This window comes from Mustela putorius, unplaced genomic scaffold, assembly GCF_011764305.1.
Source record: "Mustela putorius furo isolate JIRA1106 unplaced genomic scaffold, ASM1176430v1.1 tig00537227_pilon_pilon_pilon, whole genome shotgun sequence".
Classification (NCBI taxonomy): domain Eukaryota; kingdom Metazoa; phylum Chordata; class Mammalia; order Carnivora; family Mustelidae; genus Mustela; species Mustela putorius.
This window is the reverse complement of record NW_025422368.1, coordinates 134002-278180: the sequence shown is the minus strand read 5'-3', so window position 1 is coordinate 278180 and position 144179 is coordinate 134002. Positions and strand designations below refer to the sequence as shown.

The 144179-nt window shown below is 36.1% G+C and overlaps 3 protein-coding genes and 4 pseudogenes across 3 annotated transcripts; 4 read left to right on the top strand and 3 right to left on the bottom strand.

Annotated features, from left to right (window-relative positions):
* Positions 1 to 3189: 3189 nt before the first annotated feature.
* On the bottom strand, positions 3190 to 4161 carry LOC123390027 (olfactory receptor 6C6-like). The gene has a single exon (XM_045073248.1). The coding sequence runs from the start codon at positions 4126 to 4128 to the stop codon at positions 3190 to 3192; it is 939 nt and encodes a 312-aa protein (XP_044929183.1). The 5' UTR covers positions 4129 to 4161.
* A 51988-nt stretch (positions 4162 to 56149) lies between these two features.
* Positions 56150 to 57081, bottom strand: LOC123390002 (annotated as a pseudogene).
* An 11749-nt stretch (positions 57082 to 68830) lies between these two features.
* LOC123390001 lies at positions 68831 to 74693 on the top strand (annotated as a pseudogene).
* Positions 74694 to 75678: 985 nt separating this feature from the next.
* Positions 75679 to 76620, top strand: LOC101674157 (olfactory receptor 2AP1-like). Its single transcript, XM_004782209.3, has one exon. The coding sequence runs from the start codon at positions 75679 to 75681 to the stop codon at positions 76618 to 76620; it is 942 nt and encodes a 313-aa protein (XP_004782266.3).
* A 26729-nt stretch (positions 76621 to 103349) lies between these two features.
* Positions 103350 to 104285, bottom strand: LOC123389991 (olfactory receptor 6C76-like). Its single transcript, XM_045073194.1, has one exon. The coding sequence runs from the start codon at positions 104283 to 104285 to the stop codon at positions 103350 to 103352; it is 936 nt and encodes a 311-aa protein (XP_044929129.1).
* Positions 104286 to 115596: 11311 nt separating this feature from the next.
* LOC101674435 lies at positions 115597 to 117247 on the top strand (annotated as a pseudogene).
* Positions 117248 to 130255: 13008 nt separating this feature from the next.
* On the top strand, positions 130256 to 131190 carry LOC123390061 (annotated as a pseudogene).
* The last annotated feature ends 12989 nt before the right edge of the window (positions 131191 to 144179 follow it).

Below are 144179 nucleotides of genomic sequence, written 5' to 3'. Positions count from 1 at the left end.
TAATAGACTTGCTTAATGTAGGATTATCACAAACCTTCAATTTGTAGAAAACATAGTATATGAATAGTACAGCAAAGCAAAGCAAAAGACAATAGAATGAAAATGAATAAAATTTACCTGTATCACATTTTGTTTATACATTCATCACTTGAAGTTTGCTTGTTGTTTTTTTTTCTACTTTTTTGCTCTTATGCATAATGTGTCTATGAAAATGTGTGTTGAAGTTCTTGTGTGAACGTGTGTTAAAATTCAGTTCCTAGAAGTAGAATTTCTGGGTTATATAGTAACTCTATATTTATCTTCTTGATGACCTGCCAAATTTTCTATGTGGCTGCACATTTTACATATGCAGTAACAGTGTATGAAAGTTTCAAATTCTGTATATCATCACTTGTTATTTTGTACAGTAGCACTTACGTAGAGTATACATGGTGTACATATACATATATGTACACACACACAGGCAGACACCCATACAAATACATATTATAAGTGTCTTACTGGTTGTAAAGTGGTAGTACTGCTCTTGAACATCTTTTCATGTGCTTTTTCCTGTTGTATATCTTCCTTAGGTCCCTTGTCTATGTTTTGTTGAGTGTTTGTTTTTTCTTATTGTTCAATTGTAACAGTTATTTTATGTGATTTTAACCAGGGCAGTGCACCATTGTACCAAGAAATTAACAAAATTAAAAAAAAATTAAAAAGTCCTAGGGAACCTGGGTGGCTCAGTGGGTTAAGCCTCTGCCTTCAGCTCAGGTCATGATCTCAGGGTCCTGGGATTGAGTCCCGCATTGGGCTCGCTGATCAGCAGGGAACCTGGTCCCTCCCCGCCCGCCTACTGTTCTGCCTACTTGTGATCTCTATTTCTGTGACAAATAAATAAATAAAATCTTAAGTAAAAAAAATTAAAAAGTCCTAAATAAATAACGACAAGCTATGTATGTGTGTGTGTATGTATTGGAGAGTAGACCCGACATTGAATTAGATGGTAATAGTTCCCAAACTAATCCACAGATTCAACACAATCATTATTAAATTTTCAGCTGCTCTTTTTGCATAAGTGAGCAATTGGATCCTAAAATTCATATGGAATTGCAAGGTACTCTGAATAGCCAAAACAATAGTGAAAAAGGAAGAAAGTTGAGTCATCTTTCCGAATTTCATAACTTATTATAAAAGTACAGTGACAGAGAGAGTGTGATACTGACAGAGCAACTGACCAATAGCACAAAGGAATAAAACAGAGAGTCCTATAATAACCTATACATTTATGGTCAATTGATTTTTAACAGGTGCCCCAAGATTATTGAATGGGGAAATGATAGCCTTTTCAGCAAGTCATGATGTGATGACTATTTTCATGCAAATATGACTTTAATCTCTACCTGAAACTGTATAGAAACATTAACTCAATAGAAGCCAAAGACCTAGATTGTCCGATACAAAACTAGAAATTTCTTAGAATAAATGGTAGGTGTACCTCCTTGCAACTTTGGGTTAAGCAATGGTGTTTTATATATGATACCAAAAGCACATGCAACAAAATAAAAACTAAAAAAAAATGATTTCATCAAAATTAAAAATTCTGTAACCAAAGGACACTGTAAGAAAAATGAAAAGACAACACAAAAAATGAGGAACATATTCTCAAACATTATCTAATAAAGGTCTAATAGTTTTTAAAGAGCTTACTGGAAAGCTTTGGGGACTTGAATATCATAACATGAACTTATTCCCTTGTAGTTATCTTAGCAAAGAAGATGCTTAACAGTGTTGGCTTAAAATAGTAAAATAAATGAGGACAAAAACCTGAACTTAGATTGTTTTTTCTCAGAGTCAAATGGATAGGAGGTACAGCATTAAATACCTTAATGATTTTTGCACTCATATTTCTCAGGTGGCATAATATACCCAATATGGAACTCTATTTATTTCATGGATTTCTTTGTAGATACTTTTTTTTTTTTAATCTGACCAGATACCAGTAATACTGCCTTCTTTAAAAATATTGAATATATAAGGGAGTATGTGCAGGAATGGGTAGAATGAAGGTTTAAGGAAGCTGCATTTTAGTTTTGAAAATCTTTTCCATTTATCCCATATAGCCAAATGTTCAACCATCCCTTTCGGTTTGTTTTCCTAATATCTATGGAACCTTTTCCCAGAGCTTCAGATTCATGGGCACTATTGCATTTCAATTCTCAAGTAACTCATTTAGTTTGAAGTATTAGCCATTTAACTTGTCTTCCTGACTCTAACATCCCAGAACCCATCCTCAATAAATTTAACATAATAATCTTAATAAAATAAAAATCTGCTCACATAGGCTTTTATATCAAAAAAGAAAACTCTCATAGGAACCACTGACAACAGAATCACCTGTAGTCCATGTTTCTATACTTTACTCCAGCTAAGTTAAAAAGACATTTTAGGGGGGCACGTGGTGGCTCACATGGTCAAGCATCTGCCTTCAGCTTAGGTCATGATCTCCTGATCCTGGGATCCAGCTTAATGTCCTGCTCAACAGTGAGTTTGTTTCTCCCTCTCCTGCTGCCTCTTCCCCTACTTATGCTCATTCTGTCTCTCTCTCTTTCTCTCTCTCTGTCAAATGAATAAATAAAATCTTTAAAAAAAAAGACAGTTTAAGGATGAGAATATTGTATTTGCCATTAAATAAGCCAACCAGGTGTGTGATTGTTACTCACTCCAAATTTTCAGGTCTACTGACATACCAGATAAAGTTGCTACATTTTAGAACATATGAGCTATTTATGACTTGCGGCCTACCTTCTTTTTTTGTTTTGTTGAAAACATTTGTGTGACATTTGAAGAATTTCCTAGAGTTCCAATAGTAGTTCATGTTATTATATTGATGTCTGTATACTTATTTAAAATTTTTATAATGATATCTATTTAAAATCATTTTTCTGAGGAGGTCAGAACCATGTTTTGTAGAGTAAAAGAAATTTCACATTTGTGTTGATAACTCAAGTGAATACACATACTTTAGCGCAGGACTGTTAATCATAGAGTTGGAGGGAAAAGGTGAATTGTGGTGACAGGTGTGGTTAAATATTATGAGGTATAAATGTTAGATGGACTATTTGAAGAATAGATTACGTAAGCTTATAAAATGGGTCAAAATTTTTATTTACTTTTTAGCTAAGATTTTAAAATTAAATTTCCTCTTCATTTTTTGAAAAAAGAGAAAATCTTTTGGAGTATATCCTTGAAGACTTCTTTCACTTGCTGGTTTCTGAGAGTGTAAATGAAAGGGTTTAATAAAGGGGCAACTGAGGTGTAAATAACAGTTACACCTTTAGATAAAGTCACCCTTTCCTTTGCTGTTGGTTTTATGTAATTAAAGATACAGCTACCATAAGTAAGGGAGACTACACTCATATGAGAAGAACAAGTAGAAAAAGCCTTTGTTCTTTTCTGAGCAGAGGGGAGTTTTAGAATGGTCTTGATAATGTATGTGTAGGAAAGAATTACTAAAGGCAATGTGATCAGGAGTATTCCAATAGCTAAGGCAAATGAAAGCAATTCCAGTAAATGAGTGTCAGTACAGGAAAGCTGCAGCACGGGGGAAGTGTCACACATGAAATGATCAATTACTTTGGAAGCACAGAAATCCAGTGTCAGTCCCAAGGCCACTGGTGGAAATGTAAACAGAAAGCCAATTGTCCATGAACTGAATAGTAGTTGGTAACACACTTTGTTGTTCATAATGATGGGGTAATGGAGGGGTTTGCAGATTGCTACATACCGGTCAAAACACATGGCAGCCAGTAGGTAAAATTCTGTAATTTCTAATAAGAGGAAAAAGAATAACTGAGATGCACAACTATTGTAGGAAATTATTTTGTTTTTAGTCATGATGCTTATCAGGTATCTGGGAATACAGACTGTTGTCAATGAAGCTTCCAAGAAGGAGAAATTTCGGAGGAAAAAATACATGGGAGTCTTGAGGCGGGGATCTAGCAAGGTAAGAAGGATGATGGATAAGTTCCCAATCACGCTCAACACATAGTTTAGGAAGAAAAATATAAAAATCACAATTTGCAATTGTGGGTCATCAGTCAATCCTAGGAGAATGAACTTGATCTCTCTTGACTGATTCCTCATTTCTGATTTGAATATTATGAAATAGATATAGGAAAACAACTCCAGAAGTGGAAATAAGAGGAGTTTTTAAAAAGGTACAGACAGAAACAAACAAACAACAAAACCAAAAACACATAGTCAGAAATGTAAATAAGTTTAAAAAAATGATCTGATTTCATAAGAGAGTTGATACTTAAAACTAGAGCATTGATCAACCTAGGAACCTCTAACAGATTATTCCATTTAAATCTTAGTTATGGTAACAAAACTACTTAATTTTTTCTTTTTTCTATTGGAACTTAAAAGATAACTTAAATTTTAGCTGATCATTTCCAAATGAGCTGAATTTAGTTTCAGTGTTCTACATAGAATTAAGCTTGACTTTAAATGTATTTTCTATGTATATCTTTAAAATTATTGAAAAAATTCTTGTAACATTTAGAAAATTAATACCAATGTTTATATGTAATATTCTTCAAAAATTCTTAGCTCATTAAAACACTTAATAATTTTTAATATATAGAAATAATCACAGTTACATATTTTCTCTATGATTGAAATATTCTGATATATATTATTATTTTGTTCTGATGCAGTACTTCTGCATTGTTTCTTTATCTCATTTCACTTAATTATTCTTTTCTTTGGTTTCAAATGCATCAGTCTTCTCATATCAGTTGCATTTAATCATGAAGCTTTGACTATTGCATCTACATAAAAACAGAAAAGTAAATGACAGTTCAAAAGTTACCTGGATTACCTGACTTTTACTTGTGAGAATGCTTTCATTTATGATCTAGATATTTATTGCAAATTTTAAGTGACTTACCATATCTCAAATACATTCATATAATGTTTTCCCTTATAGTAATATGGTAGAAACTGTGGTCAAAAATAAATGATGACTATTCTCTCTCAAGAAGGATTCTAAAAACATATGCATTCTCAAAATTATATGCATCTGTTAATTACTTTCACCTCCACTGCTACTCATTAAAATGACAGAATCCAGATATTACATATAATTAGAATCCTCTTTCAGGCTAGGTAAGATTCATTTTCTGTCTTCTTTTCTTATGTTTCCATAAAAATTCTAAATGGAAATGTAATGCTGTAAATGAAAAGACTTTTTGGAAAATCCCTCATATGAAAGGAACCCAAATTTTGAAACAAAGAATTCTTGCTTCATATTGTGCACTAACAAAAGGCACAGTTTTATCACTTTTCTCAAAAGACACACAAGGGATTAATTTAAAAAAAAAGAAGAAGAAGAAGAAAAGAAAAATAAATGACCTCTGGAGACTCATGTCAGGAATATCAGTTATGTAAGAAATAAAACAACCACAAACAAAAAAGGAAAGAAAGAAAAACTGAATTGCTTTAAGCACAGAACTGAATTTCTTAAACTATAAAACAAAACAGATATGCTCCCAAAAGAGAACTAGAAATATTTTAAACTCTATACTTAATGCCAAAAGAATTTCAGATGTTCCAGTTCCCTGGGACAGTATGATCATTTCTACACATTAAAGTGGTTTATCCCAAAAGGAAACTCTCTCTTGCATTCTTAGTCAATTTTAGGATTTCACTAACTTGTGACTTATGCCCCAAATTGGAGGTCGATAATACTTAAATGTTTTGCTATTTTTTAAATTTTGAAACAATATAAAATATAATAAAAAAAACAACAAATAGACAATGAACATCTTTTATTCCTGCACCATTTGATGCTCCGTCAGCATAGTAGTATGTGTTTATATCAAAAAAGTATATTCTACTAGAAAAACATGCTATAACCATTAGTGTCAGGACATTAACAATGATACGTTATCAACATGAAGTTCTCCAATCCTATTTATGTTTCACCCGTGACTAAAAATTTTCCTTATAGAAAAAAATTTTAAAAGTACATGTTTATTTAATTACCATAATTTTTTAGTCTCCTTTAATTTGGAAAGCTCCCTAGTCTTTCCTTAATTTTCAAGAACGTTGGTTAATAATTACTTTTTTCTTTTTTCCTTTTTCTTTTTCTTTTAAGATTTTATTTATTTATTTGTCAGAGACAGAGCGAGAGAGAGCGAGTGAGCACAGGCAGAGAGGCAGGCAGAGGCAGAGGGAGAAGCAGGCTCCCTGCCAAGCAAGGAGCCTGATGTGGGACTCGATTCCAGGACCCTGGGATCATGACCTGAGCCGAAGGCAGCTGCTTAACCAACTGAGCCACCCAGGCATCCCTCTTTTTTCCTTTTTCTATGTTTTCTTCTTTAAATTGACTCTAAGTATGTTTTTTAAAAATTTAAAATCCAGTGTAGTATATATATATACTGTTATATCGGTTATAGGTGTACAATACAGTGATATATCAATTCTATACATTACTCAGTGTGCTTCAAGGTAAGCGTGGTCTTTATTCCCTTCACCTATTTCATCCCTCCCCTCACCCACATCTCCTCTGATACCCATCAATTACTTGGTTCTTGTAAGTTAAGATCAGATTTTTGGTATCCCTCTCTCTTTTTTTCCTTTGTTCACTGGTTTTGTTCCTTAAATTCCACATGTGAATGAAGTCAAATGGAATTTGTCCGTCTCTGACTTATTTTACTTAGCATAGTACACTCTATATCCATCGATGTTGATTCAAATGGCTAGATTTCATTCTTTTTTATAGCTAAGTTACACACACACACACACATTATATCTTCTATTGTATTTTTCTAATCCATTCATCTTCTGAATCTTCTTTATCCATTCAAATCTTCAGCACACCTTCTTTATCCATTCGCCTCTCCATGCACACTTGAGCTGCTTCTATATTTTGGCCATTATAAATAATGCTGCAAAAGCATAGAGGTGCACATATCCTTTTAAATTACTGTTTTCATATTCTTTGGGTAAATGCCCAGTAGTGGAATTAATGGATCATATAGTAGCTCTACTTTTAAGTTCTTAATAAACCTCCCTTCAGTCTTCATCAGTGGCTGCCCCAGTTTGCATTTCAATGAACGAGGCATGAGTAAGTTTCCTTTTTCACCACGACCTCACAAACACATTGTTTCTTTAGTTTTTGATTTTAGACATTCTGACAGGTGTGAGATCAGATATCATTTTAGTTTGATTTACATTTCCTTAATTATGAGTGATGTTGAACACCTTTCATGTGTATGATGACCATCTGGATGTCTTTGGAGAAATGTCTTTTGCCAATTATTTAATCGAATTGCTTGTTTTTCTCTGTTGAGTTGTGTAAATTGTGTGTATACTTTAGATACTAACCCTTTATTAATATGTCATTTGAAAATATTTTATCTCCTTTGGTAGATTGTCTTTTAGTTTTATTGATTATTTCCTTCACTGGGCAGAAGCTTCTAATTTTGGTGAAGTCTCAATAGTTTATTTTTGCTTTTGCTTCTGTGCCTCAGGAAACACATCAGGAAAAATACTGTGATATCCACTGTCAGAAAATTACTGCCTGTGCTCTCTTCTAGGATTTTTATAGTTTCAGGGTCACATTTAGGGCTCAAATTCATTTTTTTGTTTGGTGAAAGAAAATCCTTTTTTTTTTTTTTGCATATGGCTTTCCAGTTTTCCCAACCTGAAAAGACTTTTCCTGTTATGTGTTTGTGAAAGAATAATTGAATCATGGGTTTATTCTGGGTTTTTTTATTCTGTTTCACTGATCCATATGTCTACTTACTGCCAGTACAATACTGTTTTGATTATCACAGCTTGGTAATATAACTTGAAGTCTGGAATTGTGATAACTCCGGTTTTGTTCTATTTAAAGTTTGCTTTGGCTATTAGGTTTGTGTGTGTGTGTGTGTGTGTGTGTGTGTGTGTGGTGTTCCATACAAATTTTAAGTTTTGTATTATTTTGTGTTTTTTCTGATTCCATACAAATTTTAGGATTATTTGCTCCAGCTCTTTGAAGAATACCGGTGGAATTTTGATTGGAAGAGCATTAAAAATATCAATTGATCTAGGCAGTATAGACATTTTAACAATGTTTATTCTTCCGATCCAAGAGCATGGAATGGTCTTCCATCTTTTTGTGTCTTCTTCAATTTCCTTCATGAGTGTTCTGTACTTCCTCAAGTACAGTTCCTTTACCTATTTGGTTAGGTTTATTCCCAGGTATCTTATGGTTCTTGGTGCTATAGTAAGTGGAATATATTCTCTAATTTCCCTTTCTGTATTTTCATTATTAGTGTATAAGAAAGCCACTGATTTCTATACATTGACATTGTATCCTTACACGTTGCTGAATTGCTGTATGAGTTCTAGTAGTTTGGGGGTGGAGTCTTTTGGGTTTTCCACAAAAAGAATCATATCATCTGCAAAGAAAGAGAGTTTGACTTCTTCATTACCAATTTGGATACCTTTTATTTTTCTTTGTTGTCTGATTGCTCTTGCTAGGACTTCTAATACTATGTTGAACAAGAGTGGTGGGAGTGGGCATCCTTGTTGTGTTCCTGATCTCAACAGGAAGGATGCAAGCTTTTTCCCATTTAGGATGATATCTGCTGTGGGTCTTTCATAGATAGGTTTGATGAAGTTCAGGAATGTTCCCTCTATCCCTATACTTTGAAGTGTTTTAATCAGGAACTGATGCTGGATTTTGTCAAATGCTTTTTCTGCATCCATTGAGAGGACCATGTGGTTCTTTTCTCTTCTCATATTAATTTGTTCTATCACATTGATTGATTTGTGAATGTTGAACCATCCTTGTAGACCAGGGATGAATCCCACCTGGTCATGGTGGATAATCTTTTTAGTGTGCGGTTGGATCCTGTTTGCTAGGATCTTGTTGAGAATCTTAGTTTCCATATTCATCAGTGATATTGGTCTGAAATTCTCTGTGGTAGGGTCTTTGCCTGGTTTGGGGATTAGGGTAATGTTGGCTTCATAGAAAGAGTTAGGAAGTTTTCCTTCTGCTTCAATTCTTGAAACAGCTTCAGGAGAATAGGTGTTACTTCTTCTTTCAAAGTTTGGTAGAATTCCCCATGGAATCCATCAGGTCCTGGGCTCTTGTTTTTTGGGAGGTTTTGTGGTTTGTTTTTTTTTTTTTTTTTTTTTTTTTTTTTTGTGAAAATGCTGTTACTATTTTCATAGTGACTGCATAAAATCCTTAGATTTCTTTGCATAGTATAAGACATTTTAATATTATTTCTTCTTCCAACCCATGAGTATGGACTATCTTTCCATTGATTGTGTCATTTTAAATTACTGTCATCAGTGTTTTACAGTTTTCAGAGTAGGTCTTTCACTCTCACAGAGTATTTCCTCTTGCTTGAGTTTCTTCCTAGGTATTTTATTATTTTCAGTGTAGTTGTAAATGGGATTTTTTTCTTAGTTTCTACTTCTGTTGTCTCATTATTGGTATATAGAAACACAACATACTTCTGTACATTGAATTTGTATCCTGTGATCTTAGTGAATTCATTTATTGGTTCTAGTCATGTTTTGGTGGAGTTCTAAGGGTTTTCTCTGTGTAGTATCATGTCATCTCCAAGGAGTGAGTTTCACTTCTTCTTTACCAATTTACATGAATTTTATTCCTTTTTCTTGTCTGATTGCTATAGCTAAGACATCTAGTACTATATAGAATAAATTGTGACACTGGATATTCTTGACATCATCCTGACCTTAGGGGAAAAGGTCTCAGTTTTTCCCCATTGAGTATGATGTTAGCTGTGGGTTTTTGAATATGGTGTATGTTTTGTTGAGGTATGTTCCATCTACATCTATTTTGTTGAGAGTTTTATCATGAATGGATATTATACTTTGTCAAATGCTCTTTTGCATTTATGAAATGATCCTTTATTTTTATTCTTTCCCTTGTTGATGTGATGTACGATGCTTGATTGACTTGCAAATATTGAATCATCCTTGCATCTCAGGTATAAATCTCACTTGACCATGTTAAATAATTTTAAAAATATATTTATGGATTTGATATGCTAATATTGTGCTGAGGATATTTGCATCTATGTTCATCAGAGATATTGGCCTGTAGTTTTCTTTTCTGTAGTGTCTTTATCTGGCATTGTTATCAGCCTAATGCTGGCCTCATAGACTGAATGTGGAAGCTTTCCTTCTTCTGTTTCTTCAAAACTTTTGAGAAGAATAGGTCCTAATTCTTTTTTACATATTTTCTGGATTCACCTGTGAAGTCATCTGGTCCTGGACTTTTCATTTGTTGGGATTTATTTTATGGATTCAGTTTTGTTACTTCTAATTTGTCTGTTCAAATTTTTTAATTCTTCCTGTTTCAGTTTTTGTAGTTTATATGTTTCTAGGAATTTATGCATTTCTTTTAGGTTTCCCAATTTGGGGGCATATAATTTTTCATAATATTCCCTTGTATTTCTTTGTATTTCTGTGGTGTCCGTTGAAATTTATCCTCTTTTATTTGTGATTTTGAGTCTTCTTTTTTATGATTAGTCTGGCTAAAGGTTTTATTTTTTTTAAACTTTATTGATTTTTAAAAAACACAGCTCCTTGCTTTCCTTCCTTAGCTTCCTTCCTTTGCTCCTTCCCTCCCTCCCCCTCCCTCCTTCCCTCCCTCCCTCTCCCTCCCTCCTTCCCTCCCTTCTTTCCTTCTCTTCCCTTCCCTTCCTTTCCCTCCCTCCCTCTCTTCTTTCCTTTCTTCAGAATTTATTTATTTCTGTTTTATGTTTGCTCTAATCTTTATTATTTCCTTCCACAGAGTTTGAGTTTTACTTGTTCTTCCTTTTCTGGTTTCCTTGCATGGAATGTTAGGTTGTTTGAGATTGTTCTCACTTCTGAGGTAGGCCTGTATTGATCTAACTTCCCTCTTAGATCTACTTTTGCTGCATCTCAAAATTTGAAACAGTGTTTTCATTTTCATTTGCTTTCTTGTATTTTTTGATTTCTTGTTTTATACCTTGATTGTACTATTTATTGTTTAATAACATGTTATTTAGCCTCCATGCATTTAGGTTCTTTCTAGGTTTTTTCTTGTGTTTGATTTCTAGTTTCATAACATTGTGATTGGAAATGATGCATGATATAACTTCAATCTTTCTAAATATATTAATATCTGTTTTCTGGCCTAACATGTGATCTATTCTGGAGAATATTCAATGTGCTCTTGAAGACAATGTGTATTTTGTGTTGGAATATTCTGAATACACCTATTAAAAATCACCTGGTGATTTGCATAGTACCTGGTAAAAATTATCCTTAAAGCTAGTGTTTCTTTGTAGATTTTCTGTCACTGATCTATCTGTTGATGTAAATGGGTTGTGAAAGTCCCCAACTGTTATTGTCTTACTACTGATTAGTTTGTTTATATTTCTTACTAACTGCTTTATGTTTTAGATGCTCCCATATTGAGTGCATAATATTTGCCATTGTTATTGTTTCTTGTGGGATTGTTACCTTTAGAATTACATAGTGTCCTTTGACTCCTGTTCCAGTCTTTTTTTTTTTTTAATTTTTTATTTTTGATAAACATATATTTTTATCCCCAGGGGTACAGGTCTGTGAATCACCAGGTTTACACACTTCACAGCACTCACCAAATCACATACCCTCCCCAATGTCCATAATCCCACCCCCTTCTCCCAAACCCCCTCCCCCCGGCAACCCTCAGTTTGTTTTGTGAGATTAAGAGTCACTTATGGTTTGTCTCCCTCCCAATCCCATCATGTTTCATTTATTCTTCTTCTACCCACTTAAGCCTCCATGTTGTATCACCACTTCCTCATATCAGGGAGATCATATGATAGTTGTCTTTCTCTGCTTGACTTATTTCGCTAAGCATGATACGCTCTAGTTCCATCCACGTTGTTGCAAATGGCAAGATTTCATTTCTTTTGATGGCTGCATAGTATTCCATTGTGTATATATACCACATTTAAAAGTCTATTTTGGGGCGCCTGGGTGGCTCAGTGGGATAAGCCCTGCCTTCGGCTCAGGTCATGATCTCAGGGTCCTGGGATCGAGTCCCGCATCGGGCTCTCTGCTCGGCAGAGAGCCTGCTTCCTCCTCTCTCTCTCTCTCTGCCTGCCTCTCTGCCTACTTGTGATCTTTCTTTGTCAAATAAATAAACTTTTTTTAAAAAGTAAATAAAATAGGGACGCCTGAGTGGCTCAGTTGGTTAAGCAGCTGCCTTCGGCTCAGGTCATGATCCCAGCGTCCTGGGATCGAGTCCCACATCAGGCTCCTTGCTCAGCGGGGAGCCTGCTTCTCCCTCTGCCTCTGCCTGCCATTCTGTCTGCCTATGCTCGCTCTCTCCCCATCTCTCTCTCTGATAAATAAATAAAATCTTAAAAAAAAAAAAAAAAAAGTAAATAAAATAAAAAAAATAAAATAAAAGTCTATTTTGTCTGATATAAATATTGCTAACCCAGATTTCTTTTCACATCTATTTGCATAATATTTTCCCATCCCCTCACTTTCAATCTGTATGTTTCTTTAGGTCTGAAAGGAATCTTCTCCTAAGGACAGCATATAGATGGGACTTGCTTTTTTATCCATTCCATTACTCTATGTTTTTGATTTGAGAGTTTAGTCCATTTATACTTAAAGTAATTATTGATAGGTATGCACTTATTGTCACTTTGTTACTTGCTGATGGTTATATTTGTAGTTCTTCTCTGTTCCATTCTTCTCTTATTCTCTTTTCTCATGGTCTGCTTGATTTCTTTAGTGATATACTTGGATTCCTTCCTCTTTGTTTTTTGCTGGCCTTTGATTGGTGGTTACCATTAGATCTGCATATAACATCTTCTGCATATAGCTCTCTATATTAAGCTGATGGTTGCTTAAGTTTGAACTTATTTTTGACTCGTCTCTCTCCCATGTTTTAAGTGTAGGGTATCAAACCATAATTTTCATTTGTGAGTCCCTTGACTGAAGTTTACAGATACACTTATTTTTTTTAAAGATTTTTTATTTATTTATTTGACAGAGAGAGATGACAAGCAGGCAGAGAGGCAGGCAGAGAGAGGGGAGGAAGCAGGCTCCCTGCTGAGCAGAGAGCCCGATGCGGGGCTCGATCCCAGGGTCCTGGGATCATGACCTGAGCCGAAGGCAGCGGCTCAACTCACTGAGCCACTCAGGCGCCCCCAGATACACTTATTTTTTTATTGCTTTTGTACTTTCTACCATTTTCCTCTTACTTATTGACTTTTCCTTCACACTCAAAGAGTCCCCTTCAACATTTCTTGTAGGGCTGATTTAGTTGTCATGAACTCCTTTAACTTTTTTTTTTTTTTTAACCTGGCAAACTGTTTATCTCTTCCTTTGTTCTGAATTTTAGCCTTGATGGAGAGAATATTGTTGGCTGCAGGCTTTCTCTTAGCACTTTGAATATATCATGCCATTTCTGGGCTGCAAATTTTCTGCTGAAAGATCACCTGATAAACTTTTAAGAGTCCTTTTGTATGTAATAGCCTTCTTTTGTTGCTTTTAGCATTCTTCCTTTATCACTACTCTTTGAAATTTTATTTAGTATGTGCCTTTATAGACCTCCTTAGGTTGATTTTGTTGGGGCATCTCTGTGCCACCTGGGTATGGATTTCTGTTTCTTTCCCCGGATTCAGGATTTTCAGGATTTCAGCTATTGTTTCATCAAATAAATTTTCTGTCCCCCTTTCTCTCTTCTCCTTCTGAGTTTCCTATACTACAAATGGGACTACAATTGATGAAGTGACTGAGTTCCCTAAGTCTGTTGTCATTTTGCATATTTTTTTTCTCTCATCTGCTCAGCTTGATTACTTTCTGTACTCTGTCCTTCAAGTTGCCAGTTTGTTGATGCACTTCATCTTGTCTATTTATTCCATCTCATGTGTTTAACTTCACTTATTGTGTTCTTCATCTCCAATTGTTTCCTTTTAAGCTTTTCGTTAAGGGTCTCACTGAGGTTCTCCATTCTTTTCTCAGGTCCAGTGAAAATATTTTATGATCAGAAATTGAAATTCTATATCAGGTATATTACTTATCTCCATTTCACTGAGGTCTCTTGCTGTAGTTTTGTCCTGGTATTCTTCTGGAATATATTCTTCTGACTTACCATTTTTTTCTAACTCTGTGTGTGTGTTTGTGTGTGTGTGTGTGTGTTAGGAAAATCACCTATGTCTCCTGCTTTTTTAAGTAATAGCTTCATGAAGAAGAGATCCTGTATACCCTGTGGGGGAGTGTCCCTTATTCACCAGAACCTGGTACTTAAGAATGACTCTTATGTGTGCTCTGTGTGCCTTGCTATTGTATATTGGCCACTTTTCCCGTCATTTTGATCATCTTAGTGGCTTTCTTTGCCTCTTGTGGGTAGTGTTGGGTCCCTGTGGTATTAGTGGATCAGTTGGGGGCTGCCTTGGACTGAGTTTAGTCAGACTGGGTATTTTCCAGAGATGCAGTAGCACCAGACTGCATGGTGCTTTTCCCATGTTGTCCCCTGAGAAGCTTTCATTGGTAGGTGGGAGGTGCAATCAGTCCAACTTCTTCCTCCATCTCACTGCTAGGGCTGCAGTCTGACTTGTGTGTAGTTATCTTCCCCTCATCCCAGGGGCACTTTGGAGTGGTGCTGGCTCCTGTCGGGGCTGCTTGCACCCTGCCAGGCTTGTGCCTGAAGTGAATGGGCTCTGGCCAAGAACATATTGGAAGAAGAGGGCACAGAATGCCTGGAAAGTTTGCATGCTAGTGAGAGGGGACATGTTGCCATCACTGGGGCCGGGTTGGTGAGGGAAGGTTTTGGCAAGGTCTGTGCAAGTCTTCCATGGGACTGGGCCCACCAGCACCAGTAGGACTGCCCTGTAAAGTGCAAAGATCTATTGTAGTGGTACTCTGGGGAAGGGCACTTGCAGCACCGGGACTGAGGCAACTGTGATTGAAAAGAGCAGATCTACTGAAGATGGAAGGATGGTCAGTATGGGCACTGTGTAAGCACGTTACATAGTGAACATTGACACTGCACAGGTTCCCACAGGTAGAATGTGTTTCTGCTGCAGGGTAGGGGAGAGAAATGGTGCCTGTCACCTCCTTTGCTCCTGGAGAGTCTCCCAGGGATCTATATCCCTCCAGACTATGCTCCCAGATTAGTAAATAGCACTTCACATATGCCCTAGGTACTTTTCTTGTAAGCAACATAACAATTTTTTTTTAATCCCTTCTGATACCCTATGTCTTTTTATTGGAGCATTAATCCATTTTCAATTGGTAATTACTGAAAGATATGAGCGAATGCCATTGTATGACCTATAAAGTTGCTCTTTCTTAGATTGTCTTTGTTCCTTTCTAGGCTTTGTAATTTTTGGTCTCTCTTTCTGCACAAACATTCCCTTTTAATGTTTCTTGAAAGGCGGGTTTAGTGGTCACGATCTCCTTAATTTTTTGTTTTTCTTGGAAATTCTTTATTTATCCTATTCTGAAGGACAGTCTTGCTGGATAAAGTACTCTTGGCAGCTTTTGTTTGTTGGTTTGTTTGTTTGGTTTTAAATTGAGCATGTGGAATATATCATGCCTTTCCTTTATGGTCTTCCAGGTTCCTATGGACAGGTCTGCTGCCACCTCCCACACTGATTTCAGAATTCTCTGTTTATCTTTGTATTTTGCATGTTTCACTCTGCTATGTCATTGTTTTGATCTGTTCTTGTTTATTTGGAGGGGAGTTCTCGGTGCCTGGACTTGAATGCCTGTTTCCTTTTCCATATTAGGGAAGCCCTCAGGTATAATTTGTTCAAATAAATTTATGCCCCATTTTCCCACTATACTTCCTCTGGTACTCCAATGCTATGGATATATTATTTTGTTTCATGGAATTACTGAGCTTCCTAAGTCTACTGTTGTGGTCTAATAGCATTCTTTCCCCTTCTGTTCAGTTTTATTGTTTTCCATACTTTTATCTTCTACATCACCTAGGCTTTCCTCTGCTTCTTCAGTTTTTGTAGTGATTATATTCAGTCTGTTTGAATCTCTGCTTTAGCATTTTTTTTTTCAGCCTGACTAGTTTTTAGGTCTTTTACCTCTGCATCAAGGGTTTCTCTGATGTCTTCTGTTTTTTTTTTTTTTTTTTTTTTTTTCAAGTCCAGCTAGTAGTCTTAGATTCTTGTTCAGATATATTGCTTATATCTGCTTTGAGCAAGTCCCTGGCTGTGATATCTTCCTGATCTTTCTTTTAGGGAGAATTCCTCCAACTTGTCATCTTGGTCAAGATTCTATCTTTTGCATATTATGAAAGGTTGTTATATTTCCTATACTTCAGGATAATGCTAAATTAAGAAGAGGTCATAGAGTGTTCAGGGCCTGATACGTCAGGAGGTGTTTCTGGTGTATGCTGTGTACTCAGCTGTTGAATTTTGGCTGTTCTTTCCCAAGCTCACTCCTCTGCAGAGTTCCTCTATGCTGGCAGTGGGGATTTCTTGGAAATTTATCTAGACAAACTTCGATTTGTTCATTGAACAAAGTCTAGAAGAAAAAGGAAAAAAAGAAAGAAAGAAAGAAAAGGAAGGGGGGGTTGTCTGAGAACAAAAGCCTGCTCCAAAAATAGAAGGGAAGGGAACAAAAATATAAAAAAGACAATTAAAAGAAAAAGAACCATACAGTTTGATTCCAGAGGAAATGGGGGGAAAAAGGAAGAAAGAAAGAAAAAGAAAAAAAAAAGTTTGATTTTAAGAAGATAAAAAATATTAAAAAAAGAAAAGGAAATGAAGAAAAATAAATGAATGAGCAAACAAACAAACAAAAAAAATATTTTTAATTCTTTTCAGCATAAGAGTATTCATTGTTTTTTGCACCACACACAGTGCTCCATGCAATCCGGGCCCTCTATAATACCTACCACCTGGTACCCCAACCTCCTACCTCCTACTCCCCGCCCCTTTTAAAACCCTCAGCTTGTTGTTCAGAGTCCATAGTCTCTCATGGTTCACTTCCCCTTCCAATTTCCCTCAACTCCCTTCTCCTCTCCATCTCCCCTTGTCCTCCATGTTATTTGTTATGCTCCACAAATAAGTGAAACCATATGATAATTGACTCTCTCTGCTGCTTGACTTATTTCACTCAGCATAATCTCTTCCAGTCCTGTCCATGTTGCTACAAAAGTTGGGTATTTGTCCTTTCTGATGGAGGCACAATACTCCATAGTGTATATGGACCACATCTTCCTTATCCATTCGTCTGTTGAAGGGCATCTTGGTTCTTTCCACAGTTTGGTGACCACGGCCATTGCTGCTATAAACATTGGGGTACAGATGGCCCTTCTTTGCACGACATCTGTATCTTTGGGGTAAATACCCAGTAGTGCAATTGTAGGGTCATAAGGAAGCTGTATTTTCAATTTATTGAGAAATCTCCATACTGTTCTCCAAAGTGGCTGCACCAATTTGCATTCCCACCAACAGTGTAAGAGGGTTCCCCTTTCTCCATATCCTCTCCAACACACATTGTTTCCTGTCTTGCAAACTTTGGCCATTCTAACTGGTGTAAGGTGGTATCCCAATGTGGTTTTAATTTGAATCTTCCTGATGGCTAGTGATGATGAACATTTTTTCATGTGTCTGATAGCCATTTGTATGTTCATTGGAGAAGTCTCTGTTTATATCTTCTGCCCATTTTTTTATATGATTGTCTGTCTTGTGTGTGCTGAATTTGAGGAGTTCTTTATAGATCCTGGATATCAACTTTTTGTCTGTACTGTCATTTGCAAATATCTTCTCCCATTCCATGGGTTGCCTCTTCATTTTGTTGACCATTTCCTTTGTTGTGCAGAAGCTTTTGACCTTGATGAAGTCCCAAAAGTGCATCTTCACTTTTGTTTCTTTTGTTTTGGAGACATAGCTTGAAAGAAGTTGCTGTGGCTGATATCAAAGAGGTTAATGTCTATGTTCTCCTCTAGGATTCTGATGGATTCCTATGTCACATTGAGGTCTTTTATCTATTTTGAGTTTATCTCTGTGTACGTTTTAAGGGAATGGTCAAGTTTCATTCTTCTACATATAGCTGTCCAGTTCTCCCAGCACCATTTATTGAGACTGTCTTTTTTCCACTGTATATTTTTTCCTGTTTTGTAGATTAATTGACCATAGAGTTGAGGGTTCATATCTTGGCTCTCTACTCTGTTCCACTTGTCTATGTGTTTTTATTCCAGTACAGTGCTGTCTTGGTGATCAAAGCTTTGTAGTAAAGCTTGAAATCATGTAACATGATGCCCCCAGTTTTATTTTTGTTTTCCAACATTTCTTTAGCTATTTGGGGTCTCTTCAGATTCCATACAAATTTTTGGATTATTTGCTCCAGCTCTTTGAAAAATACCCGTGGAATTTTGATTGGAATGGCATTAAAACTATAGATTGCTTTAGGCAGTATAGACATTTTAACAATGTTTATTCTTCTGATCCAAGAGCATGGAATGGTCTTCTATCTTTTAGTGTCATCTTTAATTTCCTTCATGAGTGTTCTGTACTTCCTCAAGTACAGTTCCTTTACCTCTTTGGTTAGGTTTATTCCCAGGTATCTTATGGTTCTTGGTGCTATAGTAAGCGGAATATATTCTCTAATTTCCCTTTCTGTATTTTCATTATTAGTGTATAAGAAAGCCACTGATTTCTATACATTGACATTGTATCCTTACACGTTGCTGAATTGCTGTATGAGTTCTAGTAGTTTGGGGGTGGAGTCTTTTGGGTTTTCCACAAAAAGAATCATATCATCTGCAAAGAGAGAGAGTTTGACTTCTTCATTACCAATTTAGATACCTTTTCTTTTTGTTGTCTGATGGCTGTTGCTAGGACTTCTAATACTATGTTGAACAAGAGTGGTGAGAGTGGGCATCCTTGTCGTGTTGCTGATCTCAACGGGAAGGCTGCAAGCTTTTTCCCATTGAGGATGATATTTGCTGTGGGTCTTTCATAGATAGGTTTGATGAAGTTCAGGAATGTTCCCTCTATCCCTATACTTTGAAGTGTTTTAATCAGGAACGGATGCTGGATTTTGTCAAATGTTTTTTCTGCATCGATTGAGTGGACCATGTGGTTCTTCTCTCTTCTCATATTAATTTGTTCTATCACATTGTTTGATTTGCTAATGTTGAACCATCCTTGTAGCCCATTGGTGAATCCCACCTGGTCATGGTGTATAATTTTTTTAATGTGCTGTTGGATCCTGTTTGCTAGGATCTTGTTGAGAATCTTAACATCCATATTCATCAGTGATATTGGTCTGAAATTCTCTTTTTTGGTAGGGTCTTTGCCTGGTTTGGGGATCAAGGTAATGCTGGCTTCATAGAAAGAGTCTGGAAGTTTTCCTTCTGCTTCAATTTTTTGAAACAACTTAAGGAGAATAGGTGTTATTTCTTCTTTGAAAGTTTGGTAGAATTCCCCAGGGAATCCTTCAGGTCCCGGGCTCTTGTTTTTTGAGAGGTTTTTGATCACTGCTTCAATCTCGTTACTAGATATTGATCACTTCAGGTTTTCAATTTCTTCCTGGTTCAATTTTGGGAGTTTATAATTTTCCAGGAATGCATCCATTTCATCTAGGTTGCTTAACTTATTCACATATAACTGTTGATAATAACTTTTGATGATTGCTCCTACTTCCTCGGTGTTGTGATCTCTCCCTTTTCATTCATAATTTTCTGAATTTGGGCTTTTTCTCTTTTCTTTTGGATTAGTGTGGCCAATGGTTTATTGATCTTATTGATTCTTTAAAAAAAAAAAAGCTTCTAGTTTCACTGATATGCTCTCCTGTATCTCTGGTTTCTTACCTCATTGATCTCTGCTCTAATCTTGATTATTTCCCTTCTTATGTGTGGAGTTGGTTTGATTTGTTGTTGATTCTCCAGTTCTTTAATGTGTAGACACAGTTGCTGTATTCTGGATTTTTCAATTTTTTTTTTTTGGGAGGATTGGATGGCTATGTATTTCCCCCTTAGGACCACCTTTGCTCTATCCCATAGGTTTTGGACCAATGTGTCTTCAGTCTCATTAGTTTCCATAAATTGTTTCAGTTCTTCCTTGATCTCCTGGTTGATCCAAGCATTCTTAAGCAAGGTGGTCTTTAGCTTCCTGGTGTTTGAGTTCCTTCCTAACTTTTCCTTGTGATTGAGCTCCAGTTTCAAAGCACTGTGATCTGAGAATATGTAGGGAATAATCTTGGTCTTTTGGTATCAGTTGAGTCCTGATTTGTGACCCAGTATGTGGTCTATTCTTGAGAAGGTTCCATGTGCACTTAAGAAGAATGAGTATTCTGATGTTTTAGGGTGGAATGTTCTGTATATATCTATGAGGTCCATCTGGGTCCAATGTGTCCTTCAATGCTTTTGTATCTTTATTGTATCTTGTATTTTCTGCTTAGATGATCTATCTATTTCTGAGAGAGGCGTGTTAAGTAGGAGATCTCCTACTATTAATGTATTCATATCAAAATGACTCTTTTATCTTGATTAACCGTTTTCTTATGTAATTGGCTGCTCCCATATTGGGGGTATAGATATTTACAATTGTTACATCATCTTGGTGGATAGTCCCTTTAAGAATGCTGTAGTGTACTTCTGTATCTCTGACTATAGGCTTTGGTTTAAAATCTAATTTATCTGATATGAGAATCACTACCCCGGCCTTCTTTTGAGGCCCATTGGCATGAAAGATGCTTCTCCATCCCTTCATTTTCAGTCTGGGTGTATCTTTAGGTTTGAAATGGGTCTCTTGTAGACACATATGGATGGTTCCTATTGTTTTATCCAATCTGCAACCCTGTGCCATTTTATGGGTGCATTTAGGCCATTCACATTGAGAGTGATTATTGATAGATACGTTTATATTGACACCGTGTTACCTTTGAAGTCTTTCTTTCTGTAGATTGTCTCTATATTTCTTTCAATGCTATTCTTAGGATTTAATATTTCCTTTAATATTTCCTGTAGTGTCGGCTTGGTGGTTGCATATTCTTTTAAGCCTTGCTGGTCTTGGAAACTCTTTATTTCTCCATCCATTTTGAATGTCAGTCTTGCTAGATAAAGTATTTTTGACTGCATATTTTTCTTTTTTAGTGCCCTGAATATATCTCGCCAGCCCTTTCTGCCTTGCCCGTTCTATGTGGACAGGTATGACGTTATTCTGATGGGCTTTCCCCTATAAATAAGGAGCCTCTTTCCTAGCACCTTTCAAGAGATTGTATCTATAATTACGATTCCTCAATTTGACTACGAGGTGCCTTGATTTTTTTTTTTTTTTTTTTTGAATCTATAATCTTGGGTGGATCATTCGGCCTCTAGTACATGAATGCTGGTTCCATTCGTGAGATTGGGAAAATTTTCATGAAGAACTTTTTCCACTATATATTCTAGACTTCTTTCTTTCTCCTCCCCTTCAGGGATTCCAATAATTTTGACGTTTGAACGTTTCATGGCATCATTTATTTCCCTGATTCAGTTTTTGTGGCTTCTAAGCTGTTTGTTCCAGGCTTCCTCCTGATCCTTTCTCTCTATCTGTTTGTCCTCCAGATCACTAATTCTATCTTCTGTCTCAGTTACCCTAGCTTTGAGAGAATTTAGATTAGATTGGAACTCATTGAGAGCATTGTGAACCTCATACCTGGTCACTATCAGTTCTGCCCTAATCAATTCTGCTTGTTCATCCATGGCTTTCTCCAACCTAGCTATTGCCTGGATAATTGTTAGCCTGAATTCTCTTTTTCCAACATATTGTCGATGTTGATAGTCGTTAGCTCTGTTGCAGAAGGCCCATCCTCTGTATTTTCCTTCTTTTGGGCATTCCTCCTCCTAGTCATTTTGGTGAGAGATGACTGAATGGATGAAGCTGGATGTATCGACTGTGGCGCATTCAACGTGCACCCTGAAACACTTCTGAGCAATTGAGGTTCCCCACCCAAACGAGAGAGAAAAAAAAAAAGAAAAAAAAAAAAAGAGAGAGAGAGAGAGAGACAGGAAAAAAAGGGAAGATAAAAGAGAAGGTTCAGCCCAAATGGGCCCCAAGGTAAGATTGATGAAGTATACAAACAAAAACAGACAAACAAAAAGACTGATAAAAGTATATGACAAGAGGAAAAATATATATATATTTATGCATATATAAATATGCATATATATAATATATAAATATGCATATAAATAATATGCATATATATGCAAATAAAGGAAGAACCTCGTCAAAAAGAACCCCAAGTATAAGATTTACATACTATCAGGACAAACACAAAAACACAGAAACACTGGTGGAAGAAAATGATGGGAGGGTGGGTATAAATTCTCAGTGTGGGCAAGGATGGTGTTCTTATTCTTCCTGGTTGTATCTTAATATCTTTGTTAAAGGACTCAACTTTCCTAAGATAAAGAGGGATTAAAAATTGGTTTACCTATAGGGTTAGCATTGATTGGGGAAAGGGGATTACCTTGAAGTTTAACTCTATATGAATATTAAAAAATAAAATTAAAAAGGAATAAACTAGACTACACTAAACTAAAATTTGGAAAAATATAAAAAATAGAAATGCAAAAGAAAAACAAGAAGTTGTGTGTATGTATGTATCAAAAAGTTCAGGTTAGAATGTTATTATGGAATTTGATGTATTATTGGACATCTCAAGTGATGGTAAATAGGTTAAAAAATTATCTACAAAAAAAAGATCCAGAGTAGTGGGAATGAGTTAAAAATAAAAGTTGTCCTATGTCATAGTGGTGGTTGTTCTCTTGTCGTCTTTTTTTTTTTTTTCTTTCCTGGTTGGTTTTCTGGGGGAGGGGCCTGCCACCTGGGTTTTCATTCAATGATGTTCGCTGAGTTAATCTTCCCACCCCCTTCAAGCGGGTGAGCTCTGACGAAATCGGTCTTTTTCAGGCTTTGGTCTCTGGAGGATTTTATGTTTTTTCACTTTTTTTTTTCCCTCTCGCCTTGACCGCTTTTGAAGGTTTTTGTAGGTTTAGAAGAAAGCAACCTGCACCCTGACCTCCCTCTCAGAGAGAAGCCTCAGTCTGGTCCCCTGTGGGTGTTGCAGAGTCCATATAAATTCCCCCTTGGCTGCTGGCAGAGCAGGTTCCTAATTGCGGTCCCTAGGGGCGCAGGATCTTCTGCTTGTACCCAAAACCATGGCAGCAGCGGCTGTCTGGGCAGCTCCAGACCACCAGAGAGGTTCCAAGCAGTGACTGCACACTGAGATTTTCCCACTGAGTTTTTCCCACTGGCCGGAGGTGGGGGAGTGTGTAGTCTTTCTGGGTCTAAGAGCGCAGGACTTGTGCTCACCTCTCTCAGGGGAGGCTGTGGGTCCTGCACGTGTCTCAGGCTCTGAGAGCAGGTCGCGCGTCCAAGAGCACCAGGCTGGGCTTTTGTGCACCTCTCTCAGGGAAGGGCTTGGGGTGCGTGTGCCTCTCAGGCTCTGAAACAATGGCACAGGTTTAAGAGTGCTGGGCTGAGACTTTGTGCACCTCTCTCAGCAGAGGGTTAGGGGTGCAGGCATCTCAGGCTCTGTAGCGTGGCTTGGTGTTCAATCCTGCTCCAGTAGTGAAAGGACTTAATCAAGCACAGGGCAGGACGGTTTGATGTAAGAAGCTTCCACCTCCAGTGGGGACTGCTGTGCTGCTCTCTGATGTACAACAGTGTGGTAGCACGGTTAAAATGGTGACACTCCATTGTCTAGTCCTGAACAGGGGCTCTTAAATCCCCTCTGTTCAGGAAGCACTCACACTAAAGCAAGGGCCATTTTGTCCAAAGATACAGCTCTCCTGCATTTGTCTCTGATGTGGATGGGGTTCAAAATTCCAAATCCCAACGACTCCCTCCTCTGTATTCCAAATGTACTCTGGGAAGGGGAATGATCTTTCCCAGTGAGACCCTTGAGATCCCTACATCACTTTGTGCACTCTCCTTGGCCAAAGCAGTTCTTTTTTCCAGGAGCAGAAGATACAGCTCTGCTCTGGTAAAAGCCTAGCACTTCCAGAAACTCAGAATTTGAGCTATGCTCACTGTTTGCAAACAAAACAAAACATAACAAAAACAAGAAACAAAACAAACAAAAAAATTGTGTCACTCAGTTCCCCCAGCTCCCAATCTGTGGTCTGAGGGGTTTCTTCTTGTGAAACCACAATGATGCACTCTCTCAATACCCCTCTCTCTCTTTTCTCTTCCTATGGAAAGTGTTCCCTCCCCTCTGTAGCAGGACAGGTTTTCTCTCCAGCAATTCACTTCCTCTCACCTCATGCCTGCCCTGCTGTTTCCCTCCAACTATGGAAATCTTTCTTTCAATCCTCAAATAATTTTCACGAGTGTTCCAAGTGATCTGACTTCCAGGAATTAGAAAAGCCCAGATCTGCCTACTCCTCTGCCATCCTTACTCCTGAACAGCCACCCACCTCAACCCTGGCATTTTTCAAACTGTTGCTAATCTGTAGGGCTAATTGATAGTGATAGTCTATTTCTCTCCTTTCTCCCCTACTATGGGTCCCAGGGTCTGTTTAGCTCCCCGCCTGTCTTTGCCCTTCCTACTCTCTTCCATATGGTCTCTTCTCTACCTTTAGTTGTGGAGTTTGTTCTGCCAGACTTGGGGTCATTCTGGATTATTTACATGATGCCAGTGTTATCTAACTATATTCATGGAGTGAGGTGAGTTTAGAATCCTCCTACTCTGGCATATTTCTTCCCTTTTGAACCACATTGTCATAATAACATTTTTTCCCTTATTCTAGGTAATTTCTCCTTCTAATATCCAATCAAATATATGTCAGAACAACTCATATGTACATTGTTTTGTGAACTCTTTCTTATTTATATTATTTTGCCTTTCTACACTGTATTCAAAACAATTCAATTAGAAGTATTTTCCTGTTGACACATTAATCCCTTGAATACATCAATCAGTGGTTTAAAGTATACATAAAATTACATTTGAATTAACTTTAACTCCCATTTCATAAGTCCTACTTTTCCGAAACATTAAAAAAAAAAAAAAAAGAGAGTTTCAGGGATGCCTGGGTGGCTTAGTTGGTTAAGTGTCTGTCTACCTCTGGCTCAGGTTCTGATTCCAGGGTCCTAAAATCCAGTTCTGCATCTGGCTCCTTGTTCAGTGGAGAACCTCTTTCTCCCTCTACCTGCTCTTCCCCCTGCTTGCATTCTCTCTCTCTCCTCCTGGTAAATAAATAAATAAATAAATAAATAAATAAAAATGTTTTTTAAAAAGTCTCATGTCTTTGGAAAGCTGAGAGTTTGAAAGAAACAGGTTATTGAGTTGTGTTTTAAACCAATGAAAGAGGGTTGAGGAGAGAATGAAAAGTAAAAAAGTAGTGCTGGTAATAATAGCAAAATGTAGGCAAAAATTGATGCTTTTTCAAATTCATATTAAGAAACAAGCAAGGAAACATTTAGTAGGAATAGCATATTTTTAGGAATGTTATCTCAATGGAAACACTAGTCCAACTTTTAGTCAATAATATCATGAACAATTTAAAAGGCCTAATAAATAAAAGTGTATTTGCTACTACAACTTTCAAATCATGGCCAGCTAATTAAAAATAAATAACAGAGATTTGTTAGACAACCTGAAAATCTGATTATGTCATACTTGGAAAAAGAGAGCACTAAAGATGAGAAATAGAGTCTGTAATTAGAAAATTCCATTTGAGATATTTAGAAAAAAAAGAAAAAAACATTTCTGCAAAGAATTTATTATTATAGGAGAATTATCTGTACCTTTTAGAGACTCTAATCACAGGTTAATGCCATAATCATTTAACCTAAAATAATGTTGAGCTTAATAATATGGATGTCATATTCATAGTATAGCAATGATAAACATTTTTATTGGAGAAAGGATTTTATACCATTTTTTAATTGACCAAAATTTGAGATGTTTCTTGAGATAAAGCATGGGAGTTTCCATGGATTCTTTTGAATAACAAATAAAAACTTTCCAGTCATGGGAATTTTACTTATATTCTGGAAGACTAAATTGATAAATGAACACAAGTAAGACTAAGACTATAATAAGAAAAAGAAGTCCATACTATTATAATTTATTTTGGAAAAAATTAATTTAAACCTACTAAACTCATGGGCAAACCAACTAGTAAGTTTGGCACAACCTTAGTAATTTTAAGCCAAAAAAAGGTATTAAAAAAAAAACAGAAGATTACAGGAACTTTAGGTAAGGATGTCTACAAGCAGGGGTAAAATAGTACTGTTAGTACTCTTACTTTGTATTCAGAGTGCTCAAAATGTAAACCACATCCCAGGATTGTCCAGATTAGGCTTAAAACATAGGTTTAGAAGATACTAAGATTACTCATTGGAGTAATGAATACTAATCATTCCTGAGTTTACATTTTCACTAATCTTTTTAGCTATACATCTCTCAAACTGATTTTAGCTTCATTGTCCTAGCTCTTCTACTGAATGAATAATATTAATATCTTCTATGGTAAATAACTATAATGAATAATAATATTAATATTTTCTATGGTAAAAAAAATAAAATAACTTGAACAAAAAAAAAATCTTCTATGGTAAATAACTACTAGTAGTTATATAACTAAAGTGCTTCTTCCTGATGGCACAAAGGAGAAGAATGGGGCACAAACAAGTCAGCTGCAAGAGAATGAGAGCAGGGGATTACAGTAGAAAAGACTGTCACCCCAAACAACTCCTCAGTCTCATATTTATTATAATGTGGGTAATAACCAACAAAGCCAGAGTAGATTACACATTGATCATCAGTCTTGTAAATACATTAGAAGAAAGGCAAAATATGTCTGGTTACATAGTACATGACCTATAGTGAGCAAGCCCAAATGAAAGGATTGTCTAACTGCTGATGCTCTCTGGCGCAGGGGACATAACAGAAAAATGAAGCAGGTGGCATTCTGCCCTGAGGGGCCAGGCATTCCCAGCTGCTAGGCTTCCATGAAGCAGGCCTTGATCTGTCCTGAGTGAGCCATGCATCCCAGCTGCTGGGCTTCAAGGATGGATATAGACCTCTCTCCCAGAGGCCTGTTGCCAGTACATGTTTTTCTTAAGGATGTATCTAAGCATGCTTGGTAACTAGTATAATTTCTCACAGTTTATATTTTAAGCAGTACTTTGTTCTGAGGGATGGTGACACTAAAGCATCTTTGGATTGCTTCATGATAAAATAATAGCTTAACTTGGAAGTATGCTTAAAGCAAAGTCATTTGGGTTGACCCATAGCAGGGTTGAAAAAACAAAAATAAAAACAAAAACAACAACAACAAAAAATACTTTGAGAGCCTTAGGTTTAAATCTTATTAAATTGTCTAAATATATGTATCTTGTATTCTTTTCTGTGCTTTTTAAAAAATTTCTAAAATTAGATAATGTTCCTGGATCATTAGATTTATTTTCTCAAAATATAAAAACTACACATATAAAGGATCATGGAAAAATGTAATCAATGGTTTATCTGTTATTCCTGAAATCATTCATGATTCAAATATCTTTTAAGATCTAGTCCACTAATGAACTCTATACAGAGTATTTAGATAATCATTTTCAAGCATATTCAAATCAAGACCCATAGTTAAGATAAAGAGAAATTTAAAATGGCTGAATATACATATATTTTTATTTAAAATGAAATATGATATAGATGTATGAAGATGTTTTTTATTATACTTAATATTATCATAAAGTTTTACAGGCGAGGTAAACACAACACCAGAGGAGGTAGGCGCAAGGCAAAATTTATTAAGGGCACTCTCCTATGAAGTTTTGGTGGTCAGGAGAAGGGGAGCCAAGAAAGTCGCTCTGGGAGGAGGTTGGCACTCTCAGGCAAGGTTCCTGGACTCTGGAAAGGGGAGCCAGGGAAGTTCATGCCCGGAGGGAGTGGGTGGGGTCTTTTATCACGCCAAGGCAGGGCATGGGTTCACATCCATACATGGAAAGGTATTTGGTGATCATAGGGTATGGGTGGGGGCATCCTGATGCTCCTGTTTCCTGCATAGGTATCAGGTTACCTATGGAGACATGACCTGGGCATACATCCTTTTGGCAGGAGAGTCAAGGGTTAAGGAAGGGGGAGGGTGGCTGGAAGATAGCAGCCCCAATGGTCATTTCCATTGTTCCTCCTCCATTCTGGGAGCCCCCAACCCAACAATTATAACACTCTGCTCATGACATAGAAAGTTTCTGAAAATCCTAGATTGAAATCCTAGATTATGATCTATGGTTCAAAAATCTATAAGTAAATATTCATTTTAATTCTACTATTTTGGTTTTACTGGGGTAGTTATAACTGTATATATTTTTGTCTCTTCAAAAAACTGATGTTGGGAAAAAACTGGTCAGCTATTTGCAGAAGAATGAAATTATACCACACACAAAATTAAACTCAAAATAGATTAAAATATATATGTGAGACCTGAAAGCATAAAAATCCTAGAAGAGAGCACAGGCAGTAATCTCTCTGAAACTGACCAAAGCAACATTTTTCTAGATATGTCTCCAGAAGCAAAGGAAATATTTTTCCGCAACAATTGTTATCATGTCTATAATTTAGACATTCAGACACTGCTCTCCAGTTTCCAGGATTGTGTGCTCTTAGGGCTGAAATGCCTAATTCTGAGTTTTAAGTTTGATGCTATTTACAGACTTCATTTTCCTCCTAGATTTTGGTGGAAGCTGATGACCCAGTCACTATTCCTGAGCTTAGTAAGAGCTATGATTATTGCTATTCTTAATATATATTCTTTTAAATGTGACCAGAAGAAATAAACGTGTTTCCTGTCTTCGAAATATAAGACTAGAATTGCCTTGGTTGTAAATAAATACAAAGTTCTTGTTTTGTGGGAAAGAAAACAGAAGCCAGAGATACGAATATTCACATAGATAGATCTATATCAATATATAATTTGTACAGCATGCTGGTCCATTTATATCATTTTTATATTTCTTATTTAAAATAACAATTGCCTTTTTTTGTTTTTTCTTTCTTTTTTCTACTATGTTTATCTTGCCTTTTTACTCTCAAATTTCCCTGAAGACAAGAAATTCATGAAGGAGATTTTTTTTTAAGATTTTACTTTTAGGGGTGCCTGGGTGGCTCAGTGGGTGAAGCTTCTGCCTTCCGCTCAGGTCATGATCTCAGGGTCCTGGGATCAAGCCCCACATTGGATGGGCGGGGAGCCTGCTTCTCCCTCTTGCTCTGTGATCTCTCGCTTTCTCTCTATCTCAAATAAATAAAACCTTAAAAAAAATATTTTACTTTTTTACTTGAGACAAAGAGACAGACATAGAGAGAGAGAACAGGGGAAGTAGGGGGAGGGAGAAGCTGACTCCTTGAGGAGCTGAAAGCCCCACCCAAGGCTAGATCTCAGGACCCTGGGATCATGACCAGAGCTGAAAACAGATGTTTAACCACCTGAGCCATCTAGATGCCCTATAATAAGGGAGTTTTTGATGACAAAATATTTCAATATCTTCTTTCTAAGATACTAAAACATAGAATCAATAAAAAAATCTCTCTAAAATTAACTGTGTAAAAACCACAAATTGTTAAAATGTAATCTATATGACATTTATCTGTCATGTTCTTTCTTCATTCTTAGCAACAGCATTTTGTCTATGCTCTAAGTTCTTAATAATATTTGCTGTATTTTTTTCTTCCTGTGGGACGAACTTGGCAAGTAAGTAGGGGCTAAGTGTCAAACTTGCATTGTGACTATTTTTTTTTTCTTCTGTATTTTTCTGATTAGCATTCTTTTCACTTAGGAATAGACACATATTTGTTATTAGACACCAGTAAAATGGCAGATCAAAAGGCAGATTATCAGTGTATCTAAACAATGACTGAAATGTTAAATTATAAAATTAGTGATCCTAAATATACTGATGTGATAACTTGGAGACCTCTGTAATTTATTTCAGCAAAATAACCTTTGGAACGGAGGAGAGATAAACACATTCATTGACAATATGAAGCATACTTTCTTTTTGCTATTTTAATGATTCAAGTTATATATATATATAACCCCAAATTTTCTTAATTTACTTAAACTGTGAGAGGCAGTTCACTCATAATCTATTTCAGGAGGCTTTTGTCATGAGTTTACCCTTGCCTCTGTCATGTAAAAGCCTCTCACACTGAGAAAATGCAGGCTTGATTGCACAGGAGCTTTCTATAGCCTCTGCTCTAAGCAAAGGAATTTCTTTTCATCACTCTTATCTTTCCATATTACCATAAACATTGTTCTGAACTAAACTCCAAGAAGTACTTTTGTAAACCTGTGAATTCTAAGAGATTTCCCAGGGTTAAAACCCTATGACTGGAAGGTAAAACACTTCACAGCTCCCTGAATAAGACAAAGATTGAATACTATTCAAAGACAAAATAATTTTACCTTCTCTTGTCATGGTATAAATCCCTGAGAGAAGAGACCAGAGTAAGAAAGGAAAAAGTGCAAAGAGAGATAAACTCAAGAAGCATAGTGATGCCATAACAGGTATCTTTCCAGACAGCTAAAATATAGTGAAGTAAAAGCAGAAGTGTATTTACCAGCAACCCAATCAACACGGTTTCCCTTTGTCTGTACTTATTTTTCCTGATATGACCATGGAGTTCAGTCTACACTCAGGAGACAGGTTATTCTCAGTTCCTTTGGGACTGGTTAAATACAGGGCTGAGCTGCACAGTAGTGGACCCTCGACCAAAGGTAGTGCCCAGGCTTTTTAAATTTATACATCTCCATCATTATAAAATAGAGTGAACAAATAAACAATTCATTTTTGTTGTGTATTTTTAGTATTATCTTTAAAGTGAAAACAGATCTTTGAAATGAAAATGTCCCAAACAGTTACCAAATTTATTGCCCCAAAAAACAAAAAACAAAAAAACATTTTCAAACTTCAGTGTTAGGCTGTTGTTCTTTCTTTCTTTTCTTTCTTTCTTTCTTCTTTCTTTCCTTTTTTTTTTTTTTTTTTTTGTGGTAATTTTTCTTTTCTTTCTTTTTTTAAAAAAAATTTATTTATTTTTAAAATTTCTTTTCAGTGTTCCAGAACTCATTGTTTATGCACCACACCCAGTGCTCCATACAATATGTGCCTTCCACAATACCCACCACCAGGGTCACCCAACCTCCCACCCCCTCCCCTACAAAACCCTCAGTTCCTCAGAGTCCATGGTCTCTCATGGTTCTCCTTCCCCTCCAATTTACCCCAACTCCCTTCTTTCTATCTCTCCATGTCCTCCATGTTATTCCTTATACTCCACAAAGAGGTGAAACCATATGATAATTGACTCTCTCTGCTTGACTTATTTCACTCGGCAAAAATCTCTTCCAGTCCTTTCCATGTTGATACAAAAGTTGGGTATTCATCCTTTCTGATGGAGGCATGATACTCCATAGTATATATGGGCCACATCTTCTTTATCCATTCATCTGTTGAAGGGCATCTTGGTTCTTTCCACAGGAGACTATGGCCATTGCTGTTATGAACATTGGGGTACAGATGGCCCTTCTTTTCACTACATCAGTATCTTTGGGTAAATACCCAGTAGCGCAATTGCAGGGTCATAGGAAAGCTCTATTTTTAATTTCTTAAGGAATCTCCATGCTGTTTTCCAAGTGGCTGCACTTTCTCCACATCCTCTCCAACATATGTTGTTTCCTATCTTGTTAATTTTGGCCATTCTAAGTGGTGTCAAATGGCTAACAGATGCATGGAAAATTGTTAATCATCACTAGCCATCAGGGAGCTTCAAATGAAAACCACATTAGACCTGTTGTCCACTTTCTTTCAAAAAACCATTCAAGATTAAATCCTCTGCCAGAACTAAAAGTCTCATCAAAAATCCTTTATCTTGTCACCTCTTAGCCCCAACCTACTTAGTATATCCACACTCCATGTGACCAATCTGAATATCATTATTCCCTTGAAAAATACCTGCTCTGTGCTCAACAAACTTTGCTTTCTTTTTCTTTTTTTATTTTCCTATGCTTTCTTTTTTAAGTTACTATTTAAAAAAAAAAAAAGGGAGTATAGTTGTCACACAATGTTATGTTAGCTTAAGGTGTACCACTTAATGATTTGACAAGTTTATACATTATGCTATGTTCACCACAAGTGTAACTACATCTATCCCGTTACACTGGTATTATAGTATCATAGATAGTATTCCTTCTGTTGTGTGTTTTACTCCTATGACTTATTCATTCCATAACTGAAAGCCTATATCTTCCTCTCCCTTCACCCATTTTACCCAACCCCTCACCCACCTCTCCTCTGGTAACCATCAGTTTGTTCTCCATATTTACACATCTGATTCTGCTTTCTGTTTATTTATTATCTTTTTTTAAAGAAATCACTTATAAGGAGAATCATATAGTATTTGTCCTTCTCAGAGTTATTTCACATAGAATAATACCCTCTTTGTATTCCCATGTTGTCACATGTGGCAAAACAAAACAAAACAAAACAAACAAAAAAAAAACTCTCATCCTTTTTTATTGCTGCATACAATTCATGTATCCATCTATATCTCACCTCTTCTCTTTCTATCTTTCTAGTAATATTGATTTCTATTATAATAATGTTGGCTTCTATTATAAATAATGCTGCAGTAAACATAGTGGCGCAAATATCTTTTCAATTTACTGTTTTTTTTTTTCTTTTTCCCAGGGGGTGTGTCTAAATACCCAGTATGGAATCATTAGATCATAATGCATTCCTATTCTTAATTTTTTGAGGAAATTCCATAATGTTTTACACAATGGCTGTACCAATTTAGATTCTCACCAAGTACATTTGGGTCCTTTTTCTCCACATGCTTGTCAACGTGTGTTGCTTTTTGACATTTTGATTTTAGTCATTCTAACTGGTATAAGGTGATATCCCAGCATGGTTTTGATTTTTATTTCCCTGATAATGAGTGATGATGAGCATTTTTTCATATGTCTGTTGGCCATCTATATGTCTTCTTTGGAGTGATGTCTATCAGATCCTCTGCCCATTCAATGAGATTGGGTTTTTTGGTGTTCAGTTGTGTAAGTTCTTCATGTATTTGGGATATTAACCCCTTATCAGGTATATCATTTGCAAATATCTTCCCCCTTTCAGTACATATTATTTTTGTTTTGTTGTGCAACAACTTTTTATTTTCATGTAGTCCCAATAATTTATTTTTGCTTTTGTTTGTCTTGCCTTAGGGTACATATCTAGTAAATGTTGCTATAGTTGATGTCAGACAAATTACTGTCTGTCATTTCTTCTAGGAGTATTCATGGTTCCAGGTCACACATTTAGGTTTTTAATCCATTTTGAGTTTGCCTTTTTGTTTTGATTTTATCATGTTTTTTTAGATTGAATGTGAGGTGTTAGTGGTCCAACTTCATTGTTTTACATATAACTGTCCAGGTTCCTAGCACTGCTGTTTGAAAATATATTGTTTTTTCCCCATTGTATTTTCTTGTCACCATTGTCATAGATTAATTGACCTTAGAATCATAGCTTCTACTTCTGAGGTCTCTATTCTCTTGTATTGATCTATGTTTCTAGTTTTGTGCCAATACCATACTGTTTTGATTACTATACCTTTGTAGTGTATCTTGAAATCTCAGATTGGGATGCTTCCAGCTTTGTTTTTTTCTCAGGATTTCTTTGGCTATTTGGGTCTTCTGTAGGTCCCTACACATATTAGGATTATTTGTTTTTGTGAACAATGCTTTGGTATTTTCATAAGGACTGCTCATTGAGGTCTCAAGCCACTGGACCCAGATCCTACTCTAGTCTTTGCTTCTTGGATAGATGGGGAGAGAGTGTGCCTGCAACTCTTCAGTTTTTTAAAACTGTGGCTTTTTTTTCTGTGCCCAAGGAAAGAGGAATCTATTCCCAGTCCCTCAGTACTATCCCTCCTCACTTATTTTTCCAGTAAAGGAGTGGGGGGAGCTCCCTTTTTTACTGTGTCTCCCTGTTTATTCTGTGCTCTTGCCTTTTTCTTTGTCTTTGGTTGTTCAGAAGCTGTTCAGTCAACCCTAGCTCTTCTTCAGGAGGAATTGTACTACTAATAGGTGTAATTTGGTGTGATCTATGGAGGAGGTGTGTTCAGGGTCTTCCTATCTCATCATCTTCTCCATTCAAAAGAACATTTTAACATCTTGAAAAGCCTCAAGAGTACTTGAAACTTTAGCATTTCATTTTAAATTTAAGGATAATATATGCCTAATGTAATGAGAAAATAATGTCAAAGACTGAAGTATCAAATCAGTAGTATTTGGGAAATATAGAATGGCCCTTTGATTTTTGACCATCCTCACTCACATTTTCAGTATAACTGGGATTAAATATTTATAGTATATTCTACCAGAGTTTTCTTTCTGTCAGATGTTTATATATATATATTCCCTCACACAGTCACTTTCATACACTCAGACTTGTCTTTTTCCTTATATAATATGGCAATACATATTTACTATAGAAAATATTCTGTAAGTTTCCTTTTTTTAGTTAACAAAGTGCAGTAGATATCATTCATGGTCAAATTATCATCCATTTATAATTGCATAGAATAACAGAGGAGATTTCTGTATAATTAAGTGGTTTCATTGTTGGTTATATTTGAGGAAATCAGGTTGGTACCAATGCACATTATTAGCTGCAGTGCTAAAGTCATTTGTATGCATTCATTTGCAAGTATATAAGTATGTGTACAGCATTTATGTGAGGACTGAATTTTTTAAAATTATATTATTTATTTATTTTCAGAGAAAGAATGAGAGAGAGTGAGAGTACAAACAGGGGGAGCAGCTCACAGATGGAGAAGCAGGTTCCCCCTGAGCAAGGAGCCTGAATCCCACCATGATGTAATCATGACCTGAGCAAAAGTCAGATGCTTAATCACTAAGCCACGCAGGTATCCCAGTGAGTACTAAATTTTGATAGATATTTTAGAATTTCTCTTCCACAGACAAGAATAAAGACATTTCCTTGCATGCTAACCATCATGGATATTAAAGATCATTTGCACATTTTTAAAATGGAAAAGCAAAAATGATGTCATAGCTCACCTAATAATAAAGAAACTATTATAAAGAACTGTCGCTCTCGGCCCGCAAGAACGTCCCGCAGACGAGGTGAGTGGCAAGCTTCTTTTTTAATAATGGCGGCCGCCGCAAACCAAGCACACAGCGATATTTATGCACGCGCGTTCACACCCCCCTCTCTCGCCCAATCACAATGCCGCGCACGCAGCGTCCTCGTGGCACTCTTATGTAACCATACAGGACTCTATTGTTCTCTAGCGGTGATCATGCGTTTCTCTCTTGGCTCCTGGTGCTGCTCATGCGTCAGCCAGGAGCGCACCCACATCCTCCTAAACCAATCATTCTCATTTCCTCAATCTACAGGCACTGTCATCTACATGACTCCTTGCATCTGGTGAATGGCTCTCCACAAAGAACAGATCACATTGCCTAGATTTTGAGGTTAAAGAGATCCAGTAACTTTGTAAACTTGCAAAACTTATTCAACCTGTCTTAGCATCAATTACTCTTCTCATAAAATGAGAAGACCAACCGTCCTCCCTCCTAGGATATGGTAAAGATTAAAGGAGATAATGAATGAAAGCACTTAAAGACTAGTTAGGATACAGGAAGTTCTTAGTAGATGAATGTTATGGACTCCTTTATATTTCATATTCTCCAATTGTTAGAGAGGTTTTTTTTTGTTTTTTTTTTGTTTTGTTTTGTTTTTTTTTTTTTTAACCTAATGTAGTTTTAATGAGTTAAGCACAGGGCTATTCCATATGCTCCAATACATATGTTTAGAAACACATATATTGTAACAAAAGAAGATTTTACTTGACTGGTGGATCAAACAGTGTTCATTTCAATGACTTAAGCACAAGGCAATCTCCATATGCTTCTACACTTACGTTTACATACACTTATAGCTTAATAAAAGAAGATGTTGCTTGAAAGAAAGATTATGAACAGTGGAGTTTCAATGAGTTAAGCACAGCAATATTCTCATGTACTTCTATACTTAAGTTTACAACACTTTTGTCTTTCCAAAATAGTTTTTTAGTTCAATTCCAGTTAGTTAACACACAGTGTAGTGTTAGTTTTAGGTGTACACTATAGTGATTTAAAACTTCTGTACAAAACCCAGAGCTCATCACAAGTGCACTCCTTAATCCACATCACCTATTCACCTCGTCCCCCTACCCATCCACCTCTCATCTGGTAGCCATGTTTGTTCCGTATTATAAGAGTCTGTTCCTTGCTTTGTTTCTTTTTCCCTCTTTTTTTTTCCCCTTTGCTCATTTTTTCCCTTAAATTTCACACATGAGTAAAATTATATGGTATTTTTCTTTCTCTGACACACTTATTTCTGTTTGTGTAATACTTAGAGAGATTCAACATTTTAATAATTGTATTTTGCATCCATGAATGGCTTATTCATAACTCTTGTTCACTTTGGGGGGTTATGTCTTCTCATTTACTAGTTGGAGATATTTATGCATTTGAATATAAACTCATGGTGAATTTCTTTTGTTGAATCAAGTTTTTAGAACCTGTCCTTACCTTATTTATGAGGTGCTTCCACTCAAAAAATTGTATCATGAGTTCATGGTGACCTATTCTTTTTAAAGCACTTTTTTTACACCAACTTCAAAATCATGTAAATATTCATTCATGTTTACTATTTATATGGTTTTGTTCTTCCCATTTGCTTCTTTAATCCACCCAGAATTTTTTCTTATATAAGATATGAATTTGTTTTTGTTTATTTTAAATAAATAATCAACTTCTCTAATATCATTAGGCTAGAGACAACATGAGAGTATGGACACTAAGTCACTTAGAGCATCAAAGCCATGGTATCCCCTGCAAGTAATGTTTTTAGCTCAGAGAACATGGGTCTGAGAAATTAATACTTCTTATTTTTCAGGAAAAAGAAAAAAGGTTTCTTAGTATCCTCAATATAAGAGTCTAATTTTAGCCAAAGCACAGTAGTATTTGACCCTTTTCTGCAATTTTACTTCACCCCATCCACCCTCACCCTTTCCATTCCAGAATACCTGTGGTTTTCTTTCCTTATTTGTTTTAATAATCAAACTTTTTCTTCTCCTTTAGGGTGTTCATAGTCACATATGGTCTTTTCCCTTTGGCAATTCAATTCATTTCTACTCATTCATCCATAACACTTTGTTTGTTTGTTTGTTTGTTTTTGTTGAATATTGCTGACACACAATGCTACAGGTGTACAACATTGCAACTCAGTAAGTCTATACATACATTGTGCTGTGTTCACCATGAGAGTAAACTCCATCTGTCACTACACAGCAGGATTACAATAGCATTGACTACATTCCCTCTGCTGTACCCTTTATTCCCCTGACTTTTTATTCCATAAGTAGAAGTCTGTACTTCCCAATCCTCTTCACCCATTTTGACCATTGCCCCAAAAGCTCCCATCTGGCAACCATCAATTAGTTCTCTGTATTGATGGGTCTGTTTCTGCTTTGTTTGCTGCTTTACTTGATCATTTTGCTTTTTTGATTCTACTATAAATGAAAGCATATGGTATTTGCCTTTCTCTATCTGGTATATTTCACTTGGCATAGTGTCCTCTATGTTCATCAAAGTTGTAAATGGCAAGATCTCACCCTTTCTATAGCCAAGTAGTATTCCATTGTGTGTGTGCGTATAACACACACACCCACCCACCCCCACACACACACACATCTCTTCTTCTTTATTAATCCATCAACATACTCTTGGATTGCTTCCATACCTTGGATGTTACAAATAACGGCGTAAAAAATGTAGGGGTGGGTGCATATATCTTTTGGAATAGTGTTTTTGATAAAATATTTTTATTTTTTACAATGGTAAGCAAAGCGATTTGTGTTCCAAAACCACTTGTTTTATATTCACTATTATAGGTCACTAACATGAAACTGACAGTTTTAAAGGAAAACACAACTCAGCCACTTTCATGACTTTGTCCATTTCTTCCAGGATACCCAGTTTGTTGGCACATAATTTTTCATGGTGTTCTAATTGTTTTTTCTGTGGTGTTGGTTGTGATCTCTCCTTTATTATTCATGATTTTATCTATTTGGATCCTTTCTCTTTTCTTTTTGGTAAGTCTGGCTAGCAGTTTATCAATTCTTTCCAAGAACCAGCTCTTAGTTTCATTTATTTGTTTTTATACCATTTATTTCTGCTCTAATCTTTATGTCCATTCTGCTACTGTTAGGCACTATTTGCTGTTGCTTTTTTTAGCTCCTTTAGGTGTAAGGTTCCTTCATATATTTGAGACTTTTCTTGCTTCTCAAGGTAAGTCTATACTGTAATACACTTCCCTCTAAGAACTGATTTTAATACATCCTAAAGGTTTTGGGCTTTCATACCTTTAATTTCATTTCCTTCCATACTTTTTTTTAAGATTCATTTGTTTATTTCAAGGGGGGTCAGGCAGAGTAAGAGGGAGGGAATCCTCAAGCGATTCCCTGCTGACTGTGGAATCTGATTTGGGTTTTGATTCCAGGATCCTGAGATTATGGTCTGAGCCAAAATCAAGAGTTGAATGCTCAACTGACTGAACCATTCAGGTGTCCCTTGTATATTTTGTTAATTCATCTTTAATTTCCTGGTTAACCCATTTATTTTTTGGTAGGGTGTTCTTTAATTTCCATGTAATTGAGTTCTTCTTGAATTTTTTCTTGTGGTTGATTTCCAGTTTCATAGTGCTGTAATCTGAAAATATTTATGGTAAGATCTCATTCTTTCTGTTCTTGTTGAGGGCAGATTTATCAGCCAGTATGTGATGTATTCTGGAGAATGTTCTATATGGATTCAAGAAGAATGTGTATACTCTGCTACTTTAAGATGAAACGTTCTTAATATATCTATTAAATCCATTTCGTCCAGTGTGTCATTCAAAGCCATTGTTTCCATGTTGATTTGCTGCTTACACAATCCATCTCTTATTTTAAGTGGGGTATTGAAGTCCCCTATTATTTTTGTATTATCATCAATGAGGTTCTTTATGTTTGTTATTAATGTATTCAGGTGCTTCCAAGCTGGGAGCATGAATATTTACAATTGTGAGATCTTTTTGATGGTTAAACCCCTTAATTTGGATATAATGTCCTTCTTCTTCTATTATTATGGTTTTATTTTAAAATCTAGTTTGTCTGATATAAGCATGGTTACTCCAGCTATCTCCTGACAACCATCTGCATTATAGGTGGTTTTCCATCCCCTCACTTTCAATTTGCAGGTGCCTTTAGGTCTAAAATGAATCTGTTGTAGGAAGTATAAAAATGGATTTTTTAAATCCATTCTTATACCCTATGTCTTTTGATTGGAGCATTTAGTCCATTTACATTCAGAGGGATTATTGAGAGATGTGAATTTAGTACCATTGTGTAACCTGTAAAATTGGTATTCCTGGTGATGTTTTTAAGTCCTTTCTAGTCTTTGTTGCTTTTGGTATTTTTTTCTCCATTCAAAGAATTTCCCTTAAAATATATTGCAAGATAGGTAAGTGTTTAAGAATGCCTTTAGTTTTTGCTTGGAAATCTCTTTATTTATCCTTCTATTCTGAATGAAAGCCTTGCTGTATAAAGAATTCTTAGCTGCAGGTTTTTCCCATTTAGCACATTGCATATTTCCTTCCATTGTTTTCTGGCCTGCCAAATGTCTGTGGACAGATCTGCTGAGAACCTGGTCTGTCTCCCATTGTAGGATAAGGACATTTTTCTCCTTGTCCTTTCCAGGTTTCTTTCCTTATCTATGTATTTTGTGAATTTGATTATGATATGCCTTGATGATGGCTGGCTTTTGTTGAGCTTAATGGAATTCATCTGTACTTGGATTTTGATGTCTGTGTCCTTCCCCAGATTAGTGAAGTTTTCAGCAATAATTTCTTCAAAAAAAAAGCTTCTGCCCCTTTCTCTCTCTCTTCATCTTCTGTGAGTCCTATGATATGAATGTTATTATGTTTCACTAAATCACTGTATTCCCTAAGTCTACCTTCATAGTCCTGTATCTTTCTTTCCCTCTTCTTTTTTGTTTCATTATTTTCCATACTTTTATCTTCTATACCACTGAATTGCTCCTCTGCTTCATCAATTCTCCTTTCCATGCCCTCCATTTGTGCTTATATTGCGGTTATTATATTATTAATTTTGGCCTGACTACATTTTAGTTATTCTATCTCTGTAGTTAGGGATTCTCTAGTGTCTTCTGAGCTTTTTTCAAGCCCAGTTTGTATCCTTACAATTGCTTGGTACCTCTGTAAGCAGGCTCTCTCCCTGCCACTACAACACATGTCTTAAACATTCTTGAACCATTCTCCAGAGCTTCACCATGAGATCTTTGGTGTTCGTTTCCTCAACATTCTCTCTGGTCCTCAACCTTTTCCTTCCTTATGCCTTTTATTATTTTTAAAAGCTATAATTCCTCTATTATCTCCTTTCTTTCCAGAGTCCTTACAGAAATCCTGCCTTCGCTTGAACCCTGAGTGATGTAAGACCCATGCTGTAAGAATTTGCAAATTTATGATTTCTTATAATTACAAAATTTTGTGATTCCATATATAAATGACAGTATAGCCTTATCCAAATGTGCTGATTCATGAGAGGTTGGCAAAGATAGGAGGTCAGTGTATTATTCCTCACTAACTGTTTGCAGGTATAAACCCCAAAAGATCAGATAGTAGCTACTAGCACAAAGGAGAAAAGTAGGTTGTCTTGCAACATGCTACATCCAAAAGGAGAGTAGAAGATTTTAATTAGGAAGGAGGAGGGTAGGGGTTTGGGTGAGCCTTGTTGTGGCTATTAAGGAGAATGCTTATTATATGGAGCACTGGGTGTAGTGCATAAACAATAAATCTTGGAACACTGAAAAAAAATAAATTTAATTTAAAATAAAGGAAGCTAGGATTAGATGCCAAAAAGAGCAACAAAATAGTGAATGGTGTTCCTCTTCGTGCATCATTCTTACTCTTCTCTCAAGACAGTTCTTGTAATTCTGTAATTCTTACTGCCATGGAGAATGGGAATTGAGGAGTAGAGTCACCAAGGCATAGGGGACTAACCTCCCTGCTCCAATTAATTTTCCCTTGGCAGACACTTATTTCAGAAGGATAATTTGGGAGGATACAGGCTTTTAGGGATTGGCATTTCAGAATATGGTGTGTACTTGATATTACACTGATCAAATCAAATGATTCAGTCTTGTGGAGAGATTCTTCAGAGAATAAAAACACCAGAACATGGGAATGGGGGAGGGACAGCTGGTTATGACAAAGGATGCTAAAGATTCTAAATTTCCTAAATCAAATATGTCAAATTTAGATTTGCATGGAAGAAGTTGATTGCGATATATAATATATATAATATTTATAAATTTTATCAGTTGTTCTGTGTAGAAATAATTAAAGCTCAGAATTTGATCAAAATCACTTATATTATCCATGAAAAAAAATGAAAGAGATTAAGAATGCACTCAATAAATTGGGTGGGCCTCCAAAATATGGCTGAACAAGAGAAACCATATTTTAAATCTCACAATTTCTAATTTCTTTTATAAAAAGTTCCAGTAAAAGCAAAAGTAATGTGTATGGCCGAAGGACATCAATGGATACCTGAATCCAATGGCTGGCATGGGGAGTACAGGGAATGGCTCTGAAGACACAAAGGGGATTATTTAATATGATGTGGATATTCTAAATATGCTTTGTCAGTAGTTGTCTGAATATATTGGATTAAAATTATTGCACATGTTTTTATGTAAGGTACAATGTACATTAATGTATTTCATTACATTGACATAACTATAATGAATCAATAATATTTAATTTATAGATGGTTTAAAGTATGGGAAGACCTCCAAACACAGACATAAATATATCATACCTTGAATTTCTTCCAAGATTCACTAACATTTGTATAATATAAGTGATTTTGATCAAAGTCTGAGCTTTAATTATTTCTACACAGAACAACTGATAAAATTTATAAATATTATATATCGCAATCAACTTCTTCCAAAGTCCTGTTCATATTGACCCTTTTTTACTCCTTCCTATGTTTCAAAAAATGTTCTCAGTGACATATAGAGTGGTAAATCCTTATGAGAAAATTTTTAATTTACTTTGCCCAGATCCATCAGAGAAATCAGTATCCATAGCATCTCTAGCTTTATGAAATGTATTTCTAAGACTCTAAGACTTGAAAACCAGAATTAACCCTTAATCCACATACTGCTGAATGGTGGTATTAACAGTCATGAAAACAATATTAATTGTGATGTACATCTCCATTAGAGCTCTGGAACAGTCAGGTGCTTGTCAATGAACAACAATATTTTGAAAGGAATCTTTTACTGAAAAGTAGGTCTCAACAGTGAACTTAAAATATTCATAAGCCATGTTTATTTATAAACAGAGGTAATGTCATTCAGGCTTTGTTATTCCATTAATAAATCACAGGAAGACTACATTAAGCATAAATTTAAGAGGCCTAGAACTTTTAGAATGGTCAGTGAACATTGGCTTCAATTTAGAACCACAATCTGCAATAGCCTTAACAAGTGTCAGCCTAGCCTTTGAAGTTTTAGAGCAAGGCATTAGCTACTCTTTATCTATAAGTCCTAGATGCATCTTCATCCACTGTAAGTCATTTTCATTTGCATTGAGTGTATGGTTTAGTGTAGTCACCTTCATTAATTACTTTAGCTAGATCTTCTGGATAACTTACTTCAGCTACTACATCAGTCCTGCTTACCTTGTACTTTGTGTTATGTAGATGGCTTCTTTCCTTAAACCTCATGACGTGTGCTTACTTCAGATTTTTTTTTTTTTTCTGTAGCTTCTTCACCTCTCTCAGTCTTCATAGAATTGAAGAGAATTAGGGCCTTGCTCTAGATTAGGATTTGGCTCAAGGAATATTGTGCTTGATTTGACCTATCCAGACCAATAAAAATTTCTCCCTATCAGCAATAAGGATGCTTCACTTTCTTATCACTCATGTCTTTTAGTGAAGTAGCACTTTAATTTCCTTCAAGAGATTTTCTTTGCATTCACAACCTGGCTAAGTGGTACAAGAGAAATAGTTGTTGGTCTATCCTGGATTTTTACTGTGTCTTCCTCATTAAGCTTGATCATTTCTAGCTTGGCTTAAAATGAGAAACATGGTTCTTTCTTTTACATGAACACTTCCAGGTCACTTTAGGGTGATTATTTAGCCTAATTTCAATATTTGTGTATGCCAAGGAATAGAGAGGCCAAAAGAGAGGGAGAGAGAAGGGGGGAGAGCTGGTCAGCGGAGCCGTCAGAACACACATAGCATTTGCTGATTGTAGTTGCTGTCTTATATGGGCAGTGTTCATGGTGTTCCAAAACAATTACAATAGTAACATCAAAGGTCACAGATAACCATAACAAATATAATGATGAAAAAACTTGAAATATTGTGAAAATTACTACAGTGCAATACAGAGATGGACAAATGTAGCAAAAATGGCGCCAGTAGGCTTGATTGATGCAGGATGTCATAAACCTTCAACTTGTAGGAAATACAGTTATGCAAAGTGCAACAAAGCAAAGCACAATAAAATGAGAATGAATAAAATACACCTGTACCACATTTTGTTTATCCATTCGTCACTTGAAAGTTATTTATGTTTTTCCTACTCTTTGACTCATGCATGATGTGTTTATGAAAATGTGTGTTGAAATTTTTGTGTGAACTTCTTTTCAATTCCTAGAAGTAGAATTTCTGGGTTATATGGTAACTCTATATTTACCTTCTTGATGAGATACCAGACTTTTCCAAATGGCTACACATTTTACATTCCCACCTGCAGTGTATGAGGATTCCAAATTCTGTCCATCATCACTTGTTATTCTGTACAATAGCACTTCTTAGGTTTTTTTATATATATACATATATATATATATATATATGTATATATATATGTATATATAACCAACATATATGCACTCATATATGTGCAGGCTCACACACATACACATAAATATACACATATGTAACTGTCCTAGTGATTGTAAAGTGGTATGTCACTGTGGTTTTGACTTACATTTTCCTAAATACTGATATTCATTTTTTTTTTTAAGATCTTATTTATTTATCTGGGAGACAGAGATCACAAGTGGGCAGAGAGGCAGGCAGAGACAGAGAGAGGGAGAAGCAGACTCCCTCCGGAGCAGGGAGCCTGATGTGGGGATTGATCCTAGTACCCTGAGATCATGACCTGAGCCAAAGGCAGAGGCTTTAACCCACTGTTCCACCCAGGCGCCCCAATACTACTATTCTTGAACATTTTTTCCATGTGCTTTTACCCATGTGTATATCTTCTTTAAGTCCTTTGTCTATATTGTGTTGAGTGGTTTTTTTTAAATTGCTCAGTTGTAGGAGTTATTTTATGTGAATTTAACTGTTGAAGTACCACATTCTATCCAAGAATATAACAAAACTGAAAAGAAATTAAAGATGTCCTAAATAAATTTTAAAAAACCTCATATTATTTGATAGAAGACCTTAACTTGTTAATTAAGATGATAACAGTTTCTAAACTGACCCACAGATTCAATATAATCCTTATTAAATTTTCAAGTGCTCTTTTTGCATAAATAAGCAATTTAATCCTAAAATTCATATGGAATTACAAGTGGCCCTGAATAGCCAAAACAATATTGAAAAAGAGGAACAAAGTTGAAACAGTCGTACTTTCCAACTTCAAATTTCATATAAAGCTACAGTGATCGAGAAAGACAGTATGGTACAGGCATAGCAATTGAGCAATAGCTCAAAGGAATAGAACTGAGAGTCTATTATAGACCCATACATTTATGGTCAATTGATTTTTTTAAAGATTTATTTATTTGACGGATGGAGATTACAAGTAGGCAGAGAGGCAAGCAGAGAGAGAGGGGTGAAGCAGACTCCCTGCTGAGCAGAGAGCCTGATGTGAGACTCTATCCCAGGACCCTGAGATCATGACCTGAGCTGACGGCAGAGGCCTAACCCACTGAGCCACCAGGCACCCCTGGTCAATTGATTTTTAACTAAAGTGCCAAGATTATTCAAAGGGGAAATAATAGCTTTTTCAACAAATCATGTTGTGGTAACTATTTTCATGCAAAAGTGGACTTTAATCTCTACCTCAAACCATACACAAACATTAACTCAATAGAAACCAAAGACCTAAAAGTAAGATATAAAACTATAAAGTGCGTAGAATAAACAGCAGGTATACATCCTTGCAACTTTGGATTAAGCAATGATGTTTTATATATGACACCAGAAGCACAGGCAAGAAAATAAAAAAATAAATTAAAAAGTTTACTTTATCAAAACTAAACATTTTATGAACTAAGGACTCTATCAAGAAACTAAAATAAATAAATAAATAAATAAATAAATAAATAAATAAATAAAATTTAAAAAAAGAAACTGAAATGACAACCCAAAGATTGAGAAAAATAAAAACCAAATCTAATAAGGGTCAAATAATTTTTAAAGTGCTTATTGGAAAGCTTTGAGGGCCTTGAATATAATAACACAAACTTATTCCCTTATAATTGCCTTATAAAGGAAGATGGTTAACAGTGTTGGCTTAAGAGGTGTCTGGGTGGTTCAGCAGTTAAGTGTCTGCTTTTGGCTCCGGGATCTAACCCCACAGGAGACTTCTCATCCTTTTCCTTCTGCAGATCTCTCACTCTCTCTCTCACAAATAAATAAAATCTTTAAAAACAAAAAAGAGTGTTGGCTTAAAATAATAAAACAAATCAGAACACAAACCTGAGCTTAAATTGTTTTCTTCTCAGGGCCACATGGATAGGATCACAGTATCAAGTACTCTTTTTCACTCATATTTCTCTGATGGCTCATTATATCCAATACAGAACGCATTATAATTCATGGATTTCTTTGCACATCCATTTTTATTTTTATTTTTTTATCTGACAGGATATCGGTAATACTCACTTCTTTAAAAGCATTTTAAGTATGAGTGAGTACGTGCAGGAGTGGGCAGAAGGGAAGGTGAAAGAAGACCCAAATCATTTTTTATATATTTTTTCAGTGATGCCATATGACCAAATGTCCAACCATTCCTTTCTTTTCTTTTCTTTCTTTTTTTTTTTTTTTTTCCAAATATCTCTGGAACCATTTACTGGAGTTCAGATTCATTAACATTATTACATTTCAACACTCAAATAACCCATTTAGTTTAAAATATAAGCTTCCAACTTGCCTCCTAGATGCCAATTCCAAAAACCCATCCTCAACACATTTAACATAGTGTCTTTATAAGGTAAAAATCTGCTTGCATAGGTTTTTATATGAAACAAGATGGGATTGGGAGGGAGACAAACCATAAGTGACTCTTAATCTCACAAAACAAACTGAGGGTTGTTGGGGGAAGGGGGGTTGGGAGAAGGGGGTGGGATTATGGACATTGGGGAGGGTATGTGCTTTGGTGAGTGCTGTGAAGTGTGTAAACCTGGGGATTCACACACCTGTACCCCTGGGGATAAAAAATATATGTTTATAAAAAAATAAAAAATAAAAAAAAAAACTTTCAAAAGTGCCACCTGCATTAGAATCACCTAAGATCCATGTTTCTATATTGTACTCCAGGTAAACTGAAAAGACATTTTAAGAGTGAGAACATTGACTTGTTTGTGTGATTAACAAATCATGTGTGTGATTCTCAGTATTTTACATATTCAGGTTTCTAATTCTACCAGATAACATCCTGCTATATTTTAGAACATATGAGCTTTTTATGACTTGAAGCCTGCCTTTTTGTTTCTCCGTGTTGAAACAGGTGAGTCACATTTGAAGAACTTAGAGTTCCAGTAGTGTATATTGTTATATTGATGTCTGTATTATTGTTTTAAATTCTAATGTCCTTTCAGGACTGCCTTTGCTGTGTCCCACAGATTTTGAACCGTTGTATTTTCATTATCATTTCTTTCCATTATTTTTTTCAATTCTTATTTAATTTCCCGGTTGACCCATTCATTCTTTAGAAGGATGCTGTTTAGTCTCCATGTATTTGGGTTCTTTCCAAACTTCCTTTTGTGGTTGAGTTCTAGCTTTAGAGCATTGTGGTCTGAAAATATGCAGGGAATGATCCCAATCTATTGATACCAGTTGAGTCCTGATTTAGGACTGAGGATGTTATCTATTCTGGAGAATGTTCGATGTGCACTAGAGAAGAATGTGTATTCTGTTACTTTGGGATGAAATGTTCTGAATATATCTGTGATGTCCATCTGGTCCAGTGTGTCGTTTAAGGCCTTATTTCCTTGCTGATCTTTTGCTTGGATGATCTGTCCATTTCAGTGAGGGGAGTGTTAAAGTTCCCTACTATTATTGTATTATTGCTGATGTGTTTCTTTGATTTTGTTATTAATTGGTTTATATAGTTGGCTGCTCCCACGTTGGGGGCATAGATATTTAAAATTGTTAAATCTTCTTGTTGGACAGACCCTTTGAGTATGATATATTGTCCTTCCTTATCTCTTATTATAGTCTTTGGCTTAAAATCTAATTGATCTGATATAAGGATTGCCACTCCTGCTTTCTTCTGATGTCCATTAGCATGGTAAATTCTTTTCCACCCCCTCACTTTAAATCTGGAGGTGTCTTCGAGCTTAAAATGAGTTTATTGGAGGCAACATATAGATGGGTTTTGTTTTTTTATCCATTCTGATACCCTGTGTCTTTTGACAAGGGCATTTAGCCCATTAACATTCAGGGTAACTATTGAGAGATATGAATTTAGTGCCATTGTATTGCCTGTAAGGTGACTGTTACTGTATACTGCCTCTGTTCCTTTCTGATCTACCACTTGTAGGCTCTCTCTTTGCTTAGAGGACCCCTTTCAATATTTCCTGTAGAGCTGGTTTGGTGTTTGCAAATTCTTTCAGTTTTTGTTTGTCCTGGAAGCTTTTAATCTCTCCTTCTATTTTCAATGACAGCCTAGCTGGATATAGTATTCTTGGCTGCATGTTTTTCTCATTTAGTGATCTGAAAATATCATGCCAGCTCTTTCTGGCCTGCCAGGTCTCTATGGATAAGTCAGCTGCCAATCTAATATTTTTACCATTGTATGTTACAGACTTCTTTTCCCTGGCTGCTTTCAGTCTTTTCTCTTTGTCACTGAGACTTGTAAATTTTACTAGTAGGTGACGGGGTGTGGGCCTATTCTTATTGATTTTGAGGGGCGTTCTCTGAACCTCCTGAATTTTGATGCTTGTTCCCTTTGCCATATTGGGGAAATTCTCCCCAATAATTCTCTCCAATATACCTTCTGCTACCCTCTCTCCTTCTTCTTCTGGAATCCCAATTATTCTAATGTTGTTTCGTCTTATGGTGTCACTTATCTCTCGAATTCTCCCATCGTGTCCAGTAGCTGTTTGTCCCTCTTTTGCTCAGCTTCTTTATTCTGTGTCATTTGGTCTTCTATATCACTAATTCTTTCTTCTGCCTCATTTATCCTAGCAGTGATAGCCTCCATTTTTGATTGCACCTCATTAATAGCTTTTATGATTTCAACTTGGTTAGATTTTAGTTCTTTTATTTCTCCCGAAAGGGCTTTTATATCTCTCGAGATGGTTTCTCTAATATCTTCCATGCCTTTTTCGAGCCCAGCTAGAACTTTGAGAATTGTCATTCTGAACTCTAGATCTGACATATTACCAATGTCTGTATTGATTAGGTCCCTAGCCTTCGGTACTGCCTCTTGTTCTTTTTTTTGTGTTGAATTTTTCCGTCTTGTCATTTTGTCCAGATAAGAGTATATGAAGGGGCAAGTCAAATACTAAAAGGGTGGCAACAACCCCAGGAAAATCTGCTTTAACCAAATTAGAGGAGATCCAAAATCGTGAAGGGGGAGAAAGGGGATAAAAAGAGGTTCAAAAGGAAGAAAGAAAAAAAAAAGAAAAAATTTAAAAAAAGAAAAGAAAAGAATTAAAAAAAAGAAAACACCTAAGAAAAATATAAAAAAGAAAAATATATATATTAGATAAACTAGTAAAAAATCGTTATAAAAGGAAAAGGTAACAGTTAAAAAAAATTTACCCGAAGGCGAGAAAAAAAAAAACTAAAAATGCAAAAGAAAAAAATTAAATTAACTGCAAGACTAAAAAAAATCACAGGGAAAAAGCCATGAGTTCTGTGCTTGGCTTTCTCCTCCTCTGGAATTCTGCTGCTCTCCTTGGTATTGAAACCGCACTCCTTGGTAGGTGAACTTGGTCTCGGCTGGATTTCTTGTTGATCTTCTGGGGGAGGGGCCTGTTTTACTTTGCCCCAGGCGGAATTGCACCGCCCTTAGCAGGGGCCGGGATGAGTAATCTGCTCGGGTTTGCTTTCAGGACCTTTTGTTCCCTGAGCGCTTTCCGTAGAGTTCTGGAGGACGGGAATACAAATGGCGGCCTCCTGGTCTCCGGCCTGGAGGAGCCAAGAGCCCAGGACCCCACTCCCCAGTGCGCCCTCAGAGAACAGCGCCCAGTTACTCCCGTCTGCCTGACCTCCGGTCGCGCTCCGAGCTCACTGAGCCTGCGACCGGGTTCAAGGTCGCTGCGAGCTTACTGTCGGCTCTGTCTCTGTAGCCGGCTTTCCCGTTCCAATACCCGTAAGCTCTGCGACACTCAGACACCCCTGATTGTTCTGTGACCCTGCGGGACCTGAGGCCAAGCTGACCCCGTGTGGGCTTTGCCCCGGGTAGCCTCTGGAGCGATGTCCCTCAGTGGAACAGACTTTTAAAAGTCCTGATTTTGTGCGCCGTTGCTCTGCCACTTGCCCAGAGCCGGCCCCTCCCCCCGGGGTCTATCTTCCCGGCGCTTTGGATTCACTTCTCTGCCGGTCCTACCTTTCAGAAAGTGGTTGTTTTTCTGTTTCCAGAATTGCTGTTCTTCTCTTCGATCTGCCGATGGGTTTTCAGGTGTTTGCAATCTTTAGATAAGCTATCTAGCTGATCTCCGGCTAGCTGAAGTAGTCTCAGCCTGCTACTTCTCCGCCATCTTGACTCCTCTGCCATAGAGTAGCTTTATTTTAAGTTTTTAGGAAGTCTCATATTTTCTTCAACAGTGGCTACATCAATTTTTATTTCCACCAATAATGCACAAAGTTTCCTTTTGAATTTGTTTTTGTGTTTGATATAAGAAAATGGTCTAGTTTCTTTTTTTTGCATTTAGCTTTCCAGTTTTTCCAACTCCATTGGTGAAAAAGATTGTCTTCCCACAGCTTACTTTTGCCTTCTTTGTCAATGAGTAATTGTATCACAGGTTTAATTTCTGAACTTTTTATTCTGTTCCCTTGATCTGTGTCTACTTTTCTGCCAATACCATATTCTTTTGATTTATAGCTTTGTTATATAACTTGAAGTCCAGAATTGTGATAAGTCCAATTTTGTTCGTTTTCAACTTGCTTTGGTTATTTGGGTTTGTGATTTTGGTGGCACCCCTATCTAAAACAAATTTTAGAGTTGCTTGGTGTAGTTTTGTGAAACATGCTGTTAGTATTTTGATAGAGATTGCAGTAAATGTTTAGATTGCTTTGGGTAGTATGAACATTTTAACAATATTTGTTCTTCCAGCCCATGAGCATGGAATACCTTGCCATATGGTTGTATCATCTTCAATTCCTTTCATCGGTGTTTTACAGTTTTTAGAGTACAGGTCTTTGATCTCATTGGTGAGGTTTTTTTTTTTTTTAAGTATTTTATTACTTTTGGTGTAATTGTAATTGAGCTTGTGTCTGTCCATATGATTTATCCATTCATGTAAATAGGGTGTGAAAGTCGCCTACTATTATTGTATTATTATTGATTAGTACCTTTATGTTTGTTATTAACTGCTTTGTGTATTTGGTGTCCCATGTTGGGTACATAAATACTTACAATTGTTATAGTTTCTTGTTGGATTGTTCCTGGTGTAATTAATTAGCATAAATTGCCTCTTTTTACAGTATTGGTATTAAAGTCTATTTTATCTGCTATAAGTATTGTTACCCCAGCTTTCTTTCCACATCCATTTGCATGATAAATGAACAATATATATTTCTTTGAGTACAGAGAGTGAAAGGAGCAAATATATGAAAAAAAAAACAAACAAGGAAACAATAGCATTGATGACACATTGGATGGCCCAGATGAGTTTAGCAATTCTATTCAGATTATTCCAGCCTAAAACAACAGAATACACATTCTTTTCAAGTGCACACTGACTACTCTCTGGTATAGATCACAGGTTAGGCCACAAAAGAAGCCTGAACAAATTAATAAAAAATCAAAGTCATACCACAATGCTGTGAAACTAGACCACAACACTATAAACTACAAATCAACCACAAGAAAAAAAAAAAGTGGAAAGAACAGGAATACATGGAAGTTAAATAATGTGTTACTAAACAATAAATGGTCAACAAAGATAACACATAGAAATTAAAAAAAAAATACATGGAAACAGTGAAAATGAAAACCCAATGGTTTAAAGCTTTGAGGTGCAGCAAAAGTGATTCTAAGAGGAACAAAAAAAATCAGAAGTTGTTTTAAAACTGTCTGGTATGGTTTCTACACAGATTTTATGTAGCATAAGCTACTTATTGTTTTATATGTTCTCTCTGCTCCTGGATCACTGGGAATATTTCAGTGAATCAAAATTGCTAGAACAGTACTGCTCATAAAACACTAAAAATATTAAGATCATATACATTAGTACTGAATTTGAAAAGGAATCTCAGGGACAGTGTCCAATGAGACAGGAAAAACAACAACAACAATAGCAAGCAAAAAACCACACTAGGTAAAGTTTGCTTCCCTTGACAATATTTTTCAGAGATTAACAACCAAACATCTAGTTCCTAATGCATATCTCTACTGAATGTGCTACTTCCCCATGCCAATGTTTAAAAACTGAGAATCTAATACATAGTACTAAGTCTATTCTTCTTTTTAATTTAAATTCTATTAGCCAACATATAGTAGTGCATCATTAGTTTTGAGGTAATGTTCAATGATTCATTATTTGCGTATAACAACCAGTGCTCATCCATCACATGCACACTTTAATGCCCATCCTCCAGTTATCCCATCCTCCCTTCCCCCCTCCTTTCTGTAACCCAAAATTTGTTTCCTACAGTTAAGAGCCTTCAGAAAGAATGAATACCTACCATTTGCATGACATAGATAGAACTAAAGGGTATTATGCTAGGTGAAATAAGTCAGTCAGAGAAAGAGAATTATCATATGTGGTTCCATTGTTTACTTAATATTTTTAATCTGTCTTCCATAAGAACGTTTGGTACTATAAAACTGCTAATACTTCATACATTTTTTCCTTCCCACTCTGTTGCTCACCAGCAATGGACCTTGAAGAGCTTCTTGTTTTGATTAGAATTTTAATGTATCTGTCAATTATAATATTAGGAATTAGTACCTTCCCTGACTAGACTATAGTAATATAATCATGCCCAAATGATATAATGTGAATGTAAAACTCCAATAAAATTGTGCAGGTCCTAAGTAAAAGCTACAGATTTTTTCAGGTTCCCGCAATTTTAAATATGCATGAAATAAACACAACTTTTTGTCTCTGTTTTGTTTTACAAACCAGTTACCACATTGGCTGTTATACCTCAAGATCTAAGGCAAATTACTCAACCTTTCCAAACATCACTTTGCATACCTATAACAGAGATAATCAGTCTATGTTACTGATGAAGTCCAAGAACCTAAGTCAGGTTCGGTGGGGTGAGGAGGTGAAAGTTTACTAGATGACTCATTTGGGCAAACACATTTCACAAAAGCCCCTTAGTCTGGGGTCCTGGTGTAGAGCAATGAAGGCCTAGGTACGAGTGGTGAAGGTATCCTAGGTCCATTTGCCCTGCTTCCTGCAGAGTAGATCTAACTGATAGATCCCACTGAGGCCATGCAGTGTTACAGGAGCTCAGTCCTTTCCTAAGTATTGCAATCCAAATTATTTCCAGTGGGTTAAAAGGCACCCCAAGGTAGCGTCCTTGGGAACTGAAGAAGCCTACTGAGGCCATGCTTCCAGAAAAGTAATGAAGGTCCATTACCAAATCCCGACTCCTGGGTGGCATCCCACACAGGGTATGTCAGAGGTTTTAGGGGTCAAAAGCGACCTGAGGCGTCCCTCAAGATACGCTATTGATCACCATCCTGCCTTCCCCAGAAGGCATTCCTGACGTAAGAGGCCCTGGAGGGGTGCCGGCGTCCCTCCACTTCCCCATCGCATCCTAGGCTACATATGTGTGCCTGGTGAATGGACTAAAATGCTTGTGCCATGCTATCGTATGTCCTGAAGACTGCATACTGTTTTGCCATATTAACCCATGGAAATACTAGAAAAGTTTGGCAAGGGGAAATTACCCAATTTCATAGCTTTAGGCGGTTTGCAGAAGACACTGACGAGAAACAGTAAAGATTGAAATCCATCATGGTCTATGCGACATTCCAACACATGTGGTCCTTAAAGCCAACTTCCCTAGGAAACGGTCCCTGGTTGCGTTTTAATTCAATCGGGTACTGGTTTCGGCCGGCTCCCAGTGAAGGTCTCGCGGCCAGAAGTGGCTAGACCGGGCATGTGGAGGGGATCACATTAGATCAATCAGGAGGAAACCTCACACGGGAGTCTTAAGATTGGCAGCCGTCCTGGTGACTTAGGTGGCTGTCCTGTGCCCAAGAGAGACAACTTTCTATAAGAACAGGAATAAAGAGAGGCTGTCAAGTTTCTGGGTCTTATTGCCATTCCAGCCAGGGTACTAGCTTACAGCCAAAAGGCAGACGCTCTCCTCCCTGTGGAGTAGCCATGGGCTAGAGGATTACAGCCTGAGCAATTGACATGCAAGTGTTCCAATAAGACCATACTCCTTGAAAAAGCCCTGGAATGAGAGTAAAGGAAAAGGAGAGAAAGTACTCACCAATTTTGCACCGAAGCTCAGAGTCCAAATGTAAAGACTCACAAATCTCCTGGCTGGCTCGCCCAAAATGATGAAGTCCCAGAACCTAAGTCAGGTTCGGTGGGGTGAGGAGGTTCGGAGCCGACGACTAAAGAAAGAATTCTTAAGACGTCATTGGTGCAAAATGGTGGTTTATTAAAGCACGGGGACAGGACCCGTGGGCAGGAAGAGCTGCTGCCGCGGGTTGTTAGGAGTGGTTGGTTATATACACAGGAGTTGGGTAGGTGAGGACAAAGGGGTGTTCAGAAGGGCTATTGGGGCAAAGAATACTATCAGGATATTGAAGGCTTAGTTGCTATCAAGTAAAGACAATTGGAAGTCTGGTGGAATGTTACATTCCTGCTATCAAGCATCCTTGTTAATGAGATTTAGGTTTAGAAGAAATTTAACTTTATTTACTTTTCCTTCTACCTCCACCTCCTTCGGTTTTTATGGAGGGGAGGGTAACATTAGGTTTGAGGAACTGAGTTCTGTGTCTTTGGAAATTGAGCTATTGATAAGGTAACTTCTTTGTTGTAATCTCAAGGAAATTTGCAAACCAAGGGAGACTCCTGTCTTGCAGGATTGTGATCTCAGCAAGTTAACTATTTATCATTTTATGGCAGTCAGGGGTGCCTGAGGAATGCTACACCTGAGGGGAGCAGAGGAAAGGGGGGTGCAAGGCGCCAGCTCTTGCTTTGTCCTCAGCCAGCCTCCTGCTCCCTCATCATTACCATATAAGTGTGAAGATTAAACACAATATTATTTAGGACATACCTAGTTAATTGTTCTCTAGAGAAGATATATTATTATTTTTTTAAAAGATTTTATTTATTTATTTGACAGACAGAGATCACAAGTAGGCAGAGAGGCAGGCAGAGAGAGAAAGGAGGAAGCAGGCTCCCCACTGTGCAGAGAGCCTGACGCATAGTTAGACCCCGGGATCCTGGGTTATGACCTGAACCAAAGGCAGAGGCTTTAACCCACTGAGCCATCAAGGCACCCCAGAAGAGATATTATTTATGAAATTCCTATCAAACACTCATGTTGCATAGGTGTAATGGTGACTGCCGACATCGCCATCTGTTATATATTTAAACAAATAATACAGATTTGGGAAGCCTGGTGGCTCCATACATTAAGTGTCTGACTTCAGTTCAGGAGATGATCTCATGGTCCTGGAATTGAGACCCACATCAGACTCCCCACTCAGCAGGGTATCTGCTTATCCCTTTCCCTCAGACCCTCTTCTTCCCCTATTCATGCTCTCTCTCTTTCTCAAATAAAAAAAATAAAATATTTATTTTTATTTTTTATTACTTTTAAAACTTTTATTTATATATTTGACACAAAGAGATCACAAGCACGGGGAGCAGCAGGCAGAGAAGCAGGCTTCCTTCTGAGCAAGGGCCTGATGCTAGGCTCGATCCCAGGACACTGGGATCATGACCTGAGCTGAGGGCAGCAACTTAACCAACCAAGTCATCCAGGAGCCCCTAAAATCTTAAATAATAATAATAATAATAATAATACAGTTAAACAAGGGTAGTACATAAAAAAGACATAACACATGCCTTGAGCATAGATAGAAAGGAAAAGATCTATGACTTTTAAATGTACTTTTAATTTTATAAGTAGTAAAATAAACACTCAACTGAGCATGAAGAACTAGACAGATACTGCAGTTTGTGTGCATAAAATATGATTGTTGGATAATTTATTTCATACTTTTTATAGCTTTAAGAAAGAAAATGTAAGAAAAAGAAAGAAATGCAATACTAGTAATGGAACAGGATTTTAGAATAAATCCATGAAGAGTGTTTACTCAAGTCTTTACAGTAAAAATAAGTATTTATATTATTTGGAACAATCAGGAAATTGATTATTGTTTTATAGCCATGGATGTCCGATTTAGTCTTACAAATCAACAAGGAAATGGGACCTTTAGAGGATTTGAAAGAAAGACACAACAAAGTTACTTTAGGTTAAAAAGAAAGCTTAAGGAAATGAGCACATCATAGCAAGTATTTGGGAGATGGATATTAGAAGATACTCTAGAAGCTGAACTTTTATTTGCACTTTATTGGATCTTCACAATGACATCCATTCATGTTAATACATACTTTCATTTTTTTCTAGAAGGAAGTACTTTATGAAGCAAGTTTCTGAAAGCTTGTTTTACTTGCTGATTCCTCAGGGTATAAATAAAAGGGTTCAACATGGCGGCAATTGAGGTGTTGAGAATAGGTACTCCTTTGGTCAATGATGCTCTTTCTTTTGCTGAAGGCTTGACATACATGAATATACAGCTCCCATAAGAGATGGAAATGACAATCAGGTGAGTGGAGCACGTGGAGAAAGCCTTTTTCCTCTGACTAGCAGATGGGATTCTCAGGATGGTGCTAAGGATGCACAGGTAGGAGAGAATCACTAATGCCAAAGTGAAGATTAGAGTGACAAAAGTGTAGTAAAGGCAATGATCTCCAAAAGCCACATATCTGAGCACGAGAGTTGTAAGAGGGAGAAATAGTCACAAGAGAAACGATCAATTACTTGGAAGCACAAAAATCTAGCTGGAGGATGAGCATGAGCTGTGGGAAAATGATAAGAAATCCTCCTAGCCAGGACCCAAAGACAAGCAGTGAGCAGATTTTTTGCTCATGATGCTGGTGTAATGAAGAGACTTGCAGATGGCAATGTAATGACCAAAAGACATGGCAGTGAGAAGAAAAAATTCAGAAAGACCTATGAAGATGAAGAAAAATAGCTGAGCTAAACAATTGTTATAGGAAATGATCTTGATATTTGTAATGATTGCCCCCAAAAATCTTGAGGTAGAGACACAGGTGAATGTAATTTCTAAGAAGGAGAAATTCTGAAGGAAGTAATACATAGGAGTCTTGAGATGACAATCAAGGTGAGGATGATGCTGGTTAGGTTTCCAGTGACACTTAATACATAAGCCATAAATAAAAAGATAAAGATTATAACCTGAAGCTGTGGGTCATCTGAGATGCCCAAGAGAATGAACTCTGTAATCATTGTATGTTTTCTCATAAGATGCTTTTTATTTTCTTTGCAAAATCTGTTGATAAACAAGACAGAAAGAGTGTATGAACAGTAAAGGAATTGAAAATTTAAGAGTTCCTATTATTAGCTCCAATGAAATGAAGCAATGGAACTTTTTTCCTGTGTGCAGTTTCACAATATCCACTCAGCCTGTTAAAGCATAAATATTTTACACATCCTCTATGTGTACTTTGGGATACTTTTGGATGGACCAGGGTGGGCAATGGGGAATTGCTATTAACTGGCAGGAGTTCAGTTCTGTATGGTAAATAAGTAGCAAAGATTTTGAAGATGAATATTGTTGAAGAACATTGTTTTCTGTACTACATTTTGCTTAAAGTTAACAGTACTGTATTGTAGATAGTCCAAGATGGTGGATGAGTAGGAGACATTAATTTTTGTCTTGCCCCAGGAATTCAGATAGATAGCTTTCAAAGCATTCTGAATACATGCGAACTCAACTGGAGATCTGAGAAAGAAAAGCTGCAACTCTACAAATAGAAAAGTGACAAATTTCTGCAAGGTAAGATATGTGGAGAAGTGAATCTGAGGTGATCTATGGGTTGATAAACTGAGGAGGGAAAGAGACTTCATCAGTCAGCTACTGGAAAACAATATAACAGAGAGCCTAAAATCAGAACTTTTAGAAGTCTGCTCCATTGGGGGTCATCCCTGTCTGAAAGGTGCTCAGGTGGTAGAAACAGGGTAGGATAGTTGGTGGCACAGTGTTGTCTCAGGATCCCAGAGTCACAAGAAGACAGGATGTGGCAGCGTTCCAAGTCATCAGAGCAGGGAAGCTGGCTACATCAGTGAGCCCAGGAATGGACTCTCAGGTCAGGTTGCCATATACCATGAAAAGCAGTATGGCTGACCCACCGCATTCAAGCAGGGGCCCAGCAAAAGGCATAACTATTGTGAGACCCCCTTTCAACCTGTGGAAGGAGTGGCATGAGTGTGAACCACAGGAGTCTTCAGGGTTTGGAGACTCCAAATGGGGTTACATGCCTCGGATAGAAATGCTCTCTCATAGGCTGGGTGGGCACTAAGAGTGGATGGAGACCAGGGAGATGGGAGTGATTGACTACTTTTATCTGAGGGCACACTGAGGAGTGGGGCCCTTTTCTTTAGTCTCTGTGGATGGAGACTGGGAGGCTTCCACTTTCATTCATATCCTCTAAAGAGGCAGGGAAAGCCTTCAGGGAACCAAAGCCACAGGGAGCAATCAGAGTAGATTAGTTAGCCTGATCCCTTGGCAAGGGCATCGCCAGTCTGTCTGGGGCAAATACACTGTAGAATCAGTGATCTCAGAAAGATCAGCAAGGACATCTGGCTCAGACCAGGTTTACAGATTATAGGAAATTGCAAAACTCCAGTGCTTGGTGAAAACAATATATAGAATTCATGGTTTTTCCCCAAAATTCTTTTATCTTTCAATTTTAATTTTTTTCTCCTTCCCTGTTCAACCAATTTCTTATTTTGTCAACTCTTTTTTTTTTAAGAACTTTATTTATTTATTTGACAGACAGAGATCACAAGTAGGCAGAGAGGCAGGCAGAGAGAGGGAGAAAGCAGGCTCCCTGCCAAGCAGAGAGGTTGATGCAGGGCTCAATCCTAGGACCCTGAGATCATAAACTGTGCTGAAGGCAGAGGCTTAATGCACTGAGCCACCCAGGCAACCCTTACAACTCTTTTTTAAAAATCTTTTTAAAGTTCATTTTCACACTTACATTCTATCCTTTTATTATATTTAATTTTATTTTTTGTATATATACACACACACACACATACACATATATATGTATATATATATTTTTTTCTTTTTTACAATTTTAGGATACACTTTCTTCTAACAAATAGGCAACAAACAGATACACCAAGAATCTAGTATATAGCAATACAAGCCTTTCTCCAGAAACATGAAAGGTCTCAAATAGACAATTGACTCTTATACCTAAAGTTGTTGGGAAAAGAACAGAAAATAAAGCCTAAACCCATGAGGAGAATAAAATTAATAAAGATTACAGAAGAAATCAATGAAGTATAAACCAAAAGAGCAGTACAGTAGATCAGCAAAACTTGCACCTGGTTCTTTGAAAAAATTAATAAGATTGATAAGCCCTTGACCAGACTTATAAAAAAGAAGGAGAAATGACCCAAATAAATAAATTCTTGAATGAAAGAGAGATATCTCAACCAACACTGAAGAAATACAATTATAAGAACACTTGAGGAGCAACTATATGCCAATAAATTAGGCAATGTGGAAGAAATAGATGCATTCTTAGAAATGTATATCCTACTAAAACTGGAACAGGAAGAAACCGAACAGACCCATAACCAGCAAGGTAATTGAAGCAGTAATCAAAAATCTCACAACAAACAAGGGTCCAGTACTGGATGGTTTTCTAGGGGACTTCTACTGAACACTTGAAGAAATAGTATTCTTCAGAAATAAAGCCTATTCTTCTGAAGCTTGTTCAAAAAATAGAAATGGAAGGAAAACTTCCAAACTTTTTCTATGAGGCCAGGATTACCTTGACCCCAAATCAGAGAAAGACCCTACCAAAAAGGAGAATTACAGACCAATATTCCTGATAAACACAGATGCAATAATTCTCACCAAGTTACTAGCCAATAGCATCCAAAAGTGCATTAAAAGGGTAATTCACCTCAACAAAGTGAGATTTTTTCCTGAGCTTCAAGTGTGGTTCATCATCTACAAATCAATCAAAATGGTATACTACATTTATAAAAGAAAGGACAAGAACTGTATGAGCCTCTTAATGCAGAAAAAGTATTTGATAAAGTAAAGAATGCTTTCCTTTTTTTTTTAAATTTTTTATTGTTTATAAACATATATTTTTATCCCCAGGGGGTATAGGTCTGTGAATCACCAGGTTTACACACTTCACAGCACTCACCAAAGCACATACCCTCCCCAATGTCCATAATCCCACCCCCTTCTCCCAACCCCCCTCCCCCCAGCAACCCTCAGTTTGTTTTGTGAGATTAAGAGTCACTTATGGTTTTGGGATTGGGAAAGAATGCTTTCTTGATTAAAACTCTTCACAGTATAGGGATAGAGGGAACGTACCTCAATATCATAGAAGCCATATACAGAAAGCCCAGACAAATATCATTCTCAATGGGGGAAAACTGACAGCTTTTCCCCTAGGATCAGGAACATGGCAGGGATGACCTCTCTCACCACTATTGTTCAACGTAGTACTAGAAGTCCTAGTTTCAGCAATTAGACAACAAAAGAAACAAAGGACATCCTAACTGGCAAAAAAGGTCAGACTCTCACTCTTCATAGATGGGTTGATACTAAATGTGGAGAACCCAAAAGACTCCACCCTCAAATTACCAGAACTCATGCAGGAAATCTGAGTGGCAGGATATAAAATAAATGCACAGAAAACAGTTGAATTTTGTACACTAACGATGAGAAAGAAGGAAGAGAAATTAAGGAGTGGATCTCATTTACAATTGCACCAAGAACCATAAGATACGTAGGAGTAAACCTAACCAACAGGCAAAGGAACTTTACTCAGAAAACTATGGAGTACTCATGAAAAAAATTGAGGAAAATAACACAAAGAAATGGAAAAACACCCCATGCTCATGAACTGGAAGAATAAATATTGTTAAAATGTCTATGCTACCTAGACCAATCTACACATTCAATGCAATCTCTATCAGAATACCATCAACTTTTATCACAGAGCTAGGTTCTTCAAAAAGTTAAAAATAGAGGTACCCTATACCCAGCAAGTGCACTACTAAGCATTTACCTCCAAAGATACAAATGTAGTGATCCGAAGGGGCACCTGTACCCTAATGTTTTAAAACAGCAATATCCACAATAGCCAAACTATGGAAGGTTCCCAAATGTCCATCAAGAGATAAGTGGATAAAAAACATGTGGTGCATTTATACTATGGAATACTACTTAACCATCAAAAAACACAAAATCTTGCCATTTGTAATGACATGGATGGAACAAGAAGGTATTATTCTAAGCAAAGTAAGTCAATCAGAGAAAGACAGTTAGCATATGATCTCACTCATATGTGGAATTTAAGAAACAAAATGGAGAATCGCAGAGAAAGAGAGGACAATATAAAACAAAGTGAAATCAGAGAGAGACACAAAAACCATAAGAAAGTCTTAATCATAGGAAACAAACTAAGGGTTACTGGAGGGGAATGGGGTGAGGGGATGGGGTAATCAGGCAATGGACATTAAGGAAGACACGTGATGTAATGAATACAGGGTATTATATAAAACTGGTGAATCACTGACCTTACCTCTGAAACTGATGAAACATTTTATTTTAATTAACTGAATTTAAATAAAAATGAAAGAAAACATTACTATATCATGCCTTTAAAAATACAAATGGTTAGATCTTAAGTGTTCTCATCACTTTACAAATATAATTTGTACTTATTCACAACCATAGCAGTTAACTATATAATCCCAATATTATTAATAATCTCTACTATTTATTGATAACTAATTACACTATGTGCTTGAAAGATTCATTCCATCCCATAGTACATTACGTGTGCCAGATTTATCTGACATCTGACTTACCAGTTACCATCTGACTTACTAGAGGGAAGCCTCTATTGAGAGAAGCTATAAAAAACCTGTTTGTCAACTATTTGCCTTCTATCACATGCAAATTATACTTCAGTCAGGATGAAATTGAGAAACCATTCATACATTTAATCTTCTATTTTGATCCCCTTTAATTTTTTATCACTTATTTTATTTTTTTCTTAACAAATACTGTGCTGTATTTCTTAATTGATACACTGTATAGGGATCATTATGAATGTTGAACAACTAATTAGGAGTGTAGTAAATTTTTTATTAATAAAAAGTGTTTTTTATTATTTAGGAAACATTTTAATATCCACAATTCTTATTTAACCTACACATACATGCATGCACACACACACAACCACACACAACCACACATACATATCATCCAAAATACTTTAAGCTCTTAATACATTCAGTAGAATGGAAGAGTATTTTAACAGATGAAATTCTAATTTTATATGAGATGGGAAATTTTGTTCTGTTATGTAGTTTTTATTTTCTAAAAACATGAGTGATTTTGTTTAGACATTAAGTAATTTACATATATGCCCAGTTTTAAACTAGTCTAAAACTAGAGAAGGAGCTACACATCTATATTCTAGTGTAGTGAGAAAATGGAGCTTACATTCCATGTAATTAGAGAAAGTGAATGTATTCTATTGATCTCAAACAGCTTTTTCTGCAGTATGTATTTATGTATGTATACATGTATCTACCTATTTACCTATATATTATAAGAGTCATTATGGGATTTGGAAATATGGGGATCTTTATTTGTGCTTGTTTGTTTGTTTGTTTAATATTTTATTTATTTATTTGACACAGAGAGACTCAGTGAAAGAGGGAACACAAACAGGGGAAATGGGAGAGGGAGGAGCAGGATTCCTGCCAAGTAGGGAGCCTGATGCTGGGCTCCCTGGGATCATGACCTGAGCTGAAGGCCAATGCTTAACAACTGAGCCACCCAGGCACTCCAGATCTATGCTTTAAAAAAAAAAAAAAATCGATAGTTAAATTATATGGGTATATCCTATTAAGTACGCATTTTTTTATTTTAAAATAAAAGCATCCACATTTTTCAATAAATCTTATGGCATTTGAGGATTTTTTTTTTTTTTTTTACCTAGAGAAACTGTAAGATATTGAAGGAAGTTTCTGACAAAGATCAATGAAAATAACAAGATTATATTGTCTGTATTGAGTAAGAAAAATATCACATCAATATTTATACAGTGTCTCATCCATTCCAGGTGATAAATATTTTCCTAAACAAAACTCAAATATAACTTTCTAAATAAAACAATTATTGTTCAAAAAGTTGCAACTAATAATGGATTCAGAAGAATGGGAGCCAGAAAGTCATATGAAATTATTTCAGTTGAGTGGGAAATAAATTAAATGTGCTTGTAAACTGTTAGGAAGAAAGAAAGAAAGAATGAGTAAGGATAACAGGAAGACCACTGTGATTTAAAGTTGGCTCAAATTTCATGTTTTGTATATTTTAAATTGGCCTGCAATGTATCTAATTTGTGACACCACAGCATTTCATTTGCTTGAGAAAAATACAATCTTCCTTGCCCTGTCCATGAAGGCCCGTTGACCTGCTGGTTCCTTATGCTGTAAATAAAGGGGTTCAGCATTGGGGCTACTGAGGTGTTTAGCACAGCAACTCCCTTGCTCAGAAACACTCGTTTTTTTTTTTTTTTTTTTTTTTTTGCTGAAGGTTTAATATATATAAAAATGCAGCTTACATAGGGGATGGAGATGACAATCATGTGGGATGAACAAGTGGAAAAGGCCTTTGTCCTCTGACTAGCAGAAGGAATCCTCAAAACTGTTCTGATGATATATACATAGTAAGTAATATTGATGCCAAAGTGAACATTAAAGAAAATAGAGACCGGAAAAACCCCACTATCTCTAGGAATTTTGTGTCTGAACAGGAAAGTTGCAGCAGGGGAAAATAATCACAGTTGAAGTTGTCAGTAATATTAGACCTACAATAAATAAGGTTTAAGAGCGACATGAGCACAGGCAATATGATTAAGAATGAAATCAGCCATGAAGAGAAGACAAGGAGTCTGAAAACTGTAGGATTCAAATGAGCAAAGTTCCAAATATGGAGCCAGAATTTGGCTGAAATAGTATGTCATCTTCCCCTAAAAAAAGACATAGTTCTGTGACACATTTCAGCAAAATTTGCATATCAGAAGGCAGAGTCTATTACAATATTTTGAACAAACTGAAATACTGAAATGTTAAAATATTAAATTAGAAATAGTAAGTATGTTAAAGTGAAAATTTGGGGATTCCTGCAATGTATTCCAACAATAACTTTTGGAATGAGAGAAAGATAAAAATATATTTATTGATGAATAAGAACGTACTTAATTTTGGATATGTCTAATGGTTCCAGACAGAAGTATAATCCCAGATTTTCTTAATTTACTTAAAATGTGAGAGGCAATGCATTCATAAGCTACTTCTGGAGACTTTTTGTCAGGAATTCACCCTTCCTCCCTTATGTAAGTGCATCTCACACAGAGTAAATGCAGGCTTAATTACATACAAGTTTTCTACATCCTCTAAGTATAGAGATTTTTCTTTATCTCTTTCATTTTTTCATATAAACATAAACATTATTCTGACTTAAATTTTAAAAAGCTACTATTGTAACTCTGAGAGTTCTTTAAGTAAATTTCCAGCGAGTACTGCTTTGTGACTAAAATGTAAACCGTTTTAAAGCTCTCTGTATAAGATGAGGGTTGAATATTATCCAAAGATGAAACAAATTTACCTTCTCTAGTCACTGTATAATGAATGAAAGGCCAGAATAAAGAAAAGCCAGATGCAGGAGAGATGGGCCTAAGAGTTATAGTGATGTCATGAAGTACATCTTTCAGAAAACTAAGCAATATAGTGAGATAGAAACAAAAGTATGCCTACTAGCATATCCAATTAACTTAGTTTCTCCTTGATTGTATTTAATTTTTATTGCACATGACACTTGGTCTTCACACAGGAGAAAATTTATTCTCAACTCTTTTGGCTTCATTCAATACAGAGCTGAGCTCAACTCTTCATTGAGCGTAGCACTCAGGGTTTACTAATTTATACATCTCTACCAGCATAAAAAAGAATGTATCAAGAAAAAATTGCAATAATTCAAAAATAAGAAGGGTATTTGAAACTCAGTTTTTAATATTTTAATTTTAAGGGTGTATAGACTTAATATCATGAGAAATAAATGTCAGTGAATTAATTATAAATCAATAATATATAATGAGAGATGGAATGGCACTTAGTTTCTAACTCATCCTCCATTTGCCCTCAAATCTTCAAATTAACCAGTATTAAATATTTACAGTCTATTATATCAGAAATTTTGTTCACAAAGACAGTCATATTCACACACTCAGAGAGCATATTTTTAATATGTAATATGTAATGCAATTTTACTACAGAAATACTCAGCAACTTTTTTCCAGTTAACAATATGTACTAGATATCATTCCTTGTCAATTTACAGAGCTGGGAAACATCCTTTTATAACAAATTCATAGACTACCAGAGGAACCTTTTAATAATTTAGTAGTTTAATTATTTATTGAGATTCAAGGAATTAGCTTGCTATCAATTTCACATCATTAGCTAAAATGCTAAGTCTATTTTTATGCATTCATTTGGATATATGCATCTACTAGAATAAAATAAATATAAGTACCACATTTTGATAAATACTTCAAAATTGTCCTCCTACCAACAAAGAATGAGCCCTTTTCATTGGATCCTAGCCATCACAGATATTAGAAACCATTTCCATATTTTATAAACAGATACAAAAATGAAGCCATAATTCACGTAATGAGATATCATAAGGATCAGATCACAATTCTTAGATTTTGAGGTTAAAGAGACCCAATGATTTTGTAAAGTTGTAAAATTTATTTAACTTGCAAAATCTATTCAACCTTTCTATCAATTTCTGTACTCATAAAATGAGAGGGCCAATACTATTAACTCATAGTTTATTATAAAGATTAAGTGAAATAAATCATGAGTGGAAGTCATTCACTCTCACATGTGTTGTGTTCCATGCTGGAAGTGGTTTCTTAGGCATCTCAATTCATTTCTAATCATTCATCAATGTTAATTTATTTGTGCTTTTTTTTATATTGAGTATAGCTGACATACAACTATTAGTTACATTAGTATATTAGTAATATTGTTGTATTATGATCAGATGGAAAGCATAATGAATTGACAAGTTTATACATTGTGCTATGTTCACCACAAGTGTAGCTAAGATCTGTTACCAAAGAAACTGGACCACTTTCTCACACAATACACAAAAATAAATTCAAAATGGATTAAAGACCTATATGTGAGACCTAAAACCATAAAAGTTCTGGAAGAAAGAATAGGCAGTAAGCTTTTTGACATTGGCTATAGCAACATTTTTCTATATATATCTCCTGAGTCAAGGGAAACAAAAGACAAAATCTACTATTGGGACTACACCAAAATAAAAAGCTTCTGCACAACAAAAGAAACAGCAGACAAAACTATAAGGCAATCTATGGAATGAGAGAAGATATTTGTAAGTGCCATACCAATAAAAGGTTAATATCCAAGATATATAGAGAACTTATAAAGCTCAAAACACCAAAAAGGAAAAAATCCAATAAAATAATGGGCAGAAGACAGGAATAGACACTTTTCCAAAGAAGGCATCCAGATGGCTAACAGAACATGAAAAGGTGCTCAACATCACTCATAATTAGGGAAATAAGAATCAAAACTACAATGAGATATCATTTCACACCTGTCAGAATGGCTAAAATAAATAATACGAGAAAAAACAAGTATTCATGAGGATGTGGAAAATGGGGATCCCTCCTGCACTTTTATGCTGAATGCAAATTGGTGCAGCCACTCTGGAAGACAGTATGGCAGTTCCTCAAAAAGTTAAAAATAGAACTACCCTATCATCCAGCAATTGCACTACTAGATATTTACCCAAAGAAGACAAAAAATTCTAACTCAAATGGCTACATGGACCTGTATGTGTAGCAGCACTAGCTATGATAGCCAAATTATAGAAAGAGTCCAAATTTCTACCAAATGCTGAATGGATAAAAAATGGTATATATACACAATGGAATATTACTCAGTCATAAAAAGCAATGAAACATTACCATTTGAAATGACATGGATGTAACTAGAGAATATTATGTTATGTGACATTAAGTCATTCAGGGAAAGACAAATACCATGTGATTACACTCATATGTGGAATTTAAGAAACAAAACAAATAAGCAAAAGGAAAAAACAGATGGAGGGAAGCAAACCAAGAAACAGACCCTCAACTGTAGAGAACAAAATGTTGGTTACCAGAGAGGAAGTGAGTTGGGGGGATGGGTGAAATAGGTGATGGAGATTAAGGAGTGCACTTCTGATTAACAACAGTTGCTGTATGAAAGTGTTGAGCCACTGGGTTGTACACCTGAAACTCATATTAAGATATATGTTAACTAACCAGAACTTAAATACAGATTTAAAAAGAAAAACTAATAAACATAAATACAAAAAATAATTGATTTATTAATGAATAAATGAACAACAGTTCTCCTTCAGGATCTGGGATTTACTAAGTAAAGATAATTCATTTTCTAAATTATTGTAGTGGTCTTATTCTCCTTGGACATTCTAGAGCTTAAAATATATATTTTTTAAAAAGATTTTATTTATATGACAGAGAGAGCACACAAGTAGGGGGGGCAGCAGGCAGAGGGAGAGGGAGAAGCAGGCTCCCCACTGAGCAGGGATCCTGAAGCAGGGCTCAATCCTAGGACCTGGACTCATGACCTGAGCCAAAGGCAGATAGATACCTAAGTGACTGAGCTACCCAGGCACCGCTAGAGCTTAACATCTACACCTGTGCTAGCCTCATGGAAAATTATACTACATTACTAATAATATAATTTATTACCCTATTTTTATCACATTACTTCTCATTCTTCCTTTTTTTAAAAATTATTTCTTTTCAGCGTAACAGTATTAAATGTTTTGCAACACACCCAGTGCTCCATGCAATCTGTGCCCTCTAATACCCACCACCTGGTTCCCCCGACCTCCCACCCCCACCCCTTCAAAACCCTCAGGTTGTTTTTCAGTGTCCATAGTCTCTCATGGTTCATCTCCGCTTCCAATTTCCCTCAACTTCCTTCTCCTCTCCATCTCCCCTTGTCTTCCATGTTATTTGTTATGCTCCACAAATAAGTGAAACCATATTATAATTGAGTTTCTTTGCTTGACTTATTTCACTCAGCATAATCTCGCCCAGTCCTGCCCATGTAGCTACAAAAGTTGGGTATTCATCCTTACTGATGGAGGCATAATACTCCATAGTGTATATGGACCTTTAACAGAAACTCATCTATTCTACCCTGGAGAGATGTAATTTTCAACCAGATTGCCAAAGGTATTGGAAATAACATGAGTGGATAACATGCATTTAAACATTTATAATGTCAGGATCTTGGCATATTGCCCTATATAGTGGAGGTAAATTGAACAAGAAGATGTAAAATCTCTCTTTCTCATTTTTTCCCTAAAGACATTTATTTATTTGTTTGTTTGTTTGTTTGTTTGTTTTTAGAGGGAGAGAGAGTGGGGCAGAGTGGGGTTAGGGACAGAAGGAGAGAATCTTCAAGAAGACTCTCCACTGAGTGTTGATCCTGACATGGGACTCAATTCCACAATGCATGAGATCATGACTTGCGTTGAAACTCTTGGTCACTAGCCACCTATAGACCATGTATCTCATCTCTACTAAGCTGCTCCCAATACTTATATAGCACTTCAGGTAGAGCCAGTGAAAAAGAAATAATTGGCAATAGAAGGACATGACTGGTTGTTTTCAAAGCATTTGCATTGAGCTAACTGTTGCCAACTCAACATCACATAATACAGATTTTATTTGAAAACAAAGCATTTACACGTATAATCAATAAAGATAAGGTTATACTTGATTGGGGTGGGCCATAAATCCAATGACTAGGGTCATTTACAATGAGATTCAGAGACACATAGATCCACAGATCCACAGGACCAACAGCCATGTCAAAATGGAGGCTGAAGATGGAGAGATATGGCTGCAAGCCAGGAGTACTAAAGCTTGTTGGCCAGCACCAGAACCTAGAAGAAAAGCATGCAACGGTTTTTTTCCTCAGACTCACCAGACTTCTGGCCTCCTGAACTGTGAAAGAATGAATTTCTGTGGTTTTAAGTCACCGGTTTGGGGTAATTTGTTATAGCAGCCCTAGGACAGCAATTTGGTTGCCACAGCTTTTTAGTGATTAGGTGATTCTTCATGAGCTGTATGGTGGATGGGTAGGAAAATGGCCATGTCCTTTGCAATGTTACGCTACAGATCCATTCAGCAGGAAAATGTCTGTTTATCATTCTTTGAATTTAGCTTAGTCCTGTGACTTGCTTTTGTAAAGAGATGCGACAGAGGAATATTGTGACAGTTCAGAGTGTAAGAATCAAGAAACCAAGCATGCATTCTCTTTCTGCCTCTTGTACCCCACAATTCGCATAAGAATAAGCAAAGGTCAGTCAGCTGGAAGAAACAGCTATTGAAGCTGAGCTGATTCATCCCTCTTGAAGCCATTCTAGATGAGCTTACAGCTAGTTGATTCCCCAGGATGTGGGAGAACCATGTCCATATCAGCAGAACTGCCTAGCTGAACCATAGACTCATAAATAATAATATATGCTTGCTGTTGTAAATCACTAAATTTTGGGAAGCTTTGTTATATAGAACTGGCAAAGTGATAAAAGATGCATGACTAATTCCAGATAATTCCTGATTAAGGATCACATTCGTCTTGACTCTAACTAAATTGTTCCCACCGTAAAGCACGGTGCAGAAAGCCCGTAAATGATAACCACATATTGTAACAGAGCCTACTTAGTTTTCTTGTTACCCATGTGATATATTGAAATCTCCCTGCTTTCATCTGTCTCTCTGAATATTAACTTCATCCTCAAACTTCCAATATTGTTTTCCATCTTTCTTGGACTTTTTTTTACCTGGCTTAGATTTCCACTTACTTTTTGGATCTTATCACTACACTGATCTCAGCAGGAACTCTAGCTGCAGTTAGAAAATATTCTTAACCACCCCATTAGTCCACAGATACCACTACTCTCAGTATAGTCCCTATACACCACCTTTTAGAAAATAAAACATGCATTTACTCACTGAGGTTTATGACCAAAAAAAAGTGATTAAAATGGCTATTAAAAATAGTTATAAATAACATTTGCTGTGTGCTGTATTTTTAAACTACAGAAAAAATGGTAATGCTATTATGTAGAGTATTTGTGGAAAATATACAAAGGAAATAGAATATCTGAATAGCTCTTTGTTTATAATGCTTAATTGGAGAAATTAGAGTGGCAGTTGGTTAAAAAATAAACCCTTTATTCCTTCTTCTTTTGGAAAACACCCACATGGTTTCAAAGCTAATTAATCCTTTCCCAGTGAACTTATCTACTATGTGAGAGTATGAGGTCGGTTGTAAGGCAAGGATTAATAGGGGTATAAGAAAATTTTAAGATTGGTGGGTATATTTATTTTCTTGATAGTGGTGAAGTTTTCATAGGTTATGGCATATCTCTAAACGTACCAAGCTATATATTTTAAACATGTAAAATTTATTATGAATCAACTATACCTCAATAAAACAGAGTATCTAATTTAGACATTTAATTTAAATAAATCCTCAACAAATATTTACTCAGCAAAGATATCATGTTGTGTGTCCTTCTTGTAGGGATTATATATATATATATATATACTTCTTGATATATCATAAAGAAACTGATAGTTGCCAAAAACTTGCAAAGGCATACAGAGAAGCTAGTACATAAAGTCCTTCATTTAGTGGAGCTTACAGTTTAGTGAGGATGCTAGACAATAAACACATAGCAAATAAATAAATAACAAAATCTAAGAGTGGTGTGAACAACAAAAAAAATCTATTATGCATAAAATATCAAGCCAGTTAAGTGTTAGACAATGATTGATTAGTGGTTATCTTGATAGTATGATCAGGGAAACTTCCCTTGAGAAATGCCCAATTCTGAGATCTCAGTGACATGAGGGAGCTAGTCATGTGATGTTTAGAGAAAGAACAGCCATTGCAATGTCTTTGAGTTGACTTTGAGTGGGCATAGGTGACAAAGAATAGCAAAAGATCCATTCACACAAACCAAAATGAGTAAGAAAAATAGTGGTAGATAAATTCTAAGAGCAATGGAATGACAAGAAAGGCTTGGCGGGGGATTTCAATCTGCTTATATGCTCTTGGTTTCCTCTTCTTCTTTTTATTTTTTTAAGATTTTATTTATTTATTTGACAGAGAGAGAGGTCACAAGTAGGCAGGGATGCAGGCAGAGAGAGGGGGAAGCAGGTTCCCCGCTGAGCAGAGAGCCCAATGTGGGGCTCAATCCCAGGGTACTGGGATCATGACCTGAGCCAAAGGCAGAGGCTTTAACCCACTGAGCCACCCAGGTGCCCATTTTTTTCTTCTTTTTAACCTGCTAGTTTGATCTATGTTTGTTGGGACAGAAAGCCAGGCATTCCAGAGTATTTTGAAGCAGGCAAATCCTGATGATCCAAGAATCATTTGTGGGTCCTAAACCTTTATATTCTCTGATTTAGCCATGGAAGGGGCTCATTTAAAACTAAGGCAGAACCTCTGCTTGACTTATTTCAATGAGGAAGTGGTGATGCAACATGGGGGCTTAAGTGGGTAGGAGAAGAATAAATGAAACAAGATGGGATTGGGAGGGAGACAAACCATAAGTGACTCTTAATCTCACAAAACAAACTGAGGGTTGCTGGGTGGAGGGGGTTTGGGAGAAGGGGGTGGGATAATGGATATTGTGGAGGGTATGTGCTTTGGTGAGTGCTGTGAAGTGTGTAAACCTGGTGATTCACAGACCTGTACTCCTGGGGATAAAAATATATGTTTATAAAAAATAAAAAATTAAAAAAAAAAAACTAAGGCAGAACCAATTCACCTGTTTGAGGTACGAGAGGGCTGGTAATGGCTTCATTGAACTACAGATGTATAGTCTCTTTATTGTTTTGTCTGTAACCTTTCATGTTTGCTTGTTGACACAACTGTGTAAATATTATTTTTAAATAAAATGTGATTGATCTAAACAAATACAGGTAAAAATTTCACAATATAACAGTTTAGCATATGTACCTATTTTCAGGCAGAAAATGTTACACCACACTCAGAGAATAGAACATAAAGTAAAACAAATCACACTTTCTTCTGTTTTTCCGTGATGCCCATTCCCATCTGTCATGGATTCAATGACAACAAATTCAACTTTCCTTCTAAATGCTTCTTAAACTAGCAAAGAGGTCCACCACAGAAGAAGGCAGAGGCTAAATATGAAAGTTTTATACAATTCATTGTAGAGATGATTTTACTTTAGGAGAAGGTATTGATAACCAGGGAAAGTTGGGAAGTTGGGAAAGGTTTTCCACACCCTTTTAGGTACAAATAAACCTTTTTTTTTTTTAAGAAAAGAAACAGATTCCTAGCAGTAAATCTTTTGAGTAAATATATCCTGTTTGGGTCAAGTATTTATTATTTGATCACATATAGTATATCTATTATTTTTCTGGGAATAGCACTTATCTTTATTATAAAAGGTTATCATTTTTTATTTGCTGAAAGAAATTTGGTTGATATAAATTTTTCTTCTTACATAAAAGTTCTCATTTTGGGGCGCCTGGGTGGCTCAGTGGGTTAAGCCCCTGCCTTCGGCTCAGGTCATGATCTTAGGGTCCTGGGATCGAGCCCTGCATCGGGCTCTCTGCTCAGCAGGGAGCCTGCTTCCCTCTCTCTCTCTCTCTGCCTGCCTTCCTCTCTGTCTACTGTGATCTCTCTCTGTCAAATAAATAAATAAAATCTTTAAAAAAAATTTTTACCAAATCTGTACAATTTTCTGGACTCTGTATAAAAGATGTACCTTATTCTTATGGGTAATTTATTTATGTTGAAGCTGGACAGATAAAGTGTATATACTTGATATAACTAAAAAATAATTTGACTTTATGACCAAGTGTTATGTTGTGGTAAATTGTAATAAAGAAGAGGAGAATCAATTATGGTTGATTGTGATTGTTAGATACAATTGTATGAAGAGCTGAGCTTGAGCTGACATTTAAGGAACTGTAATTTGCAGATGGGCAGTTCTTGCATATAGCAAAAAAGCACAATCAGTGAGATTATTTTGATTTAATGTTTTGCCAAGTACTGACTAATCCACATATCTACATTAAATGGTGATAGCATTTATTGAGCCCTTTCCATGATCAAAGAACTATAGGTAATATGAATTCCTAACACTTTTTTTGTCTTTTAGATTTTTTTAATTAACATATAATGTTTCAGGGGTACAGGTCTGTGTTTCATCTGTCTTACACAATTCACGCACTCACCACAGCACATAGCCTTGCCAGTGAATTCCTAACACTTCATTAAGAATTACGGAAAAGGGGTGCCAGGGTGGCTGACTTGGTTAAGCGTTTCCCTTCGGCTTAGATGGTGATCCCAGGATCTGGGGATGGAGTCCTGCCTCAGGCTCCCTGCTTAGCAGAGAGTCTGCTTCTCCCTCTCCTCTTGCTCCTACTTTCTTTCTCTCACTTGCTCACTCTGTCATTCTCAAATAAATAAATAAAATCTTTAAAAAAAAAAAAGATGAAGAAGAAGAATTAAGAGAAAAATCATCAGGCCTGGATCCAGGGCTCTGCTACTGCAAGGAGGGTACTGGGTGCAGGGAGGTGCCTGGGCCAGCCATTGCCACCTCACTAGGTGAGCACAGCCCTCTGGAAGAGCAGGGCCCCGGCAGCCGCAGCATCATGGCATCATGGACCAGTGCAGCATCACTCCTCCAAGACTCTGCTGATGTTTCCCAACCTTATCTTCTGGGGGGCAGGTGGCATTTTATGCTATGTGGGAGCCTATGTCTTTATCACTTATGATGACTGTGACTGTCACCATTTCTTTGAAAATGTGTATGTATACTCTCTTGCCTGTGGTAGTGATCATAGCTGTAGGAGCCCTGCTTTTCATTATTGACCTAATTAGCTGCTGTGCCACAATCCGAGAAAGCCACTGTGCACTTGCTATGTTTGTCATCATCCTATGCTTGCTTTTTTTTTTTTTTTAATTTATTTGACAGAGAGAGAGAGAGAGAGGAGACCACAAGTAGGCAGAGCAGCAGGCAAAGAGAGAGGAAGCAGGCTCTCCGAGGAGCAGAGAGCCCAATGTGGGGCTTGATCCCAGCACCCTGAGATCATGACCTGAGCCAAAGGCAGAAGATTAACCCACTGAGCCACCCAGGTGCCCCCTATGCTTGCTTTTTGTCACAGAAGTTGTTGTGGTAGTTTTGGGATGTGCTTACAGAGCAAAGGTGGAAAGTGAGGTTGATCGCAGCATTCAGAAAGTGTGTAAGACCTACAATGGAACCGAACCTGATGCTGCTAGCCAGGCTCTTGATTATGTACAGAGACAGCTTCACTGTTGTGGAATTCACATCTAGTCAGGCTGGGAAAACACAGACTGGTTCAAAGAGACCAAAAACCAGAGTGTCCCTCGTGGCTGCAGCAGAGAGGCCCAGCAGCTGTAATGACAGTCTGGCCCACCCCTCTGACCTCTGTGCTAAGGGATGTGGGGCTCTAGTTGTGAAGAGGTTACTAGAAGTCATGATGCCTATTATCTGGGCAGCCCTGGCATTTGCAGCTATTCAGCTGCTGGGCATGTTGTGTGCCTGCATCATATTGTGCAGGAGTAGAGATCCTGCTTCTGAGTTCTCCTCACCAGCAGAAGCTCATCTACTGTGCATAGTAGAAAACGCAAGCCTGAGCTTGTTAGTCCTGTTCTGATTTGGAAGGTGAATAGAGCAGGTCTACTCTGTTGGCAGCCTGAGTTTGTTTAATTAAAGCACACAGGTATTGGACGAAGCAGCTTGGCTCTTCAATGGGCCGCCCTACTTCCCTAACCACCTAGGACTTTTCTTTCCTCTATTCTAGCTGACTCTCCATGTCCCTAAGTTTTTTTTTAGTATAGCAGTACATGTTCTAATTTCAGAACCATTTGCAGTTTGCATAGTGTGGGAGAATCGAAGGCAGCCTAAGCTCCTTCCGCTACCTCCATGGAATAATGGCACTGCTGCCAGAGTATCACCGGACCGTTTCAGTCTTCACGATGGAGAGGTCTTGGGAAAGGTCTCTGCGGGGAGGAAAAGGAATCTGCCGTTAAAGTTAACACCAGATGGTGCCCTTTGTCAGTGTCCTTTTAAATAACATATACTGTAGTGCAATAAGATAGCAACCGCACAAAATTGCTAACATAGATTTTAGAGTCATAAAATAAGAGAGAAATCATTCTAAGTTTAGACCTTCTGTAGGTGCACAGAATTATTATTCTAAATGAAAAAATTGAAAGAAGAAAAAATATAAAAGAACAAAAAGAAGAAAACAATCAATTTCAATTTTAATTCTGTAGTTCATACCTTAATTTATATTTACTTTATTTGCTAATAAATTGAGAGTTAAAAGGCTGATTTAAGAAATCTATTTAATCAAATAAAATCTACCTTCCACATTTGTTTTAGATTTGTCTATATGCATATGACACATAATATATATACACATATACAGAGTATACACACGTACTCATAATAACTTAGAGGAAAAACAAAATAGAAAGATTAGGAAGGAAAAGATAAATTAATGAAAAAAAATGGTGAGAGCAATTGAAAATGTTCCTAAGAAGCAAGGCCTTTGTTAATTATAAAGTAAAATAAGGAAATGTGTTAATCACTTCATGTCATTATTATTTTCTGTCTTAATTTGTCTGAAGTTAGTGATGATTTGTCTGAAGTTAGTGAACCAGACATCAGTGGTAGAATTCATTCTCCTTGGACTGACAAATGATGCTGAACTTCAAGCTGTGCTTTTCCTTTTTCTGCTGCTAACTTACTTCTTAAGCATCATGGGAAATTTGACCATCATCATTCTGACCCTGCTGGATTATCGACTCCAGACTCCTATGTATTTCTTCCTCCGGAATTTTTCTGTTTTGGAAATATCTTTTACCTCTGTCTTTGTCCCCAAAATGCTAGTCAATATTGGAACTGGAGATAAGACTATCTCCTTTGCTGGTTGTTTCACTCAGTACTTTTTTGCCATTCTTCTAGGAGCAACTGAATTTTATCTTTTAGCTGCCATGTCCTACGATCGCTACGTTGCCATTTGTAAACCCCTACATTATACAACCATAATGAGCAGGAGACTCTGCATTCAACTCGTCCTGTGTTCCTGGTTTTTGGTTGTCATTGTGCCACATGTAATGACTCTCCAGCTGCCTTTCTGTGCATCCAACGTCATCAATCATTATTGCTGTGACTATACTGTGTTGTTGCATCTGTCCTGTTCAGACACACATTTCATAGAAGTGATAGAGTTTATCTCTCTTGGAATTACCCTCCTCTTCACCTTGGTATTAGTGATTCTTTCCTACATGTACATAACCAGGACAATTCTGAGAATCCCTTCGGTTCAACAAAGAAAAAAAGCTTTTTCTACGTGTTTCTCTCACATGATTGTGGTCTCACTTTCTTATGGAAGGTGTAACTTTATGTACATAAATCCTTCTGTTGAGGATGCAGAAACTTTTAATAAGGGAGTGGCTGTCTTAAATACCTCTGTTGCTCCTCTGTTGAACCCTTTCATCTATACCCTAAGGAACAAGCAAGTGAAAATAGCCTTCAAAGATATGGTCAGCAAGATAACAGTGTTTTCAAGGTGAAACTAACTGAGGTTCATAACAATAATAAATAATAAGTAAAGGTTTGAAGGACTGTAGATGTACATTATTATAACATTAAAGTGCTTGTTATTATATATTATCAATACTGTTTACTGAACACCAAAACAGTAAAACTCTTTATTTAATGGAACCTGTTGTGCCATCACTTTATTTCTTAAAATTTTACAGGCCTGTAAGAAGGTATATGTGTGTGTGTGTGTGCACCCTCTAACACTTTTGTTCTACTTTTCTTTATTTGTACCTTACTTTTAAAGAAAAGATTTGGGAGAATTGTGAATATGACTTCTAATAGTGTGTTTTTTACAAGAGCTTTTCTTATCTTATCCACTGCCATATGGTATTCAATCTCTGTATTTGGTAGTTGAATAATCGAATAAACAAGCAGGAGAAATCTATTTTAGTTTGCTAATAACAGCTTAAATAATATATTAGTGAATTAAAGTTAATTTTCAAGTTATATTATTCAGATTTAAATTTAGTGTTTCCACAATAATCAGTTACTGAGAACTTAGGCTACTCAATGTTTGAGATAAAGAAAATTCTGAAGAAGGGAAAATCAATATATGTTTGTTTTCTAACTGATAGGAAAATGATTAATAATGATTTATACACACTTTAAACTCAAGTGAATCCAGGAAAGAGGTAAAGGAATGATTCTAATTTAGGTTAATTAGCACTATATCATTATAGTAAATGCATACAAATTTAGTGTTGTGCCTAGTCATTGTTCTGGTTCTCTTTTAGAAGCATATGGAATAAAGCTATATTAATAGTATCTACGGTGTTAATAGTTTTATAAGCTTAAATCATATTTTTCCTAAATTTCATACTAAACTTTAAATTTTGATAATCTAATATCCTCAGGCAGCATGTGCATCACAACCTGATATTTCCTAAACACTTTTTTTCCATATTAATTTTTCAGGAAGTATGAGCCAGACCCATAGGATGGGTAATTTTAAAATGTAAAGAAGCCAAAAAGAAAATAAAGAAGCTACAGATGTTTCTACTTCAATCTCTTCAATTTACAGATGAAGAAAATTGAGTCCTAGAGATATTAACAAACTTTCATTAGCATATAGTTAAGTTTGCACTCTTGAAGTCTTTACTCATCCATCTAATAATGCAAAATCTACTAAGTTGCAGAGATACTAAAAGAGAGCCCTGGGAAACCATGGAGGAGAAAGATGATTGAAAATGTAGAACTTGTTAAGTCATATACACCTTGTCATAATTTCATCAGAAAAAACACCTACAGGCCAGACACATAGCTGATGTTAACAAGTGAGTAACTTTGATACTTCTTTAGTTTTTTAGATTGACGGGTAACTGACTCATTTGTTCCCTTGATTATTTGTTTTCTACATTATCAGTAGTACATCAATCATAGTCCCCCAAAACATTAAGTCAGATTATGGCGTTTGTTCAATTTCAAAAGACAATCAAATAATAATATGTAGCTGAACACTATTTACAAGAAGTAATTATTTTTAAGGCAGATAAAATTCCATTAATCCCCGAATTAATTAAAATACAAAAGTAAATCAACACACCAACCAAGCAAAAATCTAGGAATATTATGCTGAAGTAGTTGAGAATCTGCAGAAGATAGTAAAAAAAATAAAAGTTAATCAGGTAGAGGAATCATAATATCCAGAGGAATAAGAGGGAGTAATAACTGCATCTCTTAAATTAATTAGAATCTGACTTTGAGTTCAGGCTGGGTTACAGGTTTTGTTTTGTTTTTCTTTGTCTTGTTTATTTATTTATTTTTACAATTTTATGCAACTTACAATTTATGCACAACAAAGTACATCCACTAAAGTTTATAATTTGAGATCTGATACATGTACACATCTCTGAAACCATTACCAAAATCAAAATAATGAACTTCAAAAAGTTTCTTTAGGCATTCTGGCAATATATATATCTCTGGAGGCTTTTAATATTTCAACTTGGCCAGGCTTTAATATTTCAACTTGGCCAGGCTGAGTTATTTTCTAGGATTTCCCTTCCCTGTTTGTTTCCTGTTACAGTGGGCCACCAGAGAGATTATTTGGGATATTTGGAGAATGCAGTAAAGCAGAAACCATTTTGTAGCTCACAGATTGTTCATCTGCTGGTTTATTTTGTTGGTAGGAGACAGCTGGGTTTATTTTGTTGGTAATTCTTCCCGTTACACCTGCATCTTTTTTTCATTTTCTCCAACTCCAGATCCGTTATCTATGTTTAGCTCCATGGCAAAGTTCCCAAGCTTTTATAGGATACCAGTAAACCTGAGTTCAGAGGCACCAAGAGCTAACCCAGGTTTCAGTTCTTCCTCATGTGATTTTGCCCATGTAAGACACAAATTTTATATTGACCACAGAAATGAACTCAAAATGGAGGGTGGACCTATATGTACAAGACAAAACTTTAAAACTTCTCAAGATAGCATAGAGAAAACCCAGAAGACTCTGGGTTTAGCAGTGATCTTTTAGATACAACACCAAAGGCATAATCTATGAAAGAAATAATGGATAAGCTGGAGTTCATTAAAATTAAGAATTTCTGCTCTGCAAAAGACAATGAGAGGACAAGCCACACTGGGAGACAATGAGAAAACAGATTTAAAAATGTCAACTCAAATACACAAAAACTCGTAGAATTTAACAATGTGGAAATGAGCAACAACAATAAAAAATGGGCCAAAGATCCAGACACCCCCATTACCCATGATGATATAAAGATGGCAATTAAGCACATGAAAAGATGATCCACATCATGTATAATCACTGAAATGTAAATTAAAAGAAAAAGGAGAAATCACTGCATACTTATTAAAATGGTCCATTCTGGAACATGACAACACCCAATGTTCATTAATGTGGAGCAAAAGAAACTCATTTGTTGCTGGTAGAATACAAAATGGTACTGCAACTTTGGAAGACAGTTTGATGATTTCTTACAAAATTAAATACACTCTTACCATACAATCCAGCAATCACCCATCTTGGTATTTGCCCAAAGGAAATGGAAACATGTCCACACAAAACCTGCACACATATCATTATAGCAATTTTATTCATAATTGCCCAAATGTAGAAGCAGCTAAGATACCCTTTAGAAGATCAATGGATAAACTATGATACCTCTAAAAATAGAATATTTTCAGTGTTAAAAAAATGACATCAAGTGATGAAAAGACAGAGGAAACTTATGTGCATGTCACTAAGTGAAAAAAGCCAATTTGAAAAACTACATTTTTTTTACATCATTGATTTTTATGTATTTATTTATTTTTAAAAATATAATATATTTTTATCCCCAGGGGTACAGGTCTGTGTCACCAGGTTTACACACCTCACAGCACTCACCATAATAACACATACCCTCTCCAATGTCCATAACCCTACCCCTCCTAAACCCCTCCCCCCAGCAACCATTAGTTTGTGAAATCAAGAGTCAATTATGGTTTGTCTCCCTCCCACTCCCATCATGTTTCATTTATTCCTCTCCTACCCCCTTAACCCCACATGTTGCATCTCCACTTCCTCCTATCAGGGAGATCATATGATAGTTGTCTTTCTCTGCTTGACTTATTTCGCTAAGCATGATATCCTCTAGTTCCATTCACGTCATCCCAAATGACAAGATTTCATTTATTTTGATGGCTGCATAGTATTCCATTGTGTATATATACCACTTCTTCTTTATCCATTCATCTGTTGATGGACATCTAGGTTCGTTCCATAGTTTGGCTATTGTTGACATTGCTGCTATAAACATTCAGGTACACGTGCCCCTTCGGATCACTACATTTGTATCTTTAGGGTAAATATCCAGTAATGCAATTGCTGGGTCATAAGGTAGTTCTATTTTCAACATTTTGAGGAACCTCCATGCTGTTTTCCAGAGTGGTTACACCAGCTTGCATTCCCACCCACAGTGTAGGAGGGTTCCCCTTTCTCCGCATCCTCGCCAGCATCTGTCATTTCCTGACTGGTTGATTTTAGCCATTCTGACTGGTGTGAGGTGATATCTCATTGTGGTTTTGATTTGTATTTCCCTGATGCCGAGTGATATGGAGCACTTCTTCATGTGTTTGTTGGCCATCTGGATGTCTTCTTTGCAGAAATGTCTGTTCATGTCCTCTGCCCATTTCTTGATTGGATTATTTGTTCTTTGGGTGTTGAGTTTGCTAAGTTCTTTATAGATTTTGGACACTAGCCCTTTATCTGATATGTCATTTGCAAATATCTTCTCCCATTCTGTCAGTTGTTTTTTGGTTTTGTTAACTGTTTGCTTTGCTGTGCAAAAGCTATTGATCTTGATGAAATCCCAATAGTTCTTTTTTTAAATTAATTTATTTATTTTCAGCATAACAGTATTCATTATTTTTTCACCACACCCAGTGCTCCATGCAATCCGTACCCTCTATAATACCCACCACCTGGTACCCCGACCTCCCACCCCCCCGCCACTTCAAACTCCTCAGATTGTTTTTCAGAGTCCATAGTCTCTCATGATTCACCTCCCCTTCCAATTACCCCACTCCCTTCTCCTCTCTAACACCCCTTGTCCTCCATGATATTTGTTATGCTCCACAAATAAGTGAAACCATATGATAATTGACTCTCTCTGCTTGACTTATTTCACTCAGCATAATCTCTTCCAGTCCCGTCCATGTTACTACAAAAGTTGGGTATTCATCCTTTCTGATGGAGGCATAATACTCCATAGTGTATATGAACCACATTTTCCTTATCCATTCGTCCATTGAAGGGCATATTGGTTCTTTCCCTAGTTTGGCAACCGTGGACATTGCTGCTATAAACATTGGCGTACAGATGGCCCTTCTTTTTACGATATCTGTATCTTTGGGGTAAATACACAGGAGTGTTCATTTTTGCCCTTGATTCCCTTGCCTTTGGTGATGTTCCTAGGAAGATGTTGCTGCGGCTGAGGTCGAAGAGGTTGCTGCCCGAGTTCTCCTCAAGGATTTTGATGGATTCCTTTTTCACATTGAGGTCCTTCATCCATTTTGGGTCTATTTTCGTGTGTGGTGTAAGGAAATGGTCCAATTTCATTTTTCTGCATGTGACTGTCCAATTTTCCCAACACCATTTATTGAAGAGACTGTCTTTTTTCCATTGGACATTCTTTCCTGCTTTGTCGAAGAAAATTGACCATAGCGTTGAGGGTCTATTTCTGGGTTCTCTATTCTGTTCCATTGATCTATGTGTCTGGTTTTGTGCCAGTACCATGCTGTCTTGATGATGACAGCTTTGTAATAGAGCTTAAAGTCCGGAATTGTGATGCCACCAACTTTGGCTTTATTTTTCAATATTCCTTTGGCTATTCAAGGACTTTTCTGGTTCCATATAAATTTTAGCATTATTTGTTCAATTTCTTTGAAAAAAAATGGATGGTATTTTGATAGGAATTGCATTAAATGTGTAAATTGCTTTAGGTAACATAGACATTTTCACAATATTTATTCTTCCAATCCAGGAGCATGGAACATTTTTCCATTTCTTTGTGTCTTCCTCAATTTCTTTCATGAGTACTTTATAGTTCTCTGAGTATAGATTCTGTGTCTCTTTGGTTAGGTTTATTCCTAGGTATCTTATGGTTTTGAGTGCAATTGTAAATGGGATTGACTCCTTAATTTCTCTTTCTTCTGTCTTGTTGTTGGTGTAGAGAAATGCAACTGATTTCTGTGCATTGATTTTCTATCCTGACACTTTACTGAATTCCTGTATAAGTTCTAGCAGTTTTGGAGTGGAGTCTTTTGGGTTTTCCACATATAGTAACATATCATCTGCGAAGAGTGATAATTTGACTTCTTCTTTGCCGATTTGGATGCCTTTAATTTCCTTTTGTAGTCTGATTGCTGAGGCTAGGACTTCTAGTACTATGTTGAATAGCAGTGGTGGTAATGGACATCCCTGCCATGTTCCTGACCTTAGCGGAAAAGCTTTCATCTTTTCTCCATTGAGAATGATATTTGCAGTGTGTTTTTTAGAGATGGCTTTGATAATATTGAGGTATGTGTCCTCTATCCCCACACATTGAAGAGTTTTGATCGGGAAGGGATGCTGTACTTTGTCAAACGCTTTTTCAGCATCAATGGAGAGTATCATATGGTTCTTGTTCTTTCTTTTATTAATGTATTATATCACATTGACTGATTTGCGGATGTTGAACCAACCTTGCAGCCTTGGAATAAATCCCACTTGGTCGAGGTGAATGATCCTTTTAATGTACTGTTGATTCCTACTGGCTAGTATTTTGGTGAGAATTTTTGGATCTGTGTTCATCAAGGATTTGGGTTTGTAATTCTCCTTTTTGACGGGTTCAAGGTGATGCTGGCCTCATAAAATGACTTTGGAAGTTTTCCTTCCATTTCTGTTTTTTGGAACAGTTTCAGGAGAAGAGGAATTAGTTCTTCTTTAAATGTTTGGTAGAATTCTCCTGGGAAGCCATTTGGCCTTGGGCTTTTGTTTGTTTGGAGATTTTTGATGACTGTTTCAATCTCCTTACTGGTTATGGGTCTGTTCAGGCTTTCTATTTCTTCCTGGTTCAGTTGTGGTAGTTTATACATCCCTGGGAATGCATCCATTTCTTCCAGATTGTCAAATTTATCGGTGATTGTTGCTCATAGTATGTTCTTATAATTGTTTATTATTTCTTTGGTATTAGTTGTGATCTCTCTTTTTTCATTCCTGATTTTATTTATTTGGGTCCTTTCTCTTTTCTTTTTGATAAGTCTGGCCAGGGGTTTATCAATCTTATTAATTCTTTCAAAGAACCAGCTCCTAGTTTCGTTGTTTGCTCTATTGTTTTTTTTGGTTTCTATTTCATTGATTTCTGCTCTGATCTTTATGATTTCTCTTCTCCTGCTGGGTTTAGGTTTCTTTCTTGTTCTTTCTCCAGCTCCTTAGGTGTAAGGTTATGTTGTGTACCTGAGACCTTTCTTGTTTCTTGAGAAAGGCTTGTACCGCCATATATCTTCCTTTCAGGACTTCCTTTGCTGTGTCCCACAGATTTTGAACCGTTGTGTTTTCATCATCATTTTTTCCATGAATTTTTTCAATTCTTCTTTCATTTCCTGGTTGACCCATTCATTCTTCAGAAGGATGCTGTTTAGTCTCCATGTATTTGGGTTCTTTCCTAATTTCCTCTTGTGGTTGAGTTCTAGCTTCAGAGCATTGTGGTCTGAAAATACGCAGAGAATGATCCCAATATTTTGATACCGGCTGAGACCTGATTTAGGACGGAGGATTTGGTCTATTCTCGAGAATGTTCCATGTGCACTAGAGAAGAATGTGTATTCTGGTGCTTTGGGATGAAATGTTCTGAATAGATCTGTGATGTCCATCTGGTCCAGTGTGTCATTTAAGGCCTTTATTTCTTTGTTGATCTTCTGCTTGGATGATCTGTCCATTTCAGTGAGGGGAGTGTTAAAGTCCCTTACTATTATTGTATTATTGTTGATGTGTTTCTTTGATTTTATTATTAATTGGTTTATATAGTTGACTGCTCCCATGTTGGGGGCATAGACATTTAAAATTGTTAGATCTTCTTGTTGGACAGACCCTTTGAGTATGATATAGTTTCCTTCCTCATCTCTTATTATAGTCTTTGGCTTAAAATCTAATTGATCTGATATAAGGATTGCCACCCCAGCTTTCTTCTGATGTCCATTAGCGTGGTACATTCTTTTCCACCCTCTCACTTTAAATCTGGAGGTTTCTTCAGGCCTAAAATGAGTTTCTTGTAGGCAATATATAGATGGGTTTTGTTTTTTTTATCCATTCTGATACCTTGTTTCTTTTGATTGGGGCCTTTAGCCCATTAACATTCAGGGTAACTATTGAGAGATATGAATTTAGTGCCATTTTATTGCCTGTAAAATCACTGTTACTGTATATTGCCTCTGTTCCTTTCTGATCTACTACTTATAGGCTCTCTCTTTACTTAGAGGACCCCTTTCAATATTTCCTGTAGATCTGGTTTGGTGTTTGCAAATTTTTTCAGTTTTTGTTTGTCCTGGAAGCTTTTAATCTCTCCTTATATTTTCAATGATAGCCTAGCTGGATATAGTATTCTTGGATGCATGTTTTTCTTGTTTAGTGCTCTGATCGTATCATGCCAGCTCTTTCTGGCCTGCCAGGTCTCTGTGGATAAGTCTGCTGCCAATCTAATATTTTTACCATTGTATGTTATAGACTTCTTTTCCCAGGCTGCTTTCAGGATTTTTTCTTTGTCACTAAGACTTGTAAATTTTACTCTTAGGTGATAAGGTATGGACCTATTCTTGTTTTATTGAGGGTGGTTCCCTGTACCTCCTGGATTTTGATGCTTGTTCCCTTTGTCATATTAGGGAAATTCTCTCCAATAATTCTCTCCGTTATGCCTTCTGTTCCCCTCTCTCTTTCTTCTTCTTCTGGAAACCCAATTATTCTAATGTTGTTTCGTCTTATGGTGTCACATATCTCTTGAATTCTCCCCTCATGGTCCAGTAGCTGTTTGTCCCTATTTTGCTCAGCTTCTTTATTCTCTGTCATTTGGTTTTCTATATCACTAATTCTTTCTTCTGCCTCATTTATCCTAGCAGTGAGTGCCTCCATTTTTGATTGCACTTCATTAATAGTTTATTTTTTTAATTTCAACTTTGTTATATTTTAGTTCTTTTATTTCTCCAGAAAGGGCTTTTATATCTAAAGAGAGGGTTTCTCTAATATCTTCCATGCTTTTTTCAAGCCTGGCTAGAACCTTGAGAATCGTCATTCTGAACTCTAGATCTGACATATTACCAATGTCTGTACTGATTAGGTCCCTAGCCTTCGGTATTGCCCCTTGTTTTTTTTTTTTTTTGTTTGTTTGTTTGTTTGTTTTTGTGGTAAATTTCTCCACCTTGTTATTTTGTCCAGATAAGAGTATATGAAGGAGCAAGTAAAATACTAAAAGGGTGGCAAAGACCCCAGGAAAATATGCTTTAGCCAAATCAAAATTGATCCTAAATTATGGTGGGGAGATAGGGGATAAAAAGAGGTTCAGGGAAAAAATAAATAAATAAATAAAATGAATAAAGAAAAAATATAAAACAGCAATATATATATATATTAGATAAACTAGTTAAAAAACGTTAAAAAAGAAAAGGGTAAAAACACACATAGAATTCTATAGAAAACATTTAAATGAATCAGAGAGTTGTTAAATACAGAACAAGGATGGGAAAAAAAGTTCCAAATTCCAATATTGGGAGTTAGATTGCCTGTTTCAGTGTTATTAATATTGACCATAACAGACTCCTGATAAAAATCACCACTTTAAAATCCTACAAAATGTAATACTTTTTTGGAAATAACTATGTTCATTTCCTGTTCAAGCAATAAAAAATAAATTAAACAGTAAGAAAACATTTTTCTTTTCAGTTCATAGTGTCTGAAGTATAAGAGAAACATATACAGCATAAATAAAATTCACTGTAATACCTCAAATCCTAGCTTAGAGGACTAATATATTTACACTCATACTGAAGTTTGTTTCAGTATTTTTAGTGGAGTTGCATACTTTCTCAGCCCCACTGGACTATTAGCAAGCACATTTGGAAACGTGTAGAGACAAACCAGGACTTTCACAAAAAAGGCTGACAAACAGAAATGCATATATTAAAAAATAAACCCTTACAATTGTGTGGAGTACCATTTATGCTTCTTAACCTCATCAATGCCCATGGAGTAAAAGTAAACAAAAATAACTGTATTGTTTCTAAAGCCAATGTCAGGTGTATACAGTTTAAATTTAAAGAAATATAGAGTTCCATTTGACCTTAGAATTATATTAAGTCAACCAAATGATACACTTTGACTTGGTATATTTCATCTTGTTCCTTTGTCTTCATCTATTTAAAAGAGAACATTGGTGAACGAAGAAGCTGCGGCAATGCAGTTCTACTCTTATATATTTAACTGTGATCTTCATGCAGATCAATCCAGTCTCTCGAATGCATTTACTCAGAAAACTAGTGTTTCCCTATAAATGGGAAAATTCTTTATGTCCTCAGGGCTTCATGAGTAGATCTGCCTGCTGATGCCAGAAAAAAAGGGCGGGGGTGTAGGGGTGGGCGGGAACTCAAGTTTATAAATATCTTGCATATCTTCATCCAACTGGACAGTTTGGAGCTTGGCAAGCTCTTTTTTGTCTGTTTCCAGCTCTTCACAGACACTCTCGATCATACCCTCTAGGACATACTTGGAATTTGAGTCAAGCATCATTAAGTTGCTTGTGGATTTGCCCTCAGAATTTGTTAAGAAATTCTCTTTTATGTTAGCTACTGATTGCAGAACCAAACGATGTTCTCTGACAACATCCTGGTGCACTGCTGGGGAAGGGTGACTTACCTGGTCTTTAGCCATAGGAACAATTTCCCCAAGGGCAGCCTGGGTCATGGAGACTGACAATAGATCTTGACCAGCAATGAGGGAACAGTTCTGAAGAGTTGCATAGTTAGTGTTGCTGACAGATGTCACAGTAGACTTGCTTGCCACAGGTGCAGACATTGGCTGGCTCTCAGCCATGTCAGGGTTTAGCTCAGTGGGATTTAGTAAGGTAGGGAGAGTCAGGGAAAAATTATGAGTTGGGGATACGTTAACTAATGAGAAGGCCAATGGATGGAGGCCACTCCCCGAGATATTTTCAGAAGACAGGTTTGCATTTATTTGTGGATTCTATAGAATTCTATGTGCCTTTTTACCTTGTGACCTTTTAATTATTCTTAAGGTACAGAAGTGTCAACAAAAGCACTGATGGCTCTTTTCTATCTAGCAGGGTTATTTTCACCACAAAATTGCTTTAAATCTGCAGAATTAAGTTTCACTTATGTAATTATGTACGTTTATGATGTAAATGGATGAACAACTGATATATTGTTGAAGCTTTTCATTACGACGAAAATAACAATCATGGATTACCATGTAAAATGAATTCTGTAGACTATGAAAACAGCCTTTTTAAACTACAGAAATAATTATGTAGATTCTCTGGAGCAAAACTCTGCCCTGATGAAACTTAGTTCTAGGTGTTCTGAATCAGTTGTTACATGATGACATGCAACAGTTATTTACACTATATTATCATATCTTGTTTAAGAGTAAATTTTTTGGGGTTTCTTTGAGAAGCTTGCTTGATAATGTTGTGAGCTGTGGTTATAGTTTCTATCTATCAGGACCAAACACAAAATGGAATAATGCAAATACATTTAGGTAGGGAGTGAAGTCTTTTGGTGACTACAAAGCAAGAAATGGGAGAAAATTATCTCTTCGAAGATGACTTAAAGTCATTGAACATAAAGCTCTTACCAGTCTTGCTTTCTTCAAGATCAGAACAAAGAGTATATTCTTGTTCTCAGCAGGCCCATCCACTAAGCACGTTGAATAAGGACCATAGAGGACTTCACTTTTCTTGTTATTCCAATTGGAAATCACAGATGTAGATGAAGAGCTCTATCAAGACTTCTTCCCATCGTTTGGTTAAAGAACTTAGATTCCTTTTTTTTTTTTAATGGAATTAGTGAATGTTCTTAAACTGCTGAAACTACAGGTTTTCATCTTTTTTTTTTTTTTTTTACAACGTCAGGTGTTTTAGAGTTCTCTTCCACTCCATCACTCCTTACTCAGCTTGTTTTTGTTGTTGTTGTTGTTATTTTTTTTTTTTCTGTAGGTGTGTGCTGATCATGTTACTGAGATTAATTATATGGTTCTGTAGTGTAGTTTACATGAAAATGATGTTTTTTCACTTGATGGTGCAGATATCGAGAGTTTTGGTTCATTATTTTACAATACTGATCTAATAAGGGAAACAGGAAGATTTAAAAATTTATATATAGCATATAAATAACTGGAAAAGTTTCATATGTCTTCCAAAAATACAATAAGCCTCTCTTTATTCACAATTCTTCCTCTTTTTTTCCCTTAAGAAAAAGGAAAGATAGCACAAAGCTTAAGACTTACCTAGGAAACCCATTCATACTCCTAACATGATGTAATTATACTCCTACACAATATACCAGGTAAGAATCAATGCACATTATAATGAACTTACTGTTCTTTTCTATTCTTTCAGTAAAATAAGGGCCAGTTGGTTTATAGCCCATACATATGTGAATGAAATAAGATAAACCCCATGATCTCTTTGCACAGAATTGTAATTTTTTTTTTTTTTTTTTTGCAATACCAAGGGCCGGACTCAGAACTTTTGGAGTTCATGGGGCAGACTTTCTCCTACATAAACTAATGTCTGAATGCTGCAAATAACCCTCAAATGATCCCCAATGAGGAATCATAATGGGGTAAAAACTCTCCCTGCAAACTCCAACCCCTGCCGCTGGCTGTAAGATTTTTGGTGTGAGACTCTCGATGCAATCTATGCCAGAATGTGGCATTTAGCTCTTAGTTAAAGCTAGTAAAGAACAGTTTTATCATTTAAAGAGGTGGTGCATTTGTTCCTCAAGCAAGCAAGAACACCTGTGTTGTAGTATTTCCTAGCTTGTGTATATTTATAGTAATGAAAAGACTGACTCATACACGTTCAGTGTCTTTCTTGTGTTATGAAAGGCAAGTAGACATTATAGCCATAGGTAAAAATGTGTCGTTAAATTGCACACTGACCTTAAATCTCCCTGTATATGCCCGTGCATCTTGCATGTCAAAAGTTGGATTATTGGGCATTTGTTGCAGCCTGCCTGCTACATGTTAGGCAAGTGTGCATTAGTACATAGTCAGAAGTTCTTCATTCTTTTACAATGTTTTTGTCAGATCATCTCATCATAAAAATATAAATAATTCAGGACATTTGTGGGGAAAAGAATTACATTTTATGAAAGATGTTTCAAAGTCTTCCTAGAAAGAACTTAGATGATAGAGCCTAAGAGTTATTTTGTATCTAGTTGATACATTTCATGTTAATTTAATATTACAACCACAAATTTCATTAATCAAAATTATGTAGCATGTGACTCTTTTGGCTATCAGGGTTCTCAATTTTTGTTCTTTTGTTGCATGTACTGTATGTTTAGAGGAGACCGCTTATATACTCAATATGGTTTTACTGTGCCTTACACAAAGAGAAAATCTATACAGAATGTATATCACGGGGTGGGGTAACAGAGTCTCTACTGCACTGTTAGGTGATGGCACACAGAGCATGTCCCAGAACATTTCTGTGCTTAATTACCCAATCAAAGAGATCTAAAGTATGTATATTGTACTGTAATAGGGGTTTATGTCTGGACAATTAAGTGTTTTATTTGTTTTCTGAAATGATGTGAACTTATTTTTCTAAACACTATGATAAATAAACTTTATATTTATACATAAAAAAGGGTAAAAGTTAAAAAAAATTAGAAAAAGAAGAAAAAAAAAGAAAAAGAAAAAATATTAAATTAACTGCAAGACAAAAGAATCATGGGGAGAAAGCCATGAGTTCCATGCTTTGCTTTCTCCTCCTCTGGAAATCTGCTGCTCTCCTTGGTATTGAACCTGCACTCCTTGGTAGGTGAACTTGATCCTGGCTGGATTTCTTGTTGATCTTCTGGGGGAGGGGCCTGTTGTAGTGATTCTCAAGGGTCTTTGCCACAGGCGGAATTGCACCGCCCTTACCAGGGACCCGGCTGAGTAATCAGCTCGGGTTTGCTTTCAGGAGCTTTTGTTTCCTGAATGCTTTCCGTAGAGTTCCAGAAGCCGGGAATGAAAATGGCAGCCTCCCAGTCTCCAGCCTGGAGGAGCCAAGACCTCAGGGCCCCACTCCTCAGTGTGCCCTCAGAGAATAGCACCCAATTACTCCCGTCTCGCTGGCCTCTGGCCACGCTCCAAGGTCACCGAGCCTGCAACTGGTTCAAGGTAACCCCAAGCTGACAGCTCACTCCTTGGCTCTGTCTCTGTAGCTGGCTTCCCCATTCTAATATCTGCAAGCTCTGTGACACTCAGACACCCCCGATCCTTCTGTGACCCTGTGGGACCTAAGGCCACGCTGACCCCACATGGGCTTCACCCCGGTTTAGCCTCTGAAGCAAAGTCCCTCAGTAGAACAGACTTTTTTTTTTTAATTTATTTTTTATTTTCAGCATAACAGTATTCATTATTTTTGCACCACACCCAGTGCTCCATGCAATCCGTGCCCTCTATAATACCCATAACCTGGTACCCAGACCTCCCACCCCCCGTCCCTTCAAAACCCTCAGATTGTTTTTCAGAATCCATAGTCTCTCATGGCTCACCTTCCCTTCCAATTTCCCCCACTTATTTGTGGAGCATAACAAATAGCATGGAGGACATGGGGAGTTAGAGTAGAGAAGGGAGTTGGGGGAAAGTGGAACACACTTTTAAAAGTCCTGATTTTGTGCTCTGTTGCTTCACCGCTTCCCGGGAGCTGGCCCCTCCCACAGCAGTCTATCTTCCTGTCGCTTTGGATTCACTTCTCTGCCAGTCCTACCTTTCAGAAAGTGGTTGATTTTCTGTTTCTAGAATTGTTTCGATCTCCCATTGGATTTGCAGGTGTTTGCAATCTTCAGATAAGCTATCTAGCTGATCTCCTGCTACCTGAAGTAGTCTCAGCCTGCTACTTCTCTGCCATCTTGACTCCTCTGAAAAACTACATATTTTATGATTTCAATATCTGCCTTTCTGGAAAGGAAATCTATGAAGACAGTAAAATTGGTGGTTCTCAGGGGTTGAGGGGTGAGGAGTGATGACCAGGCAGGGCACAGATGATTTATATCTATGTATTTATATATCTATATATCTATATCTATATATATATATATATATATATAGTCAATATCTCTATATATCAGGAACAAATTTCTAAGAAATATCTTGCCTGATAATATTTGCATAAACATTAAGTAAAAACTTAATAGACAAAATGGAAATAGGAAGTAAAAGTTTTCTTAGTTTTTATTTTCTCTTGCTTTGTACCTGAGGACAAATCCACGAAGGGTCAAAAGGTACACGGTGGAGTAGAGAGAACATTTAGAGGATAAGTCAATTAGATAGACTCATCTTGTTTATAAATATAGAAAATACAACCTGAAATTCCAAGGGATGCTAGCTTTTGTTATTATTGGTTACAGAAAATCAAATAAGTTGTTGGTCTTCATATTCTATCAGTTTATTTCCTGGTTCTGCTTTTCTTTACCCTGTCTTCTTAATGAGGTAAATATGCTCTTTTTAATGGATTTCTGAAAGTTTTGTGCTCATTTTTTATAGTTGTAATTATGACAGAAAAGAATATTCTCTTTAAATTTACAAAAATTTATTGAATTGAGTTTTACTGACTTTGACTTTTTTAAACTGACTTTGATCTCATGCCCAACACTGAGTTCTTATTTGTAGAGAGAATATGATTATTTGTAAAGTCTTGGATTGAAGTGTAATCTTGAACTAATCAGACTATCCAAAGACTTGATTGGCTAATTGTGGTTTAGGGACTCACATACAATTTATGGAAATCATTTTACCAAAAGGAAAAAAAAATAGGAAAGAATACAAAATTATTGAAATATAGAAAGAAAGGTGTGTGTGTGTGTGTGTGAGAGAGAGAGAGAGAGAGAGGAAGAGGGACTGAAAGAGAGAGAGAGAAAGCCAAATGAGACAGCAAAAGAGAAAGGGAGATTATTTTGTGCATACAAGATCAAATATCTACTTCAAGACAATTTGATTCCACACTAGGCCATATGGTAAAACTATAAGAAGCATACTCCAAGTACATAACTGTTATACTACAGAGCTTTCCAGATTTTTAAGTGGCATGTCACATATATAAAATGAGAAGGCATGTGATAAACTACAATACCAGCTAATGGAATCAGCTTGAGAGTCTCTTATTTATTCAGTCTTAATGCTCAACCCCAAAACTGAAGCCATCACCATTTTGGTTTGCCCACAAACCACTCTTGTTACCAACTGATTGGATAGTTCTGGTAGTGGATAGACATAGCCTCTGGAATCAAGCAAAAGTGAATTTGAATTCTATCTTATTAGCCATGTGATGGGTCTAACTTTCTATACCTCTTTTAAATGTATTTTTTTACAAGATAAAATCAGAATAATTTACTCTACAAGTTTTCATGTTATTTTTTTAAAAAATCTGGAATATACTTATGCTTATTTTATACTTTCAAATTTGCCTAAAAATATCTCAAAATTTTTAAAAATGGTAATTATTCTATTATAGATGTAAAATCTAAGGAACAAAGGTAGCTTCAAGATGAATAAGGATTAGCTTGTAAAGTATCAAATGTAATCTCTCCAGGTTGCATCTTATTCTTTTTTATATAACTGTGTCTCTATAATTTATTTAAAGGGTAAATAATAATAATTAATAATAATAATAATAATAAATTTCTCTTTCCAGTTGTGCATGCTTAGCTCTGACAATAGCTTTATTTTTTATTATTATTATGTTTTAAGTTAGCCAACATTTGGTACATCATTAGCTTCTGATGTGTTCAACCATTCATTAGCTGCATATAACACACAGTGTTCATCATAACACATGCCCTCCTAAATACCCATCACCTGGTTACCCCATCCTCCTACCCATCTTCCTTCTGTAACCCTCAGTTTTTTCCTAGAGTCCAGAGTCTCTCATGGTTTGTCTTCCTCACTACTTTCATCCCATTCAGGTTTCCCTCCCTTCCCCTAATGTCCTCCATGCTATTCCCTATGTTCCACATATGAATGAAACAATATAGTTGTCTTTCTCTGCTTGAATTATTTCACTTAGCGTAATCCCCTCCAGTTCCATCCATGTCAGTGCAAATGGTAGGTATTCATCTTTTATGATGGTTGAGAAATATTCCATTTTATATATGGACCACATCTTCTATATCCATTCTTCTGTTGAAGGGCATCTTGGCTCCTTCCACAGTCTGACTATTATGTATATTTCTTCTATGAACATTGGGGATATATACCCCTTCTTTTCACTATATCTGTATCTCTTCAGTAATACATTGTCATACAATTGCTGGGTCGAAGGGTAGCTCTAATTTTGAGGAACCTCCATACTGTTTTCCAGAATGGCTGTACCAGCTTACATTCCCACCAACAGTGTCACAGGTTTCCCCTTTCTCCACACCCTGGCCAATAATTGTTGTTTTCTGTCTTGTTAATTTTTGCCATTCTAACCAGCATGAGGTGGTGTCTTTTTGTGGTTTTGATTAGTATCTCCCGGATGGCTAGTGATGTTGAAAGTTTTTTCATGTGTCTGTTAGCCATTTGTATGTCTCCTTTGGAGAAGTGTCTGTTGATGTCTTCTGACCATTTATTGATTGGATTGTTTTTTGGATGTTGGATTTGAGAAGTTCTTTATATATCTTGGATGCCAGCCCTTTATCTGTAATACCATTTTCAAATACCTTCTCCCATTCCATGGCCTGCCTCTTAGTTTTGCTGACTGTTTCCTTTGCTGTGGAGAGCTTTTTATCTTGATGAAATCATAAAAGTCCATTTTTGCTTTTGTTTCCCTTGTCTTTAGAGATGAGTCTTGAAAGAAGTTGTGGTGGCCAATGTCAAAGTGTTCTCCTCTAAGATTTTGATGCTTTGCTGTCTCATATAGAGATCTTTCATCCATTTTGAGTTTATCATCAGTATGGTGTAAGAGAATGGGCCAATTTTACTCTTCTGAATATGGCTGTCCAATTTTCCCAGAACAATTTGTTGAAGAGACTGTTTTCTTTCCATTGGATAGTCTTTCCTGATTTGTTGAAGATTAGTTGACTACAGAGTTGAAGGTTGATGTCTGGGTTCTCTATTATGTTCCATTGATCCATGTTTCTGTTATTGTGCCAATCATGCTGTCTTGAGGATCCCAGCTTTGTAATATAGTTTGAAGTCAGGCATTGTGATGCCCCCAGCTTTGGTTTTCTTTTTCAACACTTCCCTGGCAATTCAGGGTCTTTTCTGGTTCCATACAAATTTTAGGATTATTTTTTCCAGCTCTGTTAAAAACATCAATAGTATTTTGATATCAGGGATTGCACTGAAAATGTAGATTGCTCTGGGCAGCAGAGACTTTTCAACAATGTTTATTCTTCCAATCCATGAGCATGGAATAGTTATCCACCCTTTTGTGTCTTCCTCAGTTTCTTTCATAAGTGTTTTGTAGTTTCTAGAATACAGATCCTTTACCTCTTTGGTTAGATTTATTCCTTGGTATCTTATGGTTTCTGTTGCTATTATAAATGGAATTGATTCCCTAATTTCTCTTTCTACAGTTACATTGTTAGTATATAGAAAAGCAACTGATTTCTGTGCATTGTTTTGTATCCTGCCACGTTGCTGAATTGCTGTATGAGTTCTGGTATTTGGGGGTGGAGTCATTTGGGTTTTCCACATAAAGTATCATTTCATCTGTGAAGAGAGAGAGTTTCACTTCTTCTTTGCTAATTTGAATGGCTTTTATTTCATTCCATTGTTTAATTTCTGAGGCTAGAACTTCCAATACTATGTTGAACAAAGGTGGTGAGAGTGGGCATCCTTGTCATCTTCCTGACCTTAGGGGAAAAGTGCTCAGTTTTTCCCCATCAGCTTATCTTATACATCATTGATTTGATCTTCTTCCTCATTTACCCAGCTGTTAGAGTATCCAGTTTAGAGTGCATCTCATTTATGGCATTTTTAAGTTTGGCCTGATTAAATCTCATTTCTACCTATAGAGATTCTATATTGTCACTAATGCTTTTTTCAAGTGTAGCTATTGACTTCATGATTGCTATCCTAAATTCTGTCTCTGACACCTTGCCTATATCAAAATCAATTAGTTCTATGGCAGAGGACAATGTCTTTGGTTCTTTTCTTTGTTGAGGGTTCTTCCTCCTAGTTATTCTGCTAAGGGATGGTTGAGCAAATGAACAGAATCCAAAATATCAATGATGATGCAAGCAAAATGCACCCTAGAAAAAATCTGAAGTGGTGAGAAGCTACCACAGATATGCAAACAAAGCCAAGAAGATCCAAAATAACTTTTAAAAAGTGTGTGCAGTGGGGAGAGATTATACTATCTTAGGGTGGACAAAGCAGGGTGATCGACCTGTTCCTGCTTGAATTTTTTTCTGTTAGTGTTAGAAGACACCATATTTCAAAATTGCAAAAAATAAGAATATCTATATATCCATTGGAAAGTTATATGAAGAAGAATAAAATGTGACCATTCTCTTAAACTGTATACAAAGATAAACTCGAAATAGATAAAAGACCCCAATGTGAAACAGGATTCCATCAGAGTCCTAGAAGAGAACATAAGCAGTAACCTCTTTGATATCAGCCACAGCAACTTCTTTCAAGATATGTCTCCAAAGGCAAAGGAAACAAAAGCAAAAATGAACTTTTGGGACTTCATCAAGGTCGAAAGATTCTGCACAGCAAAGGAAACAGTCAAGAAAACAAAGAGGCAATTCATGGATTGGGAGAAGATATTTGCAAATGGCAGTACAGACAAAAGGTCGATATCCAGAATCTAAAAAGGACTGCCCAAACTCAACACACACAAAACAAAGAATCATATCAAAAAATGGGCAGAAGACATGAACAGACACTTCTCCAATAAAGACATACAAATGGTATCAGACACATGAAAAAATGTTCATCATCACTAGCCATCAGGGAGATTCAAATTAAAAACACATTGAGATATCACCTTACACCACTTAAAATGGCCAAAATTAGCAAGACAGGAAACAACATTTGTTGGAGAGGAAGTGGAGAATGTGGAACCCTCTTACCTGTTGGTGGGAATGCAAGTTGGTGCAGCCACTTTGGAGAACAGTGTGGAGATTCCTTAAGAAACTAAAAATAGAATAAAAATGTATCTATCAATAATCACTCTCAATGTGAATGACATAAAGGCACCCCTAAAAATGACACAGGGTTACAGATTGGATAAAACAATAGGACCCATCCATATGTTGTCTACAAGAGACCCATTTCAAACCTAAGGATACGCCCAGACTGAAAGTGAAGGGATGAAGAAGCATCTTTCATGCCAATGGGCCTCAAAAGAAGGTCAGGATAGCAATTTTCATATCAGATAAATTAGATTTTAAACTAAAGACTGTAGTCAGAGATACAGGACACTACATAATTCTTAAAGGGATTATCTACCAAGATGATCTAACAATTGTAAATATCTATGCCCCCAATATGGGAGCAGCCAATTACATAAGAAAACTATTAATCAAGATAGAGTCATATTGATATGAATACATTAATAGTAGGAGACCTTAACAGGCTTCTCAGTAATGGACAGATCATCAAAGGAAAAAAAAAATCAATAAAGAAACAAAAGCAATGAATGCATATTGGACCAGATGGACCTCATAGATATATATAGAACATTTCACCCTAAAACAACAGAATACTCATTCTTCTCAAGTGCACATGGAACCTTCTCCAGAATAGACCATATACTGGGTCACAAATCAAGACTCAACTGATACAACTCAGTCAAAAGACTGAGAGGATTCCCTGTATATTCTCAGATCACAATGCTTTCAAACTGGAGATCAATCACAAGGAAAAGTTTGGAAGTAACTCAAAAATCTGGAGGCTAAAGACCACCTTGCTTAAGAATGCTTGGATCAACCAGGAGATCAAATAAGAACTGAAACAATTCATGGAAACCAATGAGAATGAAGACACTTTAGTCCAAAACCTATGGGATACAGCAAAGGCAGTCCTAAGGGGTAAATACATAGCCATCCAAGCCTCCCTCAAAAAAACTGAAAAATCCAGAATACACCAGCTGCCTCTACACCTTAAAAAACTGGAGAATCAACAACAAATCAAACCAACTCCACACACAAGAAATAATCAAGATTAGAGCAGAGATCAATGAGATAGAAACTAGAGATACAGTAGAATGTATCAATGAAACTAGAAGCTGATTTTTGAAAGAATCAGTAAGTTTGATCAACCATTGGCCATGCAAATCCAAAAGAAAAGGAGGAAGGCTCAAATTAATAAAATTATGAGTGAAAAGGGAGAGATCACAACTAACACCAAGGAAGTAGAAACAATCATCAGAAGTTATCAACAGTTATATGCCAATAAGCTAAGCAACCTAGATGAAATGGATACATTCAGGGAAAACTATAAACTCCCAAAATTGAACCAGGAAGAAATTGGCAACCTGAAGAGTGATATCTAATAACGAGATTGAAGCAGCAATCAAATACCTCCCCCCAAACAAGAGCCCAGGACCTGACAGATTCCCTGAAGAATTCTACCAAACATTCAAAGAGGAAATAATACCTATGCTTCTGAAGTTGTTTCAAAAAATAGAAACAGAAGGAAAGCTTCCAGTCTCTTTCTGTGCAGCCAGCATTACCCCAATCCCCAAACCAGGCAGAGACCTCACCAAAAAGGAGAATTTCATACCAACATCCCAGGTGTAATTGGATGCTAAAGGGGGAGGAGTCAAGATGGCAGAGAAGTAGCAGGATGAGAGAACATCAGGTAGCAGGAGGTCAGCTAGATAGCTTATCAAACCATTCTGAACCACTACAAATCCAAAACGATATCGAAGAGAAGAAGAGCAACAATTCTAGAAACAGAAAATTGACCACTTTCTGAAAGATAGGACCAGCATTACCCTGATCCCCAAACCAGGCAAAGACCCCACCAAAGAGGAGGATTTCAGACTAATATCAATGATGAATATGGATGCTAATATTCTCAACAAGATTCTAGCAAACAGGATCCAACAGCACATTAAAAAGATTATCCACCATGATCAGATGGGATTCATCTTTGGGTTACAAGGATGGCTCAACATTTGCAAATCACTCAGTGTGATAGAACAAATTAATAAGAGAAGAGAGAAGAACCATATGGTCCTCTCAATTGATGCAGAAAAAGCATTTGACAAAATCCAGCATCCATTCCTCATTAAAATGCTTCAAAGTATAGGGATAGAGCGAACATTCCTCAACTTCATCAAATCTATCTATGAAAAACTCACAGCAAACATCATCCTCAATGGAAAAAAGCTTGCAGCCTTCCCATTGGGATCAGGAACACAAGGATGCTCACTCTCACCACTTTTGTTCAATATAGTATTAGAAGTCCTAGCAATAGCAATCAGACAACAAAGAGAAAAAAAAGGTATTCAAATTGGCAATGAAGAAGTGAAACTCTCTCTCTTCAAAGATGACATAATACTTTATATGGAAAACCCCAAAGACTCCACCCCCAAACTACTAGAACTCATACAGCAATTCAGCAATGTGGCAGGAAACAAAGTCAATATACAGAAATCAGTTGTTTTCTTATATACCTAACAAAGAAAATACAGAAAGGGAAATTAGAGAATCAATTCCATTTACTGTAGCACCAAGAACCATAAGATACCTGAGAATAAACCTAACCATAGAGGTAAAGGATCTGTACTCGAGGAACTAGAGAATACTCATGAAAGAAATTGGAGAAGACACAAAAAATGGAAAACCATTCCATGACCTTGGATTGGGAGAATAAATATTTTTAAAATGTCTATACTGCCTAGAGCAATCTATACCTTTAATACAATTCTGATCAAAATTCCACTGGTATTTTTCAAAGAGCTGGAGCAAATAATACAAAAATTTGTATGGATCCAGAAAAGACCCTGGATTGTTAAGGAAATGTTGAAAAAGAAAAACAAAACTGGGGGCATCACGTTACCTGATTTTAAGCTTTACTACAAAGCTGTGATGACCAAGACAGCATAGTACTGGCATAAATACAGACACATAGACAGTGGAACAGAGTAGAGTCCAGATATGGACCCTTAGCTCTATGGTGAAACAATCTTCAACAAAGCAGGAAAAAAATATCCAGTGTGGGGGGGAAACTCTTCAATAAATAAAGTCTCTTCAATAAATGGTGCTGGGAAAATTGGTCAGCTATATGTAGAAGAATAAAACTCATCCATTCTCTTATACCGTACACAAAAATAAACTCAAAATGGATAAAAGACCTCAACGTGAGACGGAATTCATCAGAATCCTAGAGGAGAACATAGGAAGTAATCTCTTTGATATCAGCCACAGCAACTTCTTTCAAGATATGTCTCCAAAGGCAAAGGAAACAAAAGCAAAAATGAATTTTTTTTTCAATTTATTTATTTTCAGAAAAACAGTATTCATTATTTTTTCACCACACCCAGTGCTCCATGCAATCCATGCCCTCTATAATACCCACCCCCTGGTACCCCAACCTCCCAACCCCCGCCACTTCAAACCCCTCAGATTGTTTTTCAGAGTCCATAGTCTCTCATTTTGGGACTTCACCAAGATCAAAAGCTTCTGCACAACAAAGGAAACAGTGAACAAAACAAGAGGCAACCCATGGATTGGGAGAAGATATTTGCAAATGACAGTACAGACAAAAGGTTGATATCCAGGATCTATCAAGAACTCCCCAAACTCAACACACACAAAACAGAGAATCATGTCAAAAAGTGGGCAGAATACATGAACAGACACTTCTCCAATGAAGACATACAAACAGCTGTCACACACATGAAACAATGTTCATCATCACTAGACATCAGGGAGATTCAAATTAAAACCACATTGAGATACCACCTTACACCACTTAAAAGGGCCAAAATTAGCAGGACAGGAAACAACGTGTGTTGGAGAGGAAGTGGAGAAAAGGGTACCTTCTTATACTGTTGGTGGGAAATCAAGTTGGTGCAGCCACTTTGGAGAACAGTGTGAAGATTCCTCAAGAAATTAAAAATAGAGCTTCCCTGTGGCTCTGCAATTGCACTACTGAGTATTTACCCCAAAGATACTGATGTAGTTAACAGAAGGTCCATCTGTACCCCAACGTTCACAGCAGCAATGGCCACAGTCACCAAACGTGGATAGAACCAAGATGCCCTTCAACGGACGAATGGATAAGGAAGATATGATCCATATACACTATGGAGCATTATGCCTCCATCAGAAAGGATGAATACCCAACTTTTGTAGCAACATGGGTGGGACTGGAAGAGATTATGCTGAGTGAAATAAGTCAGCAGAGAGAAACAAGTATCATATCGTTTCACTTATTTGTGGAACATAAGAAATAACACAGAGGACATGGGGAGATGGAGAGGAGAAGGGAGTTGAGAGAGATTGGAAGGGGAGATGAACCATGAGAGACTATGGACTCTGAAAAACAATCTGAGGGTTTTGAAGGGGTGGGGCGTGAGAGGTTGGGGGAACCAGGTGGTGGGTATTAGAAAGGGCACGTATTGCCCTTGAGCATTGAGTATTGAGCACTGGGTGTGGCGCATAAGCAATGAATTGTAGTACACTGAAAAGTAATTTAAATTTTTAAAAATAATTAATTAAATAAATAAATCATCTAAGTCCTTTAAAAAAGAATATCTATATATCTATATATTTATATAGCTCAAGATAAAGTTGAGTACAGTGAAAGATGTGCTAGTATGGGGCATAAATCTATAAAATGTACACAGTACAAAAATTAAAGTTAAAAATGACTTAAAAACATAAGTTTGGAAATGACTATTCCTGATACAGGAATATGGTAAAAAAGAAAAGAAAAGAAATAAAAAGAAATGTAAAGTTTTAGCCTGAAGTACAAACCAGTCATGACAGAACATCTGGACATCTCTATATCTGGACATCTCTATTTTCCCCTGGCACTGAAGTTTTATAGTCCTGTGTAAATAAGCTTATGATTCACTTGTTCTTCCTATTTGTCTTCTGGGGAGGGAGACTGCAGTTTAGCTTCTCAGGCATCTTTGCCTGGGTGTAGTTGCCCCACACCTTGTCAGGGGGTTGGGCTTAATGTGAGCTTGTCATCTGTCTGTCTGGCTTTTGCTCCCTGGTGGCTTTCCACTTCTCTTTAGAGGGTCAGAGCAAATATAGCCATGTGGGAATCTCTGGCCCAGAGCCACAAGTTTGTAGTCCCTTTCTTCAATAAATCCTCCGGGCTAAACTGTCTCCACTGCTGTGTGTACCAAACTACACAGACTCTCACTATTCATGCCTGCTGTAACTCTCCTGGGGGGGATCTCTGAGCATTTCTGCACTTTGTGACTTTGCAATTACTAGCAGCTATGGGCTCACATGTGCACCCTCTTCCTCAGCAACTGGCTGAGTGCAGCTCCATTGTCCTTTCAGGGGTCACAGTGCCCTGAGAGCTGTTGCCCTGTCATGGATACAAGGGTTTCTGTATCTCCCCTGGGATGTTAAACACCCCACACCTTCTAGTCCTTTTTATGGTGTTCAGGCAGAGAGTCTTCTCCCTACTGACCTGGCTTAAATTTTAGAATGACCAAACCCCTCTATGCTCACTGACCATAACTAGTCTCCCTGCTCCACGGTTTGGGTGCTCTATCAGTTCAGCCTCCCGCCCCCCCATAATTTCTGAGTTTCCTAGAATCCTGAGACCAAAATGATCCACCTAGAATTCTACCCTATTTATCCTCTGTACCTTTTTCAGAGAGGGATGTCTGTCAGTGCAGCAGATTTCTAGGGGTCCTGATTTAGTGTTCAGGTGTTAGATCACTTTCCAGTGGCTGGCTTATGGGAGGCTCCCTCCCCACTCCATTTATCTTCTGATATTTCCCTCAAAGATTCAAAGTTCCATACCTCTTACCTTTCAAAGAGTAGTCATTTTTCTGCTTGTAGACATCCAGATAAATCTTCTCACATTTCAGGTTAAATGCATGTATGTTCAGAATAACTTGATAGATATCCTGCTAAATTCAAGGAACTAGATGAAACAAGGTCCCCTACTCTCCCACCATCTTCCCTGAACTATGCTGCATTTTATTCTTAATCAAAGTTATGTGATGGGACACCTGGGTGGCTCAGTGTGTTAAGTCTCTGACTCTTGATTTTGGCTCAGGTCATGATCTCAGGGTTGTGAGATCAAGCCCTCTGTCAGGCTCTGTTCACAGTGCAGAGTCTGCTTCTCTCTCTCTTGGCCTCTCCCCCTACTCATGCTCTCTCTCTTTCTCTCAAATAAATAAATAAACATTTAAAAAAAAAGTTATGTGATTTGGGACACATATGAGTCAACATTTACTTATTTACTTTTACAGCATAAAATATAAAATAAAAGTATTTTTTTACTATACTAGCATACCATATGATTTTTTATTATACTAGCATAGTGAATTTTCTTAATATAAGGACAAAGAATGACAGTGATATTTTAATTGCAACTTTCTACTTTTAAATACCTTTATTTAAATAGAGAATGTATATCAGGACATCAAAAGACAAGCAAAGGTAAAATCTCAAAGAAATCATCATAAAATTGTTTTAAACTGATCAAGATTTTATAGGAAATCAAACATAAAAACAAAATATACTACACAGATATGGAAATAATTAAGTCTCCATGAACTAATACATAAAGTTGATTAAAATAATCGTTCAAATACTTGCTACATTTTAATGGAGGAATAAGAGAAAGAGGTCAAATTTTAGAACTCTTACAATGGAACAGAAAAATAAAGTTTCAGTATTTTGAAAGGGAAGTGTTATTAAGAAACAAGAGCTAATGTAAACATCATGACACTTCAGAAAGAAGTGAAAGGACAGATATGACTATATATTGGATGGTGCAATGGTAAAATTGGGACCAAATCTAAGCACTTCTTTTTGCAATTTTCCTTATTAACTTTCCTTATATATATCTCATTATGATTTATTTGAATAAAAACAGAAATCTTTGTAGGAAGTTCTTAAATGCTTGCTTTACCTGCTGGTTCCTTAGAGTATAAATGAAGGGGTTTAAAAGCGGAGCAATAGAAGTATTGAGAATTGCCACTCCCTTCATTAAGGATATCCTCTGTTTGACTGAGGGTTTAATGTACATGAAGATGCAGCTGCCATATGAGAGGGAGATGACAATCATGTGAGAAGAACATGTGGAGAAAGCCTTTTTTCTCTGGTTGGCAGAAGGAATTTTTAAAATTGTCAAGGCAATGCATGTGTATGATAGAATCACTAATGCCAAAGTGACCAGCAGAGTCACCAAAGCTAAGATGAAACTCATCATTTCCAACACACGTGTATCAGTGCAGGAGATTTGCAAGAGGGGAGCAGTGTCACAGTAGAAATGATCGATGATATTGGAGTCACAGAAGTCCAGGCTTAAGCCTAAAATGAGTCCTGGAAAGATGATGAGGAAACCAGTGATCCAAGAGCTAAGGACTAACTGGATACAGATTTTGCTGTTCATAATGGTCGTATAATGCAAAGGCTTACAGATGGCAACATAACGATCATAGGACATGACAGCCAGGAGATAAAATTCAGATGCACCGAGAAGGAAGGCAAAAAATAACTGAGTTGCACAACAATTATAGGAAATCGTTTTGTCACCGGTTGCCATGCTCACAAGCAATTTGGGAATGCAGACTGTCGTATAAGAAATTTCTAAGAAAGAAAAATTTCGAAGAAAGAAATACATAGGGGTCTTGAGATGAGAATCCAGCAAAGTGAGAGTAATGATAACTAAGTTTCCTGAGATGCTTAACAAGTAGGTGAGGAGTAGGAAGATAAATAACACAATCTTCAATTTGGGGTCCTGTGTCAATCCTGCTAAGATAAATACTGTCACAGTTGTACGGTTTTCCATCTTGACCTCCTGATATACTTTCGCTCTGGTAAAAATATTGAGAAAAAAATATGTACAGGTACCAAAGATATAATGTGAAGATAACATTGTCAAAATATTAGTAATTGCTATTGGTTATACATATTAATGATTAATGTAAAATAAACTCTAACAAAAGCTGTTGCATTGCTTTTGAAGAAAGACAAATATTTTCTACAAATCTGTTGAAATAAAAACCCATCTTATAAATCATCTTTAAATGTGGCTTACATTTATGGTAATGAGGTGAAGAAATGAACAGGCATGTGGAAAAAATTTATTTCCTCTTTTCTCAGTATGTAAGGACTAAAATGTCATTGTAGTTATACTCAGCCTGATGACTATATAAATATCATTATCTCAAGGAACTGACCATGTGTGCGACAGAGAAACAACATGATGTATGAATGTTTAAGATGGTTGAAATAGAAATCCAGCTTTGGGTATAAGATCAACCTGGAAGCAATTCAGTATAACAACTGTAGCTTTTCCCAGGTTCGGCCTGTGCCACATCCACTCAGCTAATGAACACACTTTCTTGGTCCTATCTGATTTTTTTATTCCTATAAATCAATGTAGTGGCTTTTGTCTCCATTCCATCTCTTCATTTCTTCACTTTTATCATCTCCTATGCCACTATTAAATTTATCTGATTGCATAGTAAAACTAACTTGAAAAGAATTAAACAAATTCAGTGTTTCTTCTAGTTATAGTTCTCAAAACAGGAAGAGAATAACACAATAAAATGCAAAATAAAGTGAATAAGCATTCAGAGAGGGGGAAATAAAATAGGGAAAGAAGAGAAGGAAGACAAAAGAAGTAGAAAAGAGGTAGCACCGTAGGCGAAGACCATAAAGAGAAAAACTTACCATTAAGATTAGAGTCTTCTTCAGATGAGACAGTGACTGGTATTTAGCTCTTGGCTTTTTACCTGATGTGTAGAAATGGGTTACAGCAAAGCTGAAGAGGAAAACAGAAAAATAAAATTTTTGCAAATTTTACTGTGATGATCAGTCACTTGGCAAGTGTTCAGCCACTTGCAGGTAATACTGACTGACCCCAAATAATATGATAAACCAAAAGCGAAGCCAACTCAAAAGCCAAGGCAATTCAATGTCCCTGCCTATTGATTTGTCCCTGAGTTGATTTTGTGGTTGGAAATTATATAAGCTTTCATCAGACTAAATGTCATGAAAACTCCTGGGTATAAGCATTTCATCCCTAGGGGGGGCAAATTTCTTGTTTGATGACTTCATTATTAGTTATGCTTCTTTGTGGACTTCATTATGAATATGAAACACTTGTTAAACAATTTTTTTTTTTTTTTTTTAGTTTCAGGAGTAGAATTTAGTGATGATCACTTACATGTAACACCCAGTGTTCATTATATCAATTGCCCTCCTTAATGTTCATCATCTAGTTACCCCATTCCCCTGCCCACCTCACCTCCAACAAAACTGTTTGCTCCCTATAGTCAGTGTCTTTTATGGTTTGCCTTCCTCTCTGTTTTTATCTTAGTTTATTTTTTCTTCCTTTTCTCTATGTTCTTCTTAAATTCCATGTATGAATGAAATCATATGGTATTTGTCTTTGACTTATATTGCTTAACATCATACCCTCTAGTTCCATCCACATAATTACAAATGGCAAAACTTCATTCTTTTTGATTGCTGAGAAATATTCTGGGGTGTGTGTGTGTGTGTGTGTGTGTGTGTGTGTGTATCTCATATCTTCTTTATCAATTCATCCATTGATGGACATCTGGGTTCTTTCCATAGTTACTGCTATAAACATTGGGGTGCATGTGCCCATTTGAGTCATTATGTTTGTATCCTATGTAGTAGTAATAGTAGTGCAGTTGCTGGGTTGGGGTAGTTCTATTCTTAACTTTTTGAGGCACCTCCATACTGTTTTCCAGAGTGGCTGCACAAGTTTGCATCCTCCATGGACCTATAAACGTTGTTTACATTGGTGGGAATGTAAACAATGTTTATAAATCCATGGAGAATGCATTATTATATACTGAGGAATCAAAGAAGCATAAGTCAATGTTCCTGACTATTGTAGTTTACCAATATATTGAGGAGACAGAATTCGTGCATGAATATAGCAATATACCATGTGCCATAAAGTTAATAGTAAATAAGACCCATTCTTACTATGGGGAGAGATTAAGAATGGATGCTTAAAAAAAAAAAAGATGGATTCAAAGCTAAGCACTGGAGATTAGGAAGTAGAGTAAGGTATTTTAGGTAGGATAAACTGTGGGGAAAAGGTACACACAAATGAAAACTCATGAATTACTAAAAATTTATCGGAGAGAACACAATACAGTTTACTCCACGAAATACTTAAGGTCCTAGAGATTCTGGCTATTAGTACAAAAGTGTAATGATATCTTCTTAGTACTTATACACATTCTCCCAAACCTAAGGGACAATTCCTGAGGCAAGTAATTGTACTATAATGGATATAGTAATTTGGGTCAAAAACAGATCTATCACCCCCACAAGTAAAAATTTTTATCAAATCAGACCTAGTTTTTCTCCTGCTCTCCAATTCCCTAGATATACACTGGAACAGTGTATTATGTTTAACAAGCCTATCACTTTTATTTATTTATTTATGTTAAAAGATGTAAGAAAATTTTCCCTACCTTCGAAATCATGAACACATTTTTATTCAAAAATGATGTCTTTTAATAAGTTAATTTAAGATCCTCTATAATTAAGATAAGATCAGAATAACTTAAATCTATTAATATAAATAAATTACTCAGCGTTTTAGAGATGTTTATTTTCAGTATATAGATTATAAATCAGTCTTCAAAGCACAAAAACTTACAAACTGTTATTTTTTAAAAATATTTATTTATTTATTCATTTGACAGAGAGAGAGAACACAAGTAGGCAGAGAGGCAGGCAAACAGAGTGGGGAGGCACTCTGAACAGAGAGCCTGATGTGGAGCTCGATTCCAGGACCCTGAGACCATGACCTGAGTGGAAGGCAGAGGGTTAACCCACTGACCCTCCAAGTGCCCTTTATTCTTAAAGGTGTAAAAACAATTATACTGGCAAAGGATTTTGTTTGTTGATGTTCATGGTTTTTATATTCCTATTGCAGGATAAAGCACTTAGGCTTACTTTTTTTTTTTTTCTTCTTCTCAGGCAGCACACTGAAATATGTAATTCTTAAAATAAGTTTTAATACTTGTGGACATTTCATGATTAGCTATTTCTAGCTCAAATCAACAATTTAAACACCAAAGTATCTCTTTTATTCTTCATAGTCAATGTTTTTAAGTTAATACAATAAGCACTAAAATTAAACAACTGTTATCCTATGAGATGATTATGGTTTATTTCCAGGGAATGCCCTAAACTGTGTGCATATCTCTCCAAGGAATTCAGCTCCAAAGGCAATATTTCCCTGAGGATCTTTGGTTTGTTTACTATACAAGAGATACAAAATATAGACTCCTATCTCCTTCAACTATGTTCTTAGGAGACTCTGTACAAAATATACTATATTAACATACTGGGCACACCCTTTATCTTCATTAATTTATTAGTTCATTTATTCTTTCCTGAAATACCTATTTATTGTGTGCTTGAAATGTATTGAGCACTCCTGGATGTCCTGACAGCTCCCCTACCCACTTCTGCCATGTGAGGACCTGGAGACAAGTCTATGAAACCTGTAAAGCCAGCTCTCACTAGACACCAAATCTGCTGGCACCCAGATCTTAGCCTTTCTAGCTTCTAAAACTGAGAAATAAATGTCTGTTGTTCAAGGCACCAAGTTACGGTGTTTGTGACAGCAGTCCAGATAGACTAAGACAGAAATAAAAGCAGAATTCATTGCCAACAGACTTGTCCCATAAGAAATGTTGAACAAAGTTCTCAGGGAAAACACAAATGATATAGGTCAGAAATCTGTCCTTCCTCAAGAAAATAAGAGTGTTGAAGAAGGAATAAGGGGATAAGTACATTCAACTGGATTTTCCACTAAAGTAACTCTTTCTGAGTAGAACCAACTATTAATTACCATTTATTAAAATTAATTATAAATCCATTGTTATTAGTATGTTTCTGTCTTTAATAATTGGCAATATTCTGAGGCCCAAATTAGATTATCTTTGACCACCTTCTTTCTTCATTCCCTATTTTCTTCTTCTTTATTTCCATCATATCCTTTCCTACCTTCCTTTTCCCTTCTTTATTATTGCTTCCTTTCTTGCGTTAATCAACAGATGGTTTTAAGGGGGAACATTATTGGACAAGATTGACAGACTTACAGAATTTACAGAATGCCTTCCATTTTGCCAACTTGGACACATGATCACTTAGATGAATCAATGTTTTCAAAGTCCATAACTTTGAAAAGTGACATAAATTTACAAAATCAAGAAACCAAGCGAGCTCCAAGCATGATAAAATGCCTACACACATTATAATCAAACTGTTAAAGAACAAAGACAGTGAGAAAAAGTTTGGCTAACATTCATACCATGAATGTTGGAGGACAATGGCTTGAACAATTTCTGACTTCTTTTCATAAGCTAGGGAGGCCAGAAACTAGAGAGGAATCTTTAGATTGCTGAGGGAAAAAAAAAAAATTGTCAATTTAGAATTCTATACATTAAAACTATGCTTCAACATGAAAGGGAAATAAAGACATTTTCAGATAAAATAAAACCACAAGCATTTTTCAGTAACACATCAGCACTACAAGAAATGTAGCAGGAAGTTTTTCAGCTGAAGAAAACTGAATCCAGCTGGAAAACTGGAATTTCAGGGAGGAATTAGAAATATCAGAAATTTTAAATGTGGGGTAAATATCAGAGACTAACTTTTTTTCAATGAGCCTGAAATAAAATAAGAATTATTCACAAAGAAATGTAAATATATGTGCATTAAAAGAATTATTTTAAAATTAGTAACAAAAATTCTATCTAAAGTAGAAGTTCAATGGATGGGCTGAACAGCAGAAGGGTAATTATAAAACAAAAGAGTGAACTTAAAGATTGATAGAGACCACTCAATTTGAAAAACAAAAAAAAAGTAAATTATATATATTTAATGAATAGAGCCTCTGTGACCTAGGGACAATATCAAAAGGTCTAATATATACATGTATATAATTTAAACTTAAAAAAGCAAGAGATATTATAAATCAGCACTGTCCAATAGAAATATAATGCAAAACACAAATGTAAGCCACATTTGCAATTTCAAATTTTCTGATAACCTTATTTTTAAAAAGTGAAAGAAAACAAGTGAAATTAATTTTAATAACATATTTAACCCAATACATCCCATGGATTGTCATTTCAGCATCTAATACATATTAAAAATTAGTGAGATCTTTTACATTTTTGCACTGCCTTTGAAACATGATATACATTTATATTTATAACACATCTCAGTTTGGACTAGACATATTTCAATTTTTAATGGCTACCAAATTGGATAATGTAAACATAGTTAGATAATATAAGGCATTTGTTGTTTGTGTCTTCATTTTGGCTTCTCAGCAGTTTCAGACCAAAATTCTGGTATGTATGAAAAACCTGTGGATATTAAAAACAACCCCATAAACAACTAATGGGTCAAAGAATAAATCACAAAGAAGATTAGAAAACACTTGGGAACAAATGAACACAGACACCCAAGCTATCAAAACTTACAAAATACAGTAAGAGCAGTGTACAGAGGGAAATTTATAGTTTTAGGCATCTGCTTTAACAAAAAAGATGGATCTCATATCAGTAATCTAAGTTCAAACTTACAGATTTAAGAAAAAAACAAAAGAGTAAAAGAAACCCAAAGCCATCAGAAAGAAGTGAATAATAAATAGTAGAGTGGAGATAAATGAAATATAGGAAAGGGAAAAAATAGAGAAAATCAGTAAATCCCGAAGTTGTTTCTTTCAAAAGGTCATCAAAGCTGACAAAACTTTAGCTGGATTGACCAAGAAAATAAAAAAAAAAAAAAAGGGAAGGCTCAAATTGCTAAAATCAGGAATCAAATTTGGTTCACGACTATTGACCTTGTAGAAATAGAGAGGAGTATAAGAATGTACTATCAGCCATTGTGCATCAACAAATTAGATAGCGTAACTGAAACACAGTTCATAAAATCCACAAATTAGCCCTTACTTAGGTGACACAGGTATGTAATAGACCTATAGTTATTGAAGAAATTGAAACAGTAATTCAAAACCTCTATATAAAGACTATCTAAGACCAGATGAATTTCCACAAAGCTTTAAAGAGTTAACACTAATCCATTTCACACTCTTCCAAATACTGGAGATTATAATACTCTTCCTCTTTGATTGTATGAGGACAGCATTACTCTGATTCAAAAACCGGATAAAAATATCAGAAATACAGATCTCTATCCCTTATGAACATCAATGCAAAAATCCTCAGGAAAATACTAAGAAAGCAAATTCAGTTGTATTTAAAGGTAAGATACCATGATAAAGTGGGGTAGAATGTAAGGTGATCCAACATTTAAAAAAAATGAACCTACATAATATGTCAATGATAGAAGATGACGGAAGATGAAATAAAGGGAAAAAAACTCATGATTATTACAATAGATGCAGGAAAAGTCAAGCTTTGACAAGATTTGAAATCCTTTCATAAGAAAAATACAGTAAATGCAGAGTAGAAAGGAACTTCCTCAAACTGCTGAAAAGCATTCATGAGAACCCTACAGCTAATGTCCCATTCAAGGCTGAAAGACTGAAAGCCTTCCCCCAAACATCAGGAACATGACAAGGATGTCCACTTTTTCCAACTGCTATTCAACATTGTGCTGGAAGTTCTAGACAGAACAGTTAGACAAAAACAATAAATAAATAAATAAATAAATAAATAAATAAATAACACTTGAATTGGAAAGAACTTTTAGATCTTTATAGAGAAATCAAATAGAATAGGTAAGTCCAGAATAATCTCATACATCTAAGGCCAATTAATTTTTGAGTAGGTTACAAGACTATTCAATGGAGAGAATAATCTTTTACATAAATGGAGCTAGAATGACTGGATGGCCACATGCAAAGAATATTAGAGCCCTGGGTCATACTATCACAAATTAATATATCAATGACTTAGATGTAAGAACCAAAACTATAAAATTTGTATCAGTAAATGTTGGAATCTTACTGATTTGTATTTAGCGGTAAATTCTTCTACATGACACCACAGAAATGACCAAAAAAAGAAAAAAATAAATTGGACTCTATCTAAATTAAAAGTTTGAGGTGCCTGGGTTAAGTGTCTGCCTTCGGCTCAGATCATGATCTGAAGGTCCTGAGATTGAGCTCCCCCATCAGGCTCTCCCCTCAATGGTAAATCTGCTTTTCTCTCTCCATCTGCCTCTGTGATCTCTTTTGCTTTCATCCTCTCTCAAATAAATAAATAAAATATTTTAAACTATTTAATTAATTAAAAGTTTTTGTGCATCAGAAGACCTTGCCATAGAAGTATTTAAAAAAACCTGGAAGAAATATTTTCAGATCACTTATCTGATAAGGTTCTAGTATCCAGACTATATAAAGGACTATTACAAGTCAGCCACAATAAAAACACAAAAAAAAAATGCCAAGTAATCCAATTTTAAAATATGCAAAGTATTTAAGCAAACATTTCTCCAAATGGCCAACAAGGACATGCAATGATGCTACACATCATTAGTCATTATAAAAAATGCATGTGAAAACTATGGTGAATTATATTTCAATTATGGTCACTGGGGTGGGGGTTGGGGAACTGCTGGATGGCCATTATTTCAAAAAAAAAAAAAAAAAGATGTGAATATGAAGAAATCGGAAGCACAGTGCATTGTTAGTGGGAATGTAAAATGAGGAAAAAGTGGAAAGTTCGGGAGTTCCATTAAAAAAATTTAAACATAAAATTGTCATATGATTCAATGACACCATTCCTAGGTATTGACCCAAATAACTTGCTCACAAATGCTTGTAAGTATGCTATTGTTCAAAGCAGCCCTATTCACAGTAGTAAAAATATAGAAACAACTGAAATGTCAATTGACAGATGAATGGATGAAGAAAATGTGATATATATGTATAATGGGATGTTATCCAAAGAGAAAAAAGTGAAGTATTAATACATGCTTCAATGTGGATATACCTCGATATCATGATCCTAAGTGAAAGAAGCCAGACATAGAGGTCACAAATGGTATGATTCCACTTATGTGAAATATCCAAAATTGGATATCCACAGAGAAAGAAAACAGATTAGTATTTGCTAGGGGATTGTGAAAGAAGGAATGGGAAATGACTGCTAAATGGCTACAGAGCTTTCTTTTGGGTGAGCAATATTTGGAACTTACTATGGGTGGTGGCTGCAAAACAGTATGGATGGACTAAATGGCCCTAAACTGTACACTTTAAGATGATCAATTAAAAAAAATCTATGGAAATATCATAAAAATACAATAAATATGTTACGGAAAAAGAGTAGTACAGAACTGTATCACATAATGCAAACTGTGTTATTTTCTGGACTTTATGATTTTAATAGCTTAATTAAATGTGTGACTGGTTATCACTGTTCTCATCCTAAATAAATCTCATATTTGTTCCTAATCCTCTATTTATAAGTGCACATTCATAATTTGGAGGTTGTATTCTTAAAAGAGGGCACTGCAATTTGAAGAAACAAATATCCTCACACTCTATCCACACTTGGGAGTAGGAGAAAGGTAAAAATGAATCTCTATGTTGCCATATTGGAAACAAGCATCTCCATACAATAGTTGTGGATTAGGCCTTGAAAGCAATGAGTTCTGATGATGCTGGAGGAAAAAGAGTTCAGAGACTCTTAGAACAGAGAAAAAAAGAAATAAATAAAGGTAGAGTTTACTAAATGTATTTGAGTCTACTAAGGGTATAGCTGCGCTTCAGGAAGCCACCTGAACAGAGAATATTGAAGAGTACAAAAACAGTTATGCAATTTTTCAATAATTGAGGTATAGTTGATGTATAATATCATATTGGTTTTAGGTGCCCAACATAGTAATTTGACACTGAGATGCATTACCAAATGTTTATCACATTTACAATTACCATGTAATTATTTTAATTACATTACATTTAATTCATTACATTATTTTAATGAGAAAATGAAGCCCAGTGGAAACAGAACATTGCTAAATAAAGAGAATATAGGCCAAGATTTGGCTCAGATGGAAGAAAATTTTACACTGTCAAAATAATGTAAATTTAAAAAATAATAATGTAAATTAGTATAAAAATCCAACTGATCATTACAATAAAGTTATTTTCAAATTATATTAAATATTAAAAAGGGATGTGGGTACGAAGGATGGGAAATGTACGAATTTCAAGTGCCCACCTTCCATATTTAAGCCAGTAAATATTTAAATAGTTTCTAACTCAAAATATTAAGAAGTAAATGAAACAAGATGGGATTGGGAGGGAGACAAACCATAAGTGACTCTTAATCACAAAACAAACTGAGGGTTGCTGGGGGCAGGGGGTTTGGGAGAAGGAGGTGGGATTACCACTCTTTTTTTAAAAGAAATACATTTACTTTATATGTAATACAGAAAATGTCCTCCAAACTTAATATAAACTGGAGATATGGCTCTTTAAAGAAGAAATGAAATTAGATAAATTTCTTGTCCTGATAAAATCTTTGAGCTCACACAGTTGAGTGTGAGATATTGGGGTTAATGTATTTTGGATAAGAATGCAAGTTAAAAGTAGTTTAAAGTAATATAAAAATATGATGGATATGCAACATTCAGAAATTTCCTGTGTTCTGGGGCTCAAATCAATAGCAGACAGTTGGGAATGAAATTGCTACTAAATACAGTAAGGTTGGGGAATTTTTTTTTTTTTAATTTAGTCATATTGATTGCATGAACCCGGACAAAAAAGTTGATTCATTTGTAAGCCATTGAAATAAAGGCCATGAAGTTAGAACTGTTTTTTTGTTTTTTTGTTTTTTTTACAACTCAGTTGACTTGTTCTTATAAGGAATCTTTGAACCTTCATTTCGTTGGAATCAGGCTTTGAATAGACATCCTTCATAACATTCAAAAGAATCTCAGAAATGTATTTTATTAAATGAATATATTGTTTTCCTCAGATAATTATAATTACATATGTTTTTGGTATACAGGATCATTGTGAATGTTTTAAAATATGACATTGGAAAAATGAATTAGTACTACTTGAGACATTTCCTCTTATTGAATTCAATAGAATTTAAACATTTCATAAAACATCCAGTTTCATATCCCAAAGGAATCTCCTCTCCCTTACTGATAAATTGCTGAAGTGGTTACAGAAGTCCCAGGGCTTATAAAAATGGTCAGAAACAGTGACTATTTTATTGCCATTCACCAAGTATTTTATTTGCAGTTAAAAGAAGATAATGATGTCAAGTGGTTTCAATATTTGTTAGGGTTTTTTTTTTTTTTTGCAGTTTTGTAATTTAAATTTAGCTTGGGAGTACGCATATATGAATTCACTTCTAACTTTATAATTTGGTACCCTATGTAATTCATCCTTTGTTGACTGACATTTTCTTATGCTTTTGACCTTAAAAAATAGACCGAACTTAGAAAAGGAAAGTAGACCAAACTTGGATTTCAAAAATTTAATCACTGAGTATAAAGTATGCTTAAATAGCCAGAATGTAGACATTTTTAGAGAAATGATACATTGGGGAGTCTGGGGAAGGAAAGGAAAAAAATGTAAGAAAGGAATGAAGTAAAAGAGGAAAAAAATTTTAGTCCTATTGTAGTTATTTATAACCATTGGAAATATCTCTACATTTTTAAACACCTGAACTGGATTGTGTGAAATGTAATACCTTGAAAATGCATATAATAGGTTTAAAGCAACATATGACATGACATTCTTCTTAAGGAAAATATGGTCATGCTTTAGAAAAATTTGGTGATACACTTTTGAGATGATGAACATGAGGACGTAGGCATGGTATGAAGAAGATGGAAAGTAAAAACATTGAAAAGGCTAATAAAATTCTGAATTTTAAGGTGCTAACCACAAAACAAGTGAATAAGAGAAGAGAAGAAGGACATGAGGGAGAGAGAAGAGACTACCATGGCAATGGGGGGGAGCCATGCAGAGCAATGACACTAAAAACAAACTACCAGGTATAAGTAGATAATATCTTTTTTAAATGGCTTGTTTTCTAGAACCCTCTCCTGTTACTGCAAAAGTAAATAAAGAATGCTACATAAACAACACAGTCATCATGCATGAGGATATACTTCATATCTACTTGGGTCCATATCAGAGAAATAAGAATAACCAGGGTGAGTGAGACAAAAGTACACCCAAGTCTTCAGGAAAAAGGGGAAAGCAGACCTAAAGTGGCCATGAAGATTTAAATCTTGAAGAGTTTATGGAAGTTTGGTGAAAGTTCTGAATCCCCATTCAGGTATTTAGGTCATGTTTTTGATTTTTAAAAGGCAAGGAGTCCTCAGCTGAAATCTAACTTACAGAATACTATCATAAGGAGTAATAAACTGAGAAAGAGATAAGTTTAGCAAAGAGGAGTGAGTTACCTGATGGTGTAAAATAACTTAATCTGAACTAAGTAGATTGGGGGAAAATTGCAACTACAGAAGACACAAGTTAAAATATTATGACAAATTTTCTGGATTTTTTTTGGTTTCTATTTTTATATGCCATATATTATCTTTCTGAAATTCCTGAATTTATGACACTTGAGAAATGACACTCCTAGATTTGCACTCGGTTAGTGAAATTTTGAGTACAAATTATATGAGCAAGTTTTTAGAGGCTGTTACTGCTGACTAGCATAACACTGAAGGAGGTTGTGTGGCAGGAGCAACACATGTATGGACAGTCTCAAGCTAATAGGTATCTCATGCAAGATTATACCTTTTATTTCTCATTTCTTCTTACTTTTTAAAATTATTATTTTTTTGGAAGTCAACAATAAAAAAAAAAAACAGCACAGTAACAACCTTTATTCTTCTTGGACTGACTGATAATCCACAATTACAAGTGGTCATTTTTTTTTCTCCTTCTGAAACCTTCATGTTGCGTGTCAGTGGGAATCTAACCATAATCACCCTCACCCTACTGGACTCTCATCTAAAGACACCCATGTATTTCTTCCTCTGAAGTTTCTCATTTTTAGAAATTTCATTCACAACTGTCTGCATCCCCAGATTTCTTGCCAGTATGGCAACAGGTAATAAGTCCATTTCTTACTATAGTTGTGCAACACAGCTGTTTTTTACTATTGTGTTGGGTGCAATTGAAATTTTTCTTCTAGCTGCCATGTCTTATGACCGCTATGTGGCCATCTGAGAACCCCTGCATTACACCACCATCATGAGTGAAAGTCTGCAACTTGTTGGTCTTTGCTTCATGGTTGGCTGGTTTTAGAGTAATTATTCCACCACTCCTTGTGGGTCTCCAGGTAGATTTCTGTGCAACCAATGCTATAGATCATTTCTTCTGCAATTTTTTCTCCTATATAACACCTCTCTTGCACAGACACAGATGTAATAGATTTAATGGCATTTCTCTCAGCCATTTTGACCCTCCTGGTTACACTGCCATTAGTGATTCTCTCCTACGCAAACATCATCAGGACTATACTGAAGATACCTTCTTCTCAACAGAGGAAGAAAGCCTTTTCTACATGTTCTTCTCACATGGTAGTTGTGTCCATTTCATATGGCAGCTGCATTTTCATGTATGTGAAACCCTCTGCAAAGGACAGAGTATCTTTAAATAAAGGGATAGCCCTGCTCAGTACTTCTGTTGCCCCTCTGTTGAATCCCTTCACTTATATACTGAGAAACAAACAAGTGCAAGATGCTTTTAAGTACATGATCAAAAAGATTGAGATTTTCTCAGTGAAGTGAATCATTTTAGTGATATTACTGAGGTTATGAGTAAAAGAAAGCAAGAAGGATAAAGTGCTTCATAGAACTCTTAATTCTTTTTTTTTTAAAGATTTTATTTATTTATTTGACAGAGAGAAATTACAAGTACACTGAGAGGCAGGCAGAGAGAGAGAGAAGGAAGCAGGCTCCCTGCTGAGCAGAGAGCCCAATGCGGGACTAGATCCCAGGACCCTGAGATCATGACCTGAGCCGAAGGCAGTGGCTTAACCCACTGAGCCACCCAGGCGCCCAGAACTCTTTATTATATTATATTATATTATATTAATTCTTATATTTAAATAAGAATAACTATTTTTCTTGCTATAATTTTCATGTTGGTCTAATTAATCCCCAAAGCTTAATTCTCTCCCTTTATCTGTCCCTTATTTAGGCCAAAATAATATGCCTTTTTATTTGGTGATTTTATCTATTTCCTAAAAAAATTCTCTCAGAGGAGGACAAAATACACTATATTTTTTCCTTGTTCTTATCCACTGTTCTGGAATTCACAGATTCAATTTTCCACATATTCTATATAGAGTTAATGCACCACCTAGAGTTGTGAAACTTAGCTGAGAAACACATACTTCTAGAAATGCCCAAATTGTCACTGAGTCAAGGCAAAATAAAAAATGGGAATTCACCTATAACCTTTAGAGGTATTGAATTACTAACCACTATGTCCTTAAATATTATGGAATTCTTTTGTTTCTGTAAATCGAGGTCATGGCAGCCATTTCAAATAATCAATTTGTAAATTTCTTTTACTTATTATTATTATTCGTTATCATATACTCTACCAGTAAAGAAAAAAAAAAACACAAACAAAAACACTTGAATTTCACAGTATTTGTATATTTGTTTATAAATTATATATTCACTATAGTATAGAATATTTAAACATGTTAATAGAAAAATAGAAATTAAGCAAAGATATTAAGCAAAAGAATCAATATAGTTTATAATACAGCAATATAGTTTATAATACAGATTTATGACATAATTTAATTTTAATGTTAATAGTACAACTATAAAATTCAATTTGATTTAACATATATTATTATATTTGCAAATATCAGTTTATTATGTGATAAGTTAAATGAAATTCTTATTCTAAGCCTATCTGATCTTGGTAGTTGGAAGGGTCTTCATAGGGGCACCTGGGTGGCTCAGTGGGTTAAAGCCTCTGCCTTTGGCTCAGGTCATGATCTCAGGGTCCTGCAATCGAGCCCTGCATTAGGCTCTCTGCTCAGCAGGGAACCCTCTCTCTCTGCCTGCTTCTCTGCCTACTTGTGATCTCTGTCTGTCAAATAAATAAATAAATAAATTTTAAAAAAGAAGGGTCTTCATAGTTCAAAACTAATGCTTCACACTGCATGCTGATCACATCAAAAGAAGGGAGTCATAGTAATTATTCTTCTGTTCTATTTGAATTTGTTTTTGATATTGAATTACTGCAATTCTGTCTGCTCTAATGTTAATATGCTGCCTAAACTTTTATTTTTATATAAGCATTTTTAAAGTGCACAGAAATTTTTACTTGGAATATTTTATAGAGATTATAATAATTCTAAGTTGTCCCTATAGGTGGATGAGAAATTTTCATAATTATTGAGCTTATATAATCTTCAGTAATAATAGCGATGGCAATAATTCCAAACAATCAATTTCTAAATTTCTATTGCTTGTTACAACTCTCTTTTGAAAACTGGTTACTTTTTCACATACTGTTAAAATACCATGCATTAAGAATGGCACATGATATGAGCACTGGGTGTTATACGCAATCGTTAAACACAACATCAGAAACTGATGGTGTACTATATATTGGCTAATTGAATTTAAATTAAAAAATAAATAAAATATAATGTATTTTGGAACAGAATGGGAGAGCAATATCTTCATGAAAGCATATACGATTGATGGGTATTTGTTATCATATAAAAGAGAAAATTGGAATATGTCTATTTGTAAAATAAAATCATATATTTCTCTTAATGCGTATTTAAAAAAATATTTTGCCTGAGAAGTTCTGAGTCCTGATACATTTTTTAAAAATATATCTGAAAAACAATCTGAGGGGTTTGAAGCAGTGCAGGGTGGGAGGTTGGGGGAACCAGGTGTTGGGTATTAGAGAGGGCACGGATTGCATGGAGCACTGGGTGTGGTGCAAAAAAACAAGGAATACTGTAATGCTGAAAATAAAAAATAAATATATATATATACATCTTAACATACCCTTATATGCTTTCTCCATTCTCCTATCCTCCCTACTCCCTCAACCTCTTCCTCTTTCCTCTTCTGAACCTTCAAATGTAAAAACTATTCTTAGATGGAAGACTGTACAAAAACAGCCTGTGGGCTTGTACTGCAGATTTGGGTTTGCTTGTCCAATGTCTAAATAATAGCAAAAGGCTAGGGATGGCCCTAAAGTAAGGATGAAGGTCTGATTTCTTATCTGTTTTACTATTTCAAGGTGATGCAATCTACCTGTTATGTTCTATTAATCAAAAAAAATCTAAAATTCAATAACTCAATATTTAGTGCCAATATTGTTTTGATTTAAACCAATAAGTGGTCCATAACTCAAAACATATTGCATTTGGTATCATAATCTAATTCAGCATATGAATCTACTGTTACCCTCTAAAATTCATCTGGGATAGGGTAGGCAAATATTTGAATTATATGGGTATGTGGAATGGATTACCATTCCTGCATCATTTTTTTAAGTATTTATTTGATGGTAGTATCAAGTACTGCAGTTTTTCCAGGGAAAGATGCTTTGATTTATTATTTGTTTATGAGAGTGAACTCCATGGTTTTCTACTTGGTCCTGAGTATATCTCTTTTAACAATATATCAAGATGATTTTTCACATGCAATAGAAACACTGTAAATGAGACTAACACATAGCTGCCACTTATCGATAAAACTTTCTCCACCCTCATTATTCTCCACTCTAATATGTCTGTACCCTGGCATTCTATCATCATAATAATTAAGATTAGCTCAGAGATGAGGTGAAACAATCCCAGAAAGTTCCAGATTTTACCCTCTTCAGTGGACAGTTTTCCTGACAAAAGAATTTATATTCTTTCAGGAAAATTGGAAGGTGATTAAGATATTAATATCAATGCATGGCACTTCCTCAAGGATAACTTCCTTAATGGGTTCTGGCCTTATGAATAAAGACTAAAGTCTTTATTTGGATAAGGAGTTTAACACCATTCGATGGCTATATCATCCTTGATTTCACCCAAACTAGAGTTCTTTCAATTATTGAGGTCAAATAGGAACTTAATGGATTGTTTATTTTAGCCTTAGGAGCAGCATGATATCTTTTTCAAACTAATGCATATCACACAATTTTGATATTCAGTCTAACTCTACCAACTAATAAGTAACCGTACCCATCTTGCCAATGTCAGCTAATTGTTATTATATGACCTCTGCCTTCCCATAGTCCCATCATTTCCAGTGAAATGAGGAAACTCACTGTAATGAAATTATCTCCCACTTTCACTTCAGACCAGCAATTACAGTACCTTTCAATGATGTTAATACCCTCCTGTGCATTAAAAAATGTTCCATATTGCTGTCATTCTAGATCTTTGGACTTATTTCTCTAATATTTCAGCTTTAATCAGGATAAGTCATTCACAAATTCAAGTAGGTATCTAATTGAACAAAAAAATTATAGCCATCATCAGAAGTTTGAACTCTTCCATTAAATCCACAATCACTACTCAGTCCTCACCCTGATCTATGATATGCTGGTAAACTAGCTTTCTGAAAGTAAAACCCTAATTTAGAGCCAAAAACAAACAAACCAACAAACCCCAAATTATTAAAAATATATCAGTAAATTCACCCTGATATAGAATTATATTTACTTTCTTTCTGGTATATCACCCTTAGAATCTATTATCACATATATTCCCCCAGGCTTTTATTAATGTAAGTTGGTGAATTATTGCTATGGTCTTAATAGGAACCCCAAAATTCATATTTTGAAATTCTAACTCCCAAAGGTGATGGTGGTAGGGGATAGGGCCTTTGGGAGGTAGTTAGATCATAGACGTGAAACCACTAACAGGATTAGTGCTCTTATGAAAGGACCCCAGAGAATTCTGTCCCCCTCCTTCCACCATGTAAGCATACAATGAGAAAACAGAAAACTGGAAGAAGGCCCTTATCTGACCACAATGACACTCTGAACACGGTTTTCCATGCTCCAGAACTGTGTGAAATACATTTCTTTTTATGTATGACACAGAGTCTTCTGATATTTTGTTATAGTAGTCCAAATGGACTAGAACAATTACTACAATAATTTTTGGTAGTTAAGTTTTCTTTTTTGAGGTTTGAATGTTAGCCAATAAGCATGTGAAATATATTCACTATCGTGCTACAAGGCAGAAAGGTTGTATCTAACTATATAGAGAGAAGGAAAATGACAAGTTTGTGGCTTTAAATTCTTAGCTTGATTTACACTCAGCAAAATGGAGTTCCCATGACTACCCTCAAGAAATTTATTATCTCTTATAGCTTTATGTCAGTTGTTACTGAAAACAAAGGAGGTTCTGATCTTTTTTTATTTTTTCAGTTGAAGAGTTGACATATAACACTGTTTTGGTTTCATGTGTAAAACATGGTGATTTGATATTTATATACATTGCAAAATCATCTCCACAATAAGTCTATTTACAATCTGTCACCATACATGGTTACATTTTTTTTCTTGTGATGAGATCTTTTAAGATTTATTCTCTTGGCAACTTCCAAATATGTCATAAAACATTATTAGTTATAGCCACCATAGATATGTGAATATATTTCACATGCTTATATTGTTTTGTATCATCTCTATTTACTTTGAAAAAGGTTATCCTTTCAAGCAAGCTTCTTTCTTTCTTTTTTTTTTTTTAAGATTTTACTTATTTATTTGAGAGAAAGAGAGAGAGTGAGCATAACCAGGGGGAGGGAAATAGGGAGAGGGAGAATCAGGCTCCCAGCTGAACAGGGAGCCCAAAGCAAGGCTCAGTCCCAGACCCCAAGATCATGACCTGAGCCAAAGGCACATATTTAATTGACTGTGCCACCCAGTTGCCCCAATAGAAGCTTCTTTCTAAGTGATAATCTAAGTAACTCATCAATACTTGATGCCAAGGATTCCTGATATCTTATCTTCTTACTGTTTTCAAACACTTCAAGTTCAGATAGCTAATTAAAAAAAAATCCTCCTTAAGAGTTTATTTGATGCAACCAGCTGTGCAGTCATGACTTTTGAGTGCCAATTTTCCATGGACTTTTTACATATCTTGTATTAGCTCTTGTTCTACATTACTTTTACAATTGTTTTTAAATCATTCAGCAACGGAGATAGAGATCATTTATTCCTCAAGGGTAGAAGGCAGGTGTTTTTGTTTGTTTGTTTGTTTGTTTTTGTTTTTGTTTTTTTTTTCCCTAACTGGAATTAAGATAATGTCCTGTACTGGGCAAGACTGGGCAGGTTTACTGGCAACCTCTTTAAAGTACTGGTATTTTTCTAAGCTCAGGGTCTCAGTTGTGACACAGACCTATCGTATTTAATAATATCACCCAATACATTGTTTTATTATTGCCTTAACAAACTCAAATCTGTTTAGTTGGTACAAATTCCAGATGGTAACATGGCCACATAGATTCAAACTTAATTCTTGGTAAGTTTTATAAAATTGTCCTTGTCCCTCATCCCCTGACTCCTCTAGATGAGGGGTCTGAGTATGAGAAGGGTATGACTGGAAACTGGATAAAATTATAGTTGTGAAATGGACTACTCAGATTTTGTGGAAGTGGAGAGAGAGAGGGAGAGAGAGAAAACCCATTATCAGGGAAGAGGACACTTTAGATCCCAGAAGACTTAATGATCTTTGCTGCTAAGAACTGTCTCTGGAGCCTTTCTCCAAAAGACAAATACTTCAGGGCAAGAATTTTAAATTTGCTTGACTTTTAGGTAAGCCATCCTCCATCAGATGAAGATAACAGAGATAATAGGGAACCACTCCAGCACCTCCTAGTCACCCCACGCACCTACCTTCACCCACAGGCAAAATACTTCTTTTCAAAACTTATTTTAATTCTGGTAAAATTAACAGACAGTGCAATATTCATTTTAAGTGTACAATATAGTGTTTCAGCAATTGTATACATTTTTCATTGTTCATCACGATAGGTGTATTCTAAATTCCCTTCATCTATTTCACCTGTCCCTCCACTCACCTACCCTCTGATAACCATCTGCTTGTTCTCTATAGTTAAGAGTCCACTCTTTGGTTTGTCTCTTTTTCTTTGTTTGCTCCTTAAATTCCACATGTGAGAGAGAAATCGTATGTTATTTGTCTTTCTCTGAATGACTTGTTTCACTTAGCATTATATCCGCTAGATCTATCCTTGTTGCAAATGACAAGATTTCATTCTTTTTATGGCTGAGTAATATCAAATTGTATATATATATATATTTGAAGATAGATGATGGATATATAGATAGACAGATTATAGATACTAGAAAGATAACTATTATATCTTCTTTATCAATTCATCTATCAATGGATACTTGGGTTGTATTGCTTCCATAATTTGGCTTTTTATAAAAAGTGCTACAGTAAACATAGGGGTACAATATCCTTCCAAATTAATGCTTTAAAATTGTTTGGGTAAGTACCCAGTAGTGGAATTGCTGGGTCATATGGTGGTTCTATTTTTAATTTTTTGAGGAATCTCCATAGTGTTTTCCACAGTGGCTGTTCTGATTTGCATTCCCACCAACAGTGTACAAGGGTTCCTTTTTATCCATATCCTCACCAGTATGTGTTCTTTCTTGTGTTTTTTACTTTAGTCAGGCAAAATGCTTCCAAATGTCTTCCTCACTCCTATTTTAAGTCATATAGTGGAGCAGACAAATGTCACATGGATGATGGCTTGAACAAATAGGACAGATGTATTAAATATACGTAAGCAGTCCCTCCAAAAACAAGTTATTGAATTGGGAGCCCTGAGAGCCAGCTGAAAGCTATGTCAGAAGCATTACTAACCTGTAATATGAATGATGGCTTTTTAACTCAGCTGCCAACCTCCAAAATTGTAAACTCTTTCTAGGAGACCTTAGCCCCAAGAGGGCTTATACTTGTGTGAGGGCTAGTCACTGGCTTGCATCCTTTTGGAGAACACTGTAACTAGCATCTTGGGAGTGATAAAATAGACCTGCAGAATAATCGGAGAGGACAACAGAGGAACATACTTAGGTGAATTTGCAGCAGAAGCTGAGTTGGTTTAGAAATGAGGGATGGATTTTGTGGGTGGAAATTCTGAAACATTTCTACATGTGATAGCTTTTGCTCTGGACTCTCTATTCAGGAATATTTTGCAACAGATTTGGTAGATTTTTTCCCCTTAGAAGTATATTAAAAATACTATCTTCCCATTCGGTTTCCCTTTCTTACCCTAATGTCCTCCATGCCATCCCTTATGTTCTACATATGAGTGAAACTGTGTGATAATTGTCTTTCTCTGCTTGTCTTCTTTCACTTAGCATAATCTTCTCCACGTCCACCCATGTCAGTGTAAATGATGGGCATTCATCCTTTCTGATGGCTGAGTAATATTCCATTGTATATATGAACATATCTTCTTTATCCATTCATCTCTTGAAGGGTATCTGATCTCTTACCACATTTAGGCTATTGTGGACATTGCTGCTATGAACATTCAGGTGCATATGCTCCTTATTTTCACTACATCTGTATCTTTGGGATAATTACCTAGTAGTGCAACTGCTGGGACATAGGGTAGCTCTAGTTTTTAACTTTTTGAGGAATTCCCATACTATTCTCCAGAGTAGCTGTACCAGCTTCCATTGCAACCACCAGTGTAAGAGGGTTCCCCTTTCTCCATACCTTGACAACATTTGTTGTTTCCTGTCTTGTTAATTTTTGCCATTCTAACTGGTGTAAGGTAGTATCTCCCTGTGGTTTTGACTGCTAACTGAACATAATAATTTTTAAAAAAGATATTGCCTTCTAGTAGGGAAAAATTAGGAAGGTTTTCCCCTTTAAAAGACTGAGAATTTACTAATTTAGGGATTCCTCAGCTTTAGATGTAGGTGCACTGTGTAACACAATACCCATTAGAGCCCTTCTCTGCAGAGAAAGGGAACTGATAAGAATATGAAGCTCCTGCTTCCTGCTATATAATAAATAATAAAGCTTTCTGTCACTGCCCCAATAGGATCCCTCTGTTCAGTATCTGTGAAATGATGGTTGGCCAACCTGTTAGACTCGAGGTAAAATATCAGGCTTTGATTAATACCATAGATTTCAGGGTGCCTGGGTGGCTCAGTGGGTTAAAGCCTCTGCCTTTGGCTCTAGTAATGATCCCAGGGTCCTGGGACTGAGCTCCACATTGGACTCTCTGCTTCCCTCTCTCTCTCTGTCTGCCTCTCTGTGCACTTGTGATCTCTCTCTCTCTGTGTCAAATAAATAAATAAAATCTTAAAAAATATACCATTGATTTGGTAGAATATAAGAAAGATAAATATTGTAGCACTTTAATCACTAATAGCTTTACTTTTATCTTATTTAAATGTTCAGTCTGGTATGTTGAAACTCCTCTATGAAGTCACTGTGTTTCTAAGTTAATGCAATGGTGTCAGGAACCTGGGTTTACTCCCTCTTGTTGAACAGCCAGTGTATTCCTAGTATGGTTGCTCATATTCATGGCTCTAAATGGCTTGTCTTCCCAAGTGCTGATATCACAGCAATGAGAGGGGGGTTAAATGGAAAAGAGCAAATCTCTTTCATCAAACGATAGTCCATGGAAATTGCATATCTCCACTTATAACCTTTGCTCATAATTTAGTCACATGGTCACAACAAGTTGCAAGGAAGTCTAGCTATAAACATAGATAAATATTCTATTAATACTGAAGAAGTGAAGAATGGGTGTTATGAAATATAAGTTTAGGATCTACTAGATCATTTTGCAAAGACTTTTGGAGGAAAGACTAAATTTAGAATAGAAACAAAATAACATACAGGACATAAAATTTTAGCTATTTCAGGTACAGTTTCTTTCTATGACTGGCTAATAAATTCTCCAGCTAATACTGTCACCTGTTATTACCAACTGAAATAATCTTTGCTTTTAAAACTTCCAATTTTTTATCTATGTATTTGGGATATTAAAACACATCTGTGTGGAAGGGCAAGCTCAGATTAGGGACATCTATACTGAAAGCTTTGGAGACACAGTTAAAAGTAGCTTTGAAAAAATATATATAATTTATTTTTTTAATTATTTAGTGCCCGGGGAGAACTCATGTATAATGTATAAATTTGCAACCCTTGGGAATGGTGTTCTTGGATCTCATAACTTCTGGGAACTCGTCATAATCTTTAGATATTTTCCTTCAGGGCCCAGAAGGCATAAATACTCAATGGGATCAAGTGTTCATGAATTATATGGCACTGCAAATAATACTAAGAAAAGCATTCAAAGCATAAATAAGTAAATTATAGTAATGGGGAAATTTAATATGCTACTCTACAAATCTGGAAAAAAACCTCTAAAGCCATTTACAAAGTAGTTATGAATAGAAACGAAAAATAATCATAGATTGTGGGATAAAGGGAGATTCCTTCAGAAAGGAATGGAATGTCAGTGTGGTTTGTTCAGCCTGATGATAAAAAAGTTAAATATTTAAACAGAGATACTTTGTCGGAATAAGTCTGTTTAATAGTTTCCAAAAAGAGAGTTTAATTTTTAGGTGTTTTTGGCAGACTGACTTATGACTCAAATGGTTGAAAAGGATTGGTATGTCTAAAGTTTATTTAGGTCATATTTCCATTAGATATGCTTTAACCCATTTTCTCCTATTTTTACCATTATGGTATTAGCCCTACTTTTTCTAACCTTTAAACTGTGATTTAAGAAAAATCATGGAAAAAGAATACAATGAAAATTAAGTATTAAAAAACATTACATTTCAAAAATTTCACTAATATTCACAAAATCTAACCTAGTTCTGATTTCTAACGGTTTTGTAATGTGACCTTGTTAACTTTTATACAATGCATGTTGGGGGGATTGTTGGGGTGTGTAACTGTTGAAGTTGGACAAAAAAATAACCTTATATAATAAAACTGTGATTAAGGTGATTTAGATATAAGCATTCCTACAGTTGTTGCCATTAGAGTAATTTGTGTAAATGAAGAAAAATTTATAATTCATTACTTTACAATTATGTGAACGTAAAAGAACTGTGGAGGAAAAACAACAGTCCTTACTTCTATCCACTCAGTTATTAACATGACTGACAACAGATCTTATTTTTTAATCTGAGAATTCTCCTATAAATGCCTACAGGTATAACTGGAACAAATTTTGTTTGTACTTGTATGGTTATTTTTATGTATATGTCTTTGAAATAATAATGTATGGTTTTAGAGATTGGAAATAATTATATCAAAATTCTCAAAACAGAAAATATTTTCTATCTTGGTCCCATTACTAAACCTTAATTATTTTACATGTTTAATATGAAGATACTGAAAAAAGAAATATTCCTTAGAATCATTAATTTTAAAAAAAAAAGCACTTTAAGTTGCCCCATAATTGTTGGTACAGATTGTACTTTTCAGAGGACAATTTAGGAAAAATCCTCTTTCAAACTTAATCCTGATCTCAAATTTTGGTCTCACTTAATATACGCCATGTATTGCGATAATCATAGTTATCTGTAATTAATATTTATTTAATTACTTATTATTTGAATATCCTTATAATAGAGAAATACATGTCTTCTAAAATTTTGTCAGCACTCTTTTGTGATTCACTGTGTTTGAAACTTACCAAATACCCTTCATCAGTTGCAGGGGGAGGGGGGTTGGGAGAAGGGGGGTGGGGTTATGGACATTGGGGAGGGTATGTGCTTTGGTGAGTGCTGTAAAGTGTGTAAAGTGAAATATCACTTTACTAAATGTGTACAGTGTACACAGACCTGTACCCCTGGGGATAAAAATATATGTTTATAAAAAATAAAAAATTAAAAAAAATACCCTTCATCTCTTTTAGGCCATGCTGACCTCAAATTGTTCAGCTTTTCAGTCTGTATTTTAGATAAAGAATAAATGGTAAGTGTAAAGCATAGAAGCAGATGAAAGAAATTTTATGGTAAACATTTTTGTGTAATTTTTATTTACTAATAATAATTTACATATTACTAATTTTAAGATTACACTAATTTTTGTTTTAATTTTCTTTTAATTTTTATTTACTAATTTACTTCTTTTAATTTTCCCCATAAAGTCACTATTCTCTGTTTCTTTTTAAAGATTTATTTATTTATTTATTTGAGAGAAAGAAAAAGACAGAGAGCAGGGGGAAGGGCAGAGGGAGAGGGAGAGAAGCAGACTCCATGCTGAGCATGGAGTGGGACTTAATCTGGGATCCTGAGATTATGACCTGAGCCGAAATCAAGAGCCTGCCACTTATCTGATTCAGGTACCCTTCACCATGCTATTTCTAAAAAACCATAGCATCTCTAGGTTTCCATAAGCTTTATCTTTATCTTTCTCCCTGCTCATGCAATTTCCTGAAACCCTATTTATTTATTTCTATCTGCTTATATATCCACTACTGTCATTTAGATTTTTTTTCATTTTTCACAATCATAACTTTTAGAGGAAAACTGCACTTTTTTTTAATTACACACACCAATATTACCAGACTGTTCCTACTGATGTTTTTGAGAGTACAACATGGGAAGAAAGAGATGATAACAGAGATTGATGGGATGGAAGTATTAAGAAGAATAGAAAATAAAACCATTCATGATATTTCATATTAATTTCTCTGAAATTGTATCTCATTAGCCATGAAAGAAATGACAGAAGAATCAGGCACTTGAATTTGATTAGTTGAGTAAAATGGTAAAGCTATAGTAACCCTGTTTATTGACAGGATCAAGTGCTGTATATTTTATGAAAACATTTTCTGATGTACTTTTTTTTTTTTTAAAGATTTTATCTATTTGACAGAGATCACAAGTAGGCAGAGAGGCAGGCAGAGAGAAAGGAGGAAGCAGGCTCCCCGCTGAGCAGAGAGCCTGGTGCAGGGCTCGATCCCAGGACCCTGGGATCATGACCTGAGCGGAAGGCAGCGGCCTAACCCACTGAGCCACACAGGCGCCCCATCTGATATACTTTTAATGACAATAATCGTTTTGGTTCTAGAATAAAAATCTCTTAATTGAATAGGAAATGGAATCTATCTCAACTCTTGCATAAAATCAAGAGAGAAGAAGCATTTTTCAATGTTTTAAAATGCAGTCTAATTTCCCTGTGATATTTCCTCATATAAAAATGCTCAACAATTGCTATAATCACATCGGTTAGTCTCTGGTAGAACTGAATTAAGGATGAAATTCTCTGTCCAGCTGCTGTGGAAATGCAAACTATAGTTCTTCCTGGCATATCCATCTTCAAAACATGAATGAGCATTGTTTTCTTTTCTTTTTTTTTTAATTTATTTTTATTTTTTATAAACATATATTTTTATCCCCAGGGGTACAGGTGTGTGAATCCCCAGGTTTACACACTTCACAGCACTCACCAAAGCACATACCCTCCCCAATGTCCATAATCCCACCCCCTTCTCCCAAATCCCCTTCCCCCAGCAACCCTCAGTTTGTATTGTGAGATTAAGAGTCACTTATGGTTTGTCTCCCTCCCAATCCCATCTTGTTTCATTTATTCTTCTCTCCCCACTTAAGCCTCCATGTTGCATCACCACTTCCTCATATCAGGGAGATCATATGAGCATTGTTTTCTATCTGAAATATCACTTTACTAACTTTAAACACTTAAATCACTGTTATTTTTCCATTGGGATCATCAATTTCTTTCTTCCTTTCTTTTCTATTTAGACCTGCAAAGGTAAAGGTCAGTAATGGAAAACTGCACACAAGTGATAGTGTTTATTCTGGCAGGTTTGACTGATGACCCACAGTTGAAAGTTGTGTTATTTGTCTTTCTGCTTCTCACCTACTTGCTGAGCATCACCGGCAATCTGACCATCATCACACTCACCCTTTTGGATACTCACCTCAAGACCCCCATGTATTTTTTCCTTCGGAATTTTTCATTCCTAGAAATTTCTTATACTACTACATGCATCCCTAAATTGTTGGTTACTATGGCAACTGGAGACAAAACCATTTCCTTTCATTGTTGTGCAACTCAAGTGTTTTTTACCTTCCTCCTTGGTGCATCTGAATTTTACTTGCTGGCTGCTATGTCCTAAGACCACTATGTTGCCATCTGTAAGCCCCTGCATTACACAACCATCATGAACAGTAAGATCTGCATTCAACTTGTCTTCTGTTGTTGGTTTGCTGGGTTTTTTGTCATCTTTCCACCTCTCCTCTTAGGCATAAATCTTGACTTCTGTGCCTCCAACATTGTTGACCATTTCTACTGTGATACAACTCCCCTCATGCAGATCTCCTGCTCAGACACACAGCTCTTAGAGACAATGGGATACATCTCTGCTTTGGTGACACACATAGTCACATTGGTGATGGTGATAATATCATATATCTATATTGTCTTAACAGTTCTAAAAATCCCTTCAAGTAAGCAGAAGAAAAAACTTTTCAACATGTTCTCACATGATTGTGATATCCCTTTCTTATGGCAGCTGCATCTTCATGTATGTTAAACCATCAGTCAAACAAAGAACATCTTTTTTCCAAGGGAATTGTAGTGCTCAATAATTCTGTGGCTCCACTTTTTAATCCTTTCATTTACACTTTGAAGAACCCACAGGTGAATAAAGCCTTCATGAACATAGTACACAAAATTGTTTATTTTTCAAACAAATGAGTTTTCTGTTGCATAATACATACTGGAAATGAACAAAGTTGTCTTATATAATATCAGTGTATTCAATAGTAGCTTTCAGTACATAGTTTCCTCTTTTTTCCCTTTATCTCTATGATACTCATATTAATCTCTTTCATGTTTTATCCACAAAAGCCTTTGCTTTTAATGTTCATGTTCCTATATTCTTCATGAGATATATCTTTTTTTCTCATCTCACTTCCTTTTCCTCTAGATATAGGAAAGAAATAAAGCCACATTTTTCAATCTATCTCTCTTGTCTATAATTCCTACTTACTCAAGACTACAAAATATTGTTTAATTTGAATTATACTTATTGTAACACACAATTCAAAGATTATTACTATCTTTATTTGTGATCAGGTTTATGTTCTTAAACACAGTGAGTTTATTTACTGAAATTACTCATTAATTTATAATAAAACATTATATTCATTTATATTTTTAAAATACAATCTGTTGGCAATAATTATGTTTAAAGTAATTATAATAAAATTTTAACAGAGATTAGCCATCAGTGGTGGTGCTCATCTTTGAAATTGTCTATTAGAAATGTGATTGTTTTGCTCAAGTATGTTCTGTAGGAACTAGTTATTTAGAAGAAAATATGTTTGAATAATGCTATCTTAAGGAACTGAATAAAATATAAGCAGGAGGAAGTCTATGTATATGATCAACTGGACAATATTTTATGTATATGTAAAGCTTGTAGAATGAACTGCTTCTTAAAAGGTATTTGGGTTACAAATATGATTTCAAGAATGTTGTAATTGTATATGTGTGGGTGTGTATACACATACATATACACACATAGTATGTACATGTGTATGTGTGTATATTGTAAGTATGTGTACATGTACATATATGTATTCACACATATATATGTATATCCATATTGAGTCTAATACAGTTTATCCTGGAAGAGGATAGCAATTGGGGCAATGCCCCTTGCAAAGTAAAATCCATATATAACTTTTTACTCTCTGAAATGTTTACTGTTAATAGACTACTGTTGACAGGAAGACTTATTGATAACATAACCAGTTTATTGATAAATATTTTCTATATTGCATGTATTATATCTTGTAATATTACAATAAAATAAGCTTGATAAAATATAACATTATTAAGAAAATCATAAGAAAAATAAATTTACAGTACTGTATGTATTTATCAAAATATTTACATATAAATGGAATGGTGAATGTCAAATCTGTATTGTACAAGGTTCAGCTGTACAAGAACAGCCTAAACTAAAGCTGTCTCAATATTCTGATTATTTTGATCCTATTAAGGTGCCAAATACAATGAGTTTGCTTAAAACATATTGTCCGGGGGATAGGGTCTTTGGATGATGGGTATTAAGGATGTCACATGATGTGATGAGTACTGGGTGTTATATACAACTGATGAATTATTGAAGACTACATCTGAAACTAGTGATGCCAGCTAATTGAACTTAAATTTAAAAAAAGGAAAAAATAACATACTCTCCAAGTTAGCCACTAATTCATTTGGAGCTATTCTGAAAAATCTTCTCTTACATATTTTAAGATGTCTGTCACTTACAAGTTATTTATCACAGATTCTCTAAATTTTAATAAGGGTCTGGCACTTCTAAACTAAGACTTTCCCATTCCTACTTCTTCCTAACCCCAGACAGATGACAGTTGTACCACCAGCCTTCTATGTTTTTTTGTCTATGAAATATCACTTTATATTTCAACATTTGATCTCACAATCCTGATTGCCCAAATTTTGCTTTGTTTTTGCTTCTGTTCTTGTTAAATTTGTCTTTAACAAATAATATAGCTTTTTAAATACAGGTACAACTTACTTCTTGAGACAACTTCCACCTGAAATGCTGAAATGCTTTACCAGAAATGGTTCCAGCTTTGCTGCTCTAGTGATGTAGGCCAGACAATAAATATGATATAAAAATAAGATTTATATTACTGTTGACATCCACTAGGTGCATGAACTGCTAGGTATTCTATATAAATCACATAATTATGGAAACAATATTATAATATAATTATTATTAGCATTATGTATAGTAACAAAAGAAAGTTTGGAGTGACTAAGATCATTTTGAGAGATACACAGCTAAAATGATTGATAGAAACTTAAACTCAGGAAGGCTTAGTTTTCATTACTTCAACTGAAGATCTTGTTATCTATTAAATTTTTATCTTAAGCTTATTCTCCCGATATTATGGACTTGTCTGGTAGATATCTGGTCTTTATTTTCTTAACAAAATGAGTGTTCTGAATGATGAGCAAAAGAGTATTAGTAGTATCACTTTCATTCTGCTTGCCATTATACTTTTGTAAAATTCCCACATCGTGTGCTTGCTAAAATTTTCTTGTCTCAAATGTATAAACTGTCCTGAGCCCTCTAAGTATTCAATGAAAATATCACCTTTCTGAGGAGCCTGGGTGACTCAGTTGGTTAAGCATCTGCCATTGGCTCAGGTCATGATCCTGGGTACTGGAATCAAGTCCCCCTAACAAACTCCCCATCAAGTCCCCCATTGAGTCCCCCATCAAGCCCTGCATTGAGCCCTGCATCCAGCTCTCTGATTAGCAGGAAACCTGCTTCTCCCTCTCCTTCTGCCTGCTACTCCCCCTGATTGTTCTCTCTCTCTCTGTCAAATGAGTAAGTAAATTTTTTTTAAAAATATCATCTTCTTAGACCATTGCCTATTTTTTCAAAGGAGACTAAATCATTCAATTTTCTGGGTAACTGCATCCTCAATGCATTATTTATTTTAGTAATTCAATGACGTCTATCTTTTTAAATGGTTTTATTTATTTATTTGACAGCAAGAGATAGAGCAAGAGCAGGGGAGCAACAGGCAGAGGGAGAGGGAGAAGCAGACTCTCCACCCACCAGGGAGCCCTATGTGGGACTCCATCCTAGGATACTGGGATCATAACCTGAACCTAAGGTAGACACTTAATGACTGAGCCACCCAGGAACCCTCAATGACATCTATCTTATGAATATTATTCTAATTTCTTAGTAGATTTGTTCTTAAAAATAGCTGTTTTAATTAACTTTTCCAAAATAAATTCTTTTTTAAAAAATATTTTATTGGGGGGAGACAAGATGGCAGGGAAGGGAGGAGGCGCCTTTTCAACCTGTACCCTAAAATGAGCTGATAACCTTCCAAAGAACTCCGATCACCCACGAAATCAGCCTGAGATCAGAATTATACATGTCTGAATCTCTACTGGAGCAGAAAATGCCAGTGGGCAGGTAAAGCGGAGTGGGAAAGTCGGACTGATATTGGAAGATAACAAAAGGGGGAGGGAGCCCCCAGAGGTGACCCATTGAAAAGTAATAACCCAATAAGAGAGTGCCCTGTGTCTGGGGACCAGCATTAACTCGGGAGTCTGGTAGAAAGCACTCAAAAAGAGCAAAGGATCACGGGGGGCGGGGGGGATTGCAGGAATCTGGGTGTTAGGGTCAGGGGCTTAAGTCCCCAGACCCAGGACAGCCACCACTGGTGCAGAGCCAGAGAGAGTGCGGCAGAGAAAACTAGGTCTTGGTCCCTGAACCACCAGCGTTCCTGAGAGCCTGTGGCACCTGGCTCACATGAGGGGCTGGGAGCCTTGCCAGCCAATAGAAGCCCAGCCTTTTTGCAGTCCCCATGTGAGTGCCCTACCATGCCATCAGAGTCTGAACATTGCCCCGCGCACTCCCCCGAGAGAGGTGCGCACAGGTGCCAGCCCAGTGCTCTTGGACTCAGAAAGACCAGGCACTCCCAGCCCAGGGCAGCAAGAAAATCTCAGTGTGCGATTGCTGCTTGGAAATTCTCTGGCAATCTGGAGCTGCCCAGACAGAGGCCGCTGCCATGGTTTTGGGTACAAGCAAAAAATCCTGAGTCCCTAGGGACTGCAACTGGGAACCTGCTCTACCAGTGGCCAAGGGGGGATTTATTCAGGCTCTGCAGCCAGACTGAGAATTCTCTCTGAGAGGGAGGTCAGGGTGCAGTTTGCCTGAAAAAAAAACAATTTCTTCAGAGCCCCTTGAGGGGGGTGGGAGGACTTAACTCAGAGAACATCATTGACTGAAAACCCACATGACAGGCCCCTCCCCCAGAAAACCAACCAGAATAGGAAAAAAAAAAAAAAGAGGACAAGAGAACAACCACCACTACTTCATAGGACAATTTTTATTATTAATTCGTTCCCACTATTCTGGCTCATTTTTTTATATATATAGAGACATAATTTTTTAACCTATTTACCATCACAGTGAGATGTCAGTGAGATGTCCAGTACCTCAAATTCCATAATAACCTTCTAACCTGAACTTTTTGATACATACACCTGTGTTTTCCTTTTCCATTTCTATTTTTTAAATTTCTTTTTTTTAAATTTTAGTTTAGTTTAGTTTATTCCTTTTTTTAAATTTTCTAATATTCATATAGAGTTAAACTTCAAGGTAATCCCCTTTCCCCAATCAATGCCACCCCCATAGGTAAACCAATAACTAATCCCCCTTTATCTTAGGAAAGTTGAGTCCTTTAACAAAGATATCAAGATACATCCAGGAAGAATCAAAACAACCTTCCTCACCCACACTGAGAATTTACAACCACTATCCCATCTTTTTCTTCCACCAGTATTTCTATGTTTTTGTGTCTGTCCTATTAGTATATTAATCTTATTCTCGGGGGTTCTTTTTGACGAGGTTCTTCCTTTATTTGCATATATATACAAATATATATATATATATATATATATATATAATTTTTTTCTCTTGTCATATACTTTTATCAGTGTTTTTGTTTGTATACTTCATAAATCTTACCTTGGGGCTCATTTGGGCTAAACCTTCTCTTTTATCTCACCATTCATTCCTGTCTCTCTCCCTCTCTCTTTTTTTTCTTTTCCTTTTCTTTTTCCTCTCATTTGGGTGGGGAGCCCTAATTGCTCAGAAGCGTTCCAGGGTGCACCTTGACTGCAGCACGGTCGATACATCCAGCTACACCCGTTCAGCCATCTCTCACCAAAATGACTAGAAGGAGGAATGCCTAAGAGAAGAAAAATACAGAGGAGGGGCCTTCTGCAACAGAGCTAATGGCTATCAACATAGACAATATGTCGGAAAGAGAATTCAGGCTAACAATTATCCAAGCAATAGCTAGGTTGGAGAAAGCCATGGGTGACCAAATGGAATTGATTAGGGCTGAACTGAAAATGACCAGAGATCATGTTTTCAATATTAGGGAAGAGCTGAAAGCTACCAGGGATGAGCTTCACAATGCTCTCAATGAGTTCCAATCTAATCTAAATTCTCTCAACGCTAGAGTAACTGAGACAGAAGACAGAATTAGTGATCTGGAGGACAAACAGATAGAGAGAAAGGATCAGAAGGAAGCCTGGAACAAACAGCTTAGAAGCCATGAAAACAGAATCAGGCAAATAAATGATGCCATGGAACATTCCAACGTCAGAATTATTGGAATCCCTGAAGAGGAGGAGAAAGAAAGAAGTCTCAAAGATATAGTGGAACAAGTTCTTCATGAAAATTTTCATAATCTCGTGAGTGGAACCAACGTTCATGTACTAGAGGCCGAAAGGTTTCACCCCAAGATTACAGATTCTCAAAAGTCCTCGAGACACCTAATAGTAAGAATGAAGAATTATAATTGTAGGCAGAACCTCTTGAAAGGAGCTAGGACAAAGAAGATCCTTACGTACAGAGGAAAGCCCATCAGAACAATGTCAGACCTGTCCACAGAGACCTGGCAAGGCAGAAAGGGCTGGCAAGATATATTCAGGGCACTGAATGAGAAGAACATGCAGCCAAGAATACTTTATCCAGCAAGACTGATATTCAAAATGGATGGAGATATAAAGAGTTTCCAGGACCAGCAAGGCTTAAAAGACTATGCAACCACAAAGCCGATACTGCAGGAAATATTAAGGGGGGTTCTATAAAAGAGGAAAAAGCCCAAGAATAGCATTGAACAGAAATATAGAGACAATCTACAGAAAGAAAGACTTCAAAGGTAACACGATGTCAATAAAAACGTATGTATCAATAATCACTCTCAATGTGAATGGCCTAAATGTGCCCATAAAATGGCACAGGGTTGCAGACTGGATAAAACGACAGGACCCATCCATATGTTGTCTACAAGAGACCCATTTTGAACCTAAAGATACACCCAGACTGAAAGTGAAGGGATGGAGAAGCATCTTTCATGCCAATTGGCCTCAAAAGAAGGCCGGAGTAGTGACTCTCATATCAGAAAAATTAGATTTTAAACTAAAGACTGTCTTCAGAGATAGAGAAGAACACTACATCATTCCTAAAGGGACTATCCACCAAGATGATGTAACAATTGTAAATATCTATGCCCCCAATATGGGAGCAGCCAATTACCAGGAAAACTGTTAATCAAGATAAAAAGTCATATTGATATCAATACACTAATCATTGGAGATCTTAACATGCTTCTCTCAGAAAAAGACAGATCATCGAAGCAGAAAATCAATAAAGAAACAAGAGCATTGAATGACACATTGGGCCAGATGGACCTCACAGATATATACAGAACATTGCACCCTAAAACAACAGAATACTCATTTTTCTCAGGTGCACATGGAACTTTCTCAAGAATAGACCACATACTGGGTCACAAATCAGGACTCAACCAATACTAAAAGACTGAGATTATTCCCTGCATATTCTCAGATCACAATGCTTTGAAACTGGAGCTCAATCACAAGGAAAAGTTCCAAAGGAACTCAAAGCCATGGAAGCTAAAGACCGCCTTGCTTAAGAATGCTTGGATCAACCAGGAGATCAAAGAAGAGCTGAAACAATTCGTGGAAGCCAATGAGAATGAAGACACTTCGATCCAAAACCTATGGGATAGAGAAAAGGCAGTCCTAAGGGGGAAATACATAGCCATCCAAGCCTCCCTCAAAAAAACTGAAAATGCAAAACACACCAGCTGTCTCTACACCTAAAGAACTGGAGAAACAACAACAAATCAAACCAACTCCACACATAAGAAGGGAAATAATCAAGATTAGAGCTGAGATTGATGAGGTAGAAACTAAAGATACATTAGAACATATCAATGAAACTAGAAGCTGTTTTTTTGAAAGAATCAGTAAGATCAATAAAACATTGGCCACACTAATCCAAAAGAAAAGAGAGAAAGATCAAATTCATAAAATTATGAATGAAAAAGGAAAAATTACAATGAACAGCAAGGGAGTTGAAACAATCTTCAGATGTTATTATCAACAGTTATATACCAATAAGCTAAGCAACCTAGATGAAATGGATGCATTCCCGGAAAACTATAAACTGCCTAAATTGAACCAGGAAGAAACTGACACCCTGAATAGACCAATATCTAGTAACGAGATTGAAGCAGTGATCAAAAACCTCCCAAAAAACAGGAACCCAGGACCTGATGGATTCCCTGAGGAATTCTACCAAACTTTCAAAGAACAAATAACACCTATTTTCCTGAAGTTGTTTCAAAAAATTGAAGCAGAAGGAAAACGTCCAGACTCTTTCTATGAAGCCAGCATTACCCTGATCCCCAAACCAGGCAAAGACCCTATCAAAAAGGAGAATTTCAGAACAATATCACTGATGAATATGGGTGCTAAGATTTTCAACAAGATCCTAGCAAACAGGATCCAACAGCACATTAAAAAGATTTCCACCATGACCAGGTGGGATTCACCACTGGGCTTCAAGGATGGTTCAACATTCGCAAATCAATCAATTTGATAGAACAAATTAATAAGAGAAGAGAGAAGAACCACATGGTCCTCTTAATTGATGCAGAAAAAGCATTTGACAAAATCCAGCATCCGTTCCTGATTAAAACACTTCAAAGTATAGGGATAGAGGGAAAATGCCTGAACTTCATCAAACCTATCTATGAAAGACCCACAGCAAATACCATCCTCAATGGGAAAAAGCTTGCAACCTTCCCATTGAGATCAGGAACATGACAAGGATGACCACTCTCTCCACTCTTGTTCAACATAGTATTAGAAGTCCTAGCAACAGCAATCAGACAACAAAGAGAAATAAAAGGTATCCAAACTGGCAATGAAAAAGTCAAACTCTCTCTCTTTGCAGATAACATGATTCTTTATATGGAAAACCCAAAAGACTCCACACCCAAACTAGTAGAACTCATACAGCAATTCAGCAACGTGGCAGGATACAAAGCCAATGTACAGAAATCAGTGGCTTTCTTATACACTAATAATGAAAATACAAAATGGAAATTAGAGAATCGATTCCATTTACTACAGCACCAGGAACCATAAGATACCTGGGAATAAACCTAACCAAAGAGGAAAAGGATCTGTACTTGAGGAACTACAGAACATTCATGAAGAAATTGAAGAAGACACAAAAAGATGGAAAACCATTCCATGCTCATGGATTGGAAGAATAAACGTTGTTAAAATGTCTATACTGCCTAGAGCAATCTATACTTTTAATGCCTTTCTGATAAAAATTCCACCAGTATTCTTCAAAGAGCTGGAGCAAATAATCCAGAAATTTGTATGGAATCAGAAGAGACCCCGAAATGCTAAGGAAATGTTGAAAAACAAAAATAAAAGACGGGCATCACGCTACCTGTTTTCAAGCTTTACTACAAAGCAGTGATCACTAAGACAGCATGGTACTGGCATAAAAACAGACGCATAGACTAGTGGAACAGAGTAGAGAGCCCAGATATGGTTCCTCAACTCTATGGTCAAATAATTTTCAAAAAAACAGGAAAAAAATATACAATAGAAAAAAGACAGTCTCTTCAATAAATGGGGCTGGGAAAACTGGAAAGCTATATGTAGAAGAATGAAACGGAACCATTCTCTTACACCGTACACAAAGATAAACTCAAAATGGATAAAAGACCTCAATGTGAGACAAGAATCCGTCAGAATACTAGAGGAGAACATAGGCAGTAATCTCTTCGATATCAGCCACAGCAACTTCTTTCAAGATATGTCTCCAAAGGCAAAGGAAACAAAAGCGAAAATAAACTTTTGGGATTTCATCAAGATCAAAAGCTTCTGCACAGCAAAAGAAACAGTCAACAAAACAAAGAGGCAACCCACAGAATGGGGGAAGATATTTGCAAATGACAGTACAAAAGGTTGATATCTAGGATCTATAAAGAACTCCTCAAACTCAACACGCACAAAACAGACAACCATATCAAAAAATGGGCAGAAGATATGAACAGACACTTCTCTAATGAAGACACAGAAATGGCTATCAGACGCATGAAAAACATGTTCATCATCACTAGCCCTCAGGGAGATTCAAATTAAAACCACATTGAGATATCACCTTACACCAGTTAGAATGGCCAAAATCAGCAAGACAGGAAACAACTTGCGTTGGAAGGGATGTGGAGAAAGGGGAACCCTCTTGCACTGTTGGTGGGAATGCAAGTTGGTGCAGCCCCTTTGGAGAACAGTGTGGAGATTCCTCAAGAAATTAAAAATAGCACTTCCCTATGACCCTGCAATTGCACTCCCGGGTATTTACTCCAAAGATACAGATGTAGTGAAAAGAGGGGCCATCTCTACCCCAATGTTTATAGCAGCAATGTCCGTGGTCACCAAACTGTGGAAAGAACCAAGATGCCCTTCAATAGACAAATGGATAAGGAAGATGTGGTCCATATAAACCATGGAATATTATGCCTCCATCAGAAAGGACGAAAACCCAACTTTTGTAGCAACATGGATGGGACTGGAAGAGATCATGCTGAGTGAAATAAGTCAAGCAGAGAGAGAGTCAATTATCATATGGTCTCACTTATTTGTGGAGCATAACAAATAGCATGGAGGACATGGGGAGATAGAGAGGAGAAGGGAGTTGGGGGAATATGGAAGGGGAGGTGAACCATGAGACTATGGACTCTGAAAAACTATCTGAGGGTTTTGAAGGGGCAGGGGATACGAGGTCAGGGTACCAGTGGTGGGTATTATAGAGGGCACGGATTGCATGGAGCACTGGATGTGGTGTAAAAATAATGAATACTGTTATGCTGAAAATAAATAAAAAATTAAAACAAAACAAAACAAAAACAAAATAAAATTAGTGTTAGGTAGACTCTGGTCTTTTTCTGGAAATCTCAAATGTCATTTCCTAAATTTTAGAATACATTTCTCATCATAAATGCTTCCTTTTCCCCAAAAGTAGCATAATTGCAATATTCAGATTATCTAACAAATTTCTACTCATTTCTTTCCATTGGTTTGTTATAATGTGACATTTTTAGTTTCAGATGCCATCTTTTTAAATTTTATTTACCTTGATTATTTTTATATTTCATTTATGATACTATTTAATAAAAGCTAAATTAAGTTGTCCACTGTGATCAGAATACTTGAAAAATTCTCTTCTTAATAAGTGTCTCATTGCTTGTTTTCCAGTCTGAACTTAGAAAGCATCAGCCTTTGCCTACATTTAGCTATTACTGCCATCACTACATTTTTACTTCACATTTTCTCCTCAGCCTTCTCACTGGTCTGTAACCCACCCATCCAATAACTCTATTGTTTCAAACTCCACCTTTCCAGAGTAATGCACCATCTTTGGGGTTTTGTTTGTTTGTTTGTTTTGTCATTTTAATATATTTCAGCAATACTGGGCACAGTTGAATGCTGCTTTCTATTTAATACCATTTATTTGCCCTGGTTAAAGGAAACATTATTTTGTGGACTTCTCTGAGCATATTGGCAATTCTTCCTCATTTTACTTCTGCTGTTTTTTCCTATGATTGATTCCTAAATACCAGCAGGAGCCCCAGTTCTCCAAACTCCATCTGAGCCACTTCTCTTCATTGTGTTTGTATTCTATTCACTTTCCCTAATGAGACATCACACCAAATTCCAAATTTTGTGAGTGTGTGTGTGTATGTGTGTGTGTGTGTAGACCTGTGTCATTAGAGAGCAAAAATAGCCAGGATTTGGGAAGCTGTGGTCGTTGAGAAAATTATACTAACTGAGGAGATGTCATACATTCTATAATTTTCCTATTAGCTTCTTGCTCTTTCTTATATAATGAATGGCAAATTTCCCAGCAGAAAATGGCAGACAGGCATTCTCACATGAGGCTAGAGAGAAATAAATTGGAATCCACATCTGTCAATGCCAACCAGGGCTTATGTTAGATAGAAAAGATTTTGTATAAAAAGGAATTGAAGATGAATGAGCCTGACATTTTTTTTTATTAACATCTAAATGTATTACTTGTTTCAGAGGTACAGGTCTATGATTCATCAGTCTTACACAATCCACTGCACTCACCATAGCACATACCTACCCTAATGTCCATCCCCCAGCCAATGCATCACTCTACCCCCTCCCCTCCAGCAAATCTCAGCTTGTTTACTGAGATTAAGAGACTCGTATGGTTTGTCTGCCTCTATATTTCATCTTGTTTCATTTTTTTCTCCCTTCCCCCATGACCCTCTGTCTTGTTTCTCAAATGCCTCATATCAGTGAGATCATATGATAATTGTCTTTTTCTGGTTGATTTATTTCACTTAGCATAATAGCCTCTAGTTCCATCCACGTCCTTGCAAATGACATTTTGTTTTTTGATGGCTGCTTAATATTCCATTATCACCTCTTCTTTATCCACTCATCTGTTAATGGACATCTGGACTCTTTCCATAGTTTGAGCCTGACATTTTGTAGTGTTTTTTTCTCTAATCACATTTGATAAATCCTAAGTGGCAAGCAATAGTAGCCTTAGACCATGAATACAAAGCCACAGATAACTGAAGAAGAATCCAAAAATAAATTCCTGCTGTCTCCTAGTCTCTGCAGACAAATATTTGACATTTATGATTTGCCAGTATGGAGGGGTCTGGGTCAATACCACTGAAATCTTACACCTAGGAATAAGCACAACGAATTTACCATTTCTCAAAAAGTATGGAACAGAGATTAGAATAATCTCATTCCTTGTTTTGGTCAAGGTTGTCTGCTTTAAATGCGTGCCAGAATGAATAAAATCCTCCTTGTAGGAATCAATCATCATCCATGCCAATAACATTTGAATATGGTTTTGAGTATACAATAAAAAATTCAAAACCTTATCAGAGGGAAGTTCAAATGTCCAAAACCATGAAGGTAAAAGAAATAGAAAGAGACATGAGAAGATCTACATATATCTAGAACACAGTCTGTAAAATAACTAGAACTAATACTTCCCTTGAAGAGCTAAGAAATACACAACTTAAATAATTGGTATTGTGTGTTTAAGAAATGCTTATGCAGCAATCTATAGATTCAATCTCTATGAAAATGAAATCCTTATCAAAATACCAATAGCTTTTTAACACTAGAACAAATAATCCTAAAATTTCTATACAATCACAAAAAAAAACCTCCAAAAAGCTAAACCAGTCTTCAGAAAGAAGAACAAAGTTGGAGTTACCACAAATCCAGATTTTGAGATAAACTACAAAGCTACAGGAATCATAACAGCATGATATAGTCACAAAAATAGACACGCAGTTTAACAGAACCAGGTAGAGAGCTTAGAAGTACATCAACACATATATCCACAATGAATCTAAGACAAAGAAGGCAAAAATATACACTGGGGAAAGAGAAACTTTTCAAAGAATGGTGTTGGGCAAACTGGACAGTTACATGCCAAAGAATGAAGCTGGACAACTTATACTATACACAAAAACAATCTCAAAATGAGGGAGGAAGGGAAGAGGAGGGAAGATTTTCAATATCGGTTAAAGATCTAGATGTGAGAGCTGAAACCATAAAAACTCCTGAAAGAAAACAGAGGCAGTGATTTCTGGGGCATTGGCCTTACCAACCTATTTATGGATCTGTCTCCTTAGACCAGGGAAACAAAGGCCAAAATAAACCATTTGGACTACACCAAAATAAAAAGCTTTGCACAGCAAAGGAAAACATCA

What these genes read in the sequence shown, in the direction of transcription:
- LOC123390027 (XM_045073248.1), bottom strand. Translation starts at nt 4,128, where the DNA reads ATGAGGAATCAGTCAAGAGAGATCAAGTTCATTCTCCTAGGATTGACT.
- LOC101674157 (XM_004782209.3), top strand. Translation starts at nt 75,679, where the DNA reads ATGATTTGTCTGAAGTTAGTGAACCAGACATCAGTGGTAGAATTCATT.
- LOC123389991 (XM_045073194.1), bottom strand. Translation starts at nt 104,285, where the DNA reads ATGGAAAACCGTACAACTGTGACAGTATTTATCTTAGCAGGATTGACA.